The sequence below is a fragment of the Amblyomma mixtum genome, chromosome 7 (assembly GCF_055824585.1).
Source record: "Amblyomma mixtum isolate Tamu chromosome 7, ASM5582458v1, whole genome shotgun sequence".
In the NCBI taxonomy this organism is placed as follows: Eukaryota; Metazoa; Arthropoda; class Arachnida; order Ixodida; family Ixodidae; genus Amblyomma; species Amblyomma mixtum.
The window spans coordinates 87,675,679-87,800,496 of NC_143018.1; the positions used below are offsets into that span (position 1 = coordinate 87,675,679).

Consider the following 124,818-nt stretch of genomic DNA (forward strand, 5'->3'; position numbering starts at 1 on the left):
GAGGAACTAAGCTGCACTGTCGGCAGAGTTCATTTACGGAGCTCCTGAAGAAACAGTGGACTTATTCGATCTTCCTATTTGACAACGCAGTCACAAACATTACCTCCTCTTACGCAAAGAAAAAAGAGGACACTGCAGAAACCTTATCTCCCTTGGGGCAGAGAACACTACGATGATACAATCGGAGAAATATGAAATGATAAGCTATTGAAACAAGAATAAAAAATAGCCGAGAGTAGTTTCAAGGCCCTGTTGTCGATTCTGGTGCTGCAATGCAAAGACATAGCAGAGACAGGACAGAACAGGAGGGACAGCACACAGTGGGCTTGATAGGGCTAACAGGAATGACAATGTATTATCCTTGCACTCTTTTGCTTTCACTACAGTGTCAAGGAATCAGCTAGTCCATTCTTTCTCCCCAGTTATAGCATTACAGTTCACCACAATTTGACGCCATGGTTTGAAAACAGAATGGCATCAATTTGAATGACATCTGTCCAAACACACAAACTTTCATTTCACTAGCAAGTTTAAAGCTGCCTGAGATTAATTCAAAAGTACAGAACGTTTCTGACAGGATGGCTCCTCCATTTACGCATATGCTACTAGCTAGCCTTGAAGAGGCAGGCCTCTTGTCCCTGAAAAAAACAAAAAAAACATGCAGCATTATTTTTGTTACAGCAATCTGCCACACATTCATGCCACATTCAATGCAACCTTGCACAAAGCAGAATGATAAAATCTAAACAAGCTGATGCCCAAGAACAATACATCTACCAAGCCTTACCGGCTGGCCAGCATAAATGCTTGGAAAGGGAACTGAAGGGAGAGAGAGGCAGGGGTGTTAACTGACCACTGTATCAGTTGGCTGCCCTACCCTTGGGAAGGGGTATAAAAAGAGCAAAAAAAAACAAAGGAGGGACAAAGGAAGTCAAGCACATCAGTTTATAGAAAAAGTGTGCCTGCCTGTCGCACATTGTCAGCATCACTTACAAAGTGGCACCGGCAACAGTAGCAAGACTCAATTTTGTGTAGAGAACATGGTTGGGACCCATGACTGTTGTTGTCAAACGCTGCAAAATTTCCTCCCTATAAGTTGACTACACAGACTGCTATGCTGATAATGAGGAAGAATGTGCTTGCTACCCTTTCTTGCTACTTTTAGCGAACGAAGCTTGAGGAAGCATCAGATAAGAAATCTTTACCCAAGCAGAATGTATCAGTTTGATACATATCAGCCTACTCTTGTTTTAATCAATGTCACTGCAGTTATGACACGCATACTGCCAGCAATAAGTGTATGTTCAAACTATGCTTGACATAATTTTCATATTTTTAATAAGATCTTACATTACATAAAAAGTAAACAGCATGCACTTGCTACACAAACGGACACACCAATACATTGATGGCCTATACCAGGCGTGATATTGGTTAACAAACAGCATGGCAGCTCACAAAAACAAAAATATCAGAGGCAGAACCTAACCCACCAGCTTCAGCACAAACACAAATGCAATATACAAGATCCAGAGGCCGGTCTTACCATTGTAAAGCGTTATACCTTTATTTCTCTTTCCAAAAGCGCAACAACCTACAACACTTACCACATAAAAGGCAGTTGTAGACCCTTTTCACCCTTTTTGCAGTTTCTTCATGTGCTCTAAATCCTCAGTAAAACATTCATATGACACAAACACAGTGCTAATGATAGCATTCTCAAAACAAGAAAGAATTAGCCTAAGAACCTCTACAGGAGTTGAATAATGCACAAGCACTGGCTCACGAGAAAAATTTAGAAGAAACTGTGCTGGCACACTTAACAAAATGGCTTATTGCATTATGCCCTGCACAAAGAATACTGGAAGTTTTCATGCCGCTGCATTTACGATCATGTATACAAAAGGTGCAAACTTGGTCGTAAACACTGAATAACACATCTCAAGCTGGAAAGGAAAATATATTAGCCAAAAACAAGATAAAGAGGCATTTCAAAGTGGCTACAGTCGCATCCGGACATATATCGGACCTGGGTATTTTGAATTATTTGCTATATAGAGCAAACAGATTATCCCCTTGAAAATTCTGTGTAAAAGTATATTAGCATTACTGTGTACACCAAACTGAAATTTCGTCGATCATTCGATGGCTCTCTTCGATCACTTTCCGTAGACAGAGACAAGTAGGCTGCATAACCTTGGGCAGCTGCTGGGAGTGCTAGCTCTGTGAAACTGTGTGGCAAAGTGTATGTGAGGTGTGTTCCAGGGTGGCCTTCAGTCTCTTCCACTCATTTTCCAAGCCACATCGCTGTCATGAGGTGAAGCCAACCTAACTCACGTACCGTGCTTCACTGCAAGAGAAGTTGCGGGAACCAGCTGTACCTTAATTTTAATGAGTGGTTGGTACTGTATTTAGAGCACACTGCTAATAAGATAAGACATCTTATGATAAGCACTGGCCAGGTCCATAGTACCGACTGCAGGGGTCTCGCTGCAGAGCAGGTTAGACCTAGAAATGCACAGTGAGCAATGCACTGCCAGCATGCCAACAGGCGGCATGTTGCTGCGAGAAACACGTCACTAGCAAGAGTGAAATTTATTTCCACGAGATTATAGATAAGTTTAATTATTGCCAGTTTTCATATATCAAATTACTGATATATCAAACTATTTTACAAACTCCATTGAGTTCCATATATCCAGGTTTGACTGTATAAACAGTCGCCTCAATAGAAATCTTCGACTCTCACATACTAAACGTGCAAGAATGTCGGTGGCCTGCCACTTTCTTTGCATGGTCACCCAATGGTTTTAATTTCTGCTCAGCTGTTTCCCTTCCTCTCATCTCAAAATTCTACATTCCAGCAGGATTTTGAAACTGGCTCTCGCCAGGGTGGGGGCCCAAAGAGAGATTCCAAGACAGTGTAACATGCTTATGGTATCCTTGGATTCATCTGCACCAGCAATTAGGACTTCAGCTTCGCTGAACAGGATTCAGTGGCCTAAGGCAGGTGTGTACCTTGCGATGTTCTTCCTATCCTAATGCAGAGCCAATAAATGGTGCCTCGTCTTATGCGTGACAACACCAGGCCAGGCTGCACCATCTAACATTGCTCAAACCGAATGAAGATTGTAACATTTTCTCACGACATGGCCTTTTGGTCACTACAAAGTCACAAACCTCCTGCCTGTGCCCTGCCAATCAGCAAAAGCACGGCACAAGTCCCCTCTAATGCATGGAAAAGCAAACATCCATTTAGGGCGCTCGTCCGTGTGGTTTCCTTCATATTTGTCTTCCGTCGCTTCGCGCTGTTTTTCCACCCAAAATGAATGTATACCGACTCGCCCAACTTTCCATTCCACTACAAACAAACATCTTAATAACGCATCACAATAGTAACTTGCACCTTAATTATAGTTCAAAACATATTTGTAAACAGATATAAGAAACAAGACATTAATCATGCAACTAACAAGCAAAGCAGCGTAATGAAGAAACAAGTGAGCTCTACATACTAGTTAGAAACATCCTGGAAGAGTTACGAAACATGGATAATTAGAACAAAAGAGCCATAAGCCTGAGCACACGCAGAAATAAAAGAAAAGGTTTTTTTGACTTGCACTGCAGACCTCACAAAAGAGCACCGAATTCAGTCACTATTTTGTCCACATGGCTCGACGAGCCTGGTAGTGAATCCCTGCAAGCCGCACCTGCTTTGGCTGACGGTCTTGCACTTAGAGAGGTACTCACTACTCACCGCACCTTTACTGAGGTACTCACCTGGTTGCTGCTCTATAACAGTGATTGAATGACCAGAACTGCAGAGGATACTGGGCTGTCCACGTACTCGGGGCACAGTGCTGGATCTGAGTGCTGCTTGACTGGACCCCTCTCTCCTTGATCTTCTTGCAGTCTGCATGCAAGTGTGCAATGAAATAAGATTTGTTCTACACAAATACTGTACCCAATGCACAGTATCTGGCAACATCCAGTGTCGGCCGCTGCACTCCCACTGCTGCAGTGCTGTGCCGCAGAAAAGAAACAGTACTTGGTCCAGCAGCACAGTTATCTACAACTTCCACTGAGTCTTCCTCAGCACATCTTCCTCCCAGCCATCCCGGTGCATCCAGACGGTTACACTGCATTCCGCCACTACAGGTTTAGGTTGAGAAGCGAGGTTGTCCAGTTGTGCTGCAACACCAGTCACCCTGAACAACAAATTGTGCCTCACACCACTCATTCCTGCAATTTTTCCATTGCAGCGAGTGCTTCCCCCAGGGATTCCTAACCAGTTCAGAGCCATGTTTCTTGGCCAGCTTCATGTGCCCTGGGTGGAGCAATGGTTGGGTTTGGTTTTGACGTTAGCTGGAGAAGGGAAAAGGCCTCATGACAAACTGAGGGACACCACAAAAGTGTGCAGGTGTTCTATAGCAACAGAAGAAAAAACACGCAGCGACGGTTTGTCTTCTGTTCCCACACATCCCTGCAGGCCCACAATGAAGTATGGCACAACACATTTGTTCACATGCACTGCTTTTCCCTTTACACTGAGACGCACTTGAGTCAGTGAGCAGAAACAGCTCGAAATTGCCCTGCTGCAGCCTGATGTGTCCTAGAACGCTTATGATGGAAGCGACAGTCGTTGCTGAAAGAGTATGACCCTTACAAATGCAACAGCACAAAAAAAAATTGAATGCACCACCTTAATTCAATGCAGCCCACACAAAGGCACAAAAGAATCAAAAGGTACGCTGTGTGCTAAAAGCTATAACTCACTGCTTTTAAGATAATAGCCAGGAATTCGAGTAGACTTGAATGCGTGATGTTTAGAATGATAATATATAGATGATCACGAATATATTTATATTCATGTATGACTGCTGAACACCCCTGTACCACCTCCCCGCCCCCCCCCTTTATGTAATGTCCCTAACGGGACCCTTAAGGGTTATTAAATGATGATGATGATGATGATCAAAACACGTCACAGAGTACACTTCATGGGTGACAGTGGTGTGCCGGAAAGCTGAGAATAGACAGAGAGAGAGAGAGAGAACTTTATTTCTTAAATTAAATTCCAGGTTTTAACCTCCAAGGCTAGGATTCAGCCCTTGGAACCTGGTGGCTGCCTGGGCTTGATTACTTCTTTTTGCTCATCTGGGTACAAGGTGAGCATCAGAGCCTCCCATTTCTCTTCCTTTCTAATAGTCCCTGGATTGTTTTCTAAGTGTGTGCATAAATAAATAAATAATAAATAAAAAATTTTTATTTGAAAAATTACATAGTACAAATACGAGCCTGCCCAAGCCATATCATATCTTGTGAATCTTGTTTGTGTGTCCCTTGCAAAGTCTTCAATTACTGTTGTATCGCCCCGGTTACCATGTGATTAATATGACCGAATTCGGGTATGTGCCCATCTGTAACTGCCTCCAAATTACTTCCTCCTTTTTGCTGACCTTGCGATCAGCTTCCGGTTTAGTCTATAGTGCTGAACTATATCCCTGTATCTTACCAGCCTGTATTTGTCCGAGTTGTGTGTGTGTGACGGGGGATAGGAGTCAGCTCGTAAAGCGAGTCCTCAAGCCAGTTCATTTGCCCCTTCATTGTGAGCGAAAAATGGGCCAGGATAAGGTAGCTGGCAGTCACCCTAACCATAAGTGGCATGTGGGCCATCAGGTCACGTGACCTTGTGACATCATCGTGATCTACCCAAAGGAGGTGGCAGTTCAATTGATCAAGAGTTCAACCACATTAGGGATATTAGCATATATTAGGGATCCTGTGCAAATTGCGATATTTTGCTCCTGTTTGCATTAAACGCCTTATTTTCAGTGCCCTTTTTACCTCACATATTTACTGTCACCTAGTGTGGGGTACAACTACTTTGTCAAATATTACTAAACTTCACCTCCTACAATAAAAGGCAATTCGTATAGTTGCAAATGCTGCATACGATAGTCACACTGCACCTCTCTTCAGGGAACTAAACATTATCACACTTCCTGACATTTATAAAACAATGCAAGCGTTATTCTAACTGAATTAAACAGAATAAAAACATTTTAGGCGGCATAGCAAACCTGACACCTAAACGAAAAACACGGAATACCCGCAGTACTGAACTGTGGGAAATACCTCGAGCACGCACTAACTATGGATACCAGATGCTACGTAATATGCTCCCGTCGCTTCTACACAAACGAGTTGTTTCATAGCCACAATACTGTTTTTTTTTTGTAAATATATCATAGCCACAATAATTGCACTTTCTACCTTTTTCTGCATTGCACCGTACATTGTATACTTCATTAAACACTCTACTAATCTTGTAATTGTTTTGCTTATGCCCTGATTTTGTGCCACATCCTCCCATGTCTGATGCGTTGTTTGTATTCTAGTTTTGTTGCCAATGCCATGATTTTTAGGGGCCGTGAACCCCGTCAAGCCCAGCTAGAGGCTTTTTGTTCACGGTCCTCAGCACCTGTAATGTTGATGTTGGAATAAAATGATGATGATGATGATGAACTAGGTCAGGAGAGGTTGCTCGGAAATGACAACCTGGGTCTCACAAGCCCCACCGATGGCAGCACCTGCCACCGCTGGGCTGCAGTGGCGCACCGCTTAACGGTTGCACTAGGAGTGGTATGAGGACTCCCAGTGATCTATGAATGTAAAGCAGAGAATGATCTATTCCGCATACATGGGCATTAACCCGTTAATGCTGCAAGACGTATTCAGGTCACGTGAGCCAATCAACAGCCAAACGACAGCCGTGACGTACAAGATGCGTTCATGTCATGTGAGGCATGCAAAAAACTCCAGTATGGTCACTGCTCAAGAGAGACTAGAATGATAAAAAATTAACAAGCGGCAGTTACCTATATTGGAGTTTTTTGCATGCCTCACACGACAAGAACGCATCTTGTATGCCACAGCTGTCGTTTGGCTGTCGATACCAAAATGAAACAGCAAGAGAAAAAAATTCAATTATTACCACTTGTTGGCGCAATCCACTTCACTTTCTATGTATTCTAATGTGTAGTGCATCATTCTAAAGAGAGAAAACACAACTAAATTTCGATGTCTTCACTCCTTTAGGTGTGACGCCGAGCGAGTGCTTTCCGTGCTTATGCGTCATTTAGGCCGCCAGTAGCAACACGCAGCATGAGATCTCATCACTGCATAGAGCGCAGGCAGGAGGTAAAGTTGTCCTGCCTTTTCTGCATCTTGAAGAAGGCTTTCCTAAAATGAAGTCCCCCCGCAAGACAGCATCCCCGTGCAATTGCGTGAAGTTCTGCGTAAGGCATCTTGTGCAGATGCACGTTTTTTGCGTAGAAGTATTCTATATATATTTTTTTTCCTCAGCAGTGCCATACAGACGCCCTGGGCGTGCTGTCGCAAGGGATTGCTGGAGCTTGTGGTCGCTGCGAAAGTTTACATTGACCAAAGCACATGCGAAACAGCTCATCTTAAGTGGACTTTTTTTTAATATCGATTCCTATGGGGAACCAACCAGATGGTCTTGCATTGTTCACCTTATCCAAGAATTCGTCCCCACCTAGTTTGTCTTAACAGGGAGTCTACAGTACTGTATTAGTCCAGGCCGTCATGAGCAATCAGAAATGAAAAATCAGTGCTTCCATGCACGAATCTGTCAAAAAGTGGGAAAAAATAGGAATTTATTTGTGACGAGGAAAGCGTCCATGTGCTCAAAGGAACTAACCTTGCAATTAAAAGTTACTCTTGAAACATCTACTCAAAAAGCAAACTTGTTTTGCCACACCCAGTGTCCCTGCAGCTATTTCAGCAAAATTCATGCAACTTTCAACGTGATCAATTACTCTTGGCTGAATTTAGAGAAAAGTATACAACAGCTGTATCCTACCGGTACTCACCTATGGGGCAGAAACGTGGAGGCTAACAAAGAGGGTTCAGCTTAAGTTAAGAACAATGCAGCGAGCTATGGAAAGGAAAATGACAGGTGCAACGTTAAGAGATCGGAAGAGGGCGGAGTGGGTGAGGGAACAAACGCAGGTTAATGACATCTTAGTTGAAATCAAGAGGAAGAAATGGGCTTGGGCAGGGCATGTAATGCGAAGGCAAGATAACCGCTGGTCCTTAAGGGTAACGGAGTGGATCCCAAGAGAAGGCAAGCGTAGCAGGGGGCGGCAGAAAGTTAGGTGGGCGGAGGAGATTAAGAAGTTTGCGGGGATACAGTGGCGGCAACTGACAAAGGAGAGGGTTAATTGGAGAGACATGGGAGAGGCCCTGCAGTGGGTGTAGTCAGGCTGATGATGATGATTATGAATTTCATAAGACAAAGCTAACCCTTGGAAAATTCGAAGTGACAAAACCGGAAAGTCTGTCTAAGTTATCAAGGATAACAACACAGTACAGCAAACAGGGCACACACAACACCACAGGGCAATGCAGAGTGTGATATGCAACCAGATCATCCTGGTGATGTGATGAGTACGGACAGCTTGCACCAAGACAACTGCCAACAAATAGAATTTTTTCACTGCTGTCATCTTTAATGTGTCCGGCGAAAAGATGCCTCCACTCAAAAACCTTCCAGAGCAAAACCTTTCTTAAAGATTTTCCGAACAGTTGTCTTCAGTTATAGAAAAAAGAGGGGTGGATGGTCAAGGATGAAATGAACATGTGAATTGAGCACATGCTGCAAAAGTGCAAAGAATCTTTTTTAATCAAGCAGGTGTGCTGGCTATACATTCAGTACGGGTGCAACATATGGACCCTAATTCTTTTGGCACACCCCAATTCTTTTGGCACACCAGAAAGCTAGCAGTGCCGAGTGCCCAATCACAAAACAGTTCTGTTCGAAATGCTGTACTTCAGCTAACCTAACCTTGCTACAGCTTTTTAAGAGGATGAACAGTGCTCATATGGCGCGTCATGGTTTGCTTTAGAGTGAAACTACGAAAACAAATGCTGCACAAGAACCGTTTTGCACCAGTGTGGATACGCATATGTAATGCCAGCATATCCTTACGACAAACACTCAGCTGGCAGATATGGCACCTGAAACGCCTAATCACACACTGCAAAAGTCAAAAGGGTTCATGCATGCTGTGCTCGCATCACAGGTGTTCAAGTCCATTGGCTGTGCTTAGAGTCAGTGCCACGCATGCACACAACAAAGCCTCAAAAAAATATCCTCTACACGCGCACAGAATTGGCGTGTTGTCCTTAAGGAGACACCAGAGGAGTCCCTCCCTGCTCTGCTGTCCGCGGATCACTGCTGTCCCGATCCCAACAATGGTTGCTCACCCGCGATAAGGTGTCAGCGTTGGTGTGCTCACTACCCTTTCAGTGTTTGACAACTACATAGTAGCGCTGAAGCACCAGCACCCATCTCGTCAGCTTTGCACCTGGCGGCATGCTTAACGTTAGGTATGCGAGAGGGTTGTGGTCGGAAATGACTGTAACCTCAGCGCCAAAAAGCCAGTGATCAAATTTTTTGAGCCCCCAGATGACTGCGAACGCTTCCCTCTCGATTGCAGACCATCGAGTTTGTGCTGGCGAGAACTTGTGGCTCGCAAATGCAATGGGGTGTTCCGAGCCATCATCTAGTTTCTGTGAGAGGCAGGCACCTGCTGCAAAAGCAGATGTGTCCGTATGTAACCAGTATGGCCTTCAAGGGTTGGGAGTAGCTAGGACTGCAGACTCACGGAGCGCAGCCTTGAGCTGTTCAAATGCAGCTTCAGCTTGGCCTGGCCATGGAATCTTGTTAGGAATCCTTTTCCCTGTCAGTTCCATGAGAAGCCTGGCCAGCTTAGCGTAGTTCGGTAGTTAGCTGCAGTAGTACCCGCACAACCCCAGTACACTACGAAGCTCCCGTTTTTGTTGTTGGCAGCTTCAATCCCTTTATTGCAGCCAGTTCCTCTGGGTCGATAGCGTGCCGCCCCGAACTGACAATGTGCCCCAAGTAGCGGATAGAAGGGCATGCCACTTGGCACTTCTCTAGTTTGACCCTCAATTTCACCTGCCCTAGCGTCTCGAACACCCTCTCAAGATGCCTCACATGTTCGTCGATCATCCCGCTGAACACTGCTATGTCATCCAGATACGCGCAGCAATACTCGGAGTGCGGGATCAACAGCTCGTTCATTACTCACTGGAAAGTTTGTGCAGTGTTTTTCAGCTCGAATGGCATCACTCTCCACACGAACTGGCCCCGATGGCAGGTGAAAGCTGTGAGCAGCTGGGCTGCCAGTGCAAGCGGCACCTGCCAGTACCCTCTCCAGAGGTCCAAAAGTGTAATATATTGCAGCCCGCCCATTCTCATAATCAATTCCTGCTGCAGCGTCATTGGGTAAGCATCGGTCACGGTTCCGGCATTTAATCTGCGGAAGTCGACGCACATTCTAACCGTGCCATCCTTCTTAGGTACGCAGACCAGAGGGTGTGCACATGGATTCTCACAGGGGAAGATTAATCGCCACTCCAGAAGTTCCTCGACCTGCCTTCCTACCTCCGCTCTCAGGCTTGCAGCTACGTGATATGGCAACGGCCCCTTAGGGGTGAAGCCCTCTTAAAATACTATATTATGCTGCCTTACTCGCGCCACTCCTGGTTGGTTGCGAAAGAGTTCTTTGTGCCTCGTGAAAACGTCTAGCATGTGGTCTCTCTCTCTGCTTGACAAATGGGCGAGCGCATCTCTCGACAGTAGTGCATGTGATAGTGCTGCCGCTGGTCGGGGTGCGTATTCGATCTCACTGAACACACTGTTCTCTTCGAACATCATCCCCACCGTCATTACCCAGCTCTTGTATGAGCGCAACTTGCTAGCATGCACTAGCCTTTTAGCCCCATCAGGCATGAGAACAAAATATGAGTGCTGACGGTACCTTTCCACTATGTTACCTGGCCCCTTCCATTTCAGATACATTTTTCCTGGCCGTTGGTCGTCGAATACCAAAACAGCATCTCCTATCTCAAAAGCCTTGTCCGTCGCTCGTTTGTTAAATTGCGTGGCGTACGCGTTCTGCTGCTTGACACTGGTTGCCCCTGCCACCTCGACTGCCTGGGCTAAACGGCTTCTCAGTTCCTGCATGTACATGATTTGATTTGATTTGATTTGATTTGACTTCGCCGGGAACAGCCCTAACGCCGCTGGGGAGGAGTTCTCTCCTATCCACGTACTCTGCAATATGCTAAGAGAGCCGGTTAGCTGCCTTCCATACATCATTTCAAAAGGGGCTACTCCCGTCGTGTCATGGGGCACTTCTAGGTATGCCCACAGCAAAAGCAGAACGAACTTGTCCCAGTCCCTACCTTCCCATTGGACCACATCATAGAGCATATTCTTGAAAGTTTTGTTCCAGAGCTCTATGGCCCCATTATTTCCTGGGTCGTCCGGGGTTGAAAACCTTAGGGAGCAACCCAGTTTCAGCAGGAACAAGTTGATCAACTCAGCGGTGAACTTGGTGCCGCATTCCGACGATATCACTTCTGGGATGCCTGTCCTACTGAATATCGACAGGAGGGCGTCGCAGGTGGCTTTTGCACTGAGTGAGCGCAAGCATACAACCTTGGGCCAACGCGTGCACAAGTCAATGACGCACAACGCGTACTTATGGCCCCTACTTGATGCTGGCTTTAGCAGCCCAATCATATTGACATTCACTTCCTGGAACAGGTACTGTGGTCTCACCAAGGGTTCTATTGGCACACTGTCGGCTCGACGCAACTTGTGCGATGAGCCGCCTCGTTTGGTTAATCCAGGCTGTCGTACTACTCCGCAAGCACTCTGCAGTGTGATATCGGACACGGTTAGAGGAAATCTAGTCTACGTGAAGTTGACATCAGCCGACGTGGCTCGCTCTGCAAGCACAGGATAGACTACCTTCCTCAAGGAACTTAACACCTGAAAACTGCTGCAAATGAATTTGCTGCAGATAAGATCGCCAGCACCTTATTTGCAAGGTACAGATGGATGTCACCACAGTCCGTTCTTCTTTTAGTGAATCAATCAAGGCCGCAACAAGACAGGTCACGACGATAAACTAAAAAGGACAAAAGGAAAGAAAAATGTAGTGTGCGCATGCGTGCCTAGCTGTTTGGCAGCTGCACTTTTTGCTTTGTAAGGCGACAGAGTCTCTTGTACAGGTACTTCCTCTGCTTCATGATCACATCAAGCCTGGACCTCTGCGCAGGCGGCAGGACAATCCGAAGTTTGGAGAACTCTTTCCTCTTCTTCTGCTGCACGCTGTGACTGCGTAACGTGCCCTCCGGCCTCGCGCAAGGCGAGCACTGGGCGGTGCCGTACAGCGAGCACTTATTATGCCTCCAGACGTCCAGGCAGTCCAGCTGAGCGCGCTCTGGAAGTACGTTCGGATACTTCTGCCTGGTCGGCCCACCCCTGCAGATCGCAATTGTGTCCACCAGCTCGACCAAGCGCGTGAAGCCTTCGATGGTTGTAGGTTGCCCAGCGGTTCCCAGCGTATGCCCCAGGCTTCGGTTCATGATGAACACCTCGATCGGCTTCCCCTTGAGGCACTTCGTGACGTTGATGAACTTGGTGATGACGGGAGTCGTTCCGTTGCTAGAGACGCCCACTGTGCAGTAGACGACACGGTTCCCACTAGGTGCCCTCACCTGTGAGGCAAACGAAAACAAAAATATGTCCACAAAGTCAGGCAATGTATTAGTAGAGCTGAACGATATGTAGAAGCGGTCAATGAAGAGCATTCAAATGACTACGATAAGTTGTGGCCTTCCTCAGAGCCCAGCATAAACCGAGGTAAGGCGTGGCCTCATGACACTGGCAGCCCGACGCAAGCTAGACTACCCAGAAACGACATTTAATGAAGTCAAGGCACTAAATGTTTGATTGCTCACTTGTTCACGAAGAAGCACCTGCAGTCACTGATTTTTGATTACAGGTAACTCTGTCACTGGTGGATAAGAGCAATCTTTCTTTCCTAGAACAACGTGTGGTTTTGTGTGTGCGTAACTTTTGAATCGATTCCAATCAATGACAACCTCACGTTGCCACGTTACATATTGAACACCGATGTTTGTTAAAGGTTATAGAGGCTATGAAACAACGCTTGGCGCACAGCATGATAAACCAAACGCAGTGTGACCACACACACCTAGTCAGATTTATGTGACCACATAACTGTTAGGAACCTAAGTTAGAACTATTAGCTGAAATTGCACTAGCATGGAGCACGGCAGATCTACAGCTGCATAACATCACTGCCCACCTTGTGGTAGTTCCACGTGAGCGGAAGCTTTATTACTTCAGGATGACAAACTAGATGTTCCACAAGGACTGAAGATGTGTTGATGGGTGTTTCGGGCGTGGTGCACAGATTGTTTATGGATGTTTGCGGGATGACCCTGGCAGTGTTGATGGCTGCATTGGGGATTATAGAGGCAGCGCCAATGACGGCTGTTTGTGGGGTGATAGAGTTAGCAGTAATCGCCGTTTGCGGAACGGTACATGCAGTGTCTGCACCAAAACAGGCTTGCTCGTCTATTTTTTGCTCAGAGTGCTCGACTTCCCGTCGGTGTTCTACCACACACTTTTCACACGTCACTGCATCTGGATTCTGCACATCCAATTCAAGTAGCGTGAGGTACACTTCAGTTTCGTGCGGGTGAGGACTTTGAGTTAGAATTTTTAAGAGTGCGTCGATACCTTCATTAATGGGAATATTTGTGTACAAAGCGGCGACGTCAAGTGTGACAAGTATGCTATCTGCTGGGATAATGGAAGCGTCATTCAGAGACTCTATTATGCGGAGAAAGTGCGGTGTATCCTCGACAAAGGAAGGGAGGTGGGTGGGAATATCTGCAAGATAGTTGTTCAGGAAAATTGATAAGCTCTCTGTGGGCGTGTTATTGTTTGAAACGATAGGTCTGCCGGGGATATCTGCGGTAAACAAGCCTTCTGCGGAAACCTTATGGATTTTGGGAAGTAGGTAAAAGCGTCCTGCCTGTTTGTTTAGCGGATTTAAGAAGTGGTAATCGGACTGCGTGATTAGTTCTCTTGATAGTAAGTTTGCCAGTTTGTTCAGAATCAATTTGCAGAACTCTGAAGTGGGATCTGAATCTAATTTCTTATAATGACAAGGGTTGTTAAGTTGCCTAAAAGCTTCTTTTTTGTATTTTTCGGTGGGCAGGATAACTATGCTACCTCCTTTGTCTGCAGGTTTAATGACTATATCGGTTCTAGAAGCTAAGTGGTTCAGAGTAGCCTGTTCCGTTGGGGTAACGTTTCTGCGTTTTCGAGCTTGCTTTGTTTGGTCTATAATTTCTTTCGAGACAGATTTAATGTACAAGTCTAATTCGGGACTCTGCTGCGCTTCCGGCGTCCACGTGCTTTCGGCTTTGAGAGGGATGGGATTAAGGCTGGTTACTGCAGTAGGGTGAGCACGTGTTGACCACGTGGTCAAACAGACAGCCCCTTCAAAGCCTTTTGTTCATTACACACCCCCCGGATATAAGTTGTTCCACTACTGCAGCCTAACGAATCATGATTCACCTCCCTCCCCTTCCTGACACGCATCCCCTCTCACACCACTTTCCTTCCCCACCCCCGGGGCCTTCCTCCTCGGAGCGAAGGCCCTATTTAATCCCTGCCGATGATGAACGCTTTGCCCAGACGAAGACAAGTCCCCTTGTCGAAACGTTGGCTCTAGCAACCTGAGGTTTTCCCCTCCCTTGTTCATTTTGTGATCGCCAAGGACCATCTACCGCACCCTCTCTCTACCGTGTAGTATAGGATGTAGTTTTTGATTCCGGCCATGACAGAAGGGCAGCATATTTTACCTGTTAGTAGGTCACGATGAGGTGCAAAAGTGCAAAGACACGAGGACATAGCAGAGAAGTGGAAAGGATGGGAGAAGTGGACTGATAGTATCCCTCTGAGCTGTGGTCATATCTACACTGGTCAGACGGGTCGCTATCTAAATGGCTAGTTAAGGGAACACGACAATTCCCTAGATAACGACTACGGCTCGAATCTTCACCCCATTGTAAGGTCAGCAATTGCAACCCTCTACTGACAAAAACTTCGGTAAACAGTTGGCATGGAGGAAGCCTCAAACATGAGCTGTCTGGAGCGGCAAGGATTGCTCAGAGCAACTGATGTACAGTCTTTGTCAAAAGTTTAGAGCCCAGGGGGTTTGCTTCTAAGCCTTGTAGTAGGACTCCTGAGGCATTCGTGGCGGCCCTACCCATTGGAGGAGGCAGGACCAGAAATCATCTTACCTTCAGGAAATTTGGAGCGCTGGAGATGCATTACTAACCGGACAGTGTGCTTCAGAAGCAAACCCCCTGGGCTCCAAACTTTTGACAAAGGCTGCATGTATTAGCACGCCTCCAGTACACCTGACCCAGAAACAGCAGCGTTTTCTGATATAATTTTTTTGCCCTTACCTATTCAGTGTCTCAACCCTTCCCACCATTCATACCCTAAGTTTCAATTTCAGCAAAGCTACGAATCACAAGGCTTTGCGAATGCGCAAGTGCTCCTGTTAGGGACTGTACGCTTCAGTAAATCTGTTGAAAGTTAGCGCTCGTCCCGTGCACTTTCCTGCTGTGTCCTTGCGCCTTTACGCTTCCACACCTCATTATGGACATGACAGGTTATGTAAAAACCACGGTTTCCATTTAACTAGTGCTTCACTGCAGTTAAACCACAGACACCAAACTTTAACTCCGCGTTTTGACTTTAAACAGTTGCGTGTTTAAACCAGCACAGTCGGCTTAGCTTACTGCGTTAACGCGGCTGTTATCAACTCGGCAGCAGTTACCCGCGTCAGGAATATAAACCTCCACTGAACGGCCTCACGCTACCCACGGTGCAGCCGTTAAATCTGTGCGTTTCCACCCTACCACAACCAGGTTAGTGAAACTCGCCTCGCAATTGCAGCGTCAACAAATGCACGCGATGCAACAAATGCACGCGATGGACAGAACAAGCCGAGCAAGGCTAACTGAATTGCTGTCACTCACTGAGATGCCGATCACAAGAAAAGGAACTGATCGGGAGCCAATTTCTAGCTTGTAAAACGTTGTTTTCTATTAGTAATAGGCGCCAAACGGTGTGTCGAAGCATCACTTACCGCACATGCGTGCTCCGAGCATTCACTGATGAACCTTCGCGGCACTAACGACTCCTCTTCCGCACCGTCGGAAGGATAATCGCCTTTCTTTTCGATTCATGCCGCTGACATGAAGTTCAGAACATTTACAATTTTGCAACAAGATGCAAACAGAAAGTGCACCCGAAAGTAAACAAAGTTCGCGCAACAGACCCGCCAGCTTACTTGCGCCTAGTTAGTGCTGAAAACAACAGTAGTTGAAAAATTTACAGTTCAGGTTGCCGCCATGTCAAACGTAGCGCTAGTGTCGCCAAGAAAACACCATAGCTGTATAATTGGAAATCTTATTTATTTTCATGTTTACTATTTTGTGTTAGACACTAGAATACGTAGTTCGCCACGTGATATTCGCCTACAAAAGTTAAATAATCTAGTACTTTATTTTTTCTTATTCTCTGTCGGTTTTGGTTTCAGTAGCCAAAAGCCGGCTCCGAAGCGTTTGAAAGGCCTAGGTAACGTGCAGCACAGAACGAAAATCCTGCAATATAATCATCACTAATACGTAGTTTAAATTCACTACAACGCTTAGGCCAGGCTGCTTCCAGAGCTGGAAGAGACCTAAACACCCACATCGCGTCACATCCATCCTTCGGTTGATGAAACCGAAACCAAAGCAATATCAAGAGGAAAATACATTATACATTATTTAACGGCCGGAGGCGAATACCATGAAGAACCACTTATTCTAATTTCTAACGCATAATTTTAAAGTCGAAAATAAGGAGCTAAAGCTAGGTGTCGATGGTAAAACTCTGCAGTGAAGCTTCGCCCGCATTCAGGACAATACAACCGTGGAGGAAGGACTTTTGAAGCGAAAAGCTTCACTACGCTAGTCTACACCGCGCTTCGCGTGAGCCGGCGTATGTCGCAGCACGAGTGACGTCACGCACGGTGCAGGCTACTTCTCCTCCTCCTCGCCACCGTTCGATCTTTCGCTCGCTGCAGCCATGCGCATTTGAAAGGAGTGGTATATAGACCTTTCCAAAAAGGGCTCCCTGGGCGCTGCCAAATTGTTCACTGGACTGCTATGGGCACCTCGTGCTATATAAAGCATAACCATAAGCTAAACCATAAGCATCACCACAGCTTTTCGCTTCGAGATATCCAGGCTTAACCTTAGCTAAGCCCCAGCCAATTTTTTCCTTCCACCAAGAACACAACGAAGCGAAAGGACAACGAGGCGAAATAAGCTCAAGAATTTAGACTCCTCTAGCTTGTTTGATAGTCAAACATAAAAAATGATCGATAAAGCGTGGATCGATAAACCATGCCTCTCCAGTTAACCCTGTCCCCAAGAATTAAGCATGTTTATCAAGAATTCACATTTCCATGCTGCGATAGGAGGTCATCCCCGCTGTCCATCGCTCCCTTAGCCCACCGACGCTCCGGTATACGCTGAAGAGAATTTCGCGCCGTGGTGGCATGCCAAAGCCACGCATCGCACCACAAAAGCAAGTAGTCGGAAGCGTTGTGAGCCAAGCTTACAATGAATTCTCAGACAAGCAAAATAACCGAATTTATTAACAAAAACAATGTTCCACAGCGCCATGACAGAGAGCACAATTTCCCTGCAGTAATTTATTTACATCCGCGGTGCTTATACCAGAGCGACAGCGCACGACAACCATCCAAGCAGCCTAAGATTGCGCTCTAAATCGTGTTTTGCGTGGAATGCACACAGGATAGCGTAACACCTAAGCGCCTCAACACTGAAGCCGAGCTAATGCGCCCTCTATATCCAACAGCACAGCCTCTTTGTTCTTCCCCGTAAGCTTTTGAAGCTTGTCAACGAGGCCGGCACTCGAGCGAACCTTCTTCAGTGCTTCAGCGCCCTCAATGTCGTCGTCGGCATTTCCCGCCCTCACAAACTCCACCGCCCTGTCCAGGAGACGAACGTTCCGTTCCAAGAGCTCCGCCATTTCGGACACCCCTTCCACGCTGTCGTCGGGATCCCAAGCCACCATCAGCTTCGTCAGCGTATAGTTCTTCCTCAGGCCTTCCAAGACGACACCGAGCACGTCGCTGCTGATTTCGAAATGTTCGCAGACGCTCACGCTGTTCAGCACATCGTTGGTGGCCAGAAGTTCGGACAGAGACGTCGCGATGGCGGGCGTCAGTTGCTCCGCGTACATGGTGAACGTGGTCACAGAACGGTTCTCCCTGAGCGCGTCCAGGACCTGGATCAGTGTCTCGTCCCGGTCGACGTCCATGAGGTTCTGTACGTGGGTAAGCGATGTGGTACGCTCCAAGACTGACACGAGACCATCGTTGAGCGCGTCGAACATGCATCCACCCTGGTAGAAGTGCAGCGTTCGCACGGTCGTGTTTGCAGCGACGGCGTCGAAGAACTCCAGCAGATTCTCCTCGGAGACTGTGTCTGTGACATCGATGGATACCTCTGAGCAGTGCCTGTCTTCTCTCAGTAGTCTGGTGAGCTCCGTCAGGTACTCCTGTCTCCACAAGATGTATACCCTTTTGAAGGTGTCCGCGTACCGTTCAGTCTCAAACAAGGCCGCGACGTCGTCCTCCTCGATGTCCACTTCAAACAGCTCCACAAGCTCCAGGGTGGAGTTCACGGTCAGCGTGTCGGCAAAAGCAAGGATAGCCTGCGATGTCAGGTTGTTCTGGGCCAATGCGAGCTTCTTAAGCGTGCTGTTCTCCTTCAGCGCTTCGGCAAGTGCCGTTGCGCCTTCGTCGCCGATATCGTTGGACCATAGGCCGAGCTCTCGAAGAGTGTCGTTGCTCTTCAAGAAATCTGCGATGTTCTTGGTGAAGGAGTCACCGATGTCGTTGCACGAGAGATTCAACACTCGGAGGTTGGCGAAGATGCCCGTAAGTTTTATGCTGAAGTTTTTACCCTTGCTCTCGATGGCGAATAATTCCAGTTCCTCCAGAGACGAAGCTCCATCATCGTGGTCTTCTAAGGCGATCTCGCACACACTCAGCGGAACTCCGAAGAGTTTCAGCTTCTTCAGGGATCCCTCTGTGCTCAGGACGCGCCGAAGGACGTGGGCTTCTTTCTCTGAGAGGTTATTTTTGTACTCTAATTTTATGGCTCCCGCTGCAACGTCTCCAGCCGGACCTGCTAATGCATCAGCTTCATCGCTTGCCCTCAGCCCCTTCTTGAGGATGTCGCTCACATCGACATCTTCGGCGGGCATATCGTGACCGGGGTTCTCGGACATTGTAGCGACGGTGTACGGCTAAGGCTGGACTTTCCTGTGACTAGTGGTAGCCGCTATGCACACTGACTTTGCAGAAATGTATGACTATACTCTGTCAATCTCGCCCGCCTTAACGAAATGCGTACCGAGGAAACTGATAGCGTGATAAGGCACGTTCAGCTCTGAAGCCGTAGTGAGGCGCGAGTTAACTGCCGATATGCGGGTAGGTTTGTTAGGCTCACGACGTCTTTTAATCTAAGGCGACGTCTTCGGATCTTCCCAGCAGCCTGCGAACATCGAAAACAAAATATGTTTGCAGATCATTTTACTGCAGAGGGCTTGTCATCATCATCGTCATCAGCCTGACTACGCCCACTGCACGGCAAAGGCCTCTCCCATGACTCTCCAACTAACCCTGTCCTTTGCCAGTTGCGGCCACCGTACCCCCCAAAGGCGAACAAGAGAGATTGGAAACAAGAAAAACATTAAGCACTTTCTTGATGCAACTTGGCTTGTAAAGCTCATAGGTTGTATGCCTGTATTGTACACCGCCCCCCCCCCCCCCCCCCCCTCAAAAGAGTAAAAAATAAAAGAGCGGTTACTGATTCATTTAATTCGGCAAATGTCCCGAAAACACACTCACACACACAAAACAGGGAGACAGTTTTGCGAAGGACCTCACTTTTATCCGCTTTTTCTATACGGAACATAACATCGCAATTTTTTCTCTCCGAATTTTCGAAATCCGAAAATTATAGAAGTCGAAAATGAAGATCGGCGGTATACTTGCAGATTTCTAAACATGTGACTTCGCACGGTTGGAGGACGTTCACTGAGATACATTTAAAAACACATCTTCCCATTTGAAACACAAGTATGAACGCAATGAGAACAGTCTGACGAAACGCAGAACGCCCCAAAAGCAACACACAACAAACCGCAGGTCCCGAACCGCGTCGAGACAAAATATTGGCTCGAGATCGACAGACAAATCAACGCTGAAAGACCACGCGCCACCTGGCGCTCAACATAGCAGTCGCTCCTAGTTTCGAGGTTGAGCAAAACTACTAACCGTAAACTGTCAGCGCCGACCTCACGGTAACGCCCAGTAGTGTAAAGTTTTTCACCGCTGGACAAATGTTATTACATCTGTCGCCAGTTATCACTGATATATAACAGATACGTACTATAACTTCACTACAGCGCGACGTATGTTATCTGCACTCTCAAGAAACAAAACGAATAACTTATGCAAACGAGGGCAAAGCATGCGCAGTGCCTGTATAGCTGAACTCGACGGTAGTCAGTTTGCTGTTTATGGCTGTGCAGTGCTACGTTAATGAAAACGATGAAACAAGCCACGCATAACGTGTCAATACTACCAACTGCGCAAAGCAGCGGTAGTCGGAACGCTGAAATGTTTACTCACCTCAGACTCGCACAGCAAACGTTCTTTCTAAAGTGCTGCAGGGCGAAAACGGCCGCTCCGTTTGTCCTTCGCAAGACAACTACATGAAACTGCCCGACAAGAACTACAAGTGTAACATAGGAAAAGTCTACAGGCTTTATCGAAAAAGAACATATGCAGCGTTTCTTTGAACGCTCGACGTGCAGACGAGAGCCCTGTGGCGTACGCTATGAAAACGATTCTATAGTTAGAAGCGCCATAGTTTAAAGAAAGCGGTCAAAACGCCGCTGATACCCGCTGTGCTTCACGTGGCGCGAGCGTCGCTAGCGTGATGTTCGGAGCGGGCGGTTATGTTTGAATGTGCTCAAACTGCTGAGTTGTTGTTTTCTGTGCAGTAAATGTGAAAAATGGCAGACTTAGGTGGACTGAAAATGTAACAGATGCGGTAGAAACTCGCCGGCATTAGGCGTATTCTCTTAATGTTCTCTAATATGTGTTTGTGTTCTCTTTGTGTAGCGAAAGTCTGGGACAGAGACATTTAATACAGTTGACTGAGAAGCAATTTGTGTTGCTTATTTAAATCATCGGAACCATGTGCGAATGCCAGTAGCTGTCCACTTCTGGTTGTGGTAGTTATTCGCTGAGCCGTGCCCCCTCTCTCCACTCCTCGACACTGACTGGCAACCGCAGTGTCGCTCTCGACATCAGTCGCTCCCTACCCTACCCTTTTCTTCCCTCTCCCGATTTCTCATTCCACTATCTTTCCTGAAATTGAAGAGTGGGATTTCCCTTCCCTCACTTTGCCACCTACCAACCAAGGCTTCAGATGGACGGACAGGTTTTACGGCGAAAGCCTTGATCAAATGTTTAGGGGAATCCCCCAAGGTGGAGTAGATTTGTACTAAGGGAGTGATTACTCCCTTATGGCGAAAGCCTTTAGTGGCTCATACTCGCGCCCAAGGTCGAGTCCGGTGTAACCCTGTTTTCCACGAATAATGTGGCAATTAATCAGGATAGGAGAAAACGAATGGTAGCGTCAGATAGAGGGGACAAAATGCAACACCGACGCCAAGTTTGATTACTGTAGAGTGGACAATTAATTATAGCCAATTATACCTAAAAAACAAATAAAACAAACAAATGCGTCGATGTAGCACGGACGTCGATATAGCGACGGGTCACATTCACCGAAAGTCGTCACAGCATAGTGAAAATTACCACACAATGGGCGGGGAAACACCGGATTTGTGTCAAATTAGACTGAAAAATGTGTAATTTTGCGTAATTAGTTCTTAAGATCACCAAAAGACCTACAATAGTAGTAGAAATTGCTCAAAAAAAAAAGAAAAAGTGGATGATGACGTCACATCAGACGAAAGGACGTCGAAGCAGTGTGATCCGCCGCCAAGCAACAACTGCTGACGCGCTGCGCGTGAGCAGCGTGACGTCACCGCTTCCTCTCGCCACGCTCTCCTCCTCGGTCGTGAAATGAATTCAAGCGCGGCAAATTTTTTTTTTACGACATGGGGGCTCAAATACTAGCGCATTAAAAAAGAGGAAAACATACAGATATAGGATGCCACAGAAGTACGACGTAAGGTTTAATTTTCCCCACCTTCATCCCTTTTCTTTCAGCGGAAAGGAGCAAGACTGTTAGTGCACATGGGCGTCCGGAGGGGGGGGCAAGGGGGGGCGGCTGCACCCCCCTGGAAAATCACTCACTCTAACCGTGAGTGATGGCCGCACACCAGGGGCGGCGGTGCGCTCAGCAAAAAGAGTAAAAGCGGCCCCGCTTCCAGCTTTGGGTCACATCTGCGAAGTGCCGCGTCCGGGGACGCGTCGTTGCAGACATACAGCGGCACCGGCGAGCATGTGTTTCGAGGCGTCTTGAGATGGGTGCCTGTTTCTTTGATCTCTAGAGAGATAGCCACACGGAGGCAGACAGTGCACAATCCGGCCACCGATGAATTCTTCAGGAGGGAGGGACAAATCAGCCGTGTCCACCCCCGCTTTGTCGGGCTGCTCAAGGGCAAGCAGGCGATGAGTTGGCGCCGCCGCCGCTCGCTGTCTCCTCCGATCCACGGGAGAGCGCAGTTCGGTAGAAGCGCCGCTTTCAGAATCTTCGGCAAAGGGGATTAGCAGTTGCTTTTGTTCACGGCGACGCAGTCTCCAGAGGCGCCCCCACACCAGCGTTCCTTGCATCTTCTCCGGAAGCCAGCGCCTTTGGTCAAGGCAGCCCGATGGCGCCTGCCTGGCTCGCCTGGCTCGCCTGTCACCTCTGGCTGGGCCTCAAATCCCAACAGCGCCCATGTACTGTGCGATGTCAGTGCATGGTAAAGAGACCCAGGTGGTCGACATTATCCGGAACTCTGTACTACTCCGTCCCTCATAGCCTGAGTCGTTTTGGGGCTCTGAACCCCATAAAAACACACAAAACAAATTTTCCGACCGGAGTGGCGAGTGTCCCTTCCCCTCGGAAGTCGCGAGGCGTTCCTTTCACCCCCAAAGTGCTATTAGGAACGACGACAACAAGTCTCGCCGGGTGGCCGCCAGCACGCCTGTTTCTACTGTGTATGGCTGCTAGCGACTTGAGGGTGAATGCTTTCGGGCCTGCCGCCATGGACCACAAGCACCGAGAGGACCCAGGTGCCAGCTGACTTCAATTACGGAGTTTGCCCGGTTGGAGTGCAGGAACAAAACCAGACCCCCTTCACAAAGTGCCTGCACGTGTAGAACGCCGCCGCCGCCTCGGGGAGACGAACGTTATCTTCCCCATTTGCCGTGACCGTGCCAGGGAACAAAGGGCCTCGTCTCCGGTTGCTCTTTGGCGTGCCCAAGCACCGCGACAAGCTGGCGGGCCTCATCTCCGACCCAAGCACGAGGAACCACTTTCGGCGTTTTCGTGACCTCGCGTCTGGCCTCGAGCGGCGGGTGGCATTTGATGATCAACAGATGTCGGTGACCCGCAGAAACCTTCGGCTGGCCGGAGGCCATCACCTACCGCCGTCAACGCTACCTCGACGACAACCTTCTTTCCCTCAGACTCCACATGTGAAGAGGGCGTGACCATGAGTGCAGTGTCGTGTGTGTGCGCACAGGTGAAAGCTCTAGGCCCCTCCCACTCCGGCAAGGGCGTCCTCAACCTAGGGACTTTAGGGAACAAGAAGGATATAAAACTCGACAACGGATGCGGCAGAATCGTCTCACTTCTAACCCCCAATGTAAAATGTAAATAAACCTATTCTCCTTTCGCCATCTACCTCTTCGCTCAGCGGCACTCCTGTCCTGAACCCTCAACTCCAACAGTGCGTATTCGGGGATACTGCGGCAAGTAGGCCCTTGCATGTGTGCGCGCCTCTGTGTTTGTGCTTCGGTATTTTTAGTGGCCGGTTGTCAACGAAGCTGAGAATAATCAAGACAGCGGACGAGAAAAGGACGAGCGGCGAGTTATGTGTGTGCAAATACTCGACTGTGCGGTTGCGCGAGCAAGATGGAGCGAGGTGTATGAAGCTGCGAGCGTGCATTTATCTTGTAAATAAGTTTTCGTTGTATATATAGTCATTTTTTGTTTTCAACGTACGCATTCAACCGTTTTTTCAATCAATGTGTATATATTTTTAACACTACCAACCCCGAAGAACTCCATAGCCAGCTTTGTCTCGCGCGGTTCCGAATGATGGACATTCGGCGCTTCTTCAAGCGTCAGCGGTTGTCTGACGAAGCGTTATCCAAATGCGCCCCTGCAGATTCTGGTGTGATATGTGACAACGGTGTAGCATTTGAACAGAGTGATGCAAGCTTTTATCACCGGACAGTAGCTGATGTCGTCGACTCCATGGAAGGGACTCTGTCAACAGTGAGTTCAGGTAATGCAGCAGGCTGAGATGATTCCATTTCTCCTTTCTTGGGATTTATTTAAGTCCGGATTTGACCAGAGCGATGCAACCTTTCATCACCGGACAGTAGCCGACGTCGTCGTCTCCATGGAAGGAACTTCACCAGCGAGCTCCGGTCACGCAGTAAGCCGAGACGATTCCCTTTCTCCTTGCTTGGGATCGAAGTCCGGAGACAACATCAAGAAAACAAATAACTTGCCTCAAGAATATGACTTAGGAGAGTTTCTAGGCAAAGCTAAACTCACTGGCATACCGGACTTTTTGAAGTTACGTCTTCTTACTAAGCCATGGTCACCAAATGTTACATACGATTTTAAGAAGGATGTAACACCTGGAAAGAGGCCTTTTCGACATCAATGGCTGGGAGATTACGCCCCCTGGCTTGCGTACTCAGCGACAGCGAAAGGCGCTATTTGTCGTTTTTGCGTCATTTTTCCTCCACGTGTTCACCGGGGTACTCAAGGAAGTTTTATCGTGCGCGCTTTCAGTAACTACAGAAAAATGCACGAGGCGTGCAGGGATCACCTAAAATCCCAATGGCACCAGGAGGCAATGACGGCCTCACAGAACTTTATGGATGTGATGAAAGGCAAGCAGCTACCCGTTGTAGAGCAGCTGAACAGAGCACTCCACGCGCAAGTTGAAAGGAACCGTGAGAAACTATTTCCAATAGTTTCCACCATTGTCTTTTGCGCGACGCATGACTTGCCAATTCGCGGCAAGCAGTCCGATAGTGGAGTCTTCAATGATCTGCTTGACTTTCGTGTAGAAGCTGGAGATACTCTACTTCAGGAGCACTTCGCTTCTTCTGCTGGCAATGCCAAGTACACTTCTGTCCGCGTCCAGAACGAGATCATCACAATCTGTGGCGACATCCTGAAAGAGCAGATAGTTACCGAAGCTAACAAAGCGTTTGCTTTTTCCGTTCTTGCTGACGAAACTGCAGATATTTCAGGAAAAGAGCAGATGTCTATAGGCGTTCGCTTTAATGACAAGGCGGGAGCCGAAGTGTGCGTTCGAGAGCAGTTTTTGGGATTTGTAGAGCTGGAGCAATTAAACTCCGCTTGCATCGCCGCGGCAATCTTGAAGTTTTTGACGAATGTCGGGCTGATTCTTTCGAACCTCGTTGGACAGGGGTACGATGGATGCTCTACAATGGCTGGAAAAGAAGCTGGAGTGAACAAAATTATACAAAAACAGTTCCCGAAGGAACTATTTTTCCACTGTGCAAGTCACAAACTAAATCTCGTCATCAACGATCTGAACGACGTCTCTGAAATTCGAAACACAATTGGCATAATCAAACAAACCATAAACTTCTTCCGCGAGAGCGTACTCCGGAGAAAATTGGTGCCGAACATTCCGATGCTGTGTGAGACAAGATGGTCTGCAAAATATAAGTCTATTAGGATCTTCTCTCAGCATTACGTGGCCATAGTCGAAGCACTCGAGGAGCTCGCGTCCACGGAATCATGCTCGAACGCTGCAACTAGACAACGAGCTCACATCCTCTACTGCGCAACAACAAGCTCATCTTTCATCGTCTGCTTGCATATTGTAGCGAAGTACAGCGCTCGGCTCGAACCAGTTACGAACATTCTGCAAGGTGTATCCATGGACTTCCATTCTGTGCATGACCACATCACTGAGCTGCAACGTATTTTTCGCGGCCACCGGACGAACGCTGTAGAGGAGTTCTCTAACATCATGAATGCAGCAAGGGAGGCAGCCAATCACTTAAATGTGGTGATATCTGTGCCAAGACAAGTCTCTCGTCAGGCCCACCGAGACAACTACGGGATTCAGTCGCCGGAGGAATACTACCGTGTGGCAATATATGTGCCGTACTTGGACTCCCTCACTGCTTCTTTAGCTCGGCGCTTTTCTGAAAGCAATGAGAGGAGCTTCAAACTTCTCCAGCTGCATCCATCAAAAATGAAGCACTTGAGCCGTGTTGAGTTCGCTGTTCTCGCCGAAGAACTCCAGTGCTTTTACGGCATCGACATTTACAAAAGCTAGAACTGAGCTGACAGACATTCAGCAGTACAGTCGAAGACAAAACCTAGAACTGAAAGGCATACCCGAGTCTTCCGAAGAATGCCTGCCTAGCATTGTTTCCGCTCTCGGAGCTAAAGTCGGTGTCTCCATAACGAAAGAAGACATCGACGTGGTTCATCGTGTTCCGTCCAAAAATAAGCCACACAATATCATTGTCAAATTCGCCTTGTGCAGCAAGCGTGATGAAGTGCTGAATGCCACAAGAAAGCAGCGCCTAACTACTTCAGATGTAGGCTTGGCCGGCACAACATCTGTGTTCGTAAATGAACATCTCTGCCCCGAGAATAAGGTGTTGCTTTCAAAGGCTATCGCCGCAAAGAAAGAACATAACTGGAAGTATGCCTGGGTTTCTAGAGGTAAAATTCTGATGAGAAAGACAGATAGCTCAGCGATATACCACATCGTAACGGCAACTGACCTTGACAAGATAGATTAATCCCGGCAACCGACCTTGACAAGATAGCTTAAAGATCTTGAAATGCTCACGGCTGATCAAGTTGATAACTTCTGTAACTTGAACCGTACTCGCTCTGTACTGCACTGCAATATCAGGAGTATATCGAAAAATTTTGACTTTCTTTGCTCGTTTCTAGCTGAACACAAAAATACATATGATGTGATTGCAGTCTCAGAAACTTGGCTATTTCCAAATGAATGTCTTAATATACCGAACTACGTTTTTCTGTCACGCCCTCGTTGTGCCAGAAATAGGGGTGGTGGCGTTGGCCTTTACATTAAAAACTCGCTGAGTTTTAAAGAATGCCCTCATATTGTTAACGGAACCAACGATGCCACAGAGGCAATGTTCGTGGAAATTGACAGCGTTTTGATTGGAGTTGTTTACCGAGCACCGCTTAATACTCGTAACATCTTCTTAAGTGACCTTGAAACTATATTCGCTAACATAACTAAGTGCTCAAAAAACGCTATTATTACTGGGGATATGAACATTGACACACTGGGCGCAGATCATAGCGACTATTCTATTCTTCTCTCTTCATTCGGTTTCTATAACTATATTACAACCCCCACCCGCATTACGAGCAACACTTCGACATGTTTGGATCACATCCTGTGTAACTTTCAACCCACCCATAGTCTCGCTGGAGTGTTCAATGCTGCGCTTACAGATCATCTACCTGTGGCACTGTTGTACGGCTTAAATATTCCAGGCCGCCCCGAACCATCTGTCAAATTATTTACCCGGATTGACCACGAAAAATTTTCTTGGTTAATTTCACGTGTTTGCTTTGACGATTTTGAACCTTTAAATCCTAACGAGCACTGCCGACGCCTCATAGAAGAAATAAATATGTTAATAAATGAATGCAAGGTTACTAAAAAAGTGAACTATTTCACGGTGCCAATTTGCCCTTGGATGACTTCTTCTGTGCTTGATGTGATAAAGCAACGCGAGTATTGGCATACCAAAATGAAACAGAACAGGGGCAATGATTATTACGCAGCTCAATATAGAACTCACAGGATTAAAGCTCTTGCGTTGATGCGTCGACAGAAAAAACATTATTATCACTTAAAAATTAATGCTAATGCTAGCAATACCAATAAACTATGGGAAATTCTGAATTCTATCATTCAGCCAGCAGGAGTAAAAAGGCTACTACCCTCAAAAGACTTGTCCCCGAGTGCATCACACATGGCAGATGAATTTAACACGCATTTTTGCTCCATAGCTCAGAATGTGATCCCGAAAGCGCAAAGCGGGGAGCCCCTTTTTCTTCCTCCATGGCAGGAATCCAGCTTTAGATATGATGACATAACCTGTCATGAACTTATATCAGTGGGTAGGCAACTGGAGACCGGAAAAGCGCGCGGACTAGATGGAATTCCTGTGTCGTTATTGAAAAACAATATTGAAGTTCTAGCGCCTACTTTGGTTTCTTTGTTTAATAAGTCCTTTTATAGCGCCACATATCCGGATGCACTGAAGGTAGCAAAAGTAGTCCCGGTATACAAAAATGGAAACCCTGATAATCTAAGCAATTACCGACCAATTTCTGTCTTAAGTTGTTTTAACACACTTTTTGAGAAACTGCTTGCCAAACGTATTAAGAACTTTTTGAAGAAGTATGCCATTCTTAGCACTGATCAACATGGCTTTCAAGAGTCAAGATCTACTACTACTGCAATCTTATCCCTATCCGAAGTCGTAAATGACGCACTTAACAGAAATTTTGTAGCAGTAGGCGTGTTCCTAGACATAAAGAAAGCTTTCGATACCGTGGATCATGATATTCTGTCCAAAAAACTTGAAAGACTTGGTTTTAGAGGTTTGGCGTTGCAGTTCCTTAGAAGTTATTTATCCGATCGTTCCCAACGGGTCCAAATTGACGACAATGTTTCAGATTTGCTAACAGTGCCCATGGGTATTCCACAAGGTTCGGTTCTGGGACCTATTCTTTTTTCTCTTTACGCGAATGACCTTCCTGTATATGCAGAGAAATCACATGTCATTATGTATGCAGACGACACCGCTATGGTAGTTACTGCCAAATCTATAGAGGATGGTATAACCGTGCTTAATAAAGAACTTCAATGCATTAAAACCTGGTTCCAATCTAACCGCCTATCTCTGAACACTGAAAAAAACGAAATATATTACTTTCAAATCACCGCATAAGTCTGCGTGCATGTCACCCTGCAGCTTGCATATTGGAGCTGATGAGTTGCAGCAAGTTGACGCAATCACATACTTGGGAGTGATTGTGGATAAAGATTTCAACTGGCATCAGCACATTGATTCCCTATGTAAAAAGCTGTCGTACTCTTGTTATACATTAGCGAAAGCATCTAAATATTTTCAGACTAATACGCTAAAAACATTATATTTCAGTTTGTTTCAGTCGCAGCTAACATACTGTATTGAGGCCTGGGGCCTTACGTATCCATCGTATATTGAACCCGTGGTAAGGCTGCAAAAAAGGGCTCTTAGAATGATCAATTTTGTTGCACCTAGAACTCCTTCACTGCCTTTATTTAAACAAAATAACATTATGCCACTAACCTAAGAAACTATCGTTTAGCCATTTTTGTAAACAATGTTATCTGCAACCCTAGCACCTTTCCTTTAGTTTCATACAAGGCCCCACCGTCCAGTTCTCGCTCAGCCGCTCATGGAAAGTTCTTGCTTCCAATATCTAACAATCATTATGGTCATCGATGTCTCCGTTTTTCTGGTGTCAAAATTTGGAATGCTATCCCAAGGTCAGTCATATCTTCACCTAATACATTTATAGCACTGAAGAATTTTTTCCTTCAAACAGAAGCGTCTCAGTGAAGCGACACTATATGCATCTGTGGCGTGGCATAATACTACTAATCTATTGAACGTGGCAATCTGAATGTAGAGTGACATTTATTTTTTATTTGGTTATATGAATGTCATACGATAGTGTTTCAGTCTGTATTTTGTATTGTATTTTGTATTGTATTTTATATTGTATTTTGCATTGCAATTGTTTCATTCTACACCGACAGTGTGTGTGTGTTTTTTTTTTTGTTTTTTTCTTTTGTTTTTTTTTCCTGAATCGTCAGTAGACTTATTTGTATTCATTTTTGGGATCCATGACTAGCCTCTGGCTAAGGATCCTTGAGTGTCTTCATGTAATTACATGTGTACTTTGAAATAAAAAAAAAGAAAGAAAGAAAAAAAAAACTTCAAGGAAGAGGCCATCTCTTGGTACGAGATGTGGTGCAACAAAACTGGGGACCCATCAGAAATAACTTACTGCGAGCTTCTACATCAGGCCAAGACATTCTTCCCTGGTGTTGCAAAAGCCATTGAGGTGGCTCTGGCTTTGCCAGTTACTACCTGTACGGTCGAACGCTCCTTCAGTACAATGAGGAGAGTGAAAACGTGGCTACGCTCAACGATGACAAACGACAGACTGGACGGCCTTTGTATGATGAGTGTGCACCGAGAGCGTGTAATGAAGCACAGGAATGAATTTATCACCCGTGTCATCACGCAATTCGCCCAGAAAAATCCGAGGCGTCTACAGTTGCTGTTTACTGACTGACTGTCGTTGCGTGTTTGTGAACATATTGTGCTGTGTGCTGGTCATCAATCCGGGTGTGTCGAGAACCCGTATGCAGCAAGACTGAGCACTCTTCTCCACGAAGTGATAGTATCTTTTTGCATTTTTATTAATTTTAATTGTTTCTTCGTTGATAAACTCCAATGTATCTCTCCTAGCCACGCTTTAATTTGCTGTTTGTAATTTTTCTTTCATGTGTGTATTTTACTTATTTATTTTATTTATTTATAAATAAATAAATTTACTCCGCAAATAGTGCCTTTTTGCTACGAACATAACCCCCCCCCCCTCCGGCGCCAACAGCCAATGGGGCCCCCCCCTGCAAAAAATTCTGCGGACGCCCTTGTTAGTGCACATTTTCACTCTTCATAAACTCTTTCCATTCTCCGATACTCACTCGTAAAATTGGCTTAAAGGACTTATGTTTCACGCGATCCACAATGTCGACTCGACGGGTTCATGATTCCTTCTAGCCTCTTCACCGCACTGGGTGGCAGTTAGTTTTCTGTCAGTTTCGTCTAGTTAATTTAGGGCCGTGTTGAGCCCACTTCAAACTTTTTCATGTCCACCAAGCAGCGTTGCCACTTTAATGTACTCTTGCTCAGAAATTTTTGTGGACTTGCATAAACATTCTGATACGCTATGTTTACCATGACTGATCCAATTAACCAATGTAAAAGGTCCCTAAGTATACCGAATAAAGGTTGTCACAGATATTTAAACATGATCAGCGATTAAAAACATCCGAAAATTTAGAAAGCTTTAACGCCTAGCGAATAAAGCAAATGAAAACCATACAGCCGAGAATGCAACAAATCGAGTGATGCAAACTGGCAGCCATATTTTGTATTGATCTTTTGCACGACACATTGCTGTGGCCCTTAGTTATATATAGCTGTTGCCTGTGACGTCAGAGAGGGCAAGAGAAATGGGAAAGGTTCGCAAACGACATAAAGCAAATGGATGAATCGGGAAAAATGTTGTTATGAAATATGGCCCTGGGTTCTAATAATAGGCGGACGCGCTGTGTGTATAGCGATCATGTAGCGTTACAACTGTGCCTTGAAACATTCTAACGTATTGTTTGTATCGGCTAGTTTTCAAATGAAACATGAGAGAGGTAAACGGGGTCCGTTTAGAACAGAATGAATGAATGAATGAATGAATGAATGAATGAATGAATGAATGAATGAATGCGTTCATTAATATCATCAAGAGGGCGTACTGCAAGTCTTGAATTCGGGAACAGGGAAGTAGGCTAATGGATTAAACGGGTATCCAAGTCTTCCGATCGTTGCAGTGGTCATCTTCATTAGGTAATAACGCACGTAGAAGAGCCACATCCTGAGAGATGCCCCGTTGTACGTGGTGAAAAACAACTGCCGGTGAAAGAACTGTCGCCAAGCACGACGCAGGCTTCTCGAGCTGGATGCTCACCACGACGGCCGACTTTTCCGAAGATGCCTCGAGATCGAAACAAGTTTCTTGCATGTTCACCGCGAGTACTTGCCGTTCAGCTGACAGCCGCGGTACTGGTCACAGTCCTGGTTCTCCTCCTGTGGGCAAACTATATGGCCATCGTTGGAAGGCGAAGAGAACCGTAGTAAACACGGCCAAGCCATGCTGCCCGTGTGAGGCTGAGGAGCTTTACTACTATGTCAACGTTTCCATTAACCCGTGTCGTTCTGTTTACCACCACTTATGCGGCCGGAACCTCTGGCTGTCAAGGACTTCAGTTACTATTCCAACAAGGATTTCTACACAGTTCCTAAAACCATTATCGGAATAGCGTTTCACACACCACAGCGGTTCAAGAAAAGTCTTCAACTCCATAAGCTTTCTAAAAAAAAAGAGCAATAAGAATGCAGTAGCAAATGTGATATGCTGAGAAAACTGTTTATGAGGCGGCACAGTGCTGAATTACATTTGCTTTGGTTTATTGGGGTTTAACGTCCCAAAGCGAATAAGGCTATGAGAGACGCCGTAGTGGAGGGCTCCGGAAATTTCGACCACCTGGGGTTCTTTAACGTGCACTGACATCGCACAGTACACGGGCCTCTAGAATTTCGCCTTCATCGAAATTCAGCCGCCACAGCCGGCATCGTACCCGCGAATTACGGGTCAGCAGCCAAGCTCCGTAACCACTGAGCCACCGCGGCGGAGCTGAATTACATTTCAGTAGTTAATGCTTAGTCATTTAGGAACGGCAGTTTGGCAGTCCTTAAATTAGGTATGGATCAAATGATCACACATCGGAAGCGAAACTTAATTTAATAGCAATTGGAATGCAGAGTTAACGACTTAGAACTCCGCAGAGTATTTTTGGTAGTATCGTTTGTGCTCTTTATGATGATGCATCTAGATTAGTTGTTATATCGGAACGGAAGCTCAGCCAATGAGCGCCATGAAAACAAGGTGTCTTCTTTCACACAAGGTTGGGTCAAAGGCCCATTTCAAAAAAAATCTCTGCCTCTCCCGTAACCGAGAGTAGAGTAAGCATGAAATGTTTACAGGCCTAATGTCATCTCGGTGGACACCCGAACCGCACCGTACAGGAAGGAAGGAACGCCACCACCCGTTCAGCGCGATGCCTTGCCATTTGAACGCAAGGTTTTTTGAGGAAAGGAAATGGCGCAGTAATTCTCTGCCATTTCGGTGGACACCCGAACCACACCGTAATGGAAGGGAGGAACGCCACCACCCGTTCGGCGCGATGCCTTGCCCTTTGAACGCAGCGCTTCTCCCCCGGGCCCGTGTGCGCCTGCGCGGCTTTGCTTCGATGCGCGAAGCCCCTAAGAGATCACGTATGACAACGAAGTGTAACGTGGCATTTATGTGCTTTTTGCACGCGTTATTAGAAATCGGAAATTATAATTCCGTGCATTATCAAACCCACAGCTCCACTGATATCTTGATAAACATTGAGAAGGCACTGGCAGCAGTTATTTTTTGTCTCGTTTGGAGACCGACCGGCGCTTGCATGCCGGTCGCGTAGGAGGGCTTAGAGAGTCTCGTTAAATCTCGTTAAGTCTCGTACGGTGCCCGGATGTTCTCGTTTCAGAGCCTGGATGACTGGAATTCAGTGCCCGGATGACTGGAATTCAGTGCCCGGATGAGTGGATTTCAGTGCCCGGATGATGGCTCTCGGTCTCGGCGTGACGTCACCACACTGCCGACAACGGGGGCTAAAAGCATTTCATGCTTAAAACTTCGCCCCAGAGAAGCCGAAGACCAGTCCAGGGGAAAAAAAGCTTGTACCATAGCATGACAGGAGGGTAACCGGCGGTACTTGGGATAGAACCTCACACCTCTGGGCGCTCGAATAGGCCACCGGTGCGGCCCGTTTCTACTTTTTTTAAGCATGAAATGCTTTTAGCTCCCGTTGTCGGCAGTGTGGTGACGTCACGCCGAGACCGAGAGCCATCATCCGGGCACTGAAATCCACTCATCCGGGCACTGAATTCCAGTCATCCGGGCACTGAAATCCACTCATCCGGGCACTGAAATCCACTCATCCGGGCACTGAATTCCAGTCATCCGGGCTCTGAAACGAGAACATCCGGGCACCGTACGAGACAACGAGATTTAACGAGACTCTCTAAGCCCTCCTACGCGACCGGCATACAAGCGCCGGTTGGTCTCCAAACGAGACAAAAAATAACTGCTGCCAGTGCCTTCTCAATGTTTATCAAGATATCAGTGGAGCTGTGGGTTTGATAATGCACGGAATTATAATTTCCGATTTCTAATAACGCGTGCAAAAAGCACATAAATGCCACGTTAGACTTCGTTGTCATACGTGATCCGGGGAGAAGCGCTGCGTTCAAAGGGCAAGGCATCGCGCCGAACGGGTGGTGGCGTTCCTCCCTTCCTTTACGGTGCGGTTCGGGTGTCCACCGAGATGACATTAGGCCCGTAAACATTTCATGCTTACTCTACTCTCGTTTACGGGAGAGGCAGAGATTTTTTCTCTTTAGGTCTGCGCCAAAGGTGGAAGAACAAGGTTTCTGTTTTCCGATCTGCTACTGAAATCGCTATCTAGTGAGGATGGTAACATTAAGATCGCTTTAAATAGAAGAGAAGACCAAAATAAATGAAAAAAGAAGCAAACAAAACGTGAGCCCATATATATGGTTTCAGAATCCTCGTAATGCAGAGAGCAGACGATACCTACGGTTGAAAGTGTTCGTAATGAACGAAAAAAAACCCCGTAAATTTTAGGACGCTGATGGAGAAAGATAATGGAATTCGCAGCTTATTTAGGCCAGCGGTCGTCTTAAAGCAACAAGCGTATTCGAATGAATAAACAAAGCTCAGGCACAGCGTTTGTACTTTCACTGAGCCCAACACTGTACCACGCGACATACGTCATCGTTTCCACTAACACTGGAATTTGACATATTTCTTGGCTTATTATGCGCAATAACTTGATTTTACTATTTATAACTCTTCTTTAAATCTCGTTTCATGTGATCAGTGTGGTGTTGCATGAACACCCCGGCAAGGCCCGCAACGGGCCGCTGAAGGACACGACTCGGTTCCGAGCGGAACAAAAGCGGGCTTGCGCCCGTTCCCCACGGTTTTATTCACACAGCAAACAAAGTCATTGTTGTTAGACCAGATTTACAAATCACCTAAGTGAATTGTGTGTCGACCCAAGAGGGCGCCACACAACATCGTCTCCCCCTAGGAAATAATGTTAAGCTATTGCGAAAAATACTGCTCTCTTAACATGTGCCACGAGACAGCAAACATTATACAATGGTCATCAAACAGAAACTATCCGATTTTATGGCTGTGCTATTTCTGTTATGACGTGTTCAAGGCACAAAAATGTCTCATTTCAGCAGTCATTACACATGGCAAAAGAAAGCACACACATTATACAGTGACTATGGGCACGACATACGATCAATCTCACCCAGAAACAACACTAGATTTGTACATCCACCGTAACAGAGAACACACAAGGAGATTCATCATTATACACAACCTATCACAACATCATTGTGCGCTGAATGCGAAAACATGAGGAACTTGCAAAGAAAGCAAAGTGAGTAAAGATCACAGCGATACAGGAGTATTCATTCATTACCCGCTTTATAAAGTCTCCATGACTGGCCCACTGGCCACGGACAGCTCAGTCGCGACTACAGGCCAAGAAAAACAGGTGTGCTACCCTTCGCTCCAGAACTACATCTGGTAGTCTACGGCCCAGAAAGGTGGTTTCCGCTGACGCACTGGGCGCCCGCGGCTGTGCGAACTGAAGTCCCTGGGTCGCTTTGCTCCGGAAAACTACAACTGCTGTCCTCTGTGGATTCGTGCGCTGTGGTGCGGCCACTTTCGGCTGACTTTGACGGCCTATATTCCTTCCCCCCCTCGTTGCGCGAAGCGTTATCCAGGGTATCTGCAACAGGAGGCGACGCACTTTCGGACATTTCGGCACTTGTTTCAGCTAGAAGCTTGTTTCGAGTTGCTGCCATTGCATTATCAGCAGCGTGTGCTAAGACTGCATAGGAATAATCTATGCTTGGCGGGCTTGGAATATTTTCTGGGGCCGGCAGTACCCGGACCAGTTTAGAAGCATTCCAGACCTTACCATCACTCAGTAAGAAAGTGCTTGGACCAAGCTGTCGCTGGACTTTGAAAGGTCCAATGTATTTGGATGGACCTGTTCTGAATGACCGCACCTTCACTGTGTCACCGATTTGCACGGCCGTTGGCTTTGCGCCTCTACGTCTATCAACGTAGTATTTCATTTGCTGTTGCTTATTTTCAACCCTTTGTCGTCGCACCTGTGTTTGCTCCGAAGATGTGTGTTCTGGAGACGTTGCTGTAGCGGAAGTTTGAGGCAAGTTCCAGGTGCTTTGCTGCGAATTATGAAAGGAAGTACAGCTCATGTCGAGTTTCGAGCGCGGTTGCCGGCCGTGCAGCAGGACTGCAGGTGACACGCCCGTAGTTGAGTGGGGTGTGAGCCGGTACCATCCCAGATGTTGCAGGACAGCTTGTTTAACGGGTTCTCCTTGGAGCTGAGCTATTTGAATGGTCTCCTTCAAAACTCTGTTGAATCTTTCAATAAGACCATTTGCTTGAGGGTAGTAATTTGATGACCGCAAATGCTGTATGCCTCTCTCTTTTAGAAAGTCTTTGAATTGTCTCGAAACAAATTGTGGCCCATTATCTGTAACTATCGAGTCTGGAAAACCCTCCCTGCTAAAAACAGAGATCAGAAAGTCAATGACATCCTGGGATGTTACTGAAGGAGTGAAGTAGACTTCAGGCCATCTGGAATAATAATCCATTAACGTTATGGCATACGTTGGACTCGGCGGAATGTTCAAAGGCCCCACAATGTCCATGGCTAGCTTCTGCCAGGGGCGGTCCGGCCAGGGAACTGGCTGGAGGGGTGTGAAGGATGGCTTAGCTGACTTGTCAGCTGCTTGACATATGAGACAGTGTTTGATGCATTCCTCTACCTGTCTATCAAGCTGTGGCCACCAGTAGCGTTCTCTTAGCAGTTCTTTTGTGCGGACTATGCCCGGATGTGATTCATGGGCCAACTGTAGGAAAGTGGGACGAAGTACTTCAGGAATTACCACGCGATCTGCTCGCATTAGTAGACCATCTACAAAGGATAATTCCTCTTGGATGTGAAAGAATGGCACAAGATCAACTGACGGAGCCTTCTTGTGCAACCAGCCCTTGCTGAGCTGACTGATGACCTTTTGCAGGGTAACGTCAGAAGCTGTTGCATTTTGTACAGTTGCCTTGTCGACTACTGGTGTTACCAGAGAAACGATTTCTTCCTCCTGATTGTCAGAATTTTCTGCGACGGGCAGCCTGGACAAGGCGTCTGCCACATAATTTTGTGTGCCCTTGCAGTACTCTATTTGGAAATTGTAATTCAGCAACCCAGCTGTCCAACGAGAGATGCGTAGTGGTCGGCGACCCGAATCGCCGGCGGAAAGCAAAGCAACCAATGCCTGATGATCGGTTCTGAGTGTAAAACGTCTACCCCACAGATATACATGCCACTTTTCGCAAGCAAACAAACAGGCTAGTGCCTCACGTTCACCAACTGAGTATTTTCTCTCAGCCGGCGACAGAGCGCGTGACGCAAAAGCAATTGTATGAAGGTGCGACCCTTCTTTCTGCTGTAGTACAGCTCCCAAGCCAACGTCTGAGGCGTCAGTGGTGACTACGACAGGTAATTCCGGGTTGAACATTTGCACAACAGGTTTGCATGCCAAACGTGCCTTAACTTGATCAAAACTATTCTGAGCTTCCACCGTCCATTCAAATGATTGACCTTGTCGGAGCATTTTCCGCAACGGTTCCACTAAATCTGCATAATGATGCAGGAACTTGGCGTAGTAGCCAGCTAGACCTAGGAATGATTGCAGCGACTTGACGTTCGTAGGGGAAGGTGCATTAACTATAGCTTTGATTTTCGATTCCATGGGAGAAATACCCTGGGCCGACAGGTTGTGCCCCAAGAATGTGAGTTCCCTTACTGCAAAAACACATTTCTGATTCAATTTCATTCCTGTTGAGGAAATGCGAGACAGCACTTCCTTCAAGTTGCGATCGTGCTCCGCCTTGGTCCGTCCCCACACCAAAATGTCATCCAAATAGCACACTACGCCCGTACAGCCTTTCAACACGTGTGACATAAGCTTTTGAAATGTAGCCGGAGCAGAAGCTAAACCAAAACAGACTCTTTTAAACCTAAATAGTCCTTCATGGGATATGAACGTTGTCAACTCACGACTTGTTTCCGTGAGTCCCACTTGATGGTATGCTGAAGCCAAGTCCAGCTTTGAGAACCACGTAGCTCCTGCGAGCAACTGCAAGAGTTCCTCCGTGTGCGGAAGTGGGTAGCCGTCGACGACAATAGCTTTGTTGGGTTCCCGCAAGTCCACACACAGGCGAAGGGAGCCATCCTTTTTCACGACGACCAGCGGAGACACCCACTCCGATGCGTCGACGCGTTCGATGATGTCCTCGCGCTCCAGGCGCGCGAGCTCGTCGGAGACTTGTTGTCGCAGTGCTAGCGGAAGGCGTCTCAGCTTCGCACTGACGGGAGGAACATCTGGTCGGCGGTTGATTTGATGGACGTAGTCCTTGACAAAACCGAGCTCACTCGAAAACAAGGCTTCAAATCCTGGCGGTGTGTTCTCCGGAACCTCGAACGAATGACAAGTGGCTTGGAGACAAGTGAGGGTTGACCCCATCACGTTGATGTGCAGTTTCTGAATGGCGTCAAGGCCCAGCAACGAAGATCCTTGTCGAGTGACATGAAAAGTTACCGATGCTTGAGTATCGTTGTACTGTATGTCAGCTTCGAAGGTGCCCAGTGTGGGAATCAACTTGCCGGAGTAGTCCCGGAGAGCCAGGGTTGACGACGACAGAGCGTAGAAGCGTGCAAAATATTTCCGAAAGTCAGCATTGTTGACAAGAGAAACAGCAGCCCCAGTGTCGACAAGTATAGGAACTGGGTTTCCTTTAAACGTTACGGTAGCTATTATCTCTTTCTTATTTTGTGGCAATTCTATGCCCAGAATATTCGGAGAATTCAGGACGTGTACTTCCTCCACGGTAGAGGCCGGCGCCTGCGACGCGCGAAGTGTCGCGGACTGATGCTGTGAGCGACAGACTAGAGCGAAGTGTCCAATTTTCCTACAATTGTTGCAACGACGATTGCGGGATGGACAGTTTCTTGCGTTTGCATTATGTTTCGGAGAGCCACAACGATAGCAATACGGTTGACGACCCCCTTCCTGGCTTTCTCGCTCAACTCCGGGCGCCTTCTTCCATCTTGGCTGCTTCTACCTCCTTCGTCGGTTCCGGGGACGCCACGGTGGAAACCCGACGCTGTGTAACTGCGCCATCCGCCTTCTTGCTCACGAGCACGAGCGGGCGTTCGAAAACCTGAAGTTGCTTGACGAATGCATCCCTGTTCGATCGTCGGATTTTCCGTTACAGGTTCGTCGACGCGATAAACCGGCGTTCCCTCATAAGCTGCATTTGCTTGCTGTACGGCTTCTAAAGCTTTGCCAATTTCTTCTGCCTTGGCCAGCGTAAGCGTTCGGCCAGCGTTCAGAAAACGTTCGCGCAACGCTGGGTTTGAGACGCCTTCGATGATCTGATCTCGGACGCGCTCGTCGAACGCCGAGCCAAATTCGCACGTCAACGCAAGTTGTTTAACTGCCGCTACATACTGGGTAAATGGCTCACCGGGCAGTTGAAGTCTCCGGAAAAAACGGTGTCTCTCAACGATGAAATTCGTTGTGTCTGCGAACAGCAAGTCCAAGCTCCCGACTAACTGTGTGTATTCGTCTGTGGTCGTCGCTTCCGTGGCAGGCTCAAGCGGCGTCTGCGGAAGTGCTTCAGACGTTATGCCGGCGACTGCGGACGCTTGCCTAGTTTCTTCATTGTTGAAATGCTGGCGCTGTCCCTCTGCTCCGAGCAGCGTGAGAAGGAGTGCCGCTTTCCGCTCCGGTGCCCAGTCGCTACCACCGGCCGACAGGAGGTACGCCTCGAAAAGTTTGAACCAACGCTTCCACGGCACTGCAGGCGAACTGGGCGCAGACAAAAACGGCGCGGGAGCGAGGCCTGACGCCATGCTGACGCAGTCTCTAAAGTTGCAGGAGAAGGTGGAGCGGGCAGCAAAACACAGGGCCAGTCGAAGCAAATGGTACGTCAGTCGGGGCAAGCGTACAAACGTCACTTACTGTGATCCCATCCTCGTCGCCAAAATGTGGTGTTGCATGAACACCCCGGCAAGGCCCGCAACGGGCCGCTGAAGGACACGACTCGGTTCCGAGCGGAAGAAAAGCGGGCTTGCGCCTGTTCCCCACGGTTTTATTCACACAGCAAACAAAGTCATTGTTGTTAGACCAGATTTACAAATCAGCTAAGTGAATTGTGTGTCGACCCAAGAGGGCGCCACACAACAATCAGCAACCAATTTTGGATGTTTTCGCGCCGTTGCTGGTAACAATCGCAGATATGGAACGAAAAAGCGCGTGACGAAGGTGCGTGAGAAAAGACGAAGTGCACGTGAGCTCGTGCGAGCTCGGCTGGAACCCAGGACGTGTCGGCGGAACCCTGCATCTTCTCGGAGACTTGGTGAGCGATTTCCGCACTCGGAGCCCTGTACAGGTAGGACCTGGCTTCAATAGTTGCCATAACAGAGCCTCTCGCCACTTAGTCACAGCACGCCGAACATTATTCCTTTTATACGCATAATTACCGAGGCTGCTGAGAGCAGCGTTTCCCTCGGCGACCCGACTCCCACTGAGCGGACTGATGAGGTAATTCGGCAATAATTCATTATGAACATATAGCGGCACTCTGGCGGGCATATTATTTTTATTTCCTTTGTGGTTGCCCCAACCTATTCTTTGTCTAAAGTGCGTAAGCCTGTTGTACGTATGTGGTGCAGGCAGGGGCTTATTATTTTTATTTCCTTTTTGGTTGCCCCAACCTATTCTTTGTCGAAATTGCGTAGAGGCGAAAGCGTTTTCCGCACCACTTTGACTGCCTCTGTGGCACTGGTGACGTCACCACTGGATGAAGCCACACATTAAGTACTAATTGCCAAGTAATGGCAAATTACTAATTAATTGCTAATTACCGATTAATGACTAAATACTAGTTAACTGCTAATTAATGACGCTCCAGCTTCGCCTTTAGGAGTGGAACGCGACAGCGTGTTGTAGCGCTGCCAGGGAGTCCACGGAACTGGAACGCCAGCACCCGTTCGGCGCGATGTCATGCCCTTTGAACGCAACGCTTTTTAAGGAAAGGAAATTTCTTTGTCATCTCGGTGGACACCCGTCATCCGTTTGTAGAGGAAGGGAGGAAGTGGGAGTGAAAGAAGAAAGACAAAGAGGGGCCGTAATTGTATTTGAGGAAAGGAATTAGGCGGTAACTGTCTCACATCTATCGATGGACACCCGTCCAAAGCGCGACACCTCTGCTGACAACCTTCTGCTGACAACCTTCTGCTGACAACCTTCTGTCGACAACGATGAGGCAGTAAAGGCTTTCGCCTTAAAAAAACGAGTAGACAGAGCTTAGTGCGACATGATTGTCACAGCGCTAGCCCCTATACTTCTTCGTCTTTGCGTGCTGTGTCTCTCTACTTTCTTGACCGGCGACGCCCGATAGCGAGGCCGCTAACGTGATCAACTCCGGCTATAGTATTAATGTGTGTCAGCATTACTTGGCTTACGTGTGGCGTCCGCGAAAAGTGTGTACAGAAAGCGTGTACAGCACTTACCCGAAATTATTCGGGTTACTCGGTAACTCGGTCACTCGGTAATAACTCGGGTAAGCTCGGGCAAGTTGCGAATTGCGCCGCGCAAGCTGCAGCCATGGGCAGGAAGCTCGGGCAAGCTCGGGTGCTAACTCGGGTAAGCTCGGGTAAGTTCGGAAGAGCGTCGCGCCAGCTGCGCGAGAAGCTGCTTGGGAGGAGCAACATGGGTCGCAAAATCCCTACGGTACCATAGGGCTATGACAGGAACAGCCACCTGCCAGTGCAGCGCTGCATCGCTTAACCATTGCGCCACTGCGGTGATAGTGGTATGAGGACTCGGTACCATCTATGAATGTTAAGTAGAGAATGACCAACTCTGCATATACGGACATTAACCCACGGAGCTCCGAATGGTGTGCGGTTTGGTGACCAAAGCGAAATAAGCTACTGAAAATCACAAACCTCAAGCGCACCTACGGAAACAGCAGTAGTGCATAATGCTTTCTCATTCATAACACGCAAGTAAACTTAAGTGGCTCCGGTAGTTTTTTACGTTGCAGTGCAGCAAGCGGTAAGCAAAGGCAGCATTGCTTTTATGTTCCTTTGTGCGTCCCGTGTTCTACGCTGGTCTGTGGAGGTTGACTGACATGTTCATGCCTGCGTAGTCCAGTCGCTGTATATGGTTGTTCAGAGAGGTCATGGGGTGGTTCACGGGTCATTTCCCGGTATAGTAAGGCCGTCGACCTTTTGAAGCTATTGGTGAAATGAAATTACTTTTCCTTAATAAGAGCCGGTAATTACCTGTAAAAAATTAATATAAATTATATTTGCGCTTGGCCGACTGCGCAGATCTAGTTGGACATCCCAGAGTGCTCGATCGATCTGTATGCGCATGACGGCAGAGGCAGGCTAGTCGTTAAATGGGCCTTGTTTTTTTTTTCAGTTGTGCGATGTCTGCTTCTTTTCCGTTTTATTCATTTTCGTAGCGTTTTGTGCTGTAAGAGAGGTTAGTGTGCAAATGAAGGATAGGGGGGGGGGGGGTGTACTTTCTCGTGGATCAAAGGAACGGCCCAACAGCGGAAGCTTTGATGACGTCAGTGGTAACATCCCTACGCATGCGTAACTAAAACACATACAAGCCTGTTTACATCCACAAAGAAGTCATGGGAATTTCCATCTGGCGTTTGCCAAGATTTGGCTTACATTAGTCGACCCGGGACACTTTTCGATAGTGGCATCCACCGCACTGGTCCAGTGGCTCTGGCGTTCTGCTGTCGACCCCAGTGTCACGGGCTTGATTTCGGAAGTGGAGTCCTTATTTCGATGCAGGCGAAATATTAGAAATAACTTGAACGACGCTTAACCTACCGTCAGGAGCGCAGTGCGATAACATTAGACATCCGTCCATCGCAAGTGCTCTTTCTCTGCCATAAATTCATATATCTCGGAGTCTTCACCCCACTACTGGCACAGTGGTGTAGCGGTTAAGCAATGCACCTCTGCGCCAGCAGGTGCATGTTTCAAACATAGCAGCCAGTGGTGGAGCTTGTGAGACCCAGACTGCTCCTCTGCAGAGCTCGCGTAAGGCTACTTGTTAGGCACACAGTTTTTCCGCAGGTTGTCTGTCTCTCATGCAATGAGCTGATGCGCCATGCCACGTCGAGTAGATGGTAGTTGCATTGAATTTATTTCACTTATTTCATTGCCACCTGTTCCCATGGCAGATGGGCCATCTGCGTTTTCATGGCACTGACGGATGGCCTACAAGGTATTTACTAAGGTAATCGCTAATAGGGTTAGGACAACCTTAGACTGCAATCAACCAAAGGACCAGGCAGGCTTTCGTAAAGGATACTCAACAATGGACCATATTCACACAATCAATCAGGTGATAGAGAAATGCGCAGAATATAACCGCTCCTATATACAGGGTGTTTCACCTAAGACTTTCTCCAATTTTTAAAAATAAGCTATTTGAATTAGATGCCCGCTTTTTCTGGCATTGCATTGTACATCACAATGCAGCTAAGACGTGCTAACTAGCAGGCTTGTTAACCAATATTTAATTGTTAACTTTTAAACTATTACCCTTGGGCTCCTAATTATTGAGAGGCGTGTAGCCCGCCGTAAGTAATGTCCATATCCGTTTTTAGAATTTCGAGAACGCGATTATCCTCAGCGCTGTGGCCCAACAAATTTTGGCTCTTTCGACGAGTTAGGCTCACTGGAGAGGTTGCTTTGCCTGCAAGCTTCTCAAACCGCATGTATTTTGGCGCGATGTAGGCGAAATTTGTTGGCCCACAGCGCCGAGGATAATCGCGTTCTCGAAATTCTAAAAACGGATATGGACATTACTTACGGTGGGCTACATGCCTGTCAATAATTAAGGAGCCCAACGGTAATAGTTTAAAAGTTAACTATTAAATATTGGTTAACAAGCCTGCTGGTTAGCACGTCTTAGCTGCATTATGATGTATTACACCACTGACAATGCTATGCGAGAAAAAGCGCGCATCTAATTCAAATAGGTTATTTTTAAAAATTGCAGAAAGTCTTAGGTGAAACACCCTGTATAGCGTTCAGTGTAGAAACCTCAACAGTCATGCAGGCATTACGGAATCAAGGTGTAGAGGAGTGTTATGTGAAAATATTGGAAGATATATATAACGATTGCACAGCTACCATAGTTCTCCATAAAGTAAGTAATAAAATTCCAATGAGGAAAGGTGTCAGGCAGGGAGACACGATCTCGCTTATGCTATTCACTGCCTGTTTACAGGAGGTATTCCGGGGCCTGAAATGGGAACAATTTGGGATAAGAGTTAATGGAGAATACCTAAGTAATTTGCGATTCGCTGATGACATTGCCTTGCTAAGTCACTCAGGACATGAACTGCAAAGCATGACCAATGAATTAGACAGGCAGAGCGGAACGGTGGGGCTAAAAATTAACATGCAGAAAACCAAAGTAATGTTCAACAGCCTAGCAAGGGAACTGCAGTTCGCAATTGGTAGCCAGGTGCTGGAAGTAGTAAGAGAATATGTCTATTTAGGGCAGGTAGTGACAGCTGACCCAGATCATGAGAGGGAAATAGAAGAATAAGAATGGAGTGGAGCGCATATGGCAGGTTCTCTCAGATCATCAATGGCAGTTTACCATTATCCCTCAAGAGAAAAGTATACAACAGGTGTATCTTACCGGTACTCACCTATGGGGCAGAAACGTGGAGGCTAACAAAGAGGGTTCAGCTTAAGGACAACGCAGCGAGCTATGGAAAGAAAAATGATAGGTGTAACGTTAAGAGATCGGAAGCGAGCGGAGTGGTTGAGAGAACAAACGCGCGTTAATGATATCCTAGTTGAAATCAAGAGGAATAAGTGGGCTTGGGCAGGGCATGTAATGCGAAGGCAAGATAACCGCTGGTCCTTAAGGGTAACGGAGTGGATTCCAAGAGAAGGCAAGTGTAGCAGTGCGTGGCAGAAAATTAGGTGAGCGGATGAGATTAAGAAATTTGCGGGAATACGGTGGCCGCGGCTGGCGAAGGACAGGTTTAATTGGCGAGACATGTGAGAGGCCTTTGCCCTGCAGTGGGCGTAGTCAGGCTGATGATGACGATGATGACAGAAGTAGCCTTTTTGTTGCGAAAGCAACACTACGCGAGTCGCCAAGCCATTTCGCGGAGCTGACGAAAGGCCATACTGCGCATGCGCGAGGAGCAGTGACGTCACACGGCGCTGGCGCGCCGCTGCCGTCGCTGCGCGGGTTACTCAGAGGTGCCACCGCCGCGCTCGCCAGCTGCGCGTGCACAGTAGCGGCGCATAGCTAGCGTGCCTGGCCGCCGCCGCTGTCGCGCTCTCCATCGCCTCTCTCTCTCTCTCTTCTCGTTTCTTTCGAAATCCTCCAGGTTTAACAATTTTTTTTCCAGGACAGGAGCTTTAAGGCTATCGCGCTAAAACAATCGTGTGCGGTGCGATGCGAGAGCACGTTAAAGATCCTCGGGAGGCGTTATTAATCCTTTAACCACCTAATTACTTCTCGAAAAACACACCAAAATCGCCAAATTGCTAGGCAAGTTTGTCAAAAATTACTCCTGCCAGGCTTGAGGCACGCTAAAGCGCTGAAGGCGTTTTTCATGGACAATAGACGCCCTCTAGTGTTGAAAATTGCAACCGCAATTGCCGACCGTAACTCGTCTGTGGCTCTGGGAGCAGCGCAATAGCAAGCCGGACGAGTGTGACTCGTCATTGGCGATTTGGGTACAATACCCCATGGCGAGTGCAGCTCGGGGTCGATGGTTAAAGGGTTGACCCGTAGCTCTCCAATACACAGTTCCCCAGAGCCTGAGTTCCTTCGGGGACATTAAAAGCTCACAATCCACAAAATGCGACGCTACGGCACGATATCTTCCCCTTTCTCAGCTTTCCTAAGCGCAAATGTTATTGGAATAAGGGAGTAATTACTCATTGACATCCACCCGAGCGCAGCCTTCCGGCTACAAAGTAATTACTCAGTGAGTAATTACTCAGTGAGTAATTACTCCCTTATTACAAATCTACTCCACCTTGGGGGATTCCCCTAAAACATTTGACCAAATGTTATTGGACTTACTAAGGACCATTTATGCACGAAGATAGTAGTAGTAGTAGTGGTTTTTTATTTTGCACTGAATATGGAAGGTAAAAGAATGTTTTCTGCCCCTGCATCTGCTATCGCGGCTGGAAGCACCTGAGCTGGGGCAGCGGAAATAAAGGATAGCAGGCAGTGTGTAGAAGTGAAAAGAAAGAGGGGAGGGGATAGTAGAAAGGACAGGGGGAGGATAAGAAGTTGACTTTTTGTTGCGATCTAAACTGCCCCGCAGAATTGTTGCGCTTTTCTTGCGCAATCGTTCTTCCACCACGCCTTTTGTCCGCAGCGTTACCAGAGCGGTTTGAGCTCATGTCTCGTATCCTTTCGGTGCGGGGTTCGATTCCCAGTTAGTACGGGTACCCCCGGGTTTTCCCATGGCTACAAGCCATGGCCTGGATTAATGCTCCCTCCTCAGGGCTGCGGCTTTAGTTTTGGTTTATGGGATTTAACGCTTCAAAGCGGCTCAGGCTATGAGGGACGCCATAGTGTAGGGCTCCGGCAGTTTCGACTACCTGGACTTTTTAATCGTGCACTGTCATCGAACAGCACACGGGCCGTTAACATTTCGCCTTCATTGAAACTGAACTGCCGCGGCGGGGATCGAACCCGCGTTTTTCGGGTCAGCAGCCGAGCGCCATAATCACTGAGCCATCGCGGCGGTGCTTGCAGTTTTAGGGAAATTTGGACCTTTTGGGGCTCTTAATGCAGATCGTATGCTCGTCAACTGTGGCGAACATCGACCAAGGTGCCCTTGCGTCATCACAATCTAATAATCATTATCGTGCGGCAATTCGGAGCGCGAAAGATTATGCTGTGAATTAAAAAAATTATTGCTTTTAAAAAATTCAGGTTATGATTTGTTCGTGTGATGCGGCCGCTACAGCATTGTTTCCAGAGATTATTTGTTCCACTTCCCTTTAGTAGCCTAATAATAGAGGCACCTTCACAGAGTCAGCAGCGTTAATATGTCAGAGGTGTGATCTGTAAGAATGATGAAACCACAATGTTAACTTTTTTTTCTTCTTAAGGTGCAACTATTAACATGAAAGTGTTATAGCAAACATAAGACTGACATATGCGAATTCCGCACTGTTTTCCACTCTTCATTGTGAATTGAGGCAGAAAGCTAATTAACTGAAATTTTCATGAATAACGCTTCTTTTGTTAATTACTCTATCCTCGATTTGTTTCCAATTTTGTTTGAAGATGTGAACTTATACTGTAATTTATTCTGTGACCATTTGTGCCTTGTATGGGCCCCCAGGCACTTTTCAAGCTGTCATCAGACAGCTTTTCGCCTGGGTGCTTTCAACCTCTAGAGTTGAAAATAAACGAATTGAATTGAAAATCAACTCGAATATAATGCTCCCCGATATTAGCTGTTTAATATCTTGATGCTGCTTCGTAGAAATTATTTCTTAATCGTTTACAGCATCTTTAAGCTGAGTTCTGTTCCGTACAGTGTTTTCCTTTTGCAACAGGCACTCAAGTTAAGAACTGAAATGTAAGGGAAGAAATTTTTTTCTCGATGAAGAGCGCAGTTATTACGATAGCATGCACAGCTTATCACGTTCACTGGACGGTAAATTAAACGTCCGAAAATTACTATTGCCAGTAAATTAAGTTGCGCTTCTGGTATGTTAATTCACGCGTCGGTTGAGAGTATTCGGCTTCCTAACATACCTATTCGCTACTTATAGTGCTGCAGATGCCACTCCGGAAGGATCGATCTTCATTAAGGTTATTCTGGAAGAGAGCACGCGTTTCCGTTACTGCCACTGATATTGGGGATAACATTCATGCATTAAGTAGTCAGAAAAGGAATGTGGCGCTGTTTTGTATTGCTGCTGGAAAAGACCGAAACTAATGGTCCATTCCATTCGCTCATCCGGATCGGTCCGCCCGTTCGTAGCGGAGTACCTGAATCTACCGGAGAGCACCCGTGCAAAATCTGCGCTTGAAACATATATGTGGCCTGGTAGGAGCAAGTCAGGTGCACACGCGCGTCGCTGGCGGCGAAAATACCCGGCGTTCCTTGCACTCTTTCGAACGCGTCTTCTGCTACTGAACTAGCTTCGTAAGTAAATCACGTGGCTTACGGTCGAATCCTCTGATTTCGGTGAAGCAGACCGGACTGCTCTACGGAGCCGCCTTTGCTCTAAACTGCTCCCAATCAGCCATTAGAACAAGCGATGCATTTCGAACAGATTTCCTCCGAAATATGTAGAAAAAGTTCACCTTGAAGTGCTCCGGATCTGCGATTGGAATTCACGATAAGAAACGCTCAATTTCAACTCCTTTTCTCAAACGTAATTATAGTTCAAAGAAGCTTTAAGCACTGAGCTAGGGTGGCTCGTTAACTGACGTGTCCGATGAAGCATGCAACATTGCAAAGGAAGTAAAAATAGCGCAAATGCGAAATTGGCTAATTTCAGATTATCGCTAGCCCTTACGCACGCAAAATTAAACATAACTATCTTCTAAACGTTTTCATTCTCAATACATATGAGTCTCTTACACACTCAACACTACGCAGATACAATGGAAGACCCTGGAGCACCTCACGAAGATCCAAGGAAGCCTACTGCAGCGCTCGAAGCATCCTCTTCCGGTGTCCCCCCGGCACATGCAGAGGGCGGAAGTCGTTGCGTCGCTGGTCCCGTTGTCAACTACCGGGCGCCTTGCACAGCGACCTACAGTCAGTCATGCCACATCATCCACCAGCTTGCCTACTGGAACGCCTGCCTCTTTCCTGCACGCTACGAGCTGCAAGAAGTAACGCATGCTCGCGGCGGCCTCTCCTTGTCAAACTTCTCCAATTCTGGAATCGACCTGCCCGATCCATCGGAGTCCGAATGTGAACAGAGCGAAAGAGCTCTGTACTGGCTACTTGCTAACCATCACTGCATCGTGTCCTTACACACCCCGCTACCACGCTCTGCAAGTTCCGAGGCCCTCTTCTGCGATGCCCTTCGGCGCAATGCGTCCCTCAAGACTTTGAAGCTGCAGTTCTCGGGAAGGACCATATCGAATGATCTGGCTGCGGTCATACAATTCTTGACCGACCTCGAAGAAGTTGAATGCATTGTGTACACCGAGTGCCCTGCCAACTTTTTTGCCGCACTGTGTACACTTCTCGGGACGTCCCCTTCTTTGACTTCCATGAGGATACACGGCTTGTTTCTTGCGGAGCAACAGAGCAAGGCGATGCTGGCAGCTCTCATGGCAAACTCCACGTTGAAGGAATTCAGCATGGGCGGGTCCCTTTCGCTGGAATCACATGAACAGGCATTCACCAACTACCTCAGGTTCAACACAGCGCTGACGACTCTGCGCGTAGCAGCAAGAAATGACCAAACGCAACACTCGCTTCTGCGGGGTGTCTTGCAAAATCGAACCCTCTCCTCTCTAACCCTCACAAGGTTCATTTGCAACGAAGAAAGCACTCGACTCGTAGCCAGAATATTTCGAGAAAATGGAGTCCTTCAGGCTTTCACCATCACATCAACGCAAGCGAGCGTGAGACCTCACAATCACAGGGACTATGACTGGGTAGCGGCCCTGTCTGAGAACAACACATTAGAGGAACTCACTCTTCCATTGTCGATATGGCCCCCCGCCAGCTGGGCGAACTTCTTCAGAGTGCTGCCACAAATGTCCAATATGAAAAAAGTGCACATCAAGAAGGACTGCGCCAATTTTGCTCTCGTGGCATCGATCTGTAGGGCCCTTGAAGAAAGCGGCACCGTAGAGAGGGTTTCTTGCGGAAACTACCTCGTGATTAGCGACGTCGACCTGATAAAGTGCAAGGCATTTTCAGAGATATATCTGTTTAGCGGATCTGCAGAGAGTCTGAGATTAGAAGCTATACGACAGCTACCAAAATGTCCTCACCTGACTTACCTTGCTATGGACGTGTGCAGAGGAAACCTCGCGATGTCTTCAGCGCTCGCAGATTACGTAAAGTCATCGCCGCACCTCCGAAAACTGCAGCTGAGCGTTGGATGTGCTGCGGATGTGGAGGTAAACTCGCCTAACGAGTGGTGGACAGTAATCATGAAGAGCCTTTCCCTAAGTGCAAGCCTAAAAGAGCTGTTAGTCTGCGCAAACAGCATGGGCACGAAGGACTTCCAGGGATTAGCGGACTCGATCAGACGTAGCCCGAGCATCAGCACGTTGTACTTGATGGAGGAGTCTGCCGTGAATGCCAGCGCGTTTGTGACACGTCTCTCGACCGGCATTGATGGTAACTACACCCTACGTACCGTTAGACTTCACGGCCGACTCGACGCGGAGGCGACGAAGAACTGGTTGAAGATCTCCGAAATTTCGAGGCGAAACTCCGGTTTTTTGGCCCGGGTGATGCAAGTTACCGAAGGTCGGCGACTCGAAAGGTACTCATATTTTGGTGTGACACGATGGCGGAGAAAACAAGCCTTAACGATAAAAATGTCTCTTATTTGTGCTTATTTGCATAAAATTCTTCGAGTTACAATTTCATTATTGTAAATGAAAGTCAAACTGTTCAAGTCTAAAGTGGCACGAAAAATTTACGCATTCCGCAGCAATTTTCATAACACAGAAACTTTTAATTTCATCGTGTGGACTTAGGCATCTGGCTGTTAGTGTTTGCAGTCACTCTGAATTAATTTCACAGAGTGATAGCAGTGTATACGCATGCACAATGCAGATAATTGCCGAGAGTAGTCCCGACGACGTCGAGTAGGCCTAGAGGACGGAAAAGTTTGGCGATATGTTTAAATGGGAGCTTTTGCGATAGCGCGATGCAGTGTTGTGACGTCATCGCGCTCTTGGGAGGACCATGATTCCGTGATTCGTTATCATACCGCTCGGGCCTATACAGGGTGTTTCACCTAAGACTAAAATTTTTACAAGTAGGCTTTTTGCGTCAGAAGAGAACTTTTTTCGGCATAGCATTGTCGGCGATGCACATAAGAATGCAACTAAGACGTGTCGACTAGCAGGCCGGTTAACTAATACTGAATAGTTGACTTTTAAACTATTACTGTTAGGTTCCTTAATTTTTCAGAGGCGTGTGGCCCACCATTAGTAATATTCATATCAGTTTTTAGAATGTCAAAGGTGGTTACCCTCGGCGCTGTGGCCAAACAAATTTTGGCTTCATCGCGCCGAAATGCATGCGCTCTCTAGGTGCTTGCAGGAAAAGCAACCTCTCCAGTACTCGTAACCATCGAAACAGGCAAAATTTGTTGTGCCACAGTTCCGAGGGTGACTATGCTTTCGAAAGTCTGTAAACTGATATGAATATTACTTACGGTGGGCTACACGCCTCTCAATAATTGAAAAGCCTAACAGTAATGGTTAAGGAGTTGAGATTTCGAATTTTCTGTTTGAAAATGCGCTCGTGGGGCGCTATGTTACCAGCCTCAAACTCATCCCGACTGAAGGACTTCAGGTGAAAAAGAAAAAAAAAAAAACTGTGGCGGAACTCGGCTGAGCCAGGTTATAAGGAGCGAAGGGCGACCGAACCAACGGCCGATCTCGACGCGGAGACGTTGGCAGCATCCGCTGCCCTTTTCCTCCTAAGATACTCTTGTTGCCTGTGCCGCTGCTTCTCCATATTTAAGAGAGGAATAAGCCGCTCTAGTTGGTACATTATTTGAACAAAAACAGCGCAGTAGACGGGACCAAGAAGAGAGAACACGCAGACACACAGCGTCTGTGTCTGTGTTCTCTCTTCTTGGTCCCGTCTACAGCGCTGTTTTTGTTCTCCAGATTGACTACCTCCCGTCCTCCACCGGCTTCATCAACTAGACAAGCCCGTTTTGGCGACATATCTCTAGCCAACGCGGCTTTGTGACGCTCTCTGTCATAGAGACCGCTAGAAGCAGCCCGGCGCGTTCAAAGCTCTGTCGAAGAACTCGTCCCGGTGAACGGTTCTGGCTAAAAGTCACGTGAATACAAAGAACGATGCAGGGCCGCAAAAATTAAAAAAAAAAACTGAATTTCGGACGCAGCACCTGTTGCAGTACTTGTATCGAGTAGTTCCGGAAAAGATTCCCGGGTATACGGAGGCGGTTGTTCCTCCGTAACAAAGGCCGGAAGGAACATTGGTTAAATTGGAACGCCCTTCTTCGCGAGACTATAAAGGAAGTGCTAATTAGAATTTCGTCGCTTATAAATTAACCGAGATTCGTAAAGCTGCCTTTACACTGCACGCAGGTACATCGCCGAAGCTCTGGAGCGCGTATCCCGGCACGTGGCTCTCGTCGAAGACCTCGCCGAGTTGTGCAACACCACCACAGAGGCTGCGGCTGTCTCCGTTCGAATGCACCTCAGAAGCATCGAGTCCATCGACGCCTTCATGCGACTCACCGGTGTGGTCAGGGAGCGAGTCATTTGCCACCCACGCGACGATGGAGTCATGCAACTGGACGAGCTGAACCAGTATTGCTGGGGACACATCCGAGGGTACCTGATGGTGGAAGACATCAAGACCAGTGCCACGCAAGCAGCAAAGAATGGAGGACGAAAGTAGTGGTGTACATCGCAAGTAGCCTGAATCTTCTGTGGCCCCACTGTGCACGATGAAGAGTCTCAAGATAAGCGTAACAGCTTTTGTCAATGGCGGCCCGCTAGGTCACTGAAACCTGTGTAGTCCTGCACTTCGTGGCACTTTGTGACTGCTAAAAACCCGCGGAGCTTTTGCATGCCTCTTTTTTTTCCGTTTAGTCTCAGAAGACACATCTCGAGAGTGTGATCCTTCCAGTTCGTTTTTGTAAAAAGAAGAAGAAACAATACAGGAATAAAATGCCTTTCATGTCTTTCTGAATGTAGGGTCTTAAAAACACTAAATTGAAATCATTGGTCGCGAAAATATTGCATGTTATACGGCTGTAGCGGTAAGAAATGCTCTTTCACTTGGAGAAGCCGAAGGGTAACTACAACAGCGCTTCAGACTTCTGTTATCTGTAACATAGTGAGACGTGAGACGTGCTTTAGATTATGCTACTTTACGCTGTTATATAAGGGTATGAGCGTAAAGGTTTAAAATTTCTCTTAACCGGCTTACACAGGATGGCGAAGGTAACGTTGTATGTTGCTTTACTCTCCCCTTACTTCCTTTCTGGGCCCTGTAAGGTATAAATTCTACCAGTTGGTCGCCGTTAACCATAGTTCCGCACTAGCCGGTATCCAAATGCTTTCTCGCACAAGAAGAGCGGAGCAAATTTATTGAAGTGGTATTGAGTTTGGTTTCGAGAATTTTAAGCCTATTTTAAGCCTGTCCAACGTTGCTGCATGAAACAGTAGAGACAACTTTTGGGGGTACTATTGTGGAAACTACGAACGAAACAAGTCCTTCAAGAATCGCATTCGTCTCACGCTCAATAGGCCACACAGGGCTGGAAGCTCACCTGGTTTGGTTTGGTTTATTGGGGTTTAACGTCCCAAAGCGACTCAGGCTATGGGAGACGCCGTAGTGAAGGGCTGTCTCGCGTAGCTTCTATGCCGGGGTCATAAATTCAGTGAGGCAGAACATTTTGGGGGCTGGTTTGTTCACGACTGCAGAAAAATAAACAGCGCTACTAGAAAACAGCGCCAAGAGTCACTACAGAAAGCGCATCTTAAAGGGGCTCTGAAACGGGCTGAAATGAAATTGTGGTATGGGGGAAGGTTTAAGGACGCCCCTTCAGGAATATTGTAGAGCAAGAATTTTTTTAATGCTCTTGGTAGAAGTTGAGTTATCTGTAGTCAAAATTTGGATTTAGGAGTTACTCGCTCCTTCCCCCCCCCTCCCCCCTTCCTCTGGTCAGTTTTTACACGCTGGAGCGTCGGCGTTCCTCAGGCGGCCCCACCTCCGGGAGGCGGAGCTTCCTGACCAGCCGGAGCTATGAGACTTATTGGCCATGGCCATGTTAGCTGAGTGACATCTGAAAGAATGTAACCAATAGGAATCTCTGAACTGGTATACGCAGGTGCGAGTGACAGAGGAGGGCGCGAGCACGAAAAAGTCGCCGCAAAGAGACTAAAGCCCGCTTTATTCTCCAAATAGCTTTCAGGGGCGTCACAATGTATTTTTTTTCCATATAAACCGAAAGTGATCGGGTTTTCGATAAGCAGTCCCTTAAACAGTTTCGAGATCGGTGGGCACGTGTGCCTATGCTATCCCAAACTATCGTGATAGTTTGGTGATAGTGTTCTTCGTTGCACTGTTGTGCGCTGTGGTGAGTATGTCATTCCGTTGCCTGGAAATAAACAGCTCCGAATATTGCACTTTGTTTCCGTTTTCTGTTCCTCGTTCCCATCGTTTTCTGAGGGAAGCTTTAGCTGTGACAATTTTCTGCGAGCACAATAGGATGAAGGGTTGAGGAAAAGATGGACTAGGTAATTTTCAACGAAGCGCCACCGAATATCTCGCAAGACCTTTTCCAATGGTTCAGCAGACAATGGTTCATGGCCAACGCTGTCAAGTCCCTGGATTCCGTGGACGCCTTTTTGCGCGGGAACTCGCTGAAAACTTATAGAAAATCCTGTGCTGTCCAGTTGCTGCACCAAACACCGCGAGCTGAGGTATAACCTATCAGTGGAGAAGCTGTATACTCCTAATATTTAACGTGACCATTTCGAGTCCATCAGAGTTACCACTGGCTGAGCCAAGAAAAGCCTAAATTTTACTAGGGCAGCCTCAGAGGCAGTGCCCTCAGCCATTGTGTAGGACGCAGCACGGGTAAGCCGCGCTGACCAGCCAACAGTCCAGGATGGTTTCTGGCACGCTGATGTACTAGCTCCGCCATTATTATGCACTGAACTATCCCTCTTCTACTGGTGCAATTTCATTCCCTGTGCCTTAGTGTTACTCGCTATTCGCTTATACGAGAGAAGAACGCAGCACGCTTTGCCTTTGGGCCGTAAGTTACGTCTGAGTCTTTGCTCCTTGCAGGCCTTGGTTCCTTGGAAGCTAATCGACAGCCTTACAGAGTTCGCCATGATACAGAAAGGGGGGCAGTTAGATGAGGGCGGATGAGAGGGATAGGGCGTGTATATGGTGTATAGTCCGCAACACTCGCAGAACTGGGTTGATCGCAGAGATATTGGAAATGCCTTTGTCCTGCAGTGGACGAAGTCAGGCTGATGGTGATGATGAGTTTGATGATGACATGAAGCCGAAATAGTATCATCATTACCAGAAACGGAAAAATCAAAAGATGCACTCAATGGCTGTCTTTCATTGTGCGAAAACTGGGTAGGTACGCATATAACGGTCAGCGTTGTTTTCAGTAAAAATGATGATGCGCAAACCAGCCCAACCGTTTACCTTATCAAAATGGTCTGTGTTTTCCGCGCTAACGGCGCTCTCTAAAGACTCAGACACACAGCCTGTTCCATATTTTATTAGTGGGAAGGGTGTAAGAGCTGGTAAACGGAGCTAGTCATGCTGGAAAAGAAACAGTAGTAAAAGCCGCGGGCTACCCGGCGAACTCGTACGCAGGTTTTCCCTTGACGCCGAGCTCTGTTACTTGAAAGAGTAGCCCGTCTTCAGGCCCTGTGGCGTCTGTAGGATAGTGGGTGGAAGTGACGTAAAGCGTGTCGTAATTCTTCCCTCCGAAGCAGCATGATGTGGTGTATTTTGCTGGGAAGCTGATCTTGGTCAGGATTTTAGCTGCAATGACAAGGGCAAGAGAAGAAAAGATTGAACGCCTGTTCACGTAACATGGCTTGACGATGTCGTCAGTTAAGGGCACCACGGGCGTCATAATACGGTCCCTCGCAAGTCGTTTGCAACGCTGTGAAGGTAGCGGCGATTTGAACCTATCAGAACTGCGTGAGCTGCAAAACACTCTTCCGCGCCCATTGCCCTGGGACTGGTGGCTCCATCCCTGGGAAGGAAAGAGCACCAGTTTCCAGCTGCTGCGTGCCGCAGACTCTGTTGACTAGGCGGGCGCCATGTCTGTGAATGGCGGTGCACCACTTCGAAGCACGCCTCTGCAGTGCTGCGTCAATGCGGACTTTCTCTGCTAATTTAACCAGCGAATGAAACGCTCGCTGTACTTTCAAAGCACCATCTTGAACTGCATTTTCAATAAGTGCAATAATTGTTTGAAGAATAGTCAACACTGCTCAAATATTTGAAAAACTATTTGTTGTCTTCCTTGGATGTGATTGGACGAGAGTGCTCTACCTTTAATAATGCTGCAAACAACTTGTGAGATGAAGGATAGGTCCGTGGGGTACCATGGCCTTGTGTAAGATTTTTATTACGATCATTGGATTTTATCGAAGGGTAGACAACGCTGAATAAACGGCTGCTTTGTCACTGCTGTGCCAGACCATGCAACTAGCCCCATCTAGTGAAGCTAATTGGGTCGCATGTTAATTAATGCGGAGTGTTGCGCGTCGCTCCTGAAAAATTGGAGAAAAAATACTTCTGTCAAACCACCGGATTGCTCGCGCCTAAACTTCGCAAAGAAGTGGCACTTGTTGGTATTGTTTTATATTAAGCTTGGATCGGGTACTTGCTTGAATCAATGAGAATTCAGCAAAGGTTTACATCGTATGTGGCGATGCCAGAACATAAATGGCAGTTTCACAACAGCTCTACACGAAGCGCCAGCTGTTATCGACGCCAGAATGACGAAAACTTACGAACAGGCGAGATAAGCTAAATTAAAAAAACCTTCTTGGGGCGATAGATGGCGCTGTTGGCGCAGCTGTTGCGAAACCATCTGTTTGGTGCAGCATCGCCCCATTCTATGCAGAATTTAGATTAAATTTCATCGATAGAGGCAAGTACACGATCAAAGCTTAGTATTGAACAAAAATTACACCAAACTGCTCCTCTCTGCGACATTTGAGCCCCAGCAATCGAGTGGTTAAGCCGGGATAATTTTTGTTCGATTTTCTCTGAATGACGCAACGTTCAGTATGTCCCGCATATGCGGCCTATTTAAGTGAGCGTCATATCGCATTCGCATATCGCAATCCATTCAAATGGGATTAATCATGTGAACAACGACAGTGGGTCATGAGATCATCCCATGTGATGACGTCTTTTCATGCTGACTACGAACACAGCAAATTATCATCGTCAAGTAATGGGAAACACAATTTCCAGGATACTAAGTTCTTGACGGGAAACCGGTATAGAAATACAAATCATGACTTTAGGGAGATTAAGGACGAGCATCCTGGTGATTTTCACACTACAGAGCACGAGGACCGCCTTCTCGAAGTGTAAAAATTTTAGCTACAACGCACGGGATGGTGTTGCAGTTCTTTCATGCCAATAGCAAGAATCACATAAATTAAGGCTGCATATTTGGGGCTGTCACTTTATTTCCTGTTTCCACCGGCAGTTTCCTTTGATAACATGGTTCTCAAACTTTTTGAGGGGCGCACACTGCAACTTATCACATCCTGTTTTTAACACGTGGCTACGCCGTACCAACCTAAGGCTGCAGGGGAGTCGCTTCAAGTTTCTCCACCTTACGTGGCAGGCGTTATCACATGCACTTATCAAACATTATCACCCATTCCGAATGCGGATACCTTTAGAGCAGCGACAGCCTGCAGTTGTACATGTTGTATATTGCCGCCCTACCCCTATTTTTTCCTCTATCGGTCCTCCCTTTCTTTCCCTCTCCTCTACCTGCCCTTTTATTCCCGCTAGCCGCAGCTCAAGTGTTTCATGTTTCGATGGCAGATACCGCGGCTAGCAACATCTTTACCTTCCATTTTTATTTTTATTAATAATGAATAGCCACTAACATAAATGAACAGCGCCTCGACGAATGAAAAGTAAAACGACAGCTGTCACGTCAGGAGACAGAAAGAGCAGAACGGGTCAGGGAACACACTGTAGTTAATGTTTCGTAGTTCAAATAAAGAAGAAGAAATGGGCATGACCTGGGCATGTAACTTCAAGACGAGATGACCGTTGGTCCTTTTACAGCAGAGTGGATTTCAAGAAAGTGCGAGCGTAGCAGGGGCATGAGAGGGTCAGGTGGGTGGATGAGATTAGGAAGTTTTCGGGGATAAGGTGGCCACAGATAGCACAGGGCAGGGTCAACTGGAGAGAAATTGGGAGCCACTGGAAATCAATTGGGAACCCTTTGTCCTGCAGTGGGCGTATTTAGGCCTTAGTTTTCGGGGATAAGGTTTCCACAGCTAGCAGAGGGCAGGGTCAACTGGAGAGAAATTGGGAGCCACTGGAAATCAATTGGGAACCCTTTGTCCTGCAGTGGGCGTATTTAGGCCTTAGTTTTCGGGGATAAGGTTTCCACAGCTAGCACAGGGCAGGGTCAACGGGAGTGAAATTGGGAGCCACTGGAAAGAAATTGGGAGCCCTTTGTCCTGCAGTTAGGCCTTCGTTGATGATTACCGAGGCAGCGATTACCAACGTAGGTCAGCGTCGCTAAATCGATGTAGAAGCTTGTGCCCTGCTATTTCTTCGTTATGGCCACTGCTTCATTAAAGCCATGAGTTACCTAAGCCGCAATTGTTGGATGCCAATGGGCTTACCTATAGAAAAGTGGATTAGATTGGAAAACGTTTATTGTCAGCACTGAGCCCTAGTGGGCATTATACTAGGTGGCTTCGAGCCCATGGCTCTTGGTGACCTTGTGAGCCCACTCAGTGGCCCGGACTTGCGTCAACGGGTCTGAGCTGGCCAGTGAAGCCTTCCACCGCTCTAGAGAAGGGACTGGTAGTAGGTCCGCCGGTGGCGGCGCCTTTTTGCAGCTCCATAAAATGTGGTCGTATCCGGCTATCTCGCCGCATTGTTTGCAAGTAGCGTTGTATTGTGTTGGATACATGTGTGCTAGTCTCGACGTGCTAAAGAAGGCTCGCGTGTGGAGCCGACGCCACGTTACCTCCTGGCTTTTGTCGAGCTTTTTGTCTGGTGGCGGATAGACCCTCCTTTCCAGTTTAAACTGATTGGTGTATTCGTGAAATGATATGAATGCATCTCTCGTGAAATTTGGGGACTCAACCCGGCTCACTGCTCGGCTGACATAACCTCGAGCTATACTGTGAGCCAACTCGTTTCCCCTGTTCCCCGGTTGTGCCGACACCCATATTAGTTCCACCTCTCTTTGGTCCCAGTCTTGATGTCTTAATATTCGTTCTGCCTTCTGGGAGATCATACCCCGCGCAAAATTGTTGATAGCCACGTTGGAGTCGCTAATTATGGTGACTGCTTTGGTGCTGGCCATTGCCATGGCGATAGCCGCCTCCTCCGCTGTCCCTGAGATTTTTGTTTTGACCGAACCGGCCGTTAATGTTTCACCCGAGTCGTTCACGGCCACGACCGCAAAGGAGTCGCCTCCTTCGTATTCCGCCCCGTCTACATAGGTTGTGTGTTCCGAGCCTTCGAGCTTGGCTTCAAGGGCCTTTGCTCTGGCTCTCCTCCTGCCTTCGTGAAAAGCAGGGTGCATGTTTTTTTGGAAGTGGTTTAATAGTGAGTAATTTTCTAACTTCGGTCTGTAATTTTGCCTGCGCGTTTCTTTCCGGAATTCTATCATGTAATCCTAGGTTGGGTTGCTCAGGATCTTTCTCCCCGGGGGTGAGGTCGCAAGCCTCCTTAATTGCGCAAATATATGTGCCTCGCATAGTTTCGTGGTGGTGTTGTAGATCCCCAGTTTAAGAAGTCTTTCCGTAGGTGTGCAGTGGGGCAGCCCCAAGAAAAGTGGAGATCGCGGACAGCATAGCTGACGTTTAAGACTGTCACCGACGAGCGCTGGTGCTCTTGTATCCAGCCTAATTGCGCGTTCAAAACGGGTCATTGTGATGGACTTACTACAGCACTCCACATTTTGCGCATTGCACTGTCAAACACAATCTCAGGATGTCGGCTGCGCAACCGCGCCAATCATGCCGCGAAAACGGTAACTAAACTGCACATGACACATGAGCAGCACAGCGCGCTTGCTTACAGAGGGCCATGTGCAGCAAGGAGGCTGGGGAACAAGGACCGACTTTTACAACCCTGTCAAGGCACAGCGGGCCGGACGCACCGCCCTGCGTGACGTATAGTTCACCGGGCCGCACGCTCGCCTTTCGACACGCCGGCGTCAAAATTTTGCTGCGCCAAAGTAAATGTATATGAATTGTCCGCACAAACGCTCCCAGTGGGCCCCGCTGCCCACAAAGTGAACGTTTTCCTACGCAGGATAAGTTTTGCGCATGTTTTTTTCACTGCTCGACAGAGCAGGTTACGAGTGAAAATGTCAGTTTACCGCATCGAATGACTACGGAGCTATCGCGCCCTGTTGCAGATCGATATACTATACGCGATATTGACAGTGAGGTTCATCTGGGGTTCGTTATACCCATTTGGAAGAAAGTTTTCCTTCGTAAAAAGAAGCTCTCAGATACATGGTCGTCTGTGAGAGCTGGCAGGGGGAATAGCTGTTACTTCGTTATACCCGATATTCTGCTATATAACCGTTTCGTTATAACGAAGTTTGATCATGAGTTTCACCCACCCGTTTCCGGGTCGATCTGCACCACAGCTGCGCCGGAAAAGCAGGTGAGCCAGATCTTGTCGTTGACGTCGATGGTCATGCCGTCGGGGTAGCCCAACTGCTGGTAGCCTGGAGTGACCTTGAAGTCCGCCAGAACGCGTCGATTGCCTACAAGAAGAATCAAAAAAAGGCTACTTCTAACGTATCTTACTCCTATTGCTCGCATATTATTGGATTGAAAAAATGGCCGGAAGTGGCTGACTTACCATCATTTTCCATCTCCTCCCCCAAACAAGAAATTTTGAAACGGAAACCACCCCATAACATCGTTCCTTCGACAATACTGCATTTCGCCACTGGAGCCTTAATGGGGAATCACTAACTGCGGCAGCGGGGCATGAACTAAATGCTTATTTGTAATTTAGAACGTCTACATATTCTACACATTTATCTAGTCTACGCATTTATCTAACACCTGATCCATGGCACGGGCGTGGCAAGTTGGCGAGTGTCCTTGGTGCGCAGGATATGCGGCGATTAAGTACTGTGAAGCGCGTCGATAGAGCTAAACTTACTGATTTCACCGGAGGCCAAGTCGAAGTCGAAGGCGTATGTCTTTCCTGGCACGGAGTCGTTGTAGAACATGGTCTTGTTGTCGGCCGTCCACGTGATGCCGTTAGACAGGGAGATCTTGTCGAGCTTGTGCTTCAGCTGCCCCTTGGAATACGACCAGAAGTTGTTCTTTTCTAGGGTCATGCCTTCTAGGTCGACCTTGACCGGCATCGAACCTGAAATACGACACGGAAGAATGGTCTGTCCGGTGAGCAGGAAGTTCACCTGTATGGTGCACTTTAATAAGGCGGAAGCGTTGTGGTGGTGGGCTAAGCAGTCGCACATGGTGCTACCGACTAAACGAGATTATTTCTAAAGTTCTGACGTGTCAAGCGCTCACGCCGGTGCATTGTGTTGGATGTGCATCTTTCAGTAGTGTTTATCTACTTTGCTGCAGCTAGTAGAACTACATACAGGGCCCTTTGTGACACGAGATGTGTGTATGCGCGAGACTGATCATATTTTACGGCCGAAGAGCCATTCAGATGCAAACAACATCTATTATGTATGAACGTATCATTTCATTCACACATGATCTCGTGTCGTTGAAATTGTAATAAATTACCAAAGTCCGAGAGCCAGTGGGTTGCAAATAACACCTATCAAGTATGGACGTATCAATTCACTCACACATAATTTCGTGTCACTGAAGTTATAATAAAACATATGTTATATCTGTCATCTGGTATGAGCACTTCTTGGAAATTATTCAGTTTGTGATACTGATCATCTATTCCTCGAATAGCTTTTTTCTCCGGCAACACTGAAATCGGGATTCCAAACCATTTCGCTTGAAGTTTGGTACAACAAACAGGCATAGCGGCGTCTTTCACATGAGGTTCTTGCTGTACAGGCGTCTTTGGCACGTCTTTACTGTTTGCCGTTTTGCTCTGGGCATGTTCCATTGGCTGGATTAAGAACGCGTGCTGTATTCCCTTCTCTGTCGAGCGCGCAACTATATTTCACGCAAGTATCGTCTGTTTCCGTGAGAAAAACAGGTACTAACGTGGCGCTTTCTTTTTTTTGTTATCGCGTCTTGTTTGCGCAACTGGCGCTGCAGTTTCACTCGATTGCGCCGCACCTTTATATATGGTGAGTTGAACACGTAATACTCAAGCCACTGAAAAAAAATATAATTTAACTTGCAGTGCAAAAGTAGTCTGGAAGGCTGCAGCCACGCCATCCGCGATTTTTTGAAAACAGCGCGAAAGACAAGGACACAGATAGAAAAGACACACACAGCGCTGAACTGAAAAGAGCCCGCCAAACGAGAAATGAAGCTTACAAGGGTAGACGTTGTTGAACCAGGCTAGTTGTTGAACCATGATTCTTTAAAACAGCGTAAAAGGCAGCAATGGGCAGCGATGTTTAGGCTTTCCGTTAAAGCGGAAACCGGTTCCACACTATTTGGTACTTTTTGTTGACAGCAGTAATTTGCGTAGTGGGAGATTATAGACTCGTTAACGCTCCTACTACCGCCTCTGAGCTTGGCTCTTAGGTTGTTTGAAATATTCGCTCGAGCTTTCAAGCAAGTGAAGAACTAAGAGCGTTCTGGTGTGGGCTAGTTGCTTCATGCTTAATAAACGGATTCACACAGCGTTGTTGTTTTGTTTGTTGGCCTTATGCGGATAGCTTCTCCTCTGCCTTTTAAAGGCTTTTAATGGTTTTTACCGTCTTAATTGTTTGGCCGGTGGTGGTTCATGTTTTTCCTTTATTTTTAGTTTCTCTTTTATACGATTGTCACTTTTTCCGTGTTATTTGTTGGTGTCGGTTTTTTTTTTTTGTTTTCGCTTTTAGCCTGCTGATTGTGCCTATTGCCTATCAACTTTTCATTTTTCTTACCCCTTTTTCATCGCCATTTCATCCCTGTCATCTTCTCGTCTCTTCAACTCGATAATGCTCCTGGCACCGCCGATGGTAATGGCATACGCACCTGTGCAATTCCCATGCTTTTACGCCTTATCGCCCTCTTAAATGTTTTATGTAGTCCAAAGATTCCGTTTGCCTTGACGTACTCATTTTCTCGCTTTTCTGAGCTGTATAGTTGTCGAAGGCTGTAGCTGGGTCATGCACATCTGTAATCTGGTGGTCCTTTTATCATTTTTTCAGTAATGCTATAGAATGATAGTGCATGCACTTCTCATGAATTCATTCGAGCTGTGTAATGACTCGCCAAGCGTGTGAGGCGTTCTTTCGCTGTGTTCCCTGGCTGGCAGTGTATGAACTGGTCCGGAAAAATGGTATAGATTTGTGCTGGTTTTTTCATGCAATAAAGAGTAGGTAGTCAGCGCCCATCCTGTGTTTTTCGTGTTCCTTCTGTCCTCGTTTCGTAGCGCTGTGTGAATCTGTTTATTAAGTAAAAAACGCCGGAAAAAGAACGGGCACGAACGCTGTCGCGTCTGCACCAGCACCGACGCAAACACCGCGCTGAAGATTCCGGAACTTTTTCCGCCGTCGTCTGCCGGGATTGTTTGCGAAAAGAGCAGAATCTGAGATGAACGTTTTGCCTCGCACACAGAGAACACTGTGAACGCCACTAAGCGATTCAATGACGCCGATTTTTATACGGTGTCGTTGTAGATCGTGCACCTGGATAGGCAAATGCATAAGGACTGAGCAGTGCTTCAAGCAAAGCACAATATATGAGCGCTCACCTAAAAGGGCACCTGCACTGCGAATAGGCTTCGAATATGACCACTGAGTGACTAAAATTTTACCACATCTGCAACATTTGGAAATTTAGAAAAAAAAAGGTATTGCAATTGAGGCTTAAAATTCCACTAAATGACTAAATCCACACAAATCTGGGATGAATATTTTGGACCCAATAACGCTAATACACTTCTCGATCCACTGATGACTACTGCGCCGTCTGAGATGTCGAAAATTGGTCGAAATTTCCGGAGCCCTTCACTACGGCGTCCCTCATAGCCTGAGTCGCTTTGGGACGTCAAACACCCATAAATCAAACCTATTTAGCACATTTGTGGACAATCAGTGAAGAATTTTTACTACTCAAGATATAGCCGAATCAATGGCATCACCGATAGACCTAACAACGATACCTGCATGCTTTCTTTGCGCATCTAGCGCTACCAAGCGCTCCCTGGGGGCGCCCCGTAAGTTTTTCTCTGCACTTTGCGCAGGAATAGTGGAAGTGGTACATTCTGCTGGGCAGAGAAGCCATTGAGAAACATGGCTACGCCAGGAGTGGAAATGCCCTTAATTCATTCCTAGTTTTCTTTCGTACCATAATTATTTTACACAGTGCGTGAAGACTGACTGCTTGCGGAAGCTAAATAATCTACTCTTTTTTTCATATTTGGTGCCCCGCCGCGGTGGCTTAGTGGTTACGGCGCTCGGCTGATGACCCGAAAGACGCGGGTTCGATCCGGGCCGCGGCGGCTGAATTTCGATAGAGGCGTAATTCTAGAGGCCCGTGTTCTGTGCGATGTCAGTACACGTTAAAGAATCCCAGGTGGTCGAAATTTCCGGAGCCCTTCACTACGGCGTCTCTCGTAGCCTGAGTTGCTTTGGGACGTTAAACCCCGATAAACCAAACCATATTTGATGCGGTTGCTTTCAAGGCCTTTCATGAGCAATGTGTGAAGAAGCAACAGCGCCACTAATTACCCGAGCTCTATGGCGCTGCACGCGCACTCACCGGCCCAGAGGCGTCCGAGTGCGTCGCACTTGCCGTCGTTGATGCGTGTGGGCACCGGGGAGTCCTTGTCCAGCATCTCGGCCAGCAGCGTCTTCTCCTTGGTGTCCAGGTCCAGCCGGTAGACGCCGTTGCCCATGCACACCACCAGCTTGCGGTTGTCCTCGGCGTACGGAATCAGGTTGCCGATCTCGTCCTCTGCGCATGCACAGCACATAAAGCTTCCAAAGAAAAGGCTGGTAAGTGGCTTTGACGGACATTTCGCACCGAAGCCAAAGTCTAGCGTTCAGTCGTTTCTTAAGTGAAAGTATGCAGATAACTTTATCAGAGTCATTCATGGTGAAGAAAAGCGTTGTCTTTCAGGCGCTAGCAAGACGGAGTGTACAGTCGGGGACAAAAGTCTCTGGACCGCGTGCTCCGCAAACAAAGCCGATAGCTCTATTAGCCGCTGGCTGGAGACCAGTCTTGAGGCGGTGAAAGTCAGAATTCTGTTCTTGGTCTCCAGCCAGGGACTAATAGTTACGCTATCGTTTACGTTTGCGGAGCACGAGGTCCAGAGTCTTTTCTCCGAATGTATATAAGATTAGTGCGTGGCTGTGCGCACAGCTCGAAGCGTTAGACAAGCTTCTCTCTTTGCAGCATAGACTGAGAAGGCCTTATTTCCAGGAAACGTGGAGAGGTCAGCGGAAAGGACGTGTCTCTGACCTACCTCGGACCTCTTACTCCACACTGGTGGAAAGAATGAGGTAGAGTGTGTAGATGGGAGGGGATGATGTCACGATACAATGAGCTGCATGAAGCGTGCAACACGATGCATATGTCCGCGCCCACAGAGGTTGGAGCACATACTCCGTCGTATGTCTTTCTCCAGCGCAAAGGCGACACTATCCGAGTGCGATTTTAGATGTTCAGGACTGCAAACTTAATGCAATGACCGTTCAGCCACAAAGGCTGTTTTCTCCTCGTGGAGCGGGAGCAACGTGAAGCCGTTATACCGGATAATTAGACGAAGCCGAACCCAAGCAGCAGAGGTAATCGGCCAAGTATTGCAAATGAAAGCTTTCACTCTGGCCTTTTCTAGGGCTGGCCTTTTCTAAGGCTGGCCTTTTCTAGGGCTGGCCTTTTCTAGGGCTGGTCTTTTCTAGGGCTGGCCTTTTCTAGGGCTCGCCTTTGCCAATACTTTTCCAATACTGGGCCTATTACCTGTGCTGCTTGGGAAGTTGTTCCAGTGCGGCGTCAGGCTGTTGTGAGAATGCTTTTCATATCTGCATGTCGTGACCAAAGAAACGGATTGATTTAAGCATTAGCGAAAGGCCCGACATTTGAGAATATAATGCAGTGAAGTCCAAGAGAAGTACGACATGGAAGGATAGCGTACCGACACTCGCCAGTCAAAGACCACCTACGTGCTCTGTGATCATTTAGAATCGATCCCTGCGCAGAGCCTATTAACCTGAGCGCCAGTCAAGTCGGTAAAAATGACCTTAGAGTATGCGAGAGCTCCCAGAAGGAAAGAGAGAAAGAACCAGCTAAATCATTGTTGTATACTTCGAACGCTAAAAGGAGACACTGCATACGCTGTCTAGAGAAATGCGTGGTGAGAACAGCATCAAAGAGAGCATTGTCATGAAGTACGAGCATTTACAGGTTCGTCGACTCTCAGGGAAAACACGCGAGCACACGGCTGTGCTCTTTGGAGGCCTACTACATCCGACACGGCCAGGCATCGAAGCGAAGTGGCAGATGACGCGAAGCACCGCAGCCACGTTCATATCTCCTGCACCACTTTGCTGCGATGGGCGGCTGTGTCGCGTATACTGGCCCTCTAAAGAGCGCGGCCAGGCGATTGCATGTTCGCTCCAAGAGTGGACCACCCTGTACACAGCGTGCCACACATGATGCTGATGCCTGAAAGGCGGTACGATTTTCCAGTCAAAAAGCAACACAGAGATTGTCCCAGAGTACTAAATTTTGTGTCGCGCAGTCGACACAGCAAAACGCCTTGTCCTAGCGATTGCATATTTTTTTCTATCACTCTAGATAGGCCAGTTTTTTGTTTTTTGTGCGAACTTCCTCAATAGCTTACTGGAATAAGTGACACCAGGCATAATGCTCGGCTTCACCAAGGGAGAAATCCTTCAGAAAGGTGCGACGCTGGTACAAGCGTCCCCGCTTGAACCAAGACAATGTAATGCAAACAAGGTAGACGCTTGGACATGCTGGTTAGACATTATCGGTGCAGTGCATACGACGAGGACGAGAAAAGACACAGACACAACGCTGAACACAACACAGCGTTGTGTGTGTCTCTTCCCGCCCTCGTTGTATGCACTGCACCGATAATGTAAGGCAGACTAGTGTTTTGCTTTAGGAAGGATCCAAGCCTCACCAAGGCGGATGACCTCCGTCTCGGTCCTGGTCTGCGGGTCATAGCGCACCTAACTGTTACAGTTAAGGAGCCTAGCTGTTACAGTTCAAAGGTTAACTATTCAATATTAGTTAACCAGCCTGCTAGTTAGCATGTCACGGACCTCTGTATTCTGATGTATTACACCACTGACAATGATATGGCGAAGAAAGCTCTCTTCTAACTCAAAAATCCTATTTTTAAAAATTGTTTACAGTCTTAGGTGAAACACCCTGCCTATCAGGATGGCATCGTTTCTTTCTTCGGCATCTGGATGCCATCGCCACCCATCAATGAATAAAGCAAAAAGCAGAAACCAAGCCTCACCAAGCCTGATGACCTCGGTCTCGGTCCTGGTCTGCGGGTCGTAGCGCACCACCTCGTGCCCGTGGGCATCGTCGAACAGAAGCGTCCCGCTCCGTTCGTCCCAATGGGGTCCCTCGCCCAGGATGCTCCGCCGCTTGCTGGCCACTTCCACTTTCATCGTTCTGAAGGGGACGGGGCTAGCTGTCGACGTCCAGGAGGATACGGCAGCACACTGAGGAGTAACGGAAAGCGACCGGCGGTGCAGCGCTCGATGATTGGGAGCCTCTTGAGGGCTTCAAGGCGGCAAGCATGCGTTCGGCGCAAGATATACCGAAAACCGATAAGAAACCTATAGAAGATAGCGCCTGGACTGTAGACGCACACTGGGAATATTTATAGCTGCTACTGGTGATACAGATAACAGGTTAAACGAGGGACTCGGTAGCGAGGCCACGAAGGTTGGCGCACGTGTGCAGTGATTTGAAACTTAAGCTGTTCCTTCGAAATTTCGTGCCAATGTTAGGCTGCATCACAGAACAGGCGGGGGACCAATGAAAATAAATAAAACGATGTGCTGTGGCACATTGCGTGAGAAAGCAAACGACCAAAGAAAATGGTAGGGTGTTAACTTCGCTAAACAGAGTAGACGTGCGAAAACATGTGCTTAGCATCATTGGCTGATGGTTTTGCTTTGATCGGTCATCGACACGTCTGGCAACTATTAGATTCAGGTTAAGCTCTGATCAAGGTCAAGCTGACCTGATCTGTTCGCGCTGCGGATGGAAGTTGATGAAGACTACGATGGGCATGTGCACAGCGCGAAAATTTCTGCAGTTCAACACGAGACGTGATCGGATTTTCCCGCCAGTAAAGAAAAAAAACTGCGACATAACATAGTGCTCTGGTGCACTGGCAAGCGAAGCTGAGTTTTTTCCGCCGCCGCGGGTTCGAATCCCAGTCGCAACAATATTTATTATTTATTTATTTCACAGACATTAAACCCAACATGGCGTCGATGATGCTAGGCAAGAGCTCAAGACCGCAAAATCTGTTGGCGAGATTCATGGTCGGGGTTGCGGAGCGTTTAAGTGCTTTCACACTAAAAAATGACCAAAAGTAGGGAAGTCGGTGAGACTATATGGAAACGCTCGTCTGTATATTCCCTGTGCTTGGGTTGGAAGCGGTGTACACTTATTAATCCCTGAAAGGTCCCAACAGGGGCTTAACGTGAGCGGTGAGCGTGTGTATGACGGTTACCCAGACAACACCAAACGTCCGTAGGACATCCCAAAAATGTATGCACGTCCCACATCCCTAACAGCATGTCCCTGAGACATCCGTATGAAGTCCGCAGTGGGATTATCCCGGAAACAGTCGCGACTCGAACGTTACACGGACATGACGTCCGTATAAAATCCGCGGTGGGATCATCCCGAAAACAGTCGCAGATCGGATGTTGTACGGAAGTGTTTGTATTCAGAGGGTCTGAATCGTGCAGATGTCCATACAATTCTCATGAGCGCTCGAGTGGCACACTCCACTGTCCTTTCCGACATCTTTGGCTAGCAGGCTTGATACAGCTGTTTGGGAACTGAATTATTAGCAACTGAATTGCATTAGTATACATGAGCTGGCTCTTGCATCCAGGCAGGCAGATTTGTGCATTTGGTACTAGTGCAACGCTCAAGAAGTACACTTGAAACGTATTAGGGCCAGTATATGGTGAGATTGCAGTGTCTGGTAACCTGTGTGGAGTGCTAGATCCGCTGGTTAGATGCGTTGATTGCATGTAGCTTATTACAGTAGCGCATTTACGTCTTCACCCGCAATTATTTTTTTGTCAACTAGCCTGCACTAATGCAACACTTTTCTCTCTGCCTCTCAGGCCACACTGCGAGTAATGATCGCCGTGTCGTCATATGAAGCAGCCGAAGGTCGCCTTTGGGACGTCTTAAGCTAGTCAATAAACATCATTTGCACAGACGTCAGTAGTTTGAATCTCCGACTGGAGCTAGGTCTTGCCTCCTCCCACTGAAATGGAGACCAAAGACCGTTTCAAACGATAACACGCACAAGTGAAGCTGTTCTCGAAAGCGTGCTGAAGCGGATTCGGTTCCGAAACGCGTTTATCACCCCTTACTCCGTATCTCCAAGGCCAGAGATATATGCTCTTTATCTTTGATGTTTAGTCTACGCCGTAGACAAAAATCCGCTTTGTGAAGGGTGCTCTTTGTGAAAACAAAGGGTCACCTCGCCAATGGAAAAACATCTTGGGCCGCTTATCCGTGGTAAAGCAACAAGTTGCGTAACCGTATCAAAGTCTTGTCCAATATCAAGCGGGTGAGGTCAATAACCTATCAGTAGGTTGCCTTTCGCTGGGCGAAAATTAGTTTTATCCATCCTGAACGGCAACGAGGAAAGCTCGCGAGCAATGAGAGGTACCATACCTCAACCGTGAGTAACTGAATGGCGCTCACAAGCCCAACAAAAAACGCAACAACGAAAATTCATCGAGTTTTCTAGACATGTTGTTGGCCGAGTGTAATTTTGTAGCCGAAAGCCTGCGTTTGGGTGATGCTAATGAATAACTTTTCCTTTATTTCTCGCAAAGTAAATACTGATCTCTTGAAGTTACTAAGGTCACGGCGGAATAAAAACATTTAATTCTTGTAAATATGTGTCATGTATTATTTGTCAGACGTCGTGATTGAGTTTCTTTGGCCAAAAATACCTTGTAGTGTTCTCCTTATTCCGCGCATATGCTTCCCTTGTGTGCAGAAGGGTCGAAAGCTGCCTCGCATGGCAGCTCCCGCACTGGTCTTCATCCATGGGTCTCATGTCTGCTGAAGAGCTCAGGTTGTCAGATCTGTTTTCTCATGTCAACGGTGGCCTTTCTTTTCCTTTCAGTAAATTTTCAGCTGACTGCTGTACACAATAGTAAACTGCTGAGCCGTTTACGTTATTTTTAGACGATTCCGCAGTGATGGCTTGCCCGCCAATTGCGCAGCATTCCCCAAATGTATGTCGCAAGAGCGTGCACGTTGAAGCGTTGAACCTGAAGTAATCGCGCCTGCATTGGCTCTGCATTGGGCGCCTGCCGAAGCCAAGCAGCGTCATAATGGTCCTAACAAGAGACGCGCAACTCCTCTCCGTAGTGTCATTAGGGCGTCGATGAGCGCCCTAATGATTCCACGGTGACTTGCGAGGCGTATACGCCACGGGCTTGCGCGCCCAGCGCCACCCCGCGTCAGGCGCGAGAGCAGCTACCCGGTCGCATCTCCCGGCGCGTGTGCGTCACTGCGGGCGCCTATTTTTGCAATATATAGTGTTTTTGTATAGCATGCGCAGGAACACTATACTGAACTCCACCTCAGTAGTTCGACCAAAGCTGCTATTAGCGCAGATGCGACATTCTGGCGATGCAGATTGTAGTGCCAGAGTAAAATGGGCCTATGAGATAGCACGCTAAATATAGCGCAGGTAGAGTCTGGTAAGTAACCTCCGAGCACACCTTCAGCAGCGACTATTGCAGAGACGCAGTAAATGGTTTGGTTTGGCTTATTGGGGTTTAACATCCCAAAGCGACTCACTCAGACTATGAGGGACGCCGTAGTAGAGGGCTCCGGAAATTTCGACCGCCTGGGGTTCTTTAACGTGCACTGACATCGCACAGTACACGGGACTCTAGAATTTCGCCTCCATCGAAATTCAGCCGCCGCGGCCGGGATCCAACCCGCGTCTTTCGGGCCAGCAGCCGAGCGCTGTAACCAGTGAGCCACCGCTGCGGGGTGAGACGCAGTAAATAGTGAATAGCCAGCTTAAGGCGGTGAGATGCGACAACTAAAGGTTAAAATTTTTCGTAACTATGAGGGCTTCACCTTTCTTGTGACGAAAAACTGTAGCGATATATGCAGTAGTAATTTGAAGAATGGCGGAGTAATGTTCTGCTGAAGTTCAGTGGTCATTGTTGCTCCGATCGGGGATGGGAGCGGCTTCCAGTAGGAGTCTCACAGAACGATGCAGGTGTTCGGCAACAAGAGTCATATATTTTCTCGCCGTTAATGAATGGGCCAGTCGGGCATGACTGCCAGGAAATAACGCGGAAATCCTCGGGCGACCGCGGGAGCTCTGAACTTGCGACCGCGAACAGTCGCTGCACCGTCCAAACACTCGCCACCGGACCCCGGTTCCTACGGCGTACAGCACGCCCACGCTTTGTTTAATATCAGCAGTTAATAAGGCAGCTAGGTTTACCTCAAGGAAATACGCTAGCTACTCCAGCATCACCGATATTAAATCATCTCTAAATTTAAGCGCACTTGAAAAGCGGAGACTTTTCACCCTGATATGTAACTTTTACAGGCTTATGCGCAATTCGCAATTGTTCCTTGCCATATTTACCATTGGAATAAACTGCCTCCAGAAATGGTTTCCGAAAAAAATTATGACGCATTTGTTACCAAACTGAAGTGCTTACTCCATGCTTAGTTATTATTAATACAGTGTTGCTAGAATTGAATTTTGTCTTCTGCGTTGTTGTCTACGTATGTGTATGTTCTCAAGCCTTTCTTTTACCCAGTTATGTTCACTCTTTATTGGAGCGCGTTTGTTTATGCTTTTCAGATTTCAAATATCACTTTGTTATGTACCTACTACAATTACTATGGGTTTTTCAACCTCCCTATGTAATGCCCGTAAAGGGCCTTTAGGGTACGTGAATAAAAGAAAAGCTGTTCCGTGTCATTGCTTTAAGCGGCCGGCGGCCGCGACTGTCGCCTTACTCCTCGGGTGCCGCCGCCTGGACACGCCGTGTTTACGACACCCATGCGACAGGCGTGCGACATCCGGGGATGGCCGGGTCCCAGGACGCCGCTACTGAAGCCGGACATGGTTTAAGCGGCTGCGAGAACTGCGGGTCAGGATTCGGCCGGCGCTAGAATACACCTAGTGCCAGAGTGCTGACATTGTTACTACAGGCTGTTTTTTAATGCGTGGTAGTCAACATTTGTGAGCATCGTCCGTGTAACGGCACTGACGCGACGGGGATTCCGCGGCTTTCCGACGACGGAGCAAAGCCATCTTTGTATCAGAGTAAAGAGCAGGGATCAGAGCTTCCGCTGGTTGCATGGACGCATTTCTCTGACCAAAAGCGAAAGTCAAAGCGTTAGGTGTCACTCATTCCTTCAGCATTTCGTAAAGAATTACAGTAGAGTGTTTCTGTTTTTCGCGCATTATATGAGAGGCTGAGCAGTGCAACAAAGCTGTCGATTTGTTATGCAAACGTGCAATACGTGCAATCGTACATCTCCTATACTCTGGCGCGGTAGCCCATTATGAAGGGACCCCGCATGTTTGCTTAAGCTCGTCTTTACCAAAAATTCAAAATTTATTCAGCGTAACTTTGATTATCGAGAGCGTTCAAATCTACGAAGCTTTCTAACACCCAACTGATTGCAAAGTATCCTGCATGGTAATGTATTTATTCATTACGATGTGCCCACTAAAAGCCATAGGCACTTTACAGTGGTGCATTCAGAGCAGTGAAAAGAAAAAAAAACAATTAAAAGAGTAAAGAAAAGCAACAAAAGAGCAATTGAAATGGTGAAGACGATGGCAATGACAGCTGACCGCTGCAGTTCACTAAGGCAGGCGAAATTTATGTGCCAGAGTGGCAGCGGAAAACAGGAAATATGTAGAGCATACTGCCGCATTAATTTTAACCGCAAGGAGGTTTTGACAGTGTATCCCGAAATCTCGACACATGGGCGTTTTTTACTTTCACCTCCATCGAAATGCGGCATGCGCTTGGTTCGAACCTGTGACGCGGTGTTCACCAGCCGAACGCCTCCGAGCATGGAGGAAGGAAAGAACTAAGGAGAGGCCCTGACGTCACATTTTGTAAAGCCGCCCCGAAACCGGAAGTTGGCTTGGCTCTCCTCACTATCTGCCTTCTCCACCGAGCTACGGGGCGGGTTTCGCGCGCGGCTCGCAAGCGCTTCGTAAAAGAAAGGTATAAAAAAAAACGCGCCGCTCGCCGCTACACCTCCCTCCCCGCAAACACGCACCTATACACAGACCGGCGCACAGGTGCGGTGAACCTTTTGCGACGCCAGGCGAAGAAAGACGACATTGCGCGCCGCTCACCATCCTTCTCGGGCTACCGTACACCCGCCGTGCGGCCTTCGAAACGCAGCTCAGCATCGCCGAGAGCGGCTTCATGTTTCTGTGCTGTTTGGTGAGGTGCAAAAGTTCGCTGATCAAAACAATCAACGCTTCTTCGCGTGTCGAAGCGCGGTTCCGGAGTGCCACCTTTTCGCGAGATTCATTTCAATGCATCGATCGCTCCGTGCAACGACACCAAGTTTGACGAACAAAATATCAAATGAGCGGTTATTTGCCGCATTTAAAAGCAATCCTAGATGCGTGCGTAACGTCACGACGCCAGGCATGTAGACTTTAACACGCAAGGCCGAACACACCGTGCCGAAAGCCCGTCCGCCGCCACCGAGAAACACTCGGGCCCCTAGCAACAACGACGCTAACGACGCCGTACGCCGTTGCTAGTGGCCCGAGTTTTCTTAGCAACAACCATGGAGGAAAAAAAACTAAGGAGGGAGCATGACGTCACGCGGCCAGCGTTCGCAAGCCGAGTGTTTTGAAGTCGTTTTCTCCCTCAGTTTTTCGCTCTCCGAGCCGGTCCTTTATGTTTTGATTCCGGTATGTTTTAGTGCGCGCGTATGCGCGACCCACGGCGCGGGCGTCTACAGCAAGGAAGTTGATCTACAGTTAGTCTGCCGCGCTAATCGGCGCATGCGCGCGCGCAGCGGGGCTAGACTTTACCGCACGCTATCATGTGGTGCGATCACGGGGGGACACACTCTCCTTTTTTTGCTATATCTTTACTTGTTAAGACTAGGCTTCAAGGTTGTCGCCGGACGCTCCCTCCTCAGTTTTTTTTCCTCCATGGCAACAACGACAACATTGCTAGTGGCCCGACTTTTTAAGCCTAAATTTTGACGTCACTTCCGCCACATTCTCGCCAATGCATTGGGAATACGAAGGGCCTCTCCTTAGTTTTCCTTCCTCCATGCCTCCGAGCATTTAAACGGGCGTTTACATGATTTGGACAACGTAAAGCCGATTCGATGTATCAAGCTGAAACGAGCGCGTCGGAAGCTTGTAAACGTATTTCAGTTTCAGTTTGATTTATTTTCGTAAAAGCGGCAGGGACTCGAACAAAAGCTAAAAATGGTTCACTTCACGAGCTTCAAGCCCTTGTGTATAAGGCATACAGCAGTTGTGCAACATATTTACATATACAGTACTTAATTTTCAGGACAAACTTTGTACCGGAAAATAGATGTGCAAACCCACTGCATGAACTGAAGCTAACATAATAAAATAAGAATATTGCATTTTCATCTCGGAAGATTGTATAAGCACAACAGATATATACAGGATAGAAAAAAATATACATCATCATTATACAATTCTTAGTGAAGGTACCATTTTTTTGATGACACAAAAAAGTCTTCAACATTGACATGCTAATATTTTCTAAATTGATACTGTGACTGTGCAGATAGTTAAGTAACGATGGAAGGGAATACTCTAACATCTGACGGCTAAAATTTGTACGTAAAAAAGTAACCTTCCAGATTTCTGGCGACCGAGATGTCAACCTACCTTCCCTTAAACTTAAGTTTGCTAGGGATGGAATAAGGGCCTCATCGCTATGGAGATCTTGTTCATATCTTCTGGCCAAGTTGAAATAATAAAGGCCATGTATGGAAAGTATTTGGAACTTCGTGAAAAGGCTTCTGGTGTGGGCTGGTTTGGCGTCGGGTTGGTCAAAGTTAGCCCCATAGTAGCCTCGTTTTCATAAACATGACAAAAACGGGTCAAGGGGCGTCGGACTGAGCGCAGCCACTCTCACCGGACGACTGCGCGTAAGACCTCGATTTGAGCGAGTCAAGCCCGGTGGCACACGTAGCGTCGAGCAGGGCGGCGGGAGCATGCAAAGGCAGTGTCCAATACCGTGGAGTGTTGACTCACTCTTTCGCGCAGACACGCCGACATCAGTACTGAAAAGGTTCATATTTCTCTTCTCATTTCCGCTTCCCCGTCTCTAAGACTCCGCATTGTTTACTTGTTTGCTGGAAAGCGGGTCGGTCTACGTCAACCTACCTCCTTCAAAGCTGCTCATTCAGACCGACCTGACTACAGCACAGACCGACTAGCTCCCGCTTACATGCCTCTGAAAAAGTTAGCGCAATACAAAAACAATCACGAGAAACACAGGACGACGCGCTATTGACAACGGCGCGTCGTCCTGTCTTTCTTTCTCGTGATTGTTTTTGTATTGCGCTAACTTTTTCAGAAACTATACACCAACTCGCCTAGCAACAAGTTTTACTTGAGTACTTTATATGCCTCCTACAGACTCATTTCAGCAAGAAAGACCGATTCCCGCCGGTGTTGTAAGCAGTTTATGTAATGTCAGCCGTGCACCTTTCTAAACCCGACACCTAACTTCGACTCGCTCCTGTCGGGCTCATATAAAGGACGGTGAAACAACCGCAATGGGTTATAATACAGCAGTCATGTATCTACTTCCAAAATGCTCGACTCACCTGAAGGAATTTGACAGAACTTCGTTGGTGTGCAGCTTACTATACGTTGAAACCAGCCGTTGATATCTTCAGGGATGCTTCTGCTACCTTCAACGACGTGCTCACCGCGAAAGAGCCAAACAGTTGTTTCCGCACTAGACGCCACAGCGCAAACAGCACAACAACAACGTCGTCAGCCGCAACGTCGACACGAATACGCGACACCAGTGCCCCGGGGCCAGACCGTTGGAAGACGGCGAGGCCTTGCCACGCGCGCGTAATCACGACACCGAGACGTATGCGCGTTGCCAATTATGCTAATCGAGGTCGTCGGTCCCTTCGGCTCTGCTCCCCCCGAGTCTTCCTGCCATCTGGCGGCCCTTTCAAGATAAGAGCCTTCCTCTAACCGAGCGCGTGGCGGAACTGCTGTGGTCGGGCATCCGTTCAACCTCCTTCGCATGCACTCTCGGAAGTTTGGAAGCCAGGCTAGAGGCTCTAATTTCCTGCAGCACGTCGCGAAGTATCCGCAAACCGAGATCGCGTGTTAGCACGGCATCTGGCTCTAATATAAAGCACACTCTTGTTCAAGCGTTTGATGGTCACCATAAGTCGCGAGCGTTGCGGAAAAGTATTGCGCTTCAACCGCTACGAATGCGACGCAGTGCTTTCGTGATGCATTGGGCAGGTGCCTGCCACGCTGCTTGTACCAACTAAAAAAAAAAAATCGTAATTTTATAAATTTCTCGAAAGGTTTAATGAGACGCCTACCGCGCAGGGTCAGAATTAACTGCCGTCTTTCCATCCGACAGCGCAGTTTCGTCGCGAGTGGGTTAAATTGTTCTGTTTCTTATGCCTGTATAGGTGTCGGTACTTGGCTGAAGACAGACACTTGAAGCCTGGGAGTTTCCAGTTATGGAATACAGTCTCGTTGCGTGATTCCGTCCTCTGAAGATCGCAGTAACTTACTTCTGGTTTAGCTTCCTAGCTGTTCTTGCAGCTTCTAAACGGCCGTTCTAACTTAAAGCCTAGCACACAAGCAAGGCAGGTGGTAAATGCCGTTATTTGCGGTCGTAAAAAAAGAACAGAACAAAAGAACGCTTTTTATTAACCGGCGGATTTTAGCAGGTGCCTTAGGCATTCAAAAGCGCAGCATGATTTCATTGCGCGATTAAACCGATCGGAACGAGCCCTTCAAAAAATTTTTCTAACAGTTTTCATGAAATTTGTGTTATGTCCGCATAGGTGTTGCTGTTTCATAGAAAATTTGAACCTTTGCAGGAACTAAACAATTATAGCTTAGGACATGGACAGACAATAGCTTAGAACAGCAAAGCACCCGATACGTGTTGTGGGATCTCTACCACGGTGAGGGACATGACCGTTCCGCTAGCTCCGACCACACCTGCGGCCGCGAAGAACACATCAAGGAAAAAGCAGTAGGAAAAACTGTTTGCTCGGGAATTCCCCAAACGCTGGCCTCTCGGCAGCGAAGGCGGTGGGCAGGCGGTGATTGCAAATGGAGTGGCGTCACCTTGACAGCGCAAGCGATCATCGCACATGGAGTGGCGCTACCTCGACAGCGGTGGCTTCCAGCTTGGTCCCGCCCCATCGGCTTGCATTGCCGCGGCTCCGTCGTCTCGCTCAAGGGAGAGGAGTGAAAGAGAAGTAGAGAATGGGATGGTCTACGAAGCTGGCGCTGGTGTGCACTGTCACTTGAAGGCCATTTACTGCCCCTAGCCGCCGTTCGAAAGAGGACGGGGCGGGGGGGTCGACGAGGTACCACATTTATGTGCCTCTATACTTGTGGGGGCGTCCACTATTCCATGAGACGCAATGAAGTGACAGCCTTGTGATTTCGCGTTGCTTTCTTAAGACGCTGGAAGAGCCAAATTGCCATCAACGCCAGGAAATACCTCTGTTGTAGTTATCACTGTAAAAGCTTACGGCATATGCTAGGTGCATGAAAGCATTTAGTTATACATTTATAGCAAAATTAATAGGAGGGGTATTCTCCAGCGTTATTAAATCGTGTTCAAAGCATACTTATTAGAACACTTGTTTTAAACCCTCTGCAGCTCGAACAGATCTGCTCTGTGCTGTGTTTTTCGGTATATAGTTGCTTACCTGCGACGGTTAGACTTAATAGCGTGTAATCTGGCAACGTCAAACGCAAGTATTCCGCACCAGAGAGAATGCAGGCCGTAAGTGCAATAAAAAAAAAATCATCGTGAAGAATCGCTTCCCTTGAATCTTCGAGGCAGTGTTTAAAACCATCGTGTTTTGACGAACCAGCGAATGCTATTATTTTTTTCTTTCCTAGTCCCGTAATGCATGCGAATTTTATTGTTATTTCAGTTGTGTTTTTACGCATTTTTCACTTTCGTAAAAGTTAATTACGCGCATTTGATGCAGCGTAAGCCGTGTGCGCCGGCTATGATGCAGAAAGAGCACGTGGTGTTGTGTTTGCCTATCTGACATGCAACCTGTTGCGAGTATATACGCGAAACGGCGTGCTTTGTTTATGCGTCGGCATAAACACAACACTGCGCTGGCATCGCGTCACGGCATGTGATCTCTTGTATACACGCTCTAGTACGGTGGCAGAGAATGAACTTTGTTTTTCTGCAGCTGTCGTCTCGTCGTCTTCTAGACTGGCCGTCTCTGCCTGCAGCTAGCAGGCGGCATATCAGTAGTTATTATTGAGCACGCTGAAACGTAAGTAACGTGTTTTGGATGTGTGGTTACTATGGTTCGATTTTTGTTGCTGTTATATGTTGTGCCTTGTAGCAATGTTATGCTGCGAACGCAGGGCTGCGTAGGCCCTGTGCTCTGGGCCTGTGTATAGAACGTTATCTTGTGTGCTGTACCGCGTACAAGGCGGAAAGGTGGGTGTCATTCGCTTCCCTCAAGAAGACAGGAGCCCCTCACAATTCCCTTCAGGACATTGTCCACCGCCGCGGAAATGAGTAGTTTAGAAAGCAGGCTTCACGCCTTATTTTAAAATTCCTCCAGGACCTGGGTCTGGACTCCAAATGGTGGCGGCAGAAGTTGACTGTTGACTATTGTGGAGGATTGTGTGTATAGCTTATTTAACGGTTAAGTCTCGCTATGGAGTAGCAGTTGCCGGCAGAATTCGCGAGGCTAATCCCACCTGTAGCTCGCAATAACCTCAACCCCAGCCCTGTCAAGTACGTTGCCTTAACCTCTAGAGCCTGCACGAAGTGAATCCGCGTGACAATAATCAAAACAAGCAAAAAAACAGACAGACAGACAGGACGCATGCAGGCCCATCGACGCGCGTCAGCAGCAGGATAATCAGACACACGTCGCGCGGTTTTCTTACGGAGAACTAGAGAGAAGACTAAACCCTCCAGCAAGATGACATGCTAGAATAAATACCGCTTCGTAGAGAGTTGTCGAGGGCTCGCAGAAATATCTGCCTGCTTCTTGGCTCATGATTTGTAGAGACATATTAAACATCAATAATATTATTATTTACTGTCTCAAAAACCACGTGGCTGATGTTAAGCCTAATGAAAGGTAAAAAAAAAACTGGCCAGAACTGCGTTTTGTGTTCTGCAAAAGGTTTTACTGCGCTGCCAGTCTGTACCAAATAAGGGCAAAACGGGCGCTCATAGGTCATTGGGTCCCTGCAAAAAAAAAAAAAAAAAACTGCAGGGGACATTGACTGCTGCCATGTGTCATCTGTGAAAAACCGGAATGCTGTGCTTCACTTCTCCTAACTTTGTACGCGATTGCACCTGGTGCCAATAGTGCTCTGCATCTGTAATAGTATCTATGTTGCTTGTTTTTTATAACAAGAACTTTTTTAATACAATAACTCTCATGACGACTCCCAGTAACAACTGCGCTTTCTTTTTTGGACCCGCAGCTGGCCCCTGGCTATGAGCCCAAGGATTGGCTTGTAAAGGGTTTGTATTCATGCAGGAAGTAAAATACATTCAATTGAAGCTCAGCCTCAAGGGTACGACGCAATAGCATTGATGGATTAATGCCAATATATGCGTAATCGGTCATTCTCTACTACTCCACATTCGTGGACCCCTGTTCGGTCATCACACCACTCCTGGAAGGTTGTGATGACGTCACAAGCTCACGTCTAGAAATTTCTCTGGCGATTTTTCACTCATGCCACAGCCGACGACGACAACGACGACGCCTGGTTTTCAGCTGAACGGGGCCCCTAATTTATTTATTTTATTTTATTTTATTTTATTTTATTGGGGTTTAACGTCCCAAAGCGACTGAGGCTATGAGAGACGCCGTAGTGAAGGGCTCTCGGAAATTTCGACCACCTGGGTTTCTTTAACGTGCACTGACATCGCACAGCACCGGGGCCCCTAATGATATCGCGTAAAAAAATGAACGAATGGTTCGCGATGAATGAATAATATTTAAAGTGATTTGGGACTTAACTTTTCTACTGGTTGTCAAACGCACAGCGCACTAAACAGTTGCTGCAAGAGTTTATTCTGCAGAATACACATTTCAATTTATGTAGTTCTTAGTCACATAAGGGTTTACTAGGCGTCTTTCATACGCTTTAACGGTCGTGTGCTCTAAATAGAAATAGTGTTTTATGTTAAGGTTCAGCTGACTGGAACGCCAGCCAGAGGCTCTTTTTAGAGCTCTGATAACTGCAGCAGGTTCTGAGGGAATCTTTCGTTTTCAGCGCGTGGCAAGCACTGCATTAAGAGGCTTTATTCGAGACAGTTCGCAGACCAAGGAAGTACAGTCTCAGCCCAGCCTAATCATCATCGGTTTAATATGGTCACTGCTGATTCTTCCCTGTGTGATCTTAGCTTGAAACTGAATGACATGGCGCCCACAGAGACGCTTCATTTTCTCTCTGGTCAAATTAATGCAATGCAGCAGGAGACGCCCGATCCACCTTTGCAATGCAAGAAGGCCCGTATCTTTCGAAAGATGTTCCGTTATCTTCTTCACAGTTGGCGCGGTTCTCGTTTCTCGCTACCGCGGACGAAGTGGAAGTCCAAAGTCGTGTGCGCGGCTTGCAGCTGTCGTATCAGGGCATATCTTAGCTCTACTCCTTGGCCGCTGTCTACTGTGTGTCGACGAACGCTTCCCTACACTCACTTTGCCTCCATCTTAATGCGGATCACTGTCCACGCGCTAACACGGAACATAGCTGGGATGAAAGGAAAGTCTTCTTCCATAGTCTCTTGAGACTATTATCCCACCAGAACACACAGCAATGTAAATCACTCGTGTCGTTTTTTGTGAAGTATACCTGTGTCAATTTTGAAGCCGCACAGAACGCGCTCACTATTCTGATGTTACCGCAATGGGATTTATGATGGAGGACGAATCGCTTTTTTCGGGCTCCATGCAACAAAACCTCAACAGCAAACGTGCCGCGCATACTCGACGGTGTAATATTTTTCGACTGATCTACTCACTGCGAATACAGAACGATTCGCTGTTTTCAAAATATGTCATTTCGTTTATTTGCAGGAAGAAAACCTCGCGTGCTTGCTTTATGCAAGGAAATATTAAATTTTGTGCAACATGTTGAGCTTTTGTTCCTTTTTATGTTTCCGTTATTAACAGCTTGCGTGTATAAAGCAGATTTATAGCAAATGAGCGTTTAAACTGCATTTTAAGACCACTCCAAATACGACCTCATGTGCTCGAGTAGCAGCTGCCTGTCGGCTCTTTGTTCAACTCTTGGAGGCTCTAAAAGGCAGTTTTGTGGAATCGGAGGGCTTCTCTTGCACTCATATCCAACCTGAAAAAAGCTCAAACTAGAACAACTGCACTTATTTCTCGAGTTGTGCGCTTCTGGGAAAAGGACTGGACGTATGAAAGCAAATGCTTCCGGCCCATCTTAATGCACGTGCCCACTTTGGCGTCAATCTTCAATCGCTTCTCTTACAGAGACCGTGCCTTTTTTTTTCTGCCGCAGTCTGGGCACTCAAAGTTGCGCAACACTGCCCAGGCACTGCTTGGTTGTCAGGCAGTGTCTTCGTAGGTAAGCCTCCACGAGAGCCACGGCGTCCATCACCGAACCACTTACTGATACCGGTGGAGAAACCTACATATTCAGAGCGAAGAAGTGGTGCGTAGCCCTGGCGTTATCTTTTCCACTGGTGGTTTATCGCTATCTGTGAAGTCCTGCACCGAAGACGCGTCGCCCAGCCGATCTCAAGAACCTCCTCCATCGTCGAGAACTGCACCGCCAGTCGCTTTCCGTCACTCCTCAGTGTGCTGCCGTACCCTCCTGGACGTCGACAGCCCGTCTCGTCGCCTTCTGAACGATGAAAGTGGAAGTGGCCAGCAAGCGGCGGAGCATCCTGGGCGAGGGACCCCACTGGGACGAACGGAGCGGAACGCTTCTGTTCGACGATGCCCACGGACACGAGGTGGTGCGCTACGACCCGCACACCAGGACCGAGACCGAGGTCATCCGCCTTGGTGAGGCTTGGTTTTTTTATTTTTGCTTTATTCAGTGCTGCGTGGCGATGGAAACCAGGTGCCGAAGAAAGAAACGATGTCATCCTGATATGCAGGGTGTTTCACCTAAGACTGTAAACAAATTTAAAAAATAGGATTTCTGAGTTAGAAGACCGCTTTTTTCGGGATAGCATTGTGAGCGGTAAGTACTACATCAGAATGCAGCAAACAGCAAGCTAGTTGACTAATATTGAATAGTTAACTTTTTAACTTTTACTGTTAGACTTTTTAATTATTCAGAGGCCCGTAGCCCGCCGTAATTATTATCCATGTCAGTTTTTAGAATTTCGACAACGCCATTTCCCTCGCCGCTGTGGCCAAACAAATGTTGGCTACATTGCGCCAAAATACATGCGCTACAGGAAACGCTGAGCGCGTAGTTGGAGGCCCTAGCGTGCATTTGAAATATCTGCGGAATCCAGATGACACTGGGTATCGAACTCCGATATCTCCCTCGCACGGTATGGCTACGCCACTGTTCCGCTGCGCTGAAGTAACCAGGCTGCATGGTTTGCTTCTAGTTTGTATAGTGGAGCCCTTGTGACTTTCCTAAACACCAAAAGTTGTTGGAAGGTAAGAAGACCCCCAGTCCTTAACTTTAACAACCAATTCAGCTTCAGGGAAGCTGTACGTGTTCCACTGTACGAGCTAGAAGCAAACCATGCAGCCTGGTTACTTTTGACAAAGACTGTACGTCAGTCAGCAATGCGAACGTGTCTTCACATAAAGCCCTGTGTGAGTTAATGTTTAACAATAGTAATAAGAGTATGTCTGGTTGCTGCGATCGATCGCGGACTTACGTTTTCTACCCAGTACAGAGCCGCCTCGTAGCGCCAAGATAAAATAGAATTTGGTGCAGAACAAATAACAGGACAATTAAAAGTGCTTGTTTCCGTTGGTTGCGAGGCGCCATGTTGCGCTGCGGTTTTGAGCGCATAAGACAACAGTTGAATACTTTCCCTGTATGTGAATATTTCTAGCGTTTTTTTTTTGTTTTAAAAAGAAAACAACGATTAACAGCAAACAAGTCGTTTTTCGTTTGCCTTGGGGAAGTGTCACCGTTGCGGAAATCGCCTTTTGAAACCCGCGCTCGAAATCAAATAATTGTCCTGTTTTCAATTTAACCAACAATTACCAGCAGGCAAATCATGTACCATTTCCTTTGTGTGTGTTTTACTATATAGCTGGCACTCTTATACGTTTTGAGGCAAAATCATGTCATGCAACCGCTCTTCAAGGCGTCCTCTGCTTCTGTCTTCACGGGGTGTGGTGTCGAAATGCCCTGGCCGATCGTGGAAAAATTATTTCGTGTGGAGCTCCAAACGATAGAACAACCTCTTGTAAAGATGTAAAAGCTATCATCCTCAGGAATCTTAAGTATTCTCCGAATATCAGATGGCTTCTGTTGCACTAACGGTTAACATCAAGCAATTGTTTTATTTCCTGTGCTGTGGTTCGACACCTTTGAAACATGACATGTGGGAGCCACCATTGTGAATGCAGGAAGGAATTATTATTTTTACTTTCCTCAACGTTTGAGCCTGCATACTTTTCACAAAATGACAAAAACTATTTGACGTCTTTCTTTGTCTTTTGCGTAAATGGTTACCCATTTACTCTTTCACTCAAGAAACAGCCGAGACATTTTCCTATTCTTTCTTTTGCGTCCGAGACTATTGGCTTCTTTCGCAATTACCAAGTGATCGCTTCTGCTTATAGAACAGCGAGGTGCCCGGATCTGGCAGCAGTGATGTCATAAATATCATCAGAGGGCTTTCGCACAGGTTCCTCTTTCACCGGATTGAATATCGACGGGGGCAGTCGCACTTCGATGTGAAAACGCCTGTGCGCTGTTCGATGTACGTGCACGTTAAGGAATTAGAGGTTTTTGGTACTAGCTCGTAACCCTCGACTTTGCTGACTAATTCTCTTCCTTCTTTCACTCTCTCCTTGACCACTTGCCTTTAGAAGCGGCTCAGAGGTCTAACGGGAGTGGGACAAACACTGCGCCTTGCATTTGTTACCAACTGTATCAAGCACTCTGCACCACCACCACGTATTCACCACGTCTAGGTTACACTTTAAAGTGTCGCTATAGGAGCGTCCGCTAAGCACGCATGCATTTTATGTAGCGATAGCTACACTACGCCAGCCGCTTCGCGAGGTCAGCGTGGCTGCGCGCTGAGCCGTGGCCGTGAGCCGCCAGCTGTGCGCATGCGCGGGGACGTCAGAGCACGCAGCTGGTGTGCACACCGCGTGCCTCGTCACTGCGCCGACGGCGGAGCAGACACCGCCCGCCTCGTCAGTTGTGCGCAAGTCTCACTAATTTACTGACCACAGGAGCGTCTTCATTGGCATAAACAATAACGTTCAAGCCGTGTGTCTAACTTTCAAGCGGAACCTAAGCGTAGCCAGGGGTATGTACCTCTCGCTACTCCACCAGGTTTAACTAGAGTGAAACCGCAGCCACTTCTTTTTGTTGTGTTATGACCCTATCGGCTGTGCATGCGCAGAGGACGAGATCGGCAACCTGATTCCGTACGCCGAGGACAACCGCAAGCTGATGGTGTGCATGGGCAATGGCGTCTACCGGCTGGACTTGGACACCAAGGAGAAGACGCTGCTGGCCGAGATGCTGGACAAGGACTCCCCGGTGGCCACACGCATCAACGACGGCAAGTGCGACGCACTCGGACGCCTCTGGGCCGGTGAGTGTGCGTGTAGCACCACTGAGTAAATGGGGTTGGATAACGGGCTTTTCCTTGTCGCATAGAGCGTCAGATCCCCAAACCCGAAGTGCTTCAAACGTGGCAGAAGTGGGTGGTTGGGCCTCTCTGAACTCTCCTGCGGTAAAATCAGACTAACTGATGTGGGGAACTATGAGACGGAAAAGATTAGTACTGCGCGAATGGGACAGGACAGGAGAACGAGGAACACAGACGACAACACAGGCGCAGGCGTCTGTGTCCCTCGTTCTCCTGTCCTGTCCCATTCGCCCAGAACTAATCTTTTCTGCAATGAACCAACTAGCCCGCAAGAACGTCCTAACTTCGTCACATGAGACGGAATAGGTAACCAGCGCATACGCCGGTGACCAGTGGTCAGGCTAGTGTAATTTAGCTGTGTACACATAAGCACGGGCCAACATTTATTCTAAACTAACTTGTCTTTACACTGCGCGAAATATGTAGGTTGACAATGATCAGAAGAGTATGAAAATACAAAACGAATTATCATTTTCGCAGCTCTTGAGATTAATTAGGTTCTATGTTTTACGTTGGCCTGTCAAAAGCACAAAACCCGTTTCTTGTCCGGAAGTAAATCAGGTGATTTTAGCTTTAGCAGGTGCATGAACCCAAACAAACAGGTACGAAAAATGCACGCCCCACGAAATTCGATTCAGCGGTGACTATCGGCTTTCCACTGGACTGCTCTAAACATAAGCCGCGTCGTATGACCCAGCGGAAAATCACGTGCGATTTTTTCTCAGCTACCTTCACCACGCCTTGTAACAATGTATGCGCGATATAAATTTCCTGCTTGAGGTACTCATTTCACGTGTCGTATTCCAGGCAGCATGGCAGTTAAAGTCGACATCGAAGGCGCCGTTCAGGAAAAGAACAACTTATGGTCCTTCTCCAAGGGCCAGCTGAAGCACAAGCTCGACAAGATCTCCCTGTCCAACGGTATCGCGTGGACGGCCGACAACAAGACCATGTTCTACAACGACTCCGTGCCAGGAAAGACATACGCCTTCGACTTCGACTTAGCCGCTGGGGAAATCAGTAAGTCTCATCTTAGGAACGCGTTTAAGCTTTCGATCTTCACTTGTCCTTAATCACTGCATGCATGGTGTTCAATTCTAACCCCAGCGGCCACATTTCTAAGGAAGCGGAACGCAAAAGAAAAAAGATATACTTGAAGTGCGATTTTGCTGCGTTAAAAGAGAACCCTTAGAGCGGAAATTAATCCAGAGTCCTAGGCTACGGCTTTCTCATCAACAACAGTGTAGATTATGCCCGTTTACGTTGATGGTTTGGTTTATGGGGTTTAACGTCCCAAAGCGACTGAGGCTATGAGAGACGCCGGAGTGGAGGGCTCCGGAAATTTCGACCACCTGGGGTTCTTTAACGTGCACTGACATCGCACAGTACACGGGCCTCTAGAATTTCTCCTCCAAAGAAATTCCAGCCGCCGCGGCCGGGATCGAACCCGCGTCTTTTGGGACAGCAGCCGAGCACCATAGCCACTGAGCCACCGCGGCGGCCCGTTTACGTTGAATGATCGTAACTAATCCCATTGAGACAGCCGCCACAGCCAACTTCAGAGCTTGCTTTTATATTGACATTTCAACACATTTCGTTCTTCATTTTAGATTTTGGAAAATGTGCAGATCGCAAAGGAACCCTAGTGGTATTAATTAATAGCGGCTAGTGAAAACAGGACGTGACAAACCAACAGCAGTCTAAAGAGCAAACAAGCGAAGTTTATGGTCAAAGCTCGACAGATGGCGCAGTATGACTACGGAGCATTCCTAGGAGTTGTACCATCGCATCAATATTGAGAATGCCAGCGTTGGTGACACCGTGCCCAACCGACTCAAGAGGCGGTCTTGTGAGACCTGGCACCTGCAAAACGCACCCGGACATGTTAACAGACCTCAAAGCTACTTTCCATCGACGTAAGTACATATCCTTAGCGATGCCGTTAAGACACGCATTGTTAACATCCCTAGTCAGCGGACTTCCACTGCGATGACCCCTTTCCCGAAACCGTGGCAGTGAACCAAAAGAAGATCAAAAAGCGCCTCTCTTTCCCCATCCTGTAACCCTTAATAAGAAAGTGCACATGTCGAATCGTCCCCGAAACACTCTCCTTATGTGACTTTGGTCGAAGTGTCAAGTTCTGTTCCCTCTATGTCGCCTTTCGACCGGGCAGATCACTCCCGAAGTGTTCACGTACTAATAGCGGTTTTCTTCTTGGAATGACATTTATTTGCGTTTCCTAAGCTGTTGGCGTATCGGACCGATTTCCCCGTATCTTGATCGCACATTGATGTGCAGGCAACCGGCGCGTTTTGGCGGACTTCAGGGTGACTCCCGGCTACCAGGAGCTTGGATATCCCGACGGCATGACGATCGACGTCAACGACAAGATCTGGCTCACCTGCTTCTCAACCGGCTCGGTGGTGCAGATCGATCCGGCGACAGGTGGGTGAAATGCACATCGTTAGCGTTAAGCTGCTAACAGACCCTAAGCCTGTCATGTGAGGGGGAAAGCTCAAAACCACTTTTTCTCCGCGCTCGACTGTTGCGGGCAGGCAGCTTGGTCAAACACAATGCCTAAAGTTTCATCAGCTGCGGTGGCTCAGTGGTTAGGGCGCTCGGCTAATGATCCAGGCTAATGATCAATCCAGGCCACGGCGACCGCGTTTAGGTCGATGGAGGCACAACGCAAAAGGGGCTCCTGGTCTGTACGACGTCAATGCACATTAAATATCCCCAGGTGGCGCAAACTTAGTCGGAGCCCTTCACTATGTCGTCCCTCATAGCACTTGCGTTGCATCTTGAAGTTGAACTCCACATTTTAGAAATTACGCTTTTTTTTCCCCAAAAGTTTGAAGAAGCGCCACCAAACTTCATCCGAGCGCCACGTCTTCAGGGCCTAGGAAAAATTGATTGCTGGGTAATTAGGTATTGTAGCGCGTTAGAAAACGGCGCGACAGACGAGGACACAGCTGAGAAAAAAGGAATGCCAGACCACCACAGAAAGCAACGCCTCTAATCGAAACTTGAAATCAGCAGCAATCATCAGTTGCATTTTTATAGTGTTTGTTTTCTGTGATCACTGTTTATAAGCGATATTAACTTTGCAATCAAAGAATGTGCATAAACAAGAACTGGTGTATCGAGACAAAGCCACACGTGCGCTATCCACTGTCAGACTGCTCCTTTTTTTTTCTTTTGTCATGGCCACTGCAGCTAAAATCCTGACCAAGATCAGCTTCCCGGCCAAGTACACCACGTCGTGCTGCTTCGGAGGGAAGAATTACGACACACTCTACGTCACTTCCTCCAGATACTTCCCTGATGCCACGCATCCCGAGGACGGCCTCCTCTTTCAAGTCACCGAGCTAGGCGTCAAAGGAAGGGCTCCTTTCGAATTCGCCGGCTAGCCGTAAGGCACGACGTTGGCGACGTGCTATTTCTTACGCATCATGGCAAACCATTGACTTGAATCGCGCCCACCACCCTCTCTTCTGCTAAAATAAACACGAGGCTTCTAAAAACAGATACAAGCCTTGATGTGTCGTTTGTGCTTGGCTAATTCTAGAGATCCGTGTATAATGTGCGGTGTCAGTGCACGTTAAAGAACCCCAGGTGGTAGAAATTTCCGGTGCCCTCCACTACGGCGTCCCTCATAGCCTGAGTCGGTTTGGGACGTTAAAACTCCATAAATGAAACTAATTACAATAATAATCATCAGACCACTTACATGCTCTGCAGAACAAAACCTCCAACTGATTTCCAGCAAAACCTGTCCTGCGCCAGCTCTGGCAACCATATTCCCGCGAGCTTCATAATTTCTGAGCACCTAGCTGACCGTCCGCAGTACCCTGCTACGTTTAACTTCTTTTGGAGTCCCCTCCATTACACTAAGGGACCAACGCGTATCTGTTCTCCGCGTTACATCACGACCTCATGTCCACCCGTGTGTAGTGACTTTAGCTCGTATGTAATCAACTCAGGTTTCTTTCCAAAGCGTCCGCGTGGACCTCGGTAGAAGCGGTCGGTTGAAATGCCGCAGTATGGGCGGCGACGCGTGAAGGTGGCGCAAGGTGATGTAGGCGTCATCGCACGACGGAGACCGCAGAGATAAATCGGAACTTCCGGACAGAAGTTCTGTTAGAGGCACAGCAATGCAGAAAAGTTGCGAATAAACCAATGAAACAAACAGCGGAGACCTAAGAAGCTGCGCATTTCTTTTGTACAGGGTAGTGTTGATGAATGCAGCCACACCATTAAAAGTTTGGCCTGGTGCAGAACTATTCTTTAGAGACAACGTGGCCTAAATGGCCACTTGTCATGCAGCAAACCGGCATTTTGTGTCCGAAAGCAATGAATAGTTGTCCCGTATCTTACTGTCCTCTAACGTTGGGGTGTTAAATGTGCCTGCGGAAAAGTTATGCAAGACCTCGTTAGCATCTAAAATCATTTTGCCAAAAGAAACGTTTAATGGCACAATCTGAAATATGCAGTGCGGAGTGTGTGTGAACTTTAGGCAGAGGTTGAAACTGCACATGAACTGTATTGAGAACAAAATATTTGTCTGATGCTCTCGCCGAACACTGGTAAACCAAGGAACGTAACAGTGATTGGAGATACTGATTTATTTTAAAAACAGGAAAGGATCTTCGAAGCCTTCCCTAGAATCTTTGATCCCCCAAAGAACCGAGAGCACAATACCCTTAACGTGCCCTTGCTGACGCGAATGCCCGCTTTCTGACGCAAGTTTTCGAGCATAAACAGACAGCCTTTCGCGTAAAGCACCCCATTGTGAACAAGGCTAGAGTACAGGAGATGCAAAAATTTAACCTGTAGTCGGTGTGTCGCCTTCATTTTCACAGTGGGTACTGTCTGTCAGACAATGACAACTTATTTCTCCGAAGATAATGAAAGCATCATAAAGAGCACGGACATGGAGTACCAGCTAGAGCTCAACAACGAATGTTCTGAAATTGTCCGCCACAAGATCCACACTAGGTGGTGAACAGTTAGCCAAAAGAAATATTAAACACACAAAAGCACAAGTGGTTGACCAGAAAGTTTGCTATGATTTTGATTTTTATTGTGGTGCGCATTTAAGTGAACGAATCAGTCCTACACATTACTACGCGTATGTTGCTGACAGCATAGAGAACCATAGCACAGAACGTGTAGAAAAGTCAGAGGAGAAAAACTTTTACATACGGTTGCAACACTTTCATAAATTTTGTGTATGCTCATCAGTGGTATAAAAGCCGGGCGATATAAATGTGCCAACGATAAAAAAAGACCACCCAGCGTAATACCAGCTACTATGCATTCCACTATAAACATGCTCCAGTGATCCTGGTACAGATACCTGACGAGGAAAGTCATATGGAAAAAGCAGAAATTTACAGAGCGTCCCCTGAACATTCAAAAAGCGGACAGTGGGCGAAAGAAGCATTTCGTGCAGAATGGCACATTACATCACCAGAATGGCACATTAGGCTTTAAAAAACGAAAATTTCCTGCGGCACAGCATCGAATACGCCACCATGATGCAGTTCTTGTTGCAACGCGGAACACATAGATGGAATATACACAGCCACAACCGTGAGTTACAACTGCAGAGACTACGTCAGAGTCATGGAAAATTATAGACAAACAAACATGCCAGCAATAAATCAACAGTCTACTATGTGCATCTTGTTTCTAAAAAAATTATTATTGTAAAAAGTAAACACCAAACGGCACGTCTCCACGACAAAGTAGAGTACCACATCCTCAAAGTAGCCGTTACAGAAAATGCAGTAGATTAGTTCTGGTCATTGCTTTCTACGGCCACTGCCCGTTCGCTAGGATGACCACTGGGCGCCCTATGATCTCCGTTTAGCGTGAAGCATTGAAGGAGCAAGTATGGAGAGGCACTTTTGGTTGCAGACACTTGAACGTTGCGCGAAAGTCTTCCGAAATTGACGCAATATACTGCAACTCGTTGTCAAGAGCTGGCTTTTCTCGGTCGTTACCAGGACAGTAGTGGTGGTAGACGAATAAGAGGTAAAAAAGCTGGCACCGTGAAGTCGCCCGCAGTGGAACTGCCTGGAAGCTGCGGAGCCAGTGGACATCCCTGGCGAGTTCCATCGCTGTTTCTACGCTGAGCAGAGGCAGCGAGAAGTGCTTCAGGCGGCGCGTCACGAGGACGCCAAGCCCTTTTTGGCACGACTTGTAGCCGTCCAACAGCTGGCGAGTTGCCGTACTCCACTTTCGTTCGGAATCGAAGATCTGTTTCCAGACGACGTCGGCGAGCTGCACTCCTATCGTGGACAAGACGACAAGCCGCTCAGTGCCATTTCCTAAGTACAAGGCGCTGTAGGCGTCGATGGGTATGACCACGCTGTCGTTGAATGCGGCAATCTTGCTCATAACGACGGCTGCGGACATTCTGATGGTGACGCCAGGTGGTGGCTGATACGTCGAACCTGACCAACCGAACGCGAAAAGATTGAGGAGGTTTCGGACGTAGTCTCTGCCCAAGGGAGGCATCTGCTTGTTCAACGGGAATATGTCAGCGGGTAGCAAGATTCGAAGGCTTTTCAGGTAGCTTGACAACTGCGGCTGGTCCTCGGTCGGAAAGATGCTCCTAGCTCTGCTCCATACAGCTGTCACGACTTCTGCGAAAATGCTGTGTAATGCAACGTCATGCTCCGGGCTTTTCGAGTTTTCTTCAATCGCGCTGCCAATTCCCATGAGTGAGTATTCGTTAAGTACTACGAAGCAGTAAGCGAAGTATTTGTTAGCGGATCTCCACAAGCTTCTCTTCAGTTGTTCGAGAAGAAAGTCTGAGACAGCCTTGAAGACAAAGAAGACAATGGTATCTGGTTGCCGTGTGTCATTCAGGAGTACAGCGAAGGTCTTTGAAAGTAGCTGCACGTTCGGATGGCAAAGGTTTTCTGGAATTTTCCCATCGCTAATGTTGTGAAGTATGCGACGCCAGTCCTCGATGGTAAGAGACTTGTCGAGCTGAGCAACAAGCGAGAAGTTAGAGACAATATGGTTTGGATCGTACTGCACATCAAGTTCCCTTTCGAGGTTGTCCATAGCCTCCAGGGTAACGCTGAGGTTCATTCGCTCGTTGATGGTCCTTAGGCAGTCCCAGCGCAGTTGTTCGTAACGTCCGGCAATCGCGTCTTCAATTAGTTGTCTCGTCTTCCGCATAATGATGGCGAAGAGCCCTGACTTGCGAAAACCCTCGATTCCGGCAACAAATACGCTGCGTGGCCAGCCTCCACGACCGTAGAGAGTCAGCAGCGGAACAGGCTTTATGTTGAACTTTACGGTCATGCGAAGAAGGAAGACCAGGATCTCGTGTTTGGTTTTCAGTTCGGCAATTGTCGGGCGTAGGACGTCTAAGTATGCAGCAGCAGTTGGGCTGCCTCGGCTGTGCGCGTTCGCCGTGGCGACGAGACAGGACTGGAACAAGGTGTACACCGCATGTCCGATAATAGCGTTTGGCGCAGTGTAGAAATGTTTTAGAGAATAATAATTGAAGCCCTTGAAAGCCAAAGGTTCCGGGGTCTCCGCGTAATGGCCGCATACGTGGTGGTAGAGTGAGCGGCACGGGCTGATTGAAAGGTTGACGTGGTGGTAAAGCTCCTCGACCTCACGCGCGCAGCATGGCTTCACTGCATCTACGACGGTGTGTTTCGGTTTCCACTGACGGCCATAAGCAGCCCAGAGGAAGAGTGCCAGGACTGCGACCAGTACCGCTGCTACCAGCTGGATGGCAAGCGCTTGCGGTGAACCGAACACAGACTTGCCGTGAGCACGCGGGACAGTAGAACGAGTGGCCTGTGCTGATGGGCTTCCAGGTGCAGAAGGTGTCGTGGCGGGCGACAGTTGGGAAAGCTGTGGTGATAGGCTTCTAGCTGGAGAAGGCAGTGTCATGGTGGATGGCCGTTGCGGCTGCTGCACCCTTGAGGACGTTGGTCTTCTTCTTCTGGTTCTGTCTAGTGCATCCGGGCCATCAGACGTGAAGATGAAGTTGAAAGCGATGCTGTTTCAATAAACGTTGGTGGTATAGTATTGCAATACTAGCAGGGAGGGGACGAGTTTTCGAGGAGACGAAAAATACTCGGATATTTAGTGAAGGCCGGTGTTTTCTGAGGCGGCTTTGCCGTTTTTAAAACATTTCTTACAATTCGTCTGCACAAAGTCATGAGAAGAAGATGAAAACTATTGGGTACCATTGTGCCATTCAGCCCGAGGACATCATCATCATCATCATTACTCACCCTGGCCAATCCCCCGCCGTGGGTACGTGTTATTAATCTGAGGACATCATCATCAACATCATTGTGCGCGCTCAGCGCTGAACTCGAAACGATAGATAACTTCTTGTTGTCCTGCCGCCGCTTCTTCTCTTTACTGTGGTACCTGCCAAAAAACTCGTTACGACAGCTCGGTCTAAGTCTGTCTTTTGGGGTTGCTCTGTCTCTTGGTGCCTCCACCCTTGGACACAGAGCCAGAATTGTGCACTCATGACACAAGACGGCTGTCATCCGAAAATCTTTTTCAAGTCTATCTTCTCGCTACTCATGTTCAAAATTAATCTGCAACCAAAGCTTCGTAAACACGTTACGTTTAGTCCCATTCTGATGTTCAGTCACCAGTCTCACACTATTTGATTTGATAATGTAAGTCATCAAGTGAAGTGTAATTTTCTCTTTCGTTTATTTTATTATTTTTAGCCTTTTGAGGCCCTGTCATTCGCCGCCTGTGCCTTGGTCAATACCCCGCAGAGGGCACACGTCATTGCCTTTTTCATGACAACAATTACAAAACGAGCAAGCTTTCCCACTGATTACCCTTTCTACTCCTCTTGATGCATTGCCGATCGCTCGGTTCGCATTGAGTCGCTATACGATTTTGGTGCACAAAAACAATTTGAAGTGCTACGGGTTCCTGAAGGTTGAGTGTGTGCCGTAGTTTTTGAAAGGCTCTGCGCTGAATGTGCTTGTTTAATGCATTTTAATAAATTTAGTGGGCTCTAAGCTGGTCGACAGAGCCAGCCGCACAGGTCAAACTAATGTCTTGAATTAAACGGGCTAATAAAACGAAACTTTGTAGCGCTTGAAAGACGCGCATAGATACGATGTCGGCAGAACTTGTTCTAGTTTTTTCAGGAAGATTCTAACTCGACCGTGCAGACAGCCTAGCCTAATACCAGTGGGCACATATATATCGCTCTCCGCTGTCTGCACGGGGCAGCGATTGTGGCTAAGGTCGAGCCAGTGGACAGGTCTGTGCATTTTTCGTTTCATCCATTCTTCAGCCGCAACAACAACAAATAGAAGGAGTAGGCCCTTCGCGAATTGTTTTCATGTATCGATAATTCGATATATTAAAATTGAAATTGTAAAGCTTACGTGTAACGGAGAAGCAATCATACATCGCCGCCATGCTAGTGACGCCCTTCTTGAAGCGACGTACCACCCGTCGTTGTCCTGGCAGCACCTCGCTCGCTAGGCGTTGCTAGGCCTAACCTTCTGCAAATCGAAGCCGCGGAGGACTGTACTTTGGAACTAGCCGTTGCTGTCAGAAGATGTCTACTCCTGTTAGCAGTACAATATAAGTAGAACAACCGCTCAGTAAAATTAAGGCAAAGTTTATTTCCACAACGTCTTCGGCACCAACACTCCCTTCTTGGCAACCTGTGTCCGAGCCCCAGACCCAAGCGCAGTCGAAGCAATCACCACCGCCTTGGCCATAAAAATGACTTACACCCACTCCAACAGTGCTCACACATTCACAGACTCTCAAGCTGCCTTTCGAGCGTATACAAGCGGCCGTGGCAATGGGACACACTCTACATCAAGACCACGTCACCACTTGGGAACCCGGCCACAAGGCCATTGATGGCAACGTCAACGCGGACACCTTAGCTTGAAAATACACTCACCGAAGCTAGGCCATCCCCTCCTTCCCTATACCCCTTATTCTCCCACTTCGCCCGGCTCGAAACCCAAATCCTTAACAGACGTCTTCACCTTCTCCCTCATCCCCTCTCTCCTATGAAGACTCCTGCCTCCTAAGGCGACTTCAAACAAGAACCTATCCCGACCTAAACCACTTACATCGCCTACACCCAACATTACGAATACAAATGTCCATGGTGCGGCGACACCCCAACATTAACACACGTGACATGTACATGTCCCCAAAAACCCCACCATCTAAAGCCGCGTAACGCGGCCCTGGAGCTGTGGGAAGTGAAGTCGACCGGGCAGCCCTCCTTCTCACCGCCAGAAGGTCGGCAGAAGCCTCCGGAGCCCTGGACTGACGGCCCGTCCACAGGCTCTGCAGCCACCATCCCCTTCAATGAACGTTTACTCACTCAATCTGCAGAGAAGCGAGCGATGCATATCTGAGCAACTCTGACCAAAGCCCCCATTGCACTTTCATAATATTTTTTGAAATAAAGAGATCTCTTACAAGTAATGAACGACTTGTAACACGCTACGCACAAGTCTGGGAATAACCTATAACTGTTGTTTTTAAATCAGACGGCCTCCCAGAAGCAGATCCAGGTGTAAAACATTGACGTTTTCGCCGTGGTGAGCTCTGCAGCGCACTTAGCAAAACCTATGATCAAGTGGAGAAGAACGCGAACGAGATTTACGTGCTTCTGCAGGCCGCACTGACCACGTCAAGTTCATTCTTGCCGGGTTCTTTTGTAGTCACGGAAAAAATCTCTGGTGGCTAATCTACCAGTGTTAGCCAGTGCATTGATACCATTCAAGAGAACTGTTTCTGTGTAGCCAATATTAAAACTCGTCGTCTTAAGGTTTTGCAAGAAATGATTGATCAAAATGAGTAGTGAATTTGGTACGAGTGAATTTATACAACAATTATTTCATTGTTATTTTTGCGCTGTCTATAGCTTAAGAACTGTTCACGTCCACGGCGTGCTCGCTCTAGCATTGCAGCTCTGGGCATGTATCGAATGCATAGAACACAGGTTCCTTGTATATGACATTGTAGAAAGACTTCGGGCAGCTTGAAAACTAAAAACAGATGGTTGGGGTCGCCACACAGGCGTCTGTCAGCGATAGAAGCATGAAATGTTTGTGCCTTTCCTTGGCTTTTATTGCGTCCTGCTTCTCCAGGAAAGAACAATTTGTTGAGCAAACAAACACCGCATCTAGGACGGGCCGAGAGCAACAAATGTGACACAGCACTCGGTCATCAGTCATGATGCTTTTAATCTAAGACGTTAAGCCCAGTCATCTGTTGTCTGTACTGATTCTGTGCTGTCTATTTATTTCCTAGATACAACAAAAAACAGCCAGTCGTCAGCCCGAGCTGTGCTTTCCACTATCTTCACTCTCGTCTTCTTCAGATTACTGGTTTTACTCGTTCCGATGACGTACCGACTAAAGTAGAACACAATTAAAAAAAAAAGCAGTTGACAACATAGTCTTCTTTTACGCATCTTCTGGTCGGTCTGGGCTCTAAACAATCGAGGGCGAAGTTTCAGATGGTGATATGGACGGCGCTTGGGCTATCCGAATTCCTTCTCGTCCTGCGTACACGTTTCTTCAAAATATTTTCTTCAATAATCATGTCTTGAAGTTGTCACAGAGTACTGAAGCTTTGGTAGATATATTTGACACTGCAGTCAGCAGGAAATAGCTTAATACACGGCAAAGGTCACAGAAACAGCAAGTTGGCCTATTGTGTCCATACTCTTTTGTCACGGTTCCTCGCGCCACCGAAAACCTTCGTAAAGGGAAGATATCTACAAAAAAAGACAGACTCCTAAGCAGAAATGACAGCTACAAATCAATGATGTCTAACAAAAGGGTTTATTTAGAGGACCTGGCGAAGGTGGTCGCTGAGCGCAGTTGTCCAAACGTTGTTGTTCTTGTTAGCCTTTGAAAAGATGGCACATACCCACACTGGCGGATCGGCCAAGAATCGAGAGGTAAAGGTTGCTATTCACCTCTATATACCACAGGCAAAAGATGATAATGATGATGATGATGATGATGATGATGATGATGATGATGATGATGAAAACGTTTATTTAAAGCCACAATGCCTTAGTTGAAGGGAAGGCTGATTGGGTCCCTAGTCCGGGACGCCGTTGGTAAAAGCTACTGCCCGTGCTCTGGCGACGAGGGCTCGTTGTTCCTCGAGGTCCGAGCTGGACAGGGCCGCTTCCCAGCCCTCCCGCGTTGGCTGATTTATGATGTCAATGCTGTCATTTTTCTGTCAAGCCCATACCATATGGTATAGGTTTGCCTTCTGGCCACAAAATTTGCACTGTGCCGAAAAGGACTAGGACTCAATGGCGTGAAGCGTGAAAGAACACGGGAGAGCAACACCGGGGGAGTCTACCACAAGCAGGGCAGGGAGCGAAAAAAGGTACGAGTTTGAATTGAAGACAGAGAAAGCAAAAAAAAAAGAAGAGATTAATTCGAAATATAATACAGAACAGAAAAGAAAATACTCTAAGCTTTAGCAAGGCAGTCGATGAGATTCAAGCAAGAAATTTTGTTTGAACAGCGTCACAAACAGACCTGTGGCTGAACTCAAGCGTGGGGGTGGCTCCGCTGAGTCTGCCTCGACCTCCTGGTCTTCGACTAGTCGCAGAGGTCTACCGCGGGTCATCTTCTTCATCACAGATGGAAGTCTAAGTGCTCATATCTTTTCTAGCGTCACGGTAAATACAAAATTAGGGAGAGACACTTATGACTGCTTACGTTTGAGAATACGAAAGCTACAAAGTGCTGAGCTACGCTGCGTTGCAAAATGTCGAAGTCATGCGTCATGACTATGACTACGACGCATGATTGTGCTAAATCTTTATACAACCCTATGCGCCCTACATTACGTTACTTGTAAAGGGTTGATTCATGCTACGTAGCAGAAGTATAGGGCGTCGGCATAATACGTTGTAGAATGATTATGGGTCATGACTGTAAGTACGAGTATTTAAGCTTACTTTGTAGAAACTTTTTGCACCTTACCTTAGTCACCTTTTAAGTGCTGAGTCATGCTACGTTGTACAATAATCAAGAGTGCTGACTAAGACTACGCCACATGCCTGGGCATACTTTGTGCAAACTCTGTACACTGTTATGACTCAGACCAGCCGACGACAACAAAGAAGAATGCCCTGCTGAGAAAGCGCCTGCGGTATTTTCTCCGCAAAAACAACAAAAACGACCAAACCGTCTCGCTCATACTCCCTTTACTCTCGTTGATGTTCTCTGGATCACTCGGCTGCACCGAAGTATTTTGAACATCCTTCATTCAGCCTCATGGAAGAGATGAGTGATGCCTTGCTTTTAACCACTTAAATTAAAAAGAGCTAGGAGAGTTGGAGGTTTATTCAGACGGAGTTCGAAACGACCTGTCCAAAACTGTCTACACATCACATTTCGTCACCACTGTATAACGCCATCTGTTACTTGATCAAATAGTGCCCTCTAACCGGGAGGGTTGGCATAGGCTCGTGAGGGAGCCTGACCATGACACGCAAGCCAAGCTTGCGGACTGGGATGGAAAGGTAGCCCTCCTTTAAGGAGCCATTAATCACACATCATTAATCTTTTACATCAATAAAGTTTCTGCAATTCAATCCAATCCAAAACAATAAAGAAACGACACCCTGTACCCATGTGCTCGAAGGCAGTGAATAGTTGCCCGTATCTCACTGTCCTCTCACGTTGGGGTGTTACATCTGCCTACGAAAAAGTTATGTAAGGCCTTGTTGACCGTCTAAAACCATTTTGCCAAAAGAAACGTTTAATGGCACAATCAGAAATATGCAGTGCGGAGTGTATGTGAACTTTAGGCAGAGGTTGAAACTGCACATGAACTGTATTGGGAACAAAATAAATGTCTGATGCTCTTGCCGAACACTGGTAAATCAAGGAACGTAACACTGATTGGAGATACTGATTTATTTTAAAAACACGAAACGATCTTCGAAGGCATCCCTAGAATCTTTGATCCCCCAAAGGACCAAGAGAACAATAGCCTTAACGTGTCCTTGCTGATGCGTATGCCCGCTTTCTGACGGAAGTTTTCGAGCATAAACAGACAGCCTTTCCCGTAAAGCACCCCATTGTGAACAAGGCTAGAGTACAGGAGATGAAAAAGTTTAACCTGTAGTCGGTGTGTCGCCTTCATTTTCACAGTGGGTACTGTCTGTCAGACAATGACAACTTATTTCTCCGAAGATAATGAAAGCCTCATAAAGAGCTCAACGACGAATGATCTGAAATTTTCCGCCACAAGATCCACACTAGGTGGTGAAGAGTTAGTGAAAAGAAACATTATTCAAACAAAGCACCAGTGGTTGACCAGAAAATTCGCTACGATATAGGTTTAGATATGTATTTTGGCGCGCATTTAACTGAATGAATCAGTCTCACACATCACTACACGTATGTTGCTGAAGGCATAGAGAACCATAGCACCGAAAGTTAGAAAATTCACAGGACAAAACATTTACATACGGCTGCAATACTTTCATATATTTTGTGTACGCTCATCAAGGGTATAAAAGCTGGGCGATGTACATGTGGCAACGATTAAAACATAATACCACCAAGAGTAATACCAGCTGCTATGCATTCCTCAATAGAAATGTTGCAGTGATCCTGGTGCAGATACCCGACCAGGAAAGTCATATGCAAGAAGCACAAATTTACACAACATCCCTTGAACATTCAAAAAGGGGACAGTGGGAGAAAGAAGCATTTCGTGCAGAATGGCACATACGAAGGCTTAAAAAACTAACACTGCATGCGGCACACCACCGAAGACGCCACCAGGATGCAGTTCCTCCTGCGACGCGGAACACATGGATGCAATATACACAGCCAACTACGGAGACTACGTGAGAGTCATGGTAAATTATAGGCACACAAACATGCCGGCATTAAATCGGCAGTCTACTATGTGCATCTTGTTTCTGAAAAAATTTATTATTGCCAAAAGTAAACCCCAAACTGCACACCTCTACGAAAAAGTACAGTCCGACATCCCCAAAGTAGTAGTTACACAAAATGACGTAGATTAGTTCTGGTAATTGCTTCCTACGGCCATTTGCCGTTCGCTAAAATCACCACTGGGCGCTCTGTGATCTACATTTAGTGTGGAGCGTCCAAAGCGCAAGTACGGAGAGGCACTTTTGGTTGCAGGCACTTGAACGCTGCGCGAAAGTCTTCCGAAATGGACGCAATATACTGCAACTCGTTGTCAAGAGCTGGCTTTTCTCGCTCGTTGCCAGGACAGTAGTGGTGGTAGACCAATAGGAGGTAAAACAGCTGGCACCGTGACGTCGCCCGCAGTGGAACTCCCTGGAAGCTGCGGAGCCAGTGGACATCCCTGGCGAGTTCCATCGCTGTTTCTACGCTGAGAAGAGGCAGCGAGAAGTGCTTCAGGCGGCGCGTCACGAAGACGCCAAGCCCTTTTTGGCACGACTTGTAGCCGTCCAACAGCTGGCGAGTTGCCGAACTCCAATTTCGTCCGGAATCGAAGATCTGTTTCCAGACGACGTCGGCGAGCTACACTCCTATCGTGGACAACACGACAAGACGCTCAGTGCCATTTCCTAAGTACAAGGCGCTGTTGGCGTCGATGGGTATGACCACGCTGTCGTTGAATGCGGCAATCTTGCTCATAACGACGGCTGCGGACATTCTGATGGTGACGCCAGGTGGTGGCTGATACGTCGAACCTGACCAACCGAACGCAAAAAGATTGAGGAGGTTTCGGACGTAGTCTCTGCCCAAGGGAGGCATCTGCTTGTTCAACGGGAATATGTCAGCGGGTAGCAAGATTCGAAGGCTTTTCAGGTAGCTTGACAACTGCGGCTGGTCCTCGGTCGGAAAGATGCTCCTAGCTCTGCTCCATACAGCTGTCACCGCCTCTGCGAAAATGTTGTGTAATGCAACGTCATGCTCCGGGCTTTTCGAGTTTTCTTCAATAGCGCTGCCAATTCCCATGAGTGAGTATTCGTTAAGTACTACGAAGCAGTAGGCGTAGTATTTGTTAGCGGATCTCCACAGGCTTCTCTTCAGTTGTTCGAGAAGAAAGTCTGAGACAGCCTTGAAGATAAGGAAGACAGTGGTATCTGGTTGCCGCGTGTCATTCAGGAGTACAGCGAAGGTCTTTGAAAGCAGCTGCACGTTCGGATGGCAAAGGTTTTCTGGCATTTTCCCATCGCTAACGTTGTGAACTATGCAACGCCAGTCATCAATGGTAAGAGACTTGTCGATCTGAGCTACAAGCGAGAAGTTAGAGACAATGTGGTTTGGATCGTACTGCACATATCTAGTTCCCTTTCGAGGTTGTCCATAGCCTCCAGGGTGACGCTGAGGTTCATTCGCTCGTTGATGGTCCTTAGGCAGTCCCAGCGCAGTTGTTCGTAACGTCCGGCAATCGCGTCTTCAATTAGTGGTCTCGTCTTCCGCATAATGATGGCGAAGAGCCCTGACTTGCGAAAACCCTCGATTCCGGCAACAAATACGCTGCGTGGCCAGCCTCCATGACCGTAGAGGGTCAGCAGCGGAACAGGCTGTATGTTGAACTTCACGGTCATGTGAAGAAGGCAGACCAGGTTCTCGTGTTTGGTTTTCAGTTCGGCAATTGTCGGGCGTAGGACGTCTAAGTATGCAGCAGCAGTTGGGCTGCCTCGGCTGTGCGCGTTCGCCGTGGCTACGAGACAGGACTGAAACAAGGTGTACACCGCATTTCCGATAATAGCGTTTGGCGCAGTGTAGAAATGTTTTAGAGAATAATAATTGAAGCCTTTGAAAGCCAAAGGTTCCGGGGTCTCCGCGTAATGGCCGCATACGTGGTGGTAGAGTGAGCGGCACGGGCTGATTGAAAGGTTGACGTGGTGGTAAAGCTCCTCGACCTCGCGCGCGCAGCATGGCTTCGCTGCGTCCACGACTGTGTGTTTCGGTTTCCACTGACGGCTATAAGCAGCCCAGAGAAAGAGTGCCAGGACTGCGACCAATACCGCTGCTACCAGCTGGATGGCAAGCGCTTGCGGTGAACCGAACACAGACTTGCCGTGAGCACGCGGGACAGTAGAACGAGTGGCCTGTGCTGATGGGCTTCCAGGTGCAGAAGGTGTCGTGGCGGGTGACAGTTGGGAAAGCTGTGGTGATAGGCTTCTAGCTGGAGAAGGCAGTGTCATGATGGATGGCAGTTGCGGCTGCTGCACCCCTGAGGACGTTGGTCTTCTTCTTCTGCTTCTGTCTAGTGCATCCGGGCCATCAGACGTGAAGATGACGTTGAAAGCGATGCTGTTTCAATAAACGTTGGTGGTATAGTATTGCAATACTAGCAGGGAGGGGACGAGTTTTCGAGGAGACGAAAAATACTCGGATATTTAGTGAAGGCCGGTGCTTTCTGAGGCGGCTTTGCCGTTTTTAAAACATTTCTTACAATTCGTCTGCACAAAGTCATGAGAAGAAGAAGAAAACTACTGGGTACCATTGTGCCCGCTATTCACCCTGGCCAATCCCTCACCGTTGGTACGTGTTATTAATCTGAGAACATCATCATCAACATCATTGTGCGCGCTCAGCGCGGAAATCGAAACGATAGATAACTTCTTGTTGTCCTGCCGCCGCTTCTCTTCTTTACTGCGGTGCCTGCCAAAAAACTCGTTACGACAGCTCGGTCTAAGTCTGTCTGCTGGGGTTCCTCTGTCTCTCGGTGCCTCCACCCGTGGACACAGAACCAGAATTGTGCGCTCATGACACGAGACGGCTGTCACCCGAAAATCTTTTTCAAGTCTATCTTCTCGCTACTCATGTTCAAAATTAATCTGTAACCAAAGCTTCGTAAACACGTTACGTTTAATCCCATTCTGATGTTCAGACACCAGACTCACACTGTTTTATTTAATAATGTAATTCATCAAGTCAAGTTTATTTTTCTCTTTCGTTTATTTTATTATTTTTAGCCTTTTGAGACCCTGTCAGTCGCCGCCTGTGCATTGGCCAATACCCCGCAGAGTGTACACGCCATTTTCTTTTTGATTACAACGATAACAAAACGAGCAAGCTTTCCCGCTGATGAGCCTTTCTACTCCTTTTGATTTTTAGCCGATCGCTTGGTTCGCATTGAGTCGCTATACGATTTTGGAACACAGAGAACAATTTCAAGAGCTTCGGGAGCCATAAGGTTGAGTGTGTACCGTAGTTCTTGAAAAGCTCTGCAGTGAATGTGCTTGCTTAATGCGCTTTAATAAAATTAGTGGGCTTTAAACTGGTCGACAGACCCAACCGCACAGGTCATAATGATGGCTTTAATAAAACGGGTAAATAAAACGAACCTTTCTGGCGCTTGAAAGACACGGACAGATGTGAAGTCGACAGCACTTGCTCTACAAGTTTTGTCACGAGATAATGATATGTGGAAAACGATGCTGTTTCTGATAATGATGGGGATAGAATGCTGTAATACTAGCACCCGGGGAGGAGTTCTCGAGCAGTGACAAATGTTCACTCATACATTGAACGCCGGACATTTACTCTGATGCGGCTTTGGGGTTTTAAAAAACTTTTCTCAGAATTGGTCGGCATGAAGTCTAAAAAAAGAAAAAAATAACAAAAACAACGACCAAGCCGTCTCGATCATACACCCTTTACTCTCGTTGATGTTTTGTCGATCATGCGATTGCGCCGAAGTATTTTGAACATCCTTCATTCAGCTTCACGGAAGTGATCAGTAGATGCCCTGCTTTTCTAACGAGGAGATCACTTAAATTAAAAAGAGCTAGGAGAGTAGGAAGTTTATTGAGACGGAGTTCGAAATGACCTTTCCAAAACTGTCTACACTTCACTTTTCGTCAACACCGTATGACGCCATCTGTCAGGCCCCACTTGATCTAACAGTGCCCTCTAGCCTGACAAGGACACGCTAGCCAAGCTTGCAAACTGGGATGAAAAGGTAGCCCTTCATTAGGGGGCCATTAATCCCACATCATTAATCTTCTAGATGAAAAAAGTTTCTCCAATCCAATCCAATCCAATCCAATCCAAAGCAATCAAGAAATGATACCCTGCAACCATGTGCCCGAAAGCAAGAATAGTTGGCCGTATCTTACTGTCCTACAACGTTGGGTTGTCACATGTACCTGCGAAAAAGTTATGCAAGGCCTCGTTTCCGTCTAAAATCAGTTTGCCAAAAGAAACGTTTGATGGCAAAGACTGCAATGTACAATGCGAACTGTATGTGAACTAAAGGCAGAGGTTGAAACTGCACCTTAACTATATTGAGAACAAAATTTTGTCTCATGCTCTCGCCGAACACTCGGAAATCAAGGAACGTAACACTGATTGAAGATACTGATTCATTTAAGAAAAGGAATTATCTTCGAATCCATCCCTGGAATCTCTGATCACTCAAAGAACCGAAAGCACACTTGCCTTGATCGACCAAGCTTCCTAACGTATGCTTTCCAACATAAGCCGGCAGCCTTTCGCGTAAAGCATCCAATTGCGAGCGAGCCTCGAGTACACGAGAAGAAAAATTTAACCTGTAGTCGGTGTGTCGCCTTCATTTTCACAGTCACCAGTGCCGGTCAGACAAAGACAAATTATTTCTCCGAAGATAATGAAGGCCTCATATAGGGCACGGACATGAATACCAGCTAGAGCTCAATGACGAATGATCTGACATTGTCCGCCACTAGATCCACACTCGGTTGTGAACAGTTATAAGAAACATTAAGCAAACAAAACATAAGTGGTTAACCAGATAGTTTGCTATAATTTCAATCTAGATATGTATTGTGATGCGTGTTTAAATGAATTAAAGAGTCTTACATATTACTACACGTATTTTGCTGAAGGCATGCATAAACATAGTACAGAACGTGTAGAAAAGTCAGACGAGAAAAACTTTTACATACGCCTCCAATACCTATGAATTTTGTGTACGCTCATCAAGGATATGAAAGCCGGGCGATGTACATGTGGCAACAGTAAAAAAAGACCACCCAGCGTAAAACCAGCTACTATACATTCCTCAATAAACATGCTGCAGGGATCCTGGTACAGATACCTGAGGAGGAAAGTCATATGGAAGCACTACAAATTTATACAGCATCCCTTGAACATTCAAAAAGGGGACTGTGGGCGAAAGAAGCATTTCGCGCAGAATAGAATGGCACATACCAAGGCTTAAACGTGTACTCCATGCAGCACAGCACCAAAGACGCCACCATGATGCAGTTCCTGCTGGGACGCGTAACGCATAGATGGAACATACACATCCAACTACGGAGACTACGTGAGAGTCATGGTAAATTATAGTCACACAAACATTCCAGCAATAAAACAGCAATCTACTACGCGCATCTTGTTTCTGAAAAAAAAAATATCGCAAGAACTAAACCCCAAACTGCACATCTCGAGGAAAAAGTAGGGTCCGACATCCTCAAAGTAGCAGATACAGAAAATGAAGTAGCTTAGTTCTGGTCATTGCTTTCTACAACCACTGCACGTTCGCTAAGATGACCACTGGGCGCCATATGATCTACGTTTAGCGTGGAGCGTTCAAGGAGCAAGTACGGAGAGGCACTTTTGGTTGCAGGCATTTGAACGCTGCGCGAAAGTCTTCCGAAATTGACGCAATATACTGCAACTCGTTGTCAAGAGCTGGCTTTTCTCGCTCGTTGCCAGGACAGTAGTGGTGGTAGACGAACAGGAGGTAAAACAGCTGGCACCGTGACGTCGCCCGCAGTGGAACTGCCTGGAAGCTGCGGAGCCAGTGGACATCCCTGGCGAGTTCCATCGCTGTTTCTACGCTCAGAAGAGGCAGCGAGAAGTGCTTCAGGCGGCGCGTCACGAGGACGCCAAGCCCTTTTTGGCACGACTTGTAGCCGTCCAACAGCTGGCGAGTTGTCGAACTCCAATTTCGTCCGGAATCGAAGATCTGTTTCCAGACGACGTCGGCGAGCTGCACTCCTATCGTGGACAAGACGACAAGACGCTCAGTGCCATTTCCTAAGTACAAGGCGCTGTAGGCGTCGATGGGTATGACCACGCTGTCGTTGAATGCGGCAATCTTGCTCATAACGACGGCTGCGGACATTCTGATGGTGACGCCAGGTGGTGGCTGATACGTCGAACCTGACCAACCGAACGCAAAAAGATTGAGGAGGTTTCGGACGTAGTCTCTGCCCAAGGGAGGCATCTGCTTGTTCAACGGGAATATGTCAGCGGGTAGCAAGATTCGAAGGCTTTTCAGGTAGCTTGACAACTGCGGCTGGTCCTCGGTCGGAAAGATGCTCCTAGCTCTGCTCCATACAGCTGTCACGACTTCTGCGAAAATGCTGTGTAATGCAACGTCATGCTCCGGGCTTTTCGAGTTTTCTTCAATCGCGCTGCCAATTCCCATGAGTGAGTATTCGTTAAGTACTACGAAGCAGTAAGCGAAGTATTTGTTAGCGGATCTCCACAAGCTTCTCTTCAGTTGTTCGAGAAGAAAGTCTGAGACAGCCTTGAAGACAAAGAAGACAATGGTATCTGGTTGCCGTGTGTCATTCAGGAGTACAGCGAAGGTCTTTGAAAGCAGCTGCACGTTCGGATGGCAAAGGTTTTCTGGAATTTTCCCATCGCTAACGTTGTGAACTATGCGACGCCAGTCATCAATGGTAAGAGACTTGTCGAGCTGAGCTACAAGCGAGAAATTAGAGACAATATGGTTTGGATCGTACTGCACATCTAGTTCCCTTTCGAGGTTGTCCATAGCCTCCAGGGTGACGCTGAGGTTCATTCGCTCGTTGATGGTCCTTAGGCAGTCCCAGCGCAGTTGTTCGTAACGTCCGGCAATCGCGTCTTCAATTAGTGGTCTCGTCTTCCGCATAATGATGGCGAAGAGCCCTGACTTGCGAAAGGCCTCAATTCCGGCAACAAATACGCTGCGTGGCCAGCCTCCACGACCGTAGAGAGTCAGCAGCGGAACAGGCTTTATGTTGAACTTTACGGTCATGCGAAGAAGGAAGACCAGGATCTCGTGTTTGGTTTTAAGTTCGGCAATTGTCGGGCGTAGGACGTCTAAGTATGCAGCAGCAGACGGGCTGCCTCGGCTGTGCGCGTTCGCCGTGGCGACGAGACAGGACTGGAACAAGGTGTACACCGCATGTCCGATAATAGCGTTTGGCGCAGTGTAGAAATGTTTTAGAGAATAATAATTGAAGCCCTTGAAAGCCAAAGGTTCCGGGGTCTCCGCGTAATGGCCGCATACGTGGTGGTAGAGTGAGCGGCACGGGCTGATTGAAAGGTTGACGTGGTGGTAAAGCTCGTCGACCTCACGCACGCAGCATGGCTTCACTGCATCTACGACGGTGTGTTTCGGTTTCCACTGACGGCCATAAGCAGCCCAGAGGAAGAGTGCCAGGACTGCGACCAGTACCGCTCCTACCAGCTGGATGGCAAGCGCTTGCGGTGAACCGAACACAGACTTGCCGTGAGCACGCGGGACAGTAGAACGAGTGGCCTGTGCTGATGGGCTTCCAGGTGGAGAAGGTGTCGTGGCCGGCGACAGTTCGGAAAGCTGTGGTGACAGGCTTCTAGCTGGAGAAGGCAGCGTCATGATGGACGGCAGTTGCGGTTGCTGCACCTCTGAGGGCGTTCGTCTTCTTCTTCTGCTTCTGTCTAGTGCATCCGGGCAATCAGACGTGGAGATGACGTTGAAAGCGATGCTGTTTCAGTAAGCGTTGGTGGTATAGTATTGCAGTACTAGCAGGGTGGGGTCGAGTTTTCGAGGAGACGACAAATACTCAGATATTTAATGAAGGCCGGTGTTTTCTGAGGCGGCTTTGCCGTTTTTGAAACATTTCTAAGAATTTCTCCACACAAAGTCATGAGAAGAAGAAGAAAACTACTGGGTACCATTGTGCCCGCTATTCACCCTGGCCAATGCCTCACCGTTGTTACGTGTTGTTAATCTGAGGACATCATCATAAACATCATTGTGCGCGCTCAGCGCTGAACTCGAAACGATAGATAACTTCTTGTTTTCCTGCCGCCGCTTCTCCTCTTTACTGTGGTGCCTGCCAAAAAACTCGTTACGACAGCTCGGTCTAAGTCTGTCTGCCGGGGTTGCTCCTCTTGGTGCCTCCACCCTTGGACACAGAACCAGATATGTGCGCTCATGACACGAGACGGCTGTCATCCGAAAATCTTTTTCAAGTCTATCTTCTCGCTACTCATATTCAAAATTAATCTGTAACCAAAGCTTCGTAAACGCGTTACGTTTAGTCCCATTCTCATGTTCAGCCACCAGTCTCACTGTTTGGTTTGATAATGTAAGTCATCATGTCAAGTTTAATTTTCTCTATCGTTTATTTTATTATTTTCAGCCTTTTGAGGCCCTGTCAGTCGCCTTGGCCAATACCCCGCAGAGGACACACGCCATTGCCTTTGTCATGACAACGATTACAAAACGAGCAAGCTTTTCCGCTGGTTACCCTTTCTACTCCTCTTGATGTATTGCCGATCGCTCGGTTCGCATTGAGTCGCTATACGATTTTGGAGCACAAAAACAATTTGAAGTGCTACGTGTTCCTGAAGGTTGACTGTGTGCCGTAGTTTTTGAAAGGCTCTGCACTGAATGTGCTTGTTTAATGCATTTTAATAAATTTAGTGGGCTCTAAGCTGGTCGACAGAGCCAGTCGCACAGGTCGAACTAATGTCTTGAATAAAACGGGCTAATAAAACGAAACTTTGTAGCTCTTGAAAGACGCGCATAGATACGAAGTCGGCAGAACTTGTTCTAAAGTTTTTTCACGAAGATTCTAACTCGCCCGTACAGCCAGCCTAGCCTAATACCGTTGGACACATATATATCGCTCTCTGCTGTCTGCACGTGGCAGATATTGTGGCTAAGGTCGAGCCAGTGGCCAAGCTTGAGCATTTTTCGTTTCATCCATTCTTCAGCCGCAAGAACAACAAATAGAAGGGGTAGGCTCTTCGCGAATTGTTTTCATGTACCGAGAACTCGATACATTAAAAATTGACATTGATAAGCTTACGTGTAGCGGAGAAGCAATGATACATCACCGCCATGCTAGTGACGCCCATCTTGAAGTGACGTACCACCCGCCGTTGTCCTGGCAGCACCTCGCTCGCTAGGAGTTGCTAGGCCTAACCTTTTTCAAATTGAAGCCGCGGAGGACTGTACTTTGGAACTAGCCGTTGCTATCAGAAGATTTTTACTCCTGTTAGGAGTAAATTATAGGTAAACAACCGCTCACTAAAATTAAAGCACAGTTTATTTCCGCAACGTCTTCGGCACAAACACTCGCTTCCTGGCAACCTCTACCCGAGCCCCAGGCCCAACCACAGCAGAATCGATCGCCATCGCCCTGGCCATAAAAATGAATGACACCCACTGCAACAGTGCTCACACATTCACACACTCTCAAGCCGCCTGTTGAGCGTGTACAAGCTGCCGTGTCAATGGGACGCGCTCTACATCAAGACCACGTCATCACTTGGGACTCCGGCTAGGAGGGCACTGATGGCAACGTCAGCGCGGACACCTTAGCTAGACAGAGATAGAGCGAAAACTTTATTTCAACAGGAATTCGGGGCACGCCCCAGGGTCCCCGCACGACCCCACCGCACTCAAGTGTTTATGTTCCTGAGGTCCATAACACTGGCAGCACGGCCGGTGGCGATGGTCTGCACGGCCGGGTCCTACGACGCAGCAGGGTCTCCCAGTCCTCCCAGGTCTTGAGGTTCTCTAGGTCCCGCAGGGGAGGGTCGGCCGGGCAGAGGGAAAGGATGTGGAGGGAAGAAGCGAAGGGTTCTGGGCCTAGGGCACATGCGGGAGTGGGAAAGGATGGATGATAGTGGGCTAGGTTAAGGGGTGAAGGGAGAATGTGTGTCTGTAGTCTGCGCCAGAGTGTTGCGTGTTTGTTATCTAGGGAGGGGTGGGGCGGGGGGTAGAGCTGGCGTGAGGCTCTGTATGCCTCGGTCAGCTCACTTCTTCCGGGTCACACCAAGGCAGTCTTAGCTTTGGATCTCTCCAAAGCTTTTGATCGCATTGAACATCAGGCGATCATGACTGCTCTATCCCCCTTGAATGTGGGTGTGCGCACGTATGCCTACATTCAAGCATTCCTCACTGACCGCGCAGCTGAGATACACTTCGGCCCTTTGTCTTCCCCCTCCTACACTCTTCAGAGTATCGGCACCCCTCAAGGGTCCGTCCTTTCCCCCTTTCTCTTTAACATTACCCTCATCCCCCTCGCCCGAAAATTGGCCACTATTCCCCACCTGAAGCACACTCTTTATGCCGACGATATCACCCTGTGGACCACTCACGGCAGTGACGGAGACATAGAGAACACCTTACAGGAAGCAGCCACCCTCACCCAAAATTACGCACGGACCATCGGACTGTCTTGCTCTCCAGAGAAGTCCGAACTGCTCCTCATCCGGCCTAAGAACCACCGCTGCCCCCGCTCCCCCATTGCCATTGAACTGAATGGTGACCCGGTACCTGAGGTTGGAACCCTCCGTGTATTGGGCCTGCACATCCAGAACGATGGCGAAAACACCACCACCCTCAAGAAACTCAAGCAGGTTGTAGGCGCGATATCGCACCTCATCCGCAGGGTTTCTGGACGTCATAGAGGCATGAAGGAGCGCGACCTATGTCGCCTCATTCATGCCTTTGTCCTCAGCCGTGTGCTGTACACTACCCCATACTTACACCTATCCAAACATGACATAAACGCTTTGGATGCTTTAATTCGCAAGGCATTCAAGGTAGCACTTCACCTTCCCCTCAACACACCCACAGACAGATTACTACGCCTGGGCCTCCACAATACGATCGGGGAACTGGTGGAGGCCCACCGACAGGCCCAATACATCAGGCTCACACAAACCTCCACAGGTCGGTATATCCTGGACACCCTCGGAATCAAAATACCGGCCAACGACCTAACCCTTTTCGCCATCCCACGATCCCTTCACCGAGAGCTCCTCATCAGGCCGCTCCCGAGGAATATGCACCCGTCCCACAATGAGCAGCGCCGCAGATCCCGTGCGAAGGCACTCCATCGAGCGTACGGCCCCCAGCTGGACGCCGTGTGGGTGGACGCTGCCTGCACGGGTGATGAAGCGACAGCAGCTGTGGTGGACTCCTCTTTATCCACCCTCCTCACAATACCTCTCCCTCCAGACACGTCCCCAGAGGCTGCAGAGGAAGCCGCCATTGCCCTTGCTATAACCCGCACGGAAGCCCGGTACATTTTAAGCGATTCTAAAACTGCGATTCTAAATTTTGCTCGAGGCCGAGTTCATGTCCCTGCTTTTGGCATACTGGACTCGCCCGATGCACCCCCGCCCCGCCAAGTGGAGCTGATATGGGTGCCTCCGTACTCCGGGAATCCCGGAAACGAGGCCGCCAACCTTTTAGCCCGAGGTTCCTTAAACCGGGCTCAGGTGGCCTCGGATCGGGGATTCACGAAGGATCGCATGCACTCATTCAGTGAGCTGACCCAGGCATACAGAGCCTCTCGCCAGCTCTACCCCCCGCCCCACCCCTCCCTAGATAACAGACACGCAACACTTTGGCGCAGATTACAAACACATACTCTCCCCTCGCCCCTTACCCTAACCCACTATCATCCCTCCTTCCCCACTCCTGCTTGCGCCCTATGCCCAGAACCCTTCGCTTCTTCCCTCCACATCCTTTCCCTCTGCCCGGCGGACCCTCCCCCGCGGGACCTAGAGAACCTCAAGACCTGGGAGGACTGGGAGACCCTGCTGCGCTCGGAGGACCCGGCCGTGCAGACCATCGCCACCGGTCGTGCGGGGGGGGCGTGCCCCGAATTCCTCTGTAAATAAAGTTTTCTCTCTCTCTCTCACTGAATGTGTGCATGCGCTCCTTCGTGAATCCCAAATCCGAGGCCACTTGCGCCCGGTTTAAAGAACCTCGGGCTAAAAGGTTGGCAGACTCGTTTCCGGGATTCCCGGAGTGCGCAGGCACCCATATCAGCTCCACATGGCGGGGCGGGGGTGCATCGGGCGAGTCCAGTATGTCAAAAGCAGGGACATGAACTCGGCCTCGAGCAAAATTTAAAATCGCAGTTTTAGAGTCACTTAAAATACACCGGGCTTCCGTGCGAGTGATAGCAAGTGCAATGGCGGCTTCCTCTGGAGCCTCTGGGGACGTGTCTGGAGGGAGAAGTAGTGTGAGGTGGGTGGATAAAGAGGAGTCCACCACAGCTGCTATCGCATCATCACCCGTGCAGGCAGCGTCCACCCATACGGCGTCCGGCTCGTGGCCGTACGCTCGATGGAGTGCCTTCGCACGGGCTCTGCGGCGCTGCTCATGGTGGGACGGGTGCATATTCCTCGGGAGCGGCCTAATGAGAAGCTCTCGGTGAAGGGGTCGTGGGATGGCGAGGATGGTTAGGTCGTTGGCCGGTATTCTGATGCCGAGGGAGCCTAGGATATACCGACCTGTGCAAGTTTGGGTGAGCCTGATGTATTGGACCTGTCGGTGGGCGTCCACCAGTTCCCCGATCGTGTTGTGGAGGCCCAGGCCTAGTAATTTTTCTGTGGGTGTGTTTAGGGGAAGATGAAGTGCTACTTTGAATGCCTTGCGAATCAAAGCATCCAAAGTGTTTATGTCATGTTTGGATAGTTGTAAGTATGGGGTAGTGTACAGCCCACGGCTGAGGACAAAGGCATGAATGAGGCGACATAGGTCGCGCTCCTTCATGCCTCTATGACGTCCCGAAACCCTGCGGATGAGGTGCGATATCGCGCCTACAACCTGCTTGAGGTTCTGCAGGGTAGTGGTGTTTTTGCTCGATGATACACTCACGGAGCTAGGCCATCCCCTCCTTCCCTATACCCCCTACTCTCCCACTTCGCCACCCGGCTCGAAACCCAAAGCATTTACAGACCTCATCAGCTTCTCCCTCATCCCTCCCTCTCCTCTGAAGTCTCCTGCCTGCTACGGCGTCTTCAAAGAAACACCTATCCCGACCTAAACAACTTACATCTCCTACACCCAACACGTTACGAAGACAAATGTCCATGGCGCGGCGACAAGGTAACCCTAACTGATATCTATTTATTTATTTATTTAGAACATACTGCAGGCCTACAGTAGGAACAAGCCGGAGGGGCGAATACATAATATATGCAAAAAAGAACAGGTTTAGCAAAATTGAACAATGTTAAATACAAGTTGTAACACAAAATACAGCAATAAATACAAGGCTCAGATGCAAAATACAAGAAGTAAACATAGAAATAAATGGCTCTCAAATTAAATGCTGTGAATAAAACATTGAGTCAAAAGAATCAGCTCTGGTTAAGAGATCTGGCGGACACCTGTTCCACTCCTCAATCACATGGACATATCCCCTAAAACCCCGCCGCGTAATGCTGCCCTGGAGCTGTGGGAAGTGAAGTCGGCCGGGCAGCCCTCCTTCTCACCGCCAGAAGGTCGGCAGAAGCCTCCGGAGCCCTGGACTGACGGCCCGTCCACAGGCTCTGCAGCCACCATCCCCTTCAATGAACGTTTACTCACTCAATCTGCAGAGAAGCGAGCGATGCATATCTGAGCAACTCTGACCAAAGCCCCCATTGCACTTTCATAACATTTTTTGAAATAAAGAGATTTCTTACAAGTAATGAACGACTTGTAACACGTTACGCACAAGTCTGGGAATAACCTATAACTGTTGTTTTTAAATCAGACGGCCTCCCAGAAGCAGATCCAGGTGTAAAAAATTGACTGACGTTTTCGCCGTGGTGGGCTCTGCAGCGCACTTAGCAAAGCCTATGATCAAGTGGAGAAGAACGCGAACGAGATTTACGTGCTTCTGCAGGCCGCACTGACCACGTCAAGTTCATTCTTGCCGGGTTCTTTTGTAGTCACGGAAAAAATCTCTGGTGGCTAATCTACCAGTGTTAGCCAGTGCATTGATACCATTCAAGAGAACTGTTTCTGTGTAGCCAATATTAAAACTCGTCGTCTTAAGGTTTTGCAACAAATGGTTGATCAAAATGAGTAGTGAATTTGGTACGAGTGAATTTATACAACAATTATTTCATTGTTATTTTTGCGCTGTCTATAGCTTAAGAACTGTTCACGTCCACGGCGTGCTCGCTCTAGCATTGCAGCTCTGGGCATGTATCGAATGCATAGAACACAGGTTCCTTGTATATGACATTGTAGAAAGACTTCGGGCAGCTTGAAAACTAAAAACAGATGGTTGGGGTCGCCACACAGGCGTCTGTCAGCGATAGAAACATGAAATGTTTGTGCCTTCCCTTGGCTTTCATTGGTTCCTGCTTATCCAGAAACGAACAATTTGTTGAGCAAACAAACACCGCATCTAGGACGGGCCGAGCGCAACAAATGCGACAAACACAGCACTCGGTCATCAGTCATGATGCTTTTAATCTACGACGTTAGGCCCAGTCATCTGTTGTCTGTACTGTTTCTGTGCTGTCTATTTATTCCCTAGATACAGTAAAAAGAGCCAGTCATCAGCCCGAGCTGTTCTTTCCACTTTCTTCACTCTCGTCTCCTTCACATTACTGGTTTTACCCGTTCCGATGACGTATAGTAGAACACAATTTAAAAAAAAAAAGCAGTTGGCAAAATAGTCTCTTGTTTTACGCATCTTCTGGTCGGTCTGGGCTCTAAACCGTCGACGGCGAAGTTTTAGATTGTGATATGGTCGGCGCTTGGGCTGTCACAATTCCTTCTCGTCCTGCGTACACGTTTCTTCAAAATATTTTCTTCAATAATCATGTCTTGAAGTTGTCACAGTGTACTAAAGCGTAGGCAGCTATATGCGATATTGCAGTCTGCAGGAAATAGCTTAATAAACATGGTAAAGGTCACAGAAACAGCAAGTTGGCCTATTGTGTCCATGCTCTTTTGTCCCCCCGAAAACCTTCGTAAAGGGAAGATATCCACAAAAAAAAAGACAGACCTCTAAGCAGAAATGACAGCTACAAATCATTGATGTGTAACAAGAGTGATTATTTAGAGGGCCTGGCGAAGGTGGTCACTGAGCGCAGTCGTCCAAACGTTGTTTCTGTTGTTGTTAGCCTTTGAAAAAATGGCACATACCCACACTGGCGGATCGGCCAAGAATCGGGAGGCGAAGGTCGCTATTCACCTCTATATACTAAAGGCGAAAGATGATGATGATGATGATGAAAACGTTTATTTAAAGCCACAATGCCTTAGTTGAAGGGAAGGCTGATCGGGTCCCTAGTCCGGGACGCCGTTGGTGAAAGCCGCTGCCCGTGCTCTGACGACGAGGGCTCGTTGTTCCTCGAGGTCCGAGCTGGACAGGGCCGCCTCCCAGCCCTCCCGCGTTGGCTGATTTATGATATCAATGCTGTCATTTTGCTGACAAGCCCATACCATACGGTATAAGTTTGCCTCCTGGCCACAAAATTTGCACTGTGCCGAAAAGGACTCGGGCTCAATGGCGTGAAGCGTGAAAGCACACGGGAGAGCAACACCGTGGGAGTCTACCACAAGCAAGGCAGAGAGGAAAAAAGGTATGTTTGAATTGAAGACAGAGAAAGAGAAAAAAATGAAGAGATTAATTCGAAATATAATACAGAACAGAAAAGAAAATACTGTAAGCTTTAGCAAGGCAGTCGATGAGATTCCAGCAAGAAATTTTGTTTCAACAGCGTCACAACCAGACCTGTGGCTGAACTCAAGCGTGGGGGTGGCTCCGCTGAGTCTGCCTCGACCTCCTGGTCTTCGACTAGTCGCAGAGGTCTACCGCGGGTCATCTTCTTCATCACAGATGGAAGTCTAAGTGCTCCTATCTTTTCTAGCGTCACGGTAAAAACAAAATTAGGGAGAGACACTTAGGACTGCTTACTTTTGAGAATGCGAAAGTTACAAAGTGCTGAGCCATGCTACGTTGCAAAATGACTAAGTCGTGAGTCATGACTATGACTACAACGCATCACTGTGCTTAATCTTTGTACAATCCTATGTACCCGTTACTTGTAAAGTGATGATTCATGCTACGTAGCAGAAATAAAGGGCGTAGTCATAATACGTTGTATAATGATTATGGGTCATGACTGTAAGTACGAGTTACTAAGCTTACTTTGTAGAAACTTTTTGCACCTTACCTTATTTAACTGTAAAGTGCTGAGTCATGCTACGTTGTAGAATGATCAAGAGTCATGACTAAGACTAGGCCGCATGCCTGGGCATACTTTGTGCAAACTCTGAACACTGTTATGACTCAGCTTGCGACCCACCGTTTGACCAGCCGACGACCCCAAAGAAGGATGCCGTGCTGAGAAAGCGCCTGCGGGGTTTTCTCCGCAAAAACAACAACAACGACCAAGCCGTCTCGCTCATACTCCCTTTACTCTCGTTGATGTTCTGTGGATCATTGGGCTGCACCTAAGTAAAGTATTTTGAACAATTCAGCCTCACGGAAGAGATCAGTAATGCCTTGCTTTTCTAACTAGAAGACCAGTTAAATTAAAAAGGGCTAGGAGAGTTGGAGGCTGGCTCAGACGGAGCTCGAAAGGACCTTTCCAAAACTGTCTACACTTCACCTTTCGTCGATACTGTATAACGCCATCTGTTACTTGATCTAATAGTGCCCTCTAACCGGGAGGCCTGGCATAGGCTTCTGAGGGAGCCTGACAAGGACACCCAAGCCAATCTTGCGGACTGGGATGGAAAGATAGCCCTCCTTTAGGGAGCCATTAATCCCACATCATTAATCTTTTAGATCAATAAAGTTTCTGCAATTCCATCCAATCCAAAACAATGAAGAAACAACACCCTGCACCCATGTGCTCGAAAGCATGAATGGTTGGCCCGTATCTTACTGTCCTCTAACTTTGGGGTTTTACATGTGCCTGCGAAAAAGTTATGCAAGACCTCGTTACCATCTAAAACTATTTTGCCAAAAGAAACGTTTAATGGCACAATCAGAAATATGCAGTGCGGAGTGTATGTGACTTTAGGCAGAGGTTGAAACGACACCTTAACTGTATTCAAAACAAAAGTTTTGTCTGATGCTCTCGCCGAACACTGGGAAATCAAGGAACGTGACACTGATTGGAGATACTGATTTATTTTAAAAACAGGAAAGTATCTTCGAAGCCATCCCTGGAATCTCTGACCCCTCAAAGAACCGAGAGCACACTTGCCTTGGTCGACGTGCTCTTGCTAACGCGTATACCCGCTTGCTAAAGCATGTTTTCGAGCATAAGCCGGCAGCCTCAGTTCGCGTAAATGATCCCATTGCGAACGAGTCTCGAGTACACGAGATGAAAAAATTTAACCTGTAGTCGGTGAGTCGCCTTCATTTTCACAGTCGCCAGTGCCTGTCAGACAAAGAGAACTTATTTCTCCGAAGAAATGAAGGTCACATATAAAGCACACACATGAATACCAGCTAGAGGTCAATGACGAATATGACCTGAAATTGTCCGCCACTAGATCCACACTAGGTGGTGAAGTTAGTCAAAAGAAACATTAAGCAAACAAAGCACAAGTGGTTGACCAGAAAGTTCGCTATAATTTTGATTTTGATATTTATTGTGGCGCGCATTTAACTAAATGAATGAGTCTTACACATTGCCACACGTATGCTGAAGGCATAGAGAACCATAGCACAGAACGTGTAGAAAAGTCAGAGGAGAAAAACTTTACCTTACGGTTGCAATACTTTCATAAATTTTATGTACGCTCATCAAGGGTATAAAAGCTGGGCGATGTACATGTGGCAACGATAAAAAAAAGACCACCCAGCGTAGTACCAGCTAGTATGCATTCCTCAATAAACATGCTGCAGTGATCCTGGTACAGATACCTGACGAGGAAAGTCATATGGAAGCACTACAAATTTATACAGCATCCCTTGAACATTCAAAAAGGGGACTGTGGGCGAAAGAAGCATTTCGTGCAGAATGGCACTTTACGAAGGCTTAAAAAACGAGCACCACATGCGGCACAGCACCGAAGACGCCACCATGAACAGTTCGTGATACGACGCGGAACGCAGAGATAGAAGATACACAGCCCACTACAGAGGCTACGTGAGAGTCATGGTAAATTATAGGCACAAAAACATGCCAGCAATAAAACAATAGTCTACTACGCGCATCTTGTTTCTGAAAAAAATTATTGCAAAAACTGAACCCCAAACTGCACATCTCGACGAAAAACTAGAGTCCGACATCCTCAAAGTAGCAGTTAATGAAAATGAAGTAGCTTAGTTCTGGTCATTGCTTTCTACGGCCACTGCACGTTCGCTAAGATGACCACTGGGCGCCATATGATCTACGTTTAGTGTGGAGCGTTCAAGGAGCACGTACGGAGAGGCACTTTTGGTTGCAGACACTTGAACGCTGCGCGAAAGTCTTCCGAAATTGACGAAATATACTGCAACTCGTTGTCAAGAGCTGGCTTTTCTCGATCATTGCCAGGACAGTAGTGATGGTAGACGAATAGGAGGTAGAACAGCTGGCACCGTGACGTCGCCCGCAGTGGAACTGCCTGGAAGCTGCGGAGCCAGTGTACATCCCTGGCGAGTTCCATCGCTGTTTCTACGCTGAGCAGAGGCAGCGAGAAGTGCTTTGAACGGCGCGTCACGAGGACGCCAAGACCTTTTTGGCACGACTTGTAGCCGTCCAACAGCTGGCGAGTTCCCGTACTCCACTTTCGTTCGGAATCGAAGATCTGTTTCCAGACGACGTCGGCGAGCTGCACTGCTATCGTGGACAAGACGACAAGACGCTCAGTGCCATTTCCTAAGTACAAGGCGCTGTAGGCGTCGATGGGTATGACCACACTGTCGTTGAATGCGGCAATCTTGCTCATAACAACGGCTCCGGACATTCTGATGGTGACGCCAGGTGGTGGCTGATACGTCGAACCTGACCAACCGAACGCGAAAAGATTGAGGAGGTTTCGGACGTAGTCTCTGCCCAAGGGAGGCATCTGCTTGTTCAACGGGAATATGTCAGCGGGTAGCAAGATTCGAAGGCTTTTCAGGTATCTTGACAACTGCGGCTGGTCCTCGGTCGGAAAGATGCTCCTAGCTCTGCTCCATACAGCTGTCACGACCTCTGCGAAAATGCTGTGTAATGCAACGTCATGCTCCGGGCTTTTCGAGTTTTCTTCAATAGCGCTGCCGATTCCCATGAGTGAGTATTCGTTAAGTACAACGAAGCAGTAAGAGAAGTACTTGTTAGTGGATCTCCACAAGCTTCTTTTCAGTTGTTCGAGAAGAAAGTCTGAGACAGCCTTGAAGACAAAGAAGACAATGGTATCTGGTTGCCGTGTGTCATTCAGGAGTACAGCGAAGGTCTTTGAAAGCAGCTGCACGTTCGGATGGCAAAGGTTTTCTGGAATTTTCCCATCGCTAACGTTGTGAACTACGCGGCGCCAGTCATCGATGGTAAGAGACTTGTCGAGCTGAGCTACAAGCGAGAAGTTAGACACAATATGCTTTGGATCGTACTCCACATCTAGTTCCCTTTCGAGGTTGTTCATAGCCTCCAGGGTGACGCTGAGGTTCATTCGCTCGTTGATGGTCCTTAGGCAGTCCCGGCGCAGTCGTTCATAACGTCCGGCAATCACGTCTTCTATGAGTGGTCTTGTCTTCCGCATAATGATGGCGAAGAGCCCCGACTTGCGAAAATCCTCAATTCCGGCAATAAATATGCTGCGTGGCCAGCCTCCACGACCGTAGAGAGTCAGCAGCGGAGCAGGCTGTATGTTGAACTTTACGGTCATGCGAAGAAGGAAGACCAGGATCTCGTGTTTGGTTTTCAGTTCGGCAATTGTCGGGCGTAGGACGTCTAAGTATGCAGCAGCAGTCGGGCTGCCTCGGCTGTGCGCGTTTGCCGTGGCGACGAGACAGGACTGGAATAAGGTGTACACCGCATGTCCGATAATGTTGTTCGGCGCAGTGTAGAAATCTTTTAGAGAATAGTAATTGAAGTCCTTGAAAGCCAAAGGTTCCGGCCTCTCCGCGTAATGGTCGCATACGTGGTGGTAGAGTGAGCGGCACGGGCTGATTGAAAGGTTGACGTGGTGGTAAAGCTCGTCGACCTCACGCACGCAGCATGGCTTCGCTGCGTCTACGACGGTGTGTTTCGGTTTCCACTGACGGCTGTAAGCAGCCCAGAGAAAGAGTGCCAGGACTGTGACCAGTACCGCTGCTACCAGCTGGATGGCAAGCGCTTGCGGGGAACCGAACACAGACTTGCCGTGAGCACGCGGGACAGTAGTAGGAGTGGGCTGTGCTGATGGGCTTCCAGGTGCAGAAGGTGTCGTGGCCGGCGACAGTTGGGAAAGCTGTGGTGATAGGCTTCTAGCTGGAGAAGGCAGCGTCATGATGGACGGCAGTTGCGGCTGCTGTTGTTGTTGTTGTTGTCCTCTAGAAAATGGCGCATACCCACTGCGGGGGATTGGCCAAGACACAGGCGGCAACTGATAGGTGTACAAAATGTTAAACAAGAAAATAATTGTGGGGAAAAATAAAATAATCATGATAATAATAGCAATTAGGAAATAAAGGAAAGGATCTCAAATGTGTAAATGAAATAGGTTAAACAAATGCTGTGAGATCGGTGACTGAAATAGAGAACGGGGCTAATATTCCACGTTTCAGAAAGCTTTCATTCCAGAGAAATATTGGTCATGAGAAAGACCAGAGCTTAAGACGGCAGCCGTTTAGTGTCTGTAAGGAAGTTTTGCATGGCGGAGAGCACATTCCAGTTGCTGTGCCCAAGGGAGGAAGCCCCAAGAGACAGAGCAACCCCAGCTGACAGACTTAGACCAAGCTGTCGTAACGGAAGCTCCAGCAGGCGGCTCCGTAAAGAGGAGAAACGGCGGCAGGTCAACAAGAAATGATCTATCGTTTCGGGTTCTCCGCAGAACGGGCACAATGGGGAGACCGCCAGACCAGATCTATAAAGGTAGAAGTTTAAAAGAGGCACGCGACAACGTAGACGAGTGAAGGAAACCTCAAGCTTGCGTGATCGCCATCCTTTACTGCACCACGGGTAAAGGAGATGCCGGAATTCGGGAGAGGAGGTCAGAGCTGATGCTGCGAATTCTTTCAGGAGCAGATACCTGCGAAACCTGGCCGCGGTAATATATGCGCTCGGTGGAAGCACAGAAACGACTGGGCCTTGAAGAGACGCCTTCGCCAGGGTATCAGCAACCTCATTCAAATGGATTCCTCTGTGCCCAGGCACCCAGACCAACCGTAATGAACACACGTGGGGTGGAACCAAGCATTTGAATAACCGAAGTGCCTGAGATGTTGTAGGCGCGGTGAGAGAGGAACACAACGATAATGAATCTGTCATAATTATCACAGAAGACAAGGAGCTGTTTAATTTGCGCAACGCTAAGACTACTGCTAGAAATTCGGCCAAATAAATAGGTGTGTAATCGGGAAGGCGGAGTGAGAATGACCAGTCAAGGGAGATGGAGAAAATGCCAACTCCGGCCTTTTCTTCACACTGTGAGGCGTCTGTCGCTATGAGCACATGAGATTTAAAGCACAGCAGGTAATCCTGCAATAAACCGCTGAGCAAATGAAAAGGCATTAACTTTGCATGTTTTGGAAAGATGTCATCGAAGAAAATCTGAATAGATGAGTTGGCGCATACCGGACGGATGTCCGAAATGCGGACGTTTAAGGGGTCCAGGAGGGATTGCACCAAACATATCTGAGGGGTACGGAAACGAGACCAGGTTTCGTTGAAAAATAGCCTAGGCTGACGAAGGAAGATCAAATTGGAGGCATGGAGCGAAGAATCGCACATTCTTACGAACGTTTTCACCGTTAAGAGCCTAAATCTAGAAGTCAAAGATGGAGTACGCGCTTCCAGGTACAAAACGGAATTCGCCACAAATTTTGGAAGGCCCAAACAAAGGCGCAACGCCTCCCGCTCCAAGAGAATCAAGGGGCGAAGTTTATACGCTGGTGCACCAGAGAATAAAACACAGCCGAACTCTAAGACAGGACGGACGTACATTCTATAAATCATAAGAAGTGAGTGCCTTCTCATGCCAGAACGAACACTGCTCAGCCTGCGCAGCATACCGACTGCCCGGACTCCTTTCACAGTGATCTGCTCGATATGGGCCGCCCAGGAAAGAGAAGGATCATAAATTACTCCAAGGTATTTGACACTTTGCACTTGAGGAATTACATGGTTCCGGTAAACAATAGAGATATTAACTGGACGAGAGAGCGGAAAAACCAATAAAGCACATTTATTGACATTAAGGGACAGATTAATGTCTCCTAACCATTGGTCTAGGACATTGAGGTAGGACTGTAAGCACTGGTACAAAGAGGAAATGTCGTTCTCTGAAGCAAAAAAGGCGATGTCATCAGCATACACATAGGTGGCCACCTGAGGACTGCAGGGAATACTGCTGAGTAAGATGTTAAAAAGTACAGGGGAGAGGACCGCCCCTTGGGGCACTCCTCTCGATTGTCGAAATTTGCTTGATGAAACACCGTTCTGAAAGCAGTAAAATTCCCTGTCAGCAAGGATTTCAGCAACCCAAGCCACAAAGTATCTCGGAAGTCCTACTGCCTGCAGTCTTTGCAAGAGCGTCCTGTGCTCAACGCTGTCATAGGCTTTAGATACATCTAAAGTAACAAGCGCTGCGTATTGATTTCGGCGCCGAGCTAACTGTATGCGGCTCTCCAGATCGGTATGGGCACACCATATAGAGCATCCTGGTCTGAAACCAATCTGGCAAGGGTTCAACAACCCAGCCTCTGAAATAACAGACATTATTCTACCATGCAACACCCTCTCAATTAGCTTAACGAGATTCGAAGTTAAAGAAATTGGCCTTATATTGTCTAACACATAACCATCTCCCTGCTTTTTAAGCAACGGGATAATCTTTGCTAAACGCCACTCATTTGGAATCCATGGCCCCTTAAGAGAGTAATTGATAAGCGCCAGTAAGTCGGTGGGAGATTCCTCGTACAATATTTTAATCATAGAAGAAGTCACACCATCAGGGCCAGGGGCCGCGGGTGGAAGGCGGGATACAGTGTTCGAGAGCTCAGTGAGGGTGACCTCCTCGAAATCGTCCAAAGTGGCAAGAAATCTCTGAGGAGAAGGAAGAAGAGCCGTAAACCGGCGCTCAAGACCTCTGCCTATCTCTTCCAGGGACTGTGCAAGTTCAGCCGGTGACTGAACTAGGGAGACAGCGTTCATGGTGGACGAGATTAGTTTCCTGGATTTTAGGTAATTGAATAGAGCACGCCTATTACCAGATTTTGAAAGGAATTCGTAGCGTTCAGTATCGTGCAACTCCTTTGCACGAGATACGGTGCGCTTAAACGTAGCTGCAACGAACTTATAATCGATCCAGTTTTTGGGACACTGATTATGGAGAAGTTTCTTCCAAGCAGCCTTTCGGCGCCTATAATCGCGAGCGCACTCTGCGTTCCACCAAAGGCACGGCGATGTTCCCTTATGTGCCTGAACCAAGAACTCCGATTTTTTACGAGCTCCATCCAAAATTGAACAAATGCGGATAGCATTATCTCCACTGTTGGAATGAGATAATTCCTGAAGGTCTGCTTTGAGGGCATTTTTAAAACTGTCGTAATTTATGAATGTGCGCCGTGTGCTGTTAGGAGAGGTCAACTGGCACATAACTTGGAAGCTGATCGGAAGGTGATCACTATTGGAGGCACAGTCAACTGGCGCCCAAGAGGACACAGTTATTCCGGGGGAAGAAAATGACAAGTCTAACGCTGAGCGAGCCTGACCACGGACAAATGTGGGGAGACCCGAATTTAAACATATTAGGTTATTCACACAAGCCCA

General features: G+C 47.7%; 5 protein-coding genes across 10 annotated transcripts; 2 read left to right on the forward strand and 3 right to left on the reverse strand.

Annotated features, from left to right (window-relative positions):
- Positions 1-8,692: 8,692 nt before the first annotated feature.
- Positions 8,693-16,113, reverse strand: LOC149336738 (uncharacterized). Its single transcript, XM_089554227.1, has 3 exons — positions 16,107-16,113; positions 13,239-13,426; positions 8,693-12,624 (listed from the first exon to the last, which is right to left on the reverse strand). The coding sequence occupies exons 1-3, from the start codon at positions 16,111-16,113 to the stop codon at positions 12,079-12,081; spliced, it is 741 nt and encodes a 246-aa protein (XP_089410353.1). The 3' UTR covers positions 8,693-12,078.
- A 1,533-nt stretch (positions 16,114-17,646) lies between these two features.
- LOC149336739 (uncharacterized) lies at positions 17,647-20,968 on the reverse strand. Its single transcript, XM_089553085.1, has 2 exons — positions 20,739-20,968; positions 17,647-19,596 (listed from the first exon to the last, which is right to left on the reverse strand). Exon 2 carries the CDS (start codon positions 19,328-19,330, stop codon positions 17,849-17,851), a length of 1,482 nt encoding a protein of 493 aa, XP_089409211.1. The 5' UTR covers positions 19,331-19,596; positions 20,739-20,968; the 3' UTR covers positions 17,647-17,848.
- A 19,787-nt stretch (positions 20,969-40,755) lies between these two features.
- Positions 40,756-53,422, forward strand: LOC149336740 (uncharacterized). 2 transcript variants are annotated; one of them, XM_089553087.1, is made up of 3 exons: positions 40,756-40,860; positions 49,156-51,013; positions 52,824-53,422. In XM_089553087.1, the coding sequence occupies exons 2-3, from the start codon at positions 49,161-49,163 to the stop codon at positions 53,137-53,139; spliced, it is 2,169 nt and encodes a 722-aa protein (XP_089409213.1). In that variant the 5' UTR covers positions 40,756-40,860; positions 49,156-49,160; the 3' UTR covers positions 53,140-53,422. The 2 variants fall into 2 exon arrangements, with proteins under 2 accessions (XP_089409213.1, XP_089409212.1); XM_089553086.1 differs by having other exon boundaries at positions 40,762-40,893.
- LOC149336741 (regucalcin-like) lies at positions 40,786-89,448 on the forward strand. Of its 5 annotated transcripts, none has more exons than XM_089553090.1 (6): positions 40,786-40,893; positions 82,609-83,117; positions 85,670-85,864; positions 86,729-86,941; positions 88,220-88,366; positions 89,138-89,448. In XM_089553090.1, the coding sequence occupies exons 2-6, from the start codon at positions 82,961-82,963 to the stop codon at positions 89,329-89,331; spliced, it is 906 nt and encodes a 301-aa protein (XP_089409216.1). In that variant the 5' UTR covers positions 40,786-40,893; positions 82,609-82,960; the 3' UTR covers positions 89,332-89,448. The 5 variants fall into 5 exon arrangements, with proteins under 5 accessions (XP_089409216.1, XP_089409218.1, XP_089409219.1 ...); XM_089553092.1 differs by having other exon boundaries at positions 40,805-40,860; XM_089553093.1 differs by lacking the exon at positions 40,786-40,893 and adding an exon at positions 65,404-65,575.
- On the reverse strand, positions 55,981-76,996 carry LOC149336742 (regucalcin-like). The gene is made up of 6 exons (XM_089553089.1): positions 76,683-76,996; positions 68,071-68,281; positions 65,340-65,534; positions 61,639-61,851; positions 61,085-61,231; positions 55,981-56,262 (listed from the first exon to the last, which is right to left on the reverse strand). Exons 2-6 carry the CDS (start codon positions 68,225-68,227, stop codon positions 56,069-56,071), a joined length of 906 nt encoding a protein of 301 aa, XP_089409215.1. The 5' UTR covers positions 68,228-68,281; positions 76,683-76,996; the 3' UTR covers positions 55,981-56,068.
- Positions 89,449-124,818: the final 35,370 nt, after the last annotated feature.

Coding starts and splice junctions, on each gene's coding strand:
- LOC149336738 (XM_089554227.1), bottom strand. Junction 12,625..13,238: donor TCACGTGGAACTACCACAAG/GTGGGCAGTGAT, acceptor TTTGCCTCACAG/GTGAGGGCACCTAGTGGGAA.
- LOC149336739 (XM_089553085.1), bottom strand. CDS start 19,330: ATGTCCGAGAACCCCGGTCACGATATGCCCGCCGAAGATGTCGATGTG.
- LOC149336740 (XM_089553087.1), top strand. CDS start 49,161: ATGGAAGACCCTGGAGCACCTCACGAAGATCCAAGGAAGCCTACTGCA. Junction 51,014..52,823: donor GAAGGTCGGCGACTCGAAAG/GTACTCATATTT, acceptor CACTGCACGCAG/GTACATCGCCGAAGCTCTGG.
- LOC149336742 (XM_089553089.1), bottom strand. CDS start 68,227: ATGAAAGTGGAAGTGGCCAGCAAGCGGCGGAGCATCCTGGGCGAGGGA. Junction 61,852..65,339: donor ACTCGGACGCCTCTGGGCCG/GTGAGTGCGCGT, acceptor GTCGTATTTCAG/GTTCGATGCCGGTCAAGGTC. Junction 56,263..61,084: donor GCAGATCGACCCGGAAACGG/GTGGGTGAAACT, acceptor TTGTCATTGCAG/CTAAAATCCTGACCAAGATC.
- LOC149336741 (XM_089553090.1), top strand. CDS start 82,961: ATGAAAGTGGAAGTGGCCAGCAAGCGGCGGAGCATCCTGGGCGAGGGA. Junction 85,865..86,728: donor ACTCGGACGCCTCTGGGCCG/GTGAGTGTGCGT, acceptor GTCGTATTCCAG/GCAGCATGGCAGTTAAAGTC. Junction 88,367..89,137: donor GCAGATCGATCCGGCGACAG/GTGGGTGAAATG, acceptor TGGCCACTGCAG/CTAAAATCCTGACCAAGATC.